The sequence below is a fragment of the Hibiscus syriacus genome, unplaced genomic scaffold, assembly GCF_006381635.1.
Source record: "Hibiscus syriacus cultivar Baekdansim isolate YM2019G1 unplaced genomic scaffold, ASM638163v2 tig00111151_pilon, whole genome shotgun sequence".
Classification (NCBI taxonomy): Eukaryota; Viridiplantae; Streptophyta; class Magnoliopsida; order Malvales; family Malvaceae; genus Hibiscus; species Hibiscus syriacus.
In genome coordinates this window covers 21132-165310 of record NW_024062999.1, presented here as the reverse complement: position 1 = coordinate 165310, position 144179 = coordinate 21132, and the positions used below count along the sequence as shown (strand labels likewise).

The 144179-nt window shown below is 34.8% G+C and overlaps 5 protein-coding genes, 1 non-coding gene and 10 pseudogenes across 6 annotated transcripts; 6 read left to right on the top strand and 10 right to left on the bottom strand.

Annotated features, from left to right (window-relative positions):
- Positions 1-2490: 2490 nt before the first annotated feature.
- Positions 2491-4557, bottom strand: LOC120154745 (protein FAM133-like). Its single transcript, XM_039166399.1, has 6 exons — positions 4270-4557; positions 3547-3622; positions 3400-3462; positions 2887-2931; positions 2748-2804; positions 2491-2613 (listed from the first exon to the last, which is right to left on the bottom strand). The coding sequence occupies exons 1-6, from the start codon at positions 4494-4496 to the stop codon at positions 2521-2523; spliced, it is 561 nt and encodes a 186-aa protein (XP_039022330.1). The 5' UTR covers positions 4497-4557; the 3' UTR covers positions 2491-2520.
- A 203-nt stretch (positions 4558-4760) lies between these two features.
- LOC120154862 lies at positions 4761-6239 on the bottom strand (annotated as a pseudogene).
- Positions 6240-7322: 1083 nt separating this feature from the next.
- Positions 7323-10592, bottom strand: LOC120154742 (F-box/LRR-repeat protein 3). The gene is made up of 7 exons (XM_039166398.1): positions 9688-10592; positions 9414-9539; positions 9223-9327; positions 8704-9103; positions 8468-8597; positions 8084-8378; positions 7323-7612 (listed from the first exon to the last, which is right to left on the bottom strand). Exons 1-7 carry the CDS (start codon positions 10348-10350, stop codon positions 7367-7369), a joined length of 1965 nt encoding a protein of 654 aa, XP_039022329.1. The 5' UTR covers positions 10351-10592; the 3' UTR covers positions 7323-7366.
- Positions 10593-20884: 10292 nt separating this feature from the next.
- LOC120154861 (F-box protein PP2-B15-like) lies at positions 20885-22119 on the top strand. The gene is made up of 4 exons (XM_039166510.1): positions 20885-20893; positions 20945-21289; positions 21433-21551; positions 21636-22119. Exons 1-4 carry the CDS (start codon positions 20885-20887, stop codon positions 22027-22029), a joined length of 867 nt encoding a protein of 288 aa, XP_039022441.1. The 3' UTR covers positions 22030-22119.
- Positions 22120-32905: 10786 nt separating this feature from the next.
- Positions 32906-33361, bottom strand: LOC120154860 (cytosolic sulfotransferase 18-like). Its single transcript, XM_039166509.1, has one exon. The coding sequence runs from the start codon at positions 33359-33361 to the stop codon at positions 32906-32908; it is 456 nt and encodes a 151-aa protein (XP_039022440.1).
- Positions 33362-46612: 13251 nt separating this feature from the next.
- LOC120154859 lies at positions 46613-47577 on the top strand (annotated as a pseudogene).
- A 65-nt stretch (positions 47578-47642) lies between these two features.
- On the bottom strand, positions 47643-48938 carry LOC120154782 (annotated as a pseudogene).
- A 9556-nt stretch (positions 48939-58494) lies between these two features.
- LOC120154934 lies at positions 58495-58613 on the top strand (annotated as a pseudogene).
- A 2666-nt stretch (positions 58614-61279) lies between these two features.
- Positions 61280-64582, bottom strand: LOC120154789 (CST complex subunit TEN1-like). The gene is made up of 4 exons (XM_039166440.1): positions 64572-64582; positions 62792-62929; positions 61536-61689; positions 61280-61447 (listed from the first exon to the last, which is right to left on the bottom strand). Exons 2-4 carry the CDS (start codon positions 62887-62889, stop codon positions 61328-61330), a joined length of 372 nt encoding a protein of 123 aa, XP_039022371.1. The 5' UTR covers positions 62890-62929; positions 64572-64582; the 3' UTR covers positions 61280-61327.
- Positions 64583-69099: 4517 nt separating this feature from the next.
- On the top strand, positions 69100-76882 carry LOC120154929 (annotated as a pseudogene).
- A 6251-nt stretch (positions 76883-83133) lies between these two features.
- On the top strand, positions 83134-91150 carry LOC120154925 (annotated as a pseudogene).
- Positions 91151-92650: 1500 nt separating this feature from the next.
- On the bottom strand, positions 92651-98701 carry LOC120154924 (annotated as a pseudogene).
- A 10358-nt stretch (positions 98702-109059) lies between these two features.
- On the top strand, positions 109060-110304 carry LOC120154858 (annotated as a pseudogene).
- A 1402-nt stretch (positions 110305-111706) lies between these two features.
- LOC120154749 lies at positions 111707-114381 on the bottom strand (annotated as a pseudogene).
- Positions 114382-126731: 12350 nt separating this feature from the next.
- Positions 126732-128683, bottom strand: LOC120154817 (annotated as a pseudogene).
- On the bottom strand, positions 127397-127520 carry LOC120154937. The gene has a single exon (XR_005518921.1). It is a non-coding gene; the product is annotated as a small nucleolar RNA snoR83 (small nucleolar RNA).
- Positions 128684-144179: the final 15496 nt, after the last annotated feature.

The window sequence follows — 144179 nt, the reverse complement described above, 5'->3', positions numbered from 1 at the left end:
AAGGAATTTGTGCCTTTTGCCAGCTCGGACGGAATCCGCACATTTTACCAGCTCGGAAGGAACCCCACGAAGGTGTGTTTCGTGATCTGTGCCTTCAACTGTGACATTAGCTCGGATAGAACACCGCAAAGGCGCACTTTGTGATCGCGCTTTATCATAAAAATTACTATATTGATAATATTTGGAGAAGGGATGTCTGACAAGTAATATTTCATTGTTAGGGTGATTTTTTGGTAAAAACGCCCACAATAAAACCCTACCATTTTTCTAATAAATTCTTAACCGTGAAAGTGCAATCAAACATGCGAGGAATACGTGAATCACATGTCTATCTTAACATTTTTCTCAATTTTACAATTCAGGCCCCATGAAATATTGCTCGGGCCAAACAAATCACCACATATATGTCGCACACACTTGTAACTAAATAGTTAATTAGAGCTTGTAAATTTGACTCGTATTCGATTATTCGAATTAATTTATCCGAACCAAAATTTGATATAAACTCGAATAGAATGATTGAAAATTCAAAATAACCTGAACTGAACCAAAATCGAGTCTGAATTTTAGTTGGACCAAAAGCAATCCGAACCAAAATCAACTCGAACCTAAAGCAACTTACAAGAGCAACTCGAATAAAAAAACACAAACTAAACTTCGACCTAATTTTAACCCGATAATGAGTCTAATTGAATGAATAATTTTTTTATTTTTATTATTATTTTCTATTTTTAACATTGATAAATAGTAAAACGATGTATGTTTTATTCTCGTTTTATATTATATTACTAGTTAATCATCACTTTTAGTAATAGTTTAATGGTTCAATTTAATCTTTTATCAATTGAAATATCATCTCTATATCTGATGCAATAATTTTTAACTCTGAATTTGGACTCTGATAATATATATTCACATAAAATTCTTGATTTTAAAGATATATTGATTCGATTGATTTAAACTAAAGCTTCAAACTTTGAATTTGAAATGTGACAATATATATTCACATAAAATTCTTTAATTATAAGTAATAAAGAACAACACTAAAAGTTATGACGACGGAGAGTGACTATAGTTGACATAGAAATATAAAGGTTGACCAGAAAATTTAAAGGTTAACTCAAATTAAAACCAATCTGAATTGTCCCAAAAATCTAACGATTGATTTGAATCAAAACAAATGAAACTGATATTGACTTGACTTGAAGTCAACCGATCCGATATGAACCCAACACAAAAACTAACCGATCCAATTTTAATCCGATTATACCCGACCTAAAATGGATTTTCGTTAACTCAAAAAACCCAAACCAAATCCAATTGAACCCAAACCTAAACCGAATAAATTTAAACCCAAAATAACCCAACTCAAAATGACTCGATTTATCACCCCTATATCAATAACGAAACGATTAATTATCGGAAAATAATTTTAACAATAATTTCATATATTAAATTATGCAACCTTATATGCAATTCCATACAATAAATGTCAAACAACATACCCTTTTTTGTTATATATGCACTGAAATTTTCTTTAAAAATTAGATATAATTATAACAATTGATGTTCAAATTGTACAAAAGTTTTATTAAAATTACAAATAATAGAAATTTCATTATTTATAAATTAAAATAATCTTCTTTAATGTAACTTTTATTTATTTGTATTTAAAAATGTTATAAAAGAATAGAGAAAACAAAAAACATTCACCTAAAAAAGTAAATTAAAAATAATATTATTTTATAAAAAAACTGATTATCAGATATAAAAACAGCATGTGTACATTATTAATAATTTAATATTTTAAAACTTTAACTCGTAAAAAACGTGATACTTTATAATTTAATTTAAATTCATATATTTATGATTTTAATTTATAACAATTTAAGTTAGATATATAAAAAAAATCTTATTTTAAAAATACTAATTTAATTTACGAATATACATCAATGTAAAATTATATAATTTTAAGACTAATTTTTCAAATATTTTGAGAACAAAAAAAATTAAAAATTTAAGGGACCAATTGACAATTTTTCCAGTATCCTTCTGGGTGTTCCGCCGTTGCAGATATCAGCTACAGTTCTAAAAGCCTATAATACTGTTAATGCCATGGTAGTTGATGCTGCAAATGCTCTAGAATTGTGTAAATCATGCATAAAACGAAAAACCAAATCATTCATACCCTATAGCCTTACGCATGAGAAAAAGGAGAAATGTCCTCGGAACCATTCACCAAGACACCAGATTCCGGGAAGAACGATGTCCGAACCGAACCTGATCAAGATCTTGAAGAAATTTAGCATATAACAGAGAGAATCCCAAACAAAAAACACTAGCGTATCAAACATGTAAAGGTTGGTCACATAGTCAACTGTATAAAAGAAGGAACCAAATCCATAAAACACGACACTGAACATTCCCTTGGGATATAATGAAAACTTGACCGATCAATATGACTTCCAAGCATCATTAACCTTGACTTCATAATATAGTTTGAACTTCAGCTCCAGTAAGTCAATCAAAACTAGCATTTAGGAACTTCAACAATTCATTTCTTTTACTCTCGGCCTCTTTGTCTTCCTTGGACTTGTCAAGTTTCAAGAGAATCTAGAAACAATGCAACAAGAACAATAGCAATGTAAGTACCATCACAAGTGACAATATCAGTACCTTTTGGCCATATGTTGAGAAGCAAGACCTTGAACCCCTGTCCGTCTCCAATGAAAACAAGATTGACTTACCTTTTTGCCAGACACAGCACTACGCCGTGCACCATCTTCCTTGTCGCGCCCAAGAAACTGTATAAAGGATAAGAAAGTCGGCAGGAGTGACAGAAAACAAGGGGATATTATCCTGAACCACTAGAGAGCAATGGATTACCTTAGAAAGCTGCACAGGGCTGCTACTTCTATCATCGTGCTGCTTCTGTATGTAGCTCCGATTGCCAGGACAAACCGGACCCAGAAAAAAAATCCAAGCCAATTGCACCCAGTTATCATGTCACGGGCCCTAGCTCCAATTTCAAAGAGCCAATCCATAGAACAGGAAAAAAGTATTTTAAGCAAATTTAGATACCGTGTCAAATATAAAACACAAAATAATTAAGTCCCTAGGGTTACGATTTCATGATAGTAGCAGTCGATCTCAGGTTATTTAAACATCCATGCTACACATTTATGTTGGACTCTAGTGTGAATTCCGAATAAAGGTTATGTGTCAATCATGAAAATGTTCTTTTTACAAAGTTTGCGTATATTTGAAGGGTCTAGGTCATATCTCACACCTATATATCTAGATAGGTGTTGGAGATGAGCGTTGTATATGATATTCCACAAGAAAAAAAAATTAAGATTGAAAACAACACAGGGATGTGCATTGTAAATAGTGACATACCTCTTTTAGTTTGTACTTTTGATGTTTATGTCGGTGACTCTTGCTTCGCTCTTTTTCCTTTGACTAAAAGGGAAACAGGATAATAAGTGAGCTGCATGGGTGGCTACAATAAAATGAGAAGATAAAATTGGAGCACCAATACTTAACCTTCTTTTGCCTGTCACTTTTTTTGTGCCTCTTTGAATGTCTGGACTCATGCTCTCTGTCCGATGAACTGGCACTCCTGCAACAATTTAGCAGTTATAGAATGTTAGGAAACTCATTGACCAAGACACCAAGTATTCAAGTTAAGGTTACAAGTCAGAAAATGCTAAATGTCCAGATTGTTGCATGTAATTTCTCCACCTTCCATGTAAGGAATAAAGGTATAAGAACACAAACTATAAAATGAAAAACAGTATTGAAGGCAACTTGTTCTTGCTCAAGAATTCGTATCATGCATTCAAGATGCAGACAACACAATTTTGCATTTCCTTATGTTTAATCGTTAGTGCACTACATACATCAAATTTCGTTTGTATAAAATGTAAGATCATAAAAATCAATCCATTGTACAATAAACAAAATTTATCAAAATGCATAGGCAACACGAACGTTAGATATGCATCATAAGCTACAATTAAGTTTCATTTTGTTAAATGAATTGTAAATTTATTGACTATAAATTATTACGATCCTAATCTCACTTTAACCAGAACATGATAAAGAGTTAGAAACGGTATAAACTATTAATCATAAACGTAACATAAAAAATTGAAAAATCCATGATAACGTTCACAGAAGAACGCTTACAACTAAAATTCCAGACGAAATATTTAATAAAATCTTAAAAAAATAAATTAGCTAACAAAAGAAGCAATTTCTTTTTACCTGGAGGAATCGGAGTCAGACGAAGAGTAAGAATCCGAAGAATGACGACGATGCTTCCTACGACGCCGTTTACCTATCGAACCACTCTTCTTCCGGGTTTTGAGGGAATCTCTGTCTCTTTTGCCACGGTTGCTGCGATGTCGGCGTTTTTTGGCGCGCGAGGAAGAAGAATCGAACGAGGAATCCGTCGAAGAGTAAGAACTAGCCGATGACGACGATGCCGCCATAGGCGAACAAAAAGGCCTTTTTCTTCTTTATCTGAGATTTGTGAGGGGAGGCGGCGGAGGGCAGACTACTTATTATTATATCTGAATTTATCCATTCCTTTAAAAGTAATTTTAAGTAAATTACATTATAAGTCACTCAAGTCATAGTTATTTCAAATATTAATTACAAAAGATATGATTAACATCATTTAAATAGTTAAATAATCCGCACGAACCAATCATTTAAATAGTTAAATAATCCGCACGAACCAATCATTTAAATAGTTAAATAACCCATTGGACCCTGGAACCCGTGTTCGAACCCGAACCCTTGTTCGAATATTCGGCATAGTATAGTGTATCGAGTGCGAAATTCCCTGCCCATTCACTCCATCCAGCAGGCTCAATCAAACTCTCCATGTACTTCTGCATGCACACAGTCCTTGAGTACTCCTTCCGCGGCCGTCTGAGGTATGTTTTCATCTTGCCGTTGCTCGAGGCGAGGTCGTCGGCAGGTTTGATGACACAATTGTGGATCGATATGCCCGTATTTTGATTAGGATCGGTTCTTCCTTGAGCTGTGATCGTGTTGAATTGGTTCGGCATAGGTAAAACGTGGACATGTCGGCTCCGTTACAGACAGCAACCACTTGGTGTTTGGTAGGTCCGGCCGTGTTACGGAATGTGATGTCGACCGCAACGAATTCCTTCCCGACAACAGCTGCGGGAGAGTCATTGTTGAGTTCATTAAAATTGTAAGATTATGTGAATGTTGGGACATGATTCAAATGGAACATAAATTCTAGTACTTTACCAAATGTTGCGGAGTTGAATGTGATTGATCCATCCACGAAGTTTGCGGTTTCCGATGATTATCGTCTTGTTAATACCGACTCCGATCATCATCAAGTTCTGCTACATAAACACCGGCAGCTACGTAAATCAAAAAGTATCGGTTGCTGTCGCCCGTAGCTGCCACTGCTTCGTTGATGGTGGTGAAATTGCCACTTCCATCAGGGTTTACAACGACTACTTGACTCACTGAAACACCTTCCCCTTTCCCGTCTGCTCGAACATCCTTCCGTCGGCTTGCGGATTTGTAGACGTCTCTGCCATGGTCCGACATTATTAAAGGCAGAGAAGAATCTCAGCCGTGTACCAAATTGGAGAAAACATGGTTTCTTCCTAATACAGAGTTGATAAATCCATGAACCCAACCGTGCTTGAAAAGTGCAAGAGACACTGAGGAAATTCGTTCCATTCGAGATATATGGCAACAGACCATGTTTGATGCTCGAAGCCGACGGCATAGCTTCAAGCCCTTCGACGCTAGTTTGCACATTAGTTAAAACAGTGCTAAGCAAGCAATGCAAATCATCAGCCAGGAATGCGTCGAGGCTATCAGATTTGATCCGTTCTGACGTGTATGACAAGAAATCCACGTAAGCTCAGATAGAAACTGGCAACCTGGAGGGCTCGAATGGTGCCAAGGACGAAACCGATGGTTGTCTAAGAAAATACTTGATGGAACCGAGGAAACTGTGAGTGTTCAACAACAATTGGTGCACCGAAACCCTGCCGAAGTCTAAAATGGTGGTGAACTTATCGGAGGGTATAACAGATTTGCAGAAATAGGCAAGTGGGGTGAGCTTGCAAACGGATTCCGCATCGACAACCGAGGTGGGATCGATGTAGGTAGCTAAAGATGGAGAGAAAAGAAACGAGAATAGCTATGATGCAAATAGTTGAAGCCTTGAGAGCCATTGTGTCGAAGAGCCTTTGTTTTCTGCAGTTGATACATGCTTTGCATTATAAATCATGCAGTGAGGACAAACGTGCATGGCAATAAGGAATAAACAAGGATTGATTTGTGAAAGGAATTAGGATTTTTTATCCTATATTTGCTATACATTTATGATTAATTGTACACGTTCCCTTGTTTGTGTATATGGACTATGGTATCCATGCAGCATGGCCTGGGGTCAACACCAACCCCGGCTGAAGGACGGCCTGTTAACGTCATCTAAACCACTTCTCCAAGAATTTATATATTAGATTATTCGGTTCCGGTTCGATCAATCGAACCGGACTTGTTAATGTGTTTAGCGTGTTGGGTTTGATTTAATCTTTGTGATAAAATACCTACAACTAAAGGTGTTTATAAATGAGGCCGGATTGAACGAGATCAATCTGAATTTATTGCATTCCCACAGGTGGCCTTGAGGCCATTTGCAAGCAACCATAGCCGGCCATCAATGAACCTCCCGAGGGTAAAAAATTTTGCAGAGGTAGAATCTCATATAATGTGGAAACTAGGCCATTTCAAGGTCAGGCAAAGCCCCCAAAACCACCCGTCGATGTTCTCTGCTAGAGGAAGAACTATGAGTGTGCTGGATGGGTTAGCGTGTTGCATGGAATGGAAGCGCTCGTTAGAACAAAACTACACGTTAGTTGTGCAGCTGCGCACCAAGAAGAAAGATGCTCATCACGTTACAGCAGTTGGACAAGCGGTAATCAGAACGTTGCATCGAGATAGGCAGGTTCAAGACAAGACATGTTTATCTCCAAGCCACTTGAGCCATCCTCTACTAACCCATTCAAGTGTTCATAAAAATCTAGTTCAGGTTTTAAAATATGGTTTATAACGTATCCCTGCAATTTTCATCATTTGAGGCATTCAGAGAAGAAAGATAAAATACTTACAATGATAGTTAACATGATAAATAATCCGTTGTTAATACAAGTCCAAGCTGAAGTTGAACTTAAACCTTTTATCCGGAGCAGGATACGAGCTTCAAACGTCACGTTTAAATATCGAATAAAACATACAAAAGAGGCATAAGGAGTTCATTTATTATTATCCTGATGAACTTCCAAGATGTAGACATCTACTAATCCCATCTTATGATGCAACCTCTGGCATGCAGGATTTCAATGATCTCCGATGACAGTGTGAATCGTAGAAGGGCACACAGCTTGATCTTTTTTACCCGTACACAGCAGGCTCTAAGTGCAAGTTCGAACCCTTTAACCGTGACATTGTGGAGGTGCACAACCTTCGCCTCCTGCAGCCGGCTCAAGTTCCCCATCACCATGCACAATGCCATATCAGAAATGGCACAGTAGCTCAAATTTATCTGCCAACATAACAGAGTTTAGCATATTTGAAACTTCCATGAATGGCTTCCACCAATTTCGACATAGATTTCATACAAGGTTTCCATCATGCAGGTTGCTTATGCTAAAACACACAACAATAGAATCGGAAGGGGGAAAATCGACGATTTAGAGAGCATAGCACTGAGTTAACCAACAAGAAAGTAAAGGAACTAAGTGAATAAGTATGCAAACACTTGAAGCTCCTTCCTATGAGATCAAAAACATGCATTGAAGATGAATCAAGAAAACATAACAATGTGGGCGGCGTTTAGACCCTAGAAGGATAAACTTTCTGCATATCGAGTATCGACAATATGGATCTTTTTTACCAAAAGTAACATTTTATACATGTTTTCCACAGATATCTCTAGCGAATTCAATAAGAAAATAAATTACTACATACAGATAAAAGCACTCATATCGCATAATCAAAATCAGACAAACTCTACCTGTCGAAGATTCCTTGAGTAGTAGGCAAGTGCCCAAAAGCCCGAATCATCAACTTTCTCGCAATGTTTAATATCCAGATCTGCCAGTCTCTTACATCCAGCTACAAGTGCTTCCAAACCCACACCTGTTATTTTATGAAGTGCCCGCATTTCCAGATCAGAAAGTTCCTTTAGACAACCGAGATAACCTAGCCCTCTGTCAGAAACTTCATTGCAGTATGACAAGTTGAGTTTCCTCAACTTCTTGCAACCACTGGATATAGCATCTAAGCCATCATCACTGATAGCGGTACACCTGCAAGTCCAAATGAACATATATTAAACTTTCTTAGCATGTTAAGAAAATAAAACTTTACTCTCAAGTCGATTTTAAGCTTACTTTACCGGTATAGATCTAGTTCATGAATCTTTTTACAGTTAGAACCGATATAGTAAAGTCCTTTATCCGATATGTTTGTGCAAAGCCCCAGTTTCAAGCATGATAGTTCAGAACATCTAGATAAGTATTCCAATCCTGCAGATAAGAATAAAACACACTAATTAAATGGAAACCAGAGCGTAACCAATAAGTTGCATGATGGGAAACAAAATTAAAATAGAGAATGGTTTGAGATTCTAACCTTTGTCATTTACACCACAACAATCCGTTAGATCAATTTCCTCCAGTAGCAAGCAAAAGGATCCGAGCTGACAAAGACCCTTCTCGGTAATCATATTACAAGACTCTAGCTTGAGGCATACAAGGTTTCTGCATGAGTCAGCTATAGCAGAAATTGCAGCATCAGTAACCGAACGGCAGCAGGTTAGATTTAGAACTCTTAAATTAATGCAGCCAGATACAAGTTTCATTACACCCATGTTAGTCACCCCCACACATTTGCTAAGCCCGATCTCTACCAATGACTTGCAGTTGGCGCTAATTACTTGGAAACTAGACTGGGAAATTCTAGCCCCATCGATTCTAATCACTTCAAGGCGCTTTAAGTTCTTTATCTGATGCAAAAGGGCTGTAGAAAGCTCCTATCATGAAAACCAACATTCAGCATCCATTAATCGAAAAGGCAAAGTTATACTACTCCAGACCAAATCAGGATAACATCGGCTAATCACAAAAAGCAAGCAACCAAGAAATTACTTACAGAAAGACAGTAACCTGCATTTAGCTCCAGAAGATTACCATGACCTCTAACGACAAAGATTAAACTAGACGAACTCAGACCTTCGCACCTGGATACATCAATGACCTACAATCAACATAATTCAAAACATTACTTTCCATTTTTATGTTGTATACGCAAAAGAATTCTATTCAGATGAAAAAGTTTCCTACCTTTAATAAAGGGCACCCGTGCTCAATAAACTGTAATCCGACATCATCGATTAAAGGACACGCCATTAAACCCAAAACCTCCAGTTTCAGCAGAGAAGCAATAGAATGAAGTGATTCATTTGTAACCTAAACATACACCAAGATCAACCACAGACTAATTCAGAAGAAATTCGATGTAGTTTCAAAATGAGCTTCTATTTTCTCAGTAACCAAACATTGCATTGAGAAACAATACATTCAAAAAACCATGAGAGAGTGAAAAAAAGGAACAAACCTTGAGATAAGAGACATCAAGATACTTCAAATCAAAGCATTTCTTACACAAAAGATCAACACCAAGATCAGTTATCTCCATACACCACTTCAAGCTCAATTTTTGTAACTTCGAACACCCGATAGCGATCTTCGCCAATCCGACATCGGTGAGTTGCAAGCACTTATCCATGTTCAACTCCCTCAATCCAACGGCGGACGATAAAGCAGCGGCTTCCCTGTCTCCGAACCCACAACAATACGAGACGTCAACGCTCTCCAAACACGGACAAGCACGTGCCAACATCTCCAAACCCGAGAACCTCAACCCAGTCGCTCGGCTCAGGACCAGACTCTTCAAACCCCGAGTCCAATTACCCAAACTCAGAGAAATCGAACCCGTTCCAACCCGAGATAAGAGCAAGGAAACCACCTCGTCTTCAATGCGGGGACAAACGGAGAGGTCGAGAGATTGCAATCGAGGGTACTTATGGAGAAGAATCGGCAAGAACTCGATCCGAAGTACTCGGAGATGCTTCCGAGTCAACGAGTCGATTCGATGGAACTCTCGGCAGACGAGCCTAAACGATTTCCGATCCGACTCGGAGACAAGAATCTCGTAGATCCGAAAGAGCAAATCTTCTGTTAAACTAAGGATGTTCTTCTTCAATTGAAACGGCGACATTCTGGGTTTTACAAAATAAACAAAACAACAAAAAAAAGCTTAACCTTTCACTAAAACACGATCTTTCTCAGGTGGGAACAAACAAGAAGGCGACTCGGAGGTAGAGAAGCGGGTGATGGGTCGGTTTACAGAGAGTCCGAATCAAGCTAAAACTGTCCGTCCGGGTCGGGTTCATTTTCCGGGTATTTTGTTTTTCCAAAGAGAAATTAAGAGGAAAATTCGAAGCAATGTCTTGGTAAGTGAGAGTTGCAGAGGGGAAAAAGAAATACAGTAGAGAAGACAAACGTAAACGCTTCAATGAGAACCCGTTCACGTCTTTAAACAGAGTTCTCCATACAGAAAACCGCCACGTGGATACCATATATCAGTTTACATGACGTGGCTCTTTCGTATTGGTAGATGACTTTAAATTTCAATGGTACGTGAGCCGTTGATGGATTGGAAGAACAGGACACGTGGCAAGAGGAGGGAGGAAGAAGGAAAAAAGGAGGGGTAGTACAGAAAAGTACGAGAAGTGGGAATATATAAGGATTGGGGTTTACAAATCCGTAATTTCAACGAGGGGGACTGAAAATTACAGATTTGTACGGTTGATGACGTGGAAAGTTTTTTAAGTTTTTTTGTGGGGTCCAGTTGTAACGTGCAGCCGACCGTACCTATCTGTCTACGTTTCGTCCGTTCTATATGATTTGGAATAAAAGAAATGCTAATAATTTCCTATGTGTCGTAATTGTCAAAGTTAGGACAATGTTGTATTTGAAAATAAAAATTCCAAAGGATCCCATTTCACTAATTTTTGTCTGGAGAGCTTACCATTTTCATGAATAAAAAGGTAAATTTCACATTTAGTATATAAACTATTAGTTTTATTCGTTTAGTACTTAAATTTTCAATTCTTTTAAAATCATATCTGACATTTAGTTTTATTTGGTTTTAGTACCTCGCTATTAAAAACTTATCGGCTGTTTTGCATTTGGTACTAGGGATAGACCGAGGGGTACTGGAGGTTACGGTTGCACCCCTAAAAATTTTAAAATCCATTATATTTTAGATTTTTTGTATTTTATATGAATTATTTAATTTTGCACCCTCTCGGATTTTATAATCTCGCACCCCCGACACAAATTCATGCATCCGTCCTGCGTGGTACCTTTTTATGGGTAAATTGTATCATTCTTCATTTAACTGTCTTCTCACTCATATTTTGGTCACTCAATTTTAAATATTTTTTAATTTAATTACTTAACTTTTAAATTACTCCTAATTTAATCATTCTAGCTTTCAAATTTATTTTTTATTTTTAATTATATATTAATAAAATAATAATAACCAAACTCTTGGATCCCTGAGGAAGTCGATGATTCTCCAGATCTGATTAGTTCTCTCGAGACAACGTCGAAGAATTCTCTGTAAGACAGAACAAATCGTGCAGTGGATGTTCCCTTCAGAGGCGGATGTTTTTGTTTCATGGTTTTAGGTGTTGTTTTATGTATGTCATGTCAAATATTGGGTTGTTTTTCCTTTTGATGGAGGTTTATCTTAGGTATAGGGTGTTTGCCTCTTGATTTTTGTGGTCGAAAAGGCGAGAGTTTTAGGTGATTATATTTTTTGTAATGGTGTTTATCCCCGTTTGAGGGTATTTCGTGTTTTCATATGTAATGGGTGTTTTATTCAATAAAATATGAGGTACTCTTTTCTTCATTCTAATGTTCGTTAACATACTTCTTAGTATGTGGACGAATACAAAGAGAGTTTTTAATGAGACCTCCAACTTCTATCAAAATAATAATAATAATAATAATAATAATAAAAATGTCAAGTCGCAAAAATTATTAATAAAATAAATTAGAGTGATTAAAATATGAGCGGTTTGAAAATTGCGTAATTAAATTGAATTTTTTTTAAACTTTAGTATCGAAATAGGAGAGAGAAAATAGTTAAGTGATGAATGATGTAATTTACCCATAAAAAATTCAATGTCTTTATATTTTTAATGGTGAAATACTAAAATAAAATAAAAACTAAACGTTAAGAATGATTTTAAAAAAAATGTAAACCTAGATATTAAAACGGGCCAAAACTAATAGTTTAAGCGTTAAACGTATAATTTATCCTAAAAATATTATACAAGAAATAAAATCAGCCATCGTTTTTATATAAAATTTGAAAGATTAATTAATTCAAATAAAATAAAATAAAAATACAAAGTCTAAAGAGAAAATAGAAAAAAAGAATATCACCGGTTAACAACAAATCTAAAAAGTAGCACAACAAAATATAAGAGAGGAGGTGATTGGAATTTTCCCAAAATCTTTTTGTTAAGCTTGGGAGTTTTAATTTTATTATTTTAAAAATATTTATTTTTTTCATATCCATTGGGTGGTGTCTACCTAACAAATTTATCCAATTATTTCTATTTTTGTAAACAAATTTATTAACTTCTCTCTATCAATTGTGACTTGGAATTTTAGATTAGAATAGCTTCTAGAAATGAAGTTTAGGAGTCACATCCTGACCTGTTTTCGGTCCACAAAAAGCTATTCTAAATATAATCTTAGGTTGGATTGCACAACTTTTATTATCTATACGAATATTCAAATAAATTTGCCCCACCAACGAGTTACTGCAAGTAGTAAGTAATTTAGGTGGTGTTTATTTTTGAAGAGGTAAAAGGTCTGTAGTCTGTGGATCATATCTGCTGACATCTGCAGCAGAAGAGATGGGTCAAAAGTCTGCAATCTGTAAGAAGAAGACTATTGGTTTTTTAACGTCTACATTCTAAAATAAACTAAAATATAAAATAAATTGATTTTTTAAACTTAAAAGAGTTTTGCAATACTGAAATTTAAATAATTTTAGTTTTATAATACTGAAATTTAAATAATCCATACAAGTACAATAATAAATTTTTTAAAATAAATCAATTCATATTTTAAAATAAATCAATCCATATTTTAAAATAAATCAATCTATATTTTAAAATAAATCAATCCTTATTTTAAAATAAATCAATTCATATTTTAAAATAACTTTTTTCATATTTTAAAATAAATCAATCCATATTTTAAAATAAATCAAACCATATTTTAAAATAAATCAATCCATATTTTAAAATAAACCAATCTATATTTTAAAATAAATCAATCTATATTTTTAAAATAAATTTTAAAATATATTTAAATGATTTTAATTTTCCCGTAGACCTTTGAAGACATAAAACCATGTCTGCACCAAGAAGAGCTCGCGCAGACGTTTGAAGAGCTTCTGTCTTCTAAAAAACAAACGGTCTGCGAAACCTAACGTCTGCGCGTGGTCTGCGCGGCGCAGACATAAGAGGTTTGAAGATGTTACACAGTGAAAATAAACTAAGCCTTAATGTTACTTAAATCTTATGTTCGAGTCATTCCGTATGTAGAAAAGCTTCGCTGAGAGACCAACCCACAAAAACTAAATGTGCGACACGAGTCGAATCGGATTAATCAAGGCAAAGCCTTGAGAATCGAAAGGGAAAAAAAATCACCCCAACTTGGATCAAATTATGAAAAAGGAAATATTACCAACATATCTATCATCTATTCTTTAAAATTTCAAATATATATTTAAGAAAAAAAATTGGAGGCAAACCCAAAGTTAGGAAATTGTGCATTAAATTAAAAGGGTTGTAGTTCCTCCATTTGGAATGTGAGGACCAAATTTCATGAACATAATAATAAGAGGGTAGATTACACATTTCATACATAAATTATTAGTTTTGGAACATTTTAGTACCTATAAACTTTCAATTTTTAAAATTATGTTTAATGTTTAGCTTTTATTTCATTTTAGTATATCGTCGTTAAAAGTTTTAGCCTGTTTTAATACCTAAAATTTTAATTTTTTTTCAAAACTTAACGTTCAATTTTGAACCCATGATACTAAAATGAAACAAAAACTAAAGTTTTTAATGGCGGGATACTAAAATGAAACAAAAACTAAACTTTAGGTGTTGTTTTTTAAAAAATTAAAAGTTTAGGTACTAAAATGAACCAAAACTGATAGTTTATATACTAAACACGTAATTTATCTATAAGACTAGCTTGGCTTGGCCATGATTTTAGTTCACCATTTGTCATAATTTTTAGTTTTTTTTAAATTACTAAGTTTTTTTAAATAATTTGAAATAATTATAAAGTAATATTTGTTCATAATATTTTTAATCATTTACAACACATATACTCTGCAGACATAATAAATATAAATAAATAATAGTTATTATGATTATAAATATAAGTTAGTAAGGATTAAATTTTGACTCTTTAAATTTGAATTCTTTCTTATATAAATAATAGTTATTATGATTATAAATTAATATACATATGTTTAATTCTAAATATAAATAAATTTATCATATAAAAACGGAAAATAAAATTAAAATATATATATACATATAGTAAATTTAATACAAACATTCATATAAATTAAAAAATGAATTAGTTGTTGATTTTAAATGTAAATTTCCAACTGAAATGGGCAGTTGTACATCATGGAAAATAGAACATGTTATTCAAGCGTAAAATATCATATATTTATCTATGATGGATTTTTTTGCACGAATCGAGTGGTCTCCGTGATAAAGGAAATGTTATTGTTCCTTGAGACCTGGTTTTAAGCATCGAGAACGTCAGGAGTGTGAGCGTTCAATGTTAAGATGTTCAAAGTTATTTTAGAACAGTTATGCATTGTACTTACTCCAGATTAATAAAAAAATCTATGATGGATTTTAGAAGAAATTCAAAATTTTATGGATCGAGATATATTCTTACAATACAATCGATTGTCACTTATCTTTCTAATATATCTTGAAATGTGTTAATGGGACATCGAGGAGTTAAGATGACAAAAAGAGTTAGACATTGTTATTTTTGTTAAAATATATATACGTTGAGTTTTGGATGTCTGATTGAGACGCTTCAAAATACGTTGAAAAGATAATTGAAATAAAATTCATATATAAGAAGATATCTTGACCCAAAAATGTTCGAATTTCATCTAGCCAACGTTTTTCGTCATTGACTAACGGCTCTATTAATTCCTGCTGATGTGGCACGTCAAGCATGCCAACGCCTTCTGTTTAATACTGATTAGACGCCTTTTGAGTTTATATCAACTTAGGTGAAAGTTAAGTAATTTTAAAAAGAAAATGATGTGCCACATAATTAACAGAGGGCACGACCTACTTGATGTGTCACGTTAGCAAAATTAATAGAGTTGTTGGTCATTGACGGAAAACGTTGATTAAAAGATTACATTGAATTTTTGTAGTTAGAGAGCCATACTAAGAGAAAAATACTACGGGCCATATTATTTTTTTAAATATACTATTTTTTAATAGAAATAACTAATTTTCTTCAAAATAAAAATATTTTAAATTACAATAAAGATTTAAAATCAAAATTGTAAATTAAACAAATAATTAGGAAAATTTTCTATAATCATCGAAACAAAACTAGCAACTCAAGATTACATAAGGATCATACAAGGAAAGATTATATCTAATCAAGAAATTTGAACAAAGATAGATACAAACATATATGATCGCATCAGTAAACGAACAATAAAAGGAGATCAAGCTATTGAAAGACCACCGACAAACCGTAAATCAACGTGAAAAGCTATTAACAGACGCAAATAGGGTATCTAAATCCAATCCGATGGTCCAAAGTAGGGAAGATCAATAAGATATCAGATAAGCGTCATCTTGATTAGTCGTGACGATGTTAAAATAACCCTTAGAGAAAAAAAAAGATAAGTGAAAAAAGGTCAAATGACCGAAAAACATACCAAAAAACATAAGAAGATGTATCTAAAGCAAATGAAAACGTGTAATACAAACAGACTTATTGAAAATAAAAAAATGAAGATATGATATAAAAAAGAAAAAGATAATATAAAATACTAACGGTCGACAACTAATATTAAAGTTGATGTCGCTGTCGATTAACAAAAACAAAAAAAATATAGACGAGCGATACACCAATGAGGAAAAATTAAGTTTTTGATCTAGTTGAAATATGATTTTAATTGTTGATTCTTTTTTAAAATATATTATTTCAGCGAGAATCTAGAAAAATTTGATATGCTAACTGATAATCATGTTGAAATCAGAATAAAATAATGGTCACATCACCAAATAGGTCCCTCTGATGCTAATAAATTTCTATTTGGGATTTTGTTCCAGTTCCAAATGCTCATCTTTCTTTGCACAAGTGGGAATAGTTTTAATCCCATTGGCATCTTCCACTTTTAACCTGCAGACTTCACATGAAAGCTAGAAAAAGCATCCTAGTTTCTTCTCTGTCCTATGTGTATGTGCAGGGGTGATTAATGAGTTAAGTAGTTGTGAGGAGTTTAAATTTATCTGGTTAAAATTTGATAAAAACTTGATTTGTATTGATTTAATTCGAGATCTTAACGAGTTGAATTGAGTAAATTTTAACTCGACTTGATAAGTTCGAGAGTAACTCGTTAATTTTTTTTTAATAATTTTTAGTAGCTATTTTAAAAATTCATTTTATTCAAAAATTACTATTTATTAATAGATTATAAAAAGATGATAAATGACTAATCTATTAATTTTCTAATAAATAATAAAAATAATAAATTATTAATTAGTAATTATTATTTTACTACGTCCAAGATCAAACTCTAATTAATATTTTAATGTATTTGTAGATTATTATTTTGGAGTCTAGACTTTCAATTTATTACACTCTTTTGATAATTTTTTGGTTAAATTTATTAATTTATGTTTATATTAAACTCTATATAATATTAGTAGATTTTACTATAATTTAAAAACAGGTAAAATTTTCAGTGAGCTTAACGAATAACGAGACGAACACGAGTCGAGCAAAATTTTAACGAGCTTAACGAGCAACAAGTCGTTTTACAGCTTATTTTATGGAAGTATTTTGACTCGCTATATTTTATTTTAGGGCAAAAATGCTCCTAACATTTGTTTAAGTAGTTACTTTGACCATATCCCGTAAACACCGTTAACTTCCAATATCTTTACAGAGAACAACACCCCTTTTATCACTAAAATCACTCGATCATAAGTACTGCTCCATTCAAATCATTGAGGTCCCTTTTACAGCTTGGAAAAAATTTCAGCTTGGACAAAATTTAGTTAGGGGCCGTTTGTTTACTTCAGAATGATTAAGCGCTGAATGATTCAAATACTAAATGATTCAGAGGCTCTGTTTGAATTAGCTCTGAATGTGACATGTTGTTTGATAATGACTCTGAATCATTCAGAATGTACTTCAGTGCTGAATCATTCAGCACTGTTTTGCTGAATCAATCAGCACTGAATCATTTAGAGGTGCGAAACAAACTCGCACCTTTGTTAGGGGATGTTTGTTTACTTCAGAATGATTTAGCGTTGAATCATTCAGAAGCTCTGTATGAATTAGCTCTGAATATGACATAATGTTTAATAATGGCTCTGAATCATTCAGAATGTACTTTGTGCTGAATCATTCAACACTGTTTTGTTGAATCAGTCAGTACTGAATCATTCAGAGGTACGAAACAAACGCGTTGAATGTTGAACGGTTCAACATTCAGTGCTGAATGGTTCCATTAAGAGGCAAACAAACAGCCCATTAGATATAAATATGCATAATTTTTTTTTAAAATGAATTGGTGGCTGATCTTAAATGTCAATTTCCAACCAGAAATGGAAATAGCACATGGCCCATGTGATAAATAATATGTGAATGTGATGCAGCAATCTGCCGTGTTATCAATTATATAGCTTTGATGTACACGGACCATATCACATTGTGTATAAATGATAAATGATAGGCATGCCACAAAGTGCGTGGGCATGTGACTCTCTTTGATAATCAACATAACTTTATACAGTACCACCAATATGGCATCTTCTTCCGGCAATAGTACTTCCACCACCAATAACTTCCGATTCAACAATGTCGTCGCTCTTTATTTAATCAACTTACAATGTCTCTATGTCAGGTTTAATCAACACCTTTATTTAAAGGAAAGCAAAACATAGAACAAACTCTGCACCATGTTATCGTGAACCAATTCTTCAACATTCACAAACTTAAACCAGAAATTGGCATGATCGAACTCCATGGAAGGCAGGACCTCATGAGGCGTCTTGGAAAGCAAAGGGCTGGTGGAACCATCGAAACAAGTTCTTGTAACGATGGAGAAGACGATGGATTTCAACCAGGTGGTGCCTGTCTTGGGGGAACTGCAGAGCATGATGTCGGTGGGTTGAGCTTGGAATCGTTGTTGAGCTGAAACAAGTCGTTTTAGGGTACCCGGGAAGAACCAGAAGCCTTGGTATTGAACCAAACTTTCAGAATTTCCCCAGCTGTTCCCTTTGGGGAGAGTCGATAACATCTCTTCCAAGGATCTCTCTATCTCATCTTCATCGTCATTCTCAATGTGTTTACTAATGGAATCTGAGCGGGACTCCATCAAGAACAAGCTAATGGGTGTGTGAATATGATGTCTAAAACCAACACAATACCCACCCATTAAGAAGAAATATCCCAAGCCACACAGGGCTGGGAATTTACACCATCAAATCTAACAATACGTTTACCACTAACTTGTATGCTAACAGTATCCCTGTTCAACCCTAAGATAACATCAGCAGAACGAGATGAATTAAGGTTTCGAGTTGAGTTTTTACCAAGCTGTGACCAAGTCGAATTCGAGCTCTTCAACTCGTTAAGCACCCTAAACCCAGACCACCCTCAGACTTAGGAGTGCAAATCTGGGGCTAATCAACCTTTGCCCCCGCAGCAAAAGAATCAGAGCCTCTCCAGAAGAACCTGACACAGAGACGCTCAATGGCTTTTATGACAGATTGAGGGAGGATAAGCTGACAACTCCAATAGTTAACCGTACTAGTGAGAACAACACGGATGAGCTGTAACTATTCCAGTGACCCAATTCAGCCTTAATACTCTTAAAAAGCGGGTAGCAATCCTTCTCGGTTAATTTTTTGGTGACCAGAGGCACACCAGGGTATCTAATAGGAAGGAGGCCAATTCTGAAACCTGGCCGACTGTGAATTTCATCAAGTGGGGCAGTAGAAACCGCAGAAGCGAAAGGCTCACTCTTAGCAACATTTAACTTCAGATCAAACCAGAAATAGAACTGCTCAAGAACACAAGTGATCCCCACCACAGAATCCACATAGCCTTTGTAAAAAATCAAAAGGTCATCGACAAAGCTCAAGTGCGTCAACCCAATTCATTTACATTTAGGATGATACTGAAAGATTCCCTTGGAAGCAGCCAAATCCAAAAGCTTTGAGAGGATGTTCATGGTCAAGACAAAAAGGTAAAGAGACAATGGGTCTCCTTGCCTAATGTCCCTACCACCCTTGAAGAACCACACTAAGATGCCATTAAACGCAACAGAGTATCTGTGAGTAGTTAGACAAGCCTTTATCCATCCTCTAAAAACCTCAGGCTGACCTAAAACTTCCAAGATAGCCAAGATAAAATCTCAACTTAACGTGTCAAAAGCTTTTTGAATATCAATCTTGAGAGCACATCTCGGGAAAAGGGATTTCCAATCATATCCCGTGTCAAAAGCTTTTTGAATATCAATCTTGAGAGCACATCTCGGGAAAAGGGATTTCCAATCATATCCCTTGACAAGCTCCTGCGTCAAGAGAGTATTATCTAGGACTGTAAACGAGTCGAGTCGAGTTTGAGCATTACAGAACTCGACTCGAACTCAAAAAGTTTAAAATTAGGCTCGACTCGATTCGAAAACTCGTGAATTAAAAATTATCAAGCTCAGCTCGAACTCAAAAAAAATTCAGGAGCTCGATTAAAGCTCGATTTTGAGCTCGAACTCAAACTCGAATTTAAACCTACAAAAATCTTATATTACATTTAAAAATATATTTTTAAAATTTTATAATTATCAATAATGTATTTTTAATAATGTAATTTTAAACAAATCTAAAATTATAATATAACATTTTTCGAGTAGCTCGCGAGTTTTTCGAGTCGAGTATTAAATAGCCCATTAAGAATTCGAGTCGAGTTCGAGTTCATTCGATTCGAGTGTTGATCTAGCTTTGACTGAGTCGATCTCGAGTAGCTCGCGATCTGTCACGTCTCATTTACAGTCTTAATTATGTCCTTTTATTGATATGATAATAGAGAAAATTTGGAGGTTTTTTTTGTTAAATCTTTTCAAGGGAAAATATTTTTTCTAGCTTAGTAGATTTTTTTTCAAAGGGTAGGATCTTAAATTTGAGGTCTTGTGACGTATCACATTCTACCCTTTCTAATGGATGGATTTGATTCTGATTATCGTATTAATTTTTTTGAAGAGATTATTGTATTAATTGTAACTTAAAAAGAAGCACCTTTTGAGAGTATTAATGCATTGCTAAACTTCTTATTACGTATGAAACCGAACTAGTTGCCAACATTTTGGTAGAATTTAATACAAGAAGATTTGACTTTAGATGTTACCTATACGTTACGCCATGGTTGGAGTTTAACTAAAGTTATTTTTCATTTAATTATTTGTTTATCCTTTATCGCAGATTGTTTTTTTCAAACGTGACGACTGTATCTTAAAGACCATTTTCTGGGAATTTTGTAGGCAAAACATAATCAGAGTCAATTCAGACATTGAAGCATTGAACATGTTACCGGAGGATTGTCTTTCTGTTGTTCTTTCCTTCACTTCCCCTGAAGATGCATTGAGATCATCCTTGGTTTCTTCCGTTTTCCGATCGGCCACCGATTCCGATATGGTCTGGGAAAGGTTTCTGCCTCCGGATTATCCCGAAATTGTGTCGAATTCGGTCAGGCCTCTCGAGTTTCGTTCGAAGAAAGAACTGTTTCAGTGTCTTTGTGACTCGGTCCCCATAGATGGTGGAAACAAGGTAATCAATTAAGCTTCTTTTCATCTGCAGTTAAGTAAATGTAGATTTCATTAATCTCAACACTGTATTTGATGTTGAAAGGCAATGAATTTCACCATATTTAACAGATGTTGAAAGGCAATGAATTTCACCATATTTAACAGATATTGAAGCTGGAGAAATCAACAGGCAAGAAATGTTACATACTGTCTGCACAACAACTCTCCATTACATGGAGCTCAAATGCATTGTATTGGAGCTGGATACCCATGGCTGAATCAAGGTTGGTCCTTTCATTTACTACAATCGTTCACAGATTTTCTCAACCTCTGGGTACTTCATATGATCTTTCCTTTTGCTTTTGCAGATTCTCTCGAGTGGCTGTGCTGAGAACAACCGACTGGTTAGAAGTTAGAGGGAGTATAAGGACTCAAATGCTGAGTCCGAATACGAGTTATGGGGTTTATCTTGTAATGCAGGTCTTGGAGCGTGCTTATGGGCTTGATTTAATGCCATTGGAGATGAGACTGGAAGTGGGGAACAAGGTTTGTTGCACAAGTGTTTTCTTGGAGGAAAAGAAACAGATGAGCGAAAGGGAAGACGGCTGGATGGCGATGGAGTTGGGAGACTTCTTCAGTGGGGACAAAGATGAAGTGGTGAAGATGAGTTTGATGGAGATTAAGGGTTGTCATTTGAAGGCAGGCCTTGTGATTGAAGGCATTGAATTCAGGCCAAAACTTCAAAATATGATTAGTAAGTGAAGAAATTTAGGCATTGGAATTGAGAAAAATAGGCATTAGAGTCCAAAGAGCACCGCAACCGCTCCACATGTCCAATTCATGCACCTTGTAATTCATTTGTGGTCGTTTATATTCGTTTATTATTTTAACGAACGGATATGAACGAATACAAACAAGTTATAATTTTTTAATGAACAACTCAACTTTTTTTTATTCATTTAGTTGTTCATGTTCGTTCATTTATTCAGTTAAAGTTAAACGGACGAACATAAACATACTCTCGTTCGTATTCATTCGTTTCGTTTACATGCCATTCCATCCTCACCCACCTTAATTCTTTGGCATGTACTTAGAAAAATCTAGATACTGTATGAACACATGCTTGGTTGGTTCTGATGAACCTAAATTCTGACCTATAATTACCCACAAAGAAGGCATTGCGATTCACTCTGTTTCTCTGTTTTATCGTATGACAGTTTCTGCCCCTCAAGAGTGTTATGAAGCTCTATTATGATGACAGATGTTAAAAAAGATGAACACGTAATTTTATGTTAAGAGATCAATTTATAAAATTTTAAGAAAATGAATTCGGAAAAAGTTTAAAGATGAAAATACGTACAACTTGAAGCCACGAACAAATATGACCGAAAATACACCGAATTGTTGCAGATATATCAATATATGCTGATGCGGCTCTCCGTATGTCATCTCGCACTTGTGAATATTCTATTCATCTTTCGACTCGCTTTGGATTGACGAAACATGGACGCCATCCAGGCTCAACATATATTCTCGGGTTGCTATTTTTTTAGTTTTTGACAGAACGTATGATTTTTTTGTAATATTTTTAAATTCAGGAATTGGTGAAAAACCAAAATCCAAAATCCCTATTTATAGCCTTACCTTGTTGGTAATGTTCAATCCCACATAGTATTGGAAAAACTATTGGGAATGGGTATTTAAGGTTTGGATTTCTCACTTCCTTGTTGAGTGAAAGAGAACAAGGGGGACTCTCGCGCACCGTCGCCGCCGCCAACCATCTCGTCTCGGCACGGCTCGGCTCGTGGTCGTGATAATACGTGTCTTCGATTCAGCGGTACAAGGCAAGGTTAGTTGTCAAAGGGTTCACTCAAAGGTTTGGTTTAGACTACTTTGATACATACTCTCTCGTTACGAAAATCTCAACGATTCGTGCAATATTTGCGCTAGCCTCTATTCATGAGTTGCAGGTACATCAGATGGATGTTAAGACTACTTTCTTCAATGGGAATATAGATGAGGAGATTTACATGGAGCAGCCACTAGGTTTTGAAGCACTTGGTATGGAAGGCAAAGTCTATAGACTTAAAAAGTCACTTTATGGACTTAAGCAAACTCCTAAACAGTGGTATGAGAAATTCCATAAAACTATTCTTAGTTTTGGTTTTGTTGTGAATGGTTCGGATGCTTGTGTGTATTCGAAGATGTTTGGCACTGAATGTGTCATCATAAGCCTGTATGTTGATGACATATTGATTTTCAGTTCTAACATTGAGTCCATTAACAAAGTTAAGAGTTTCTTGTCCACAAAGTTTGAGATGACGGATTTGGGAGAAGTCGATATAATTTTAGGAGTCAAAGTTACCAAAACTAAAAAGGGATTTTCTTTAAGTCAAGCACATTATATAGAGAAAGTGCTAAAGAAATTTGACAGTTTTGATGTCGTCCCTATTCGAACTCCTTATGACCCTAGCATACATCTTGTTAAGAATAAAGGAAGTAGTGTTTCCCAAACTGAATATGCTAAATTAATCGGAAGCTTAATGTTCTTAATGAACTATACTCGGTCTGATATTGCTTATGTTGTGAGTAGACTGAGTAGATATACTTATAATCCAAGTGGTGAACACTGGATTGCTCTTAAACACTTACTGAAGTATCTTAAGGGTACTTTGGATTGAAAACTTGAGTTTGTTGGCTTTCTTGCGGTACTGGAATGATATTGTGATGCCAACTGGGTTTCTGATAATGATGAGGTAAGCTCAACGAGCGACTATGTTTTTAGTTTGGGTGGAGCAGTAATCTCGAGAAAATCATCAAAGCAGACTTGTATTGCTCGTTCTATCATGGAGTCAGTGTTTATAGCTCTTGACCTAGCTGGGCAAGAAGCCGAGTGGCTTAGAAGCTTGATAGCAAATATTCCGTTATGGGGAAGATCGACTCCTCCAGTTTCATTGTTGTGTGATTCACAAGCTGCGATATGTGTGGCTAAGAACCATACTTACAATGGTAAGAAAACACATTTGCATAAGACATGAATCATTTAGACACTTAGTAAAGAATAGAGTGCTCTCTTTAGAGTATGTGAAGTCGGAAAGGAACCTAGCAGATCCACTTACCAAAGGGTTAAGTCAGAAGTTTGTCCTAGATTCGTCGCGGGGGATGGGTCTAAAGCCCATTGGTTGAGGAATTCATGTTGGATACCCAACTTAGTTATCTAAGTTCCATGTGGTCAAACGAAACCATGGAAAGACTCATAGTGCACATTCCTATTGCCTATCCCTATAATAAATAATGTGCATTCCTAAGATGAGCTTAAGTGCTCTTAATAAATTCATAGCCCAGGCTTTGGGTGGTCTTAGTGAGAAAGACTTGATGAATTTACCGATTTTGGCTGAATATCTATTCTTAATAAGTTCATAACCCAGAGTGAGTGGGTAGTCCTAAATGAGAATGAAATAATGAACTTACCGACAGAAAGGTTGAGTTTGTTAAACTCTTAACAAATTCAAATCCAAGAATTTGGATGGTTCTAGTGAGAAGGACTTATTGAATTTACCGATAAATGAGGTTGAATATTTATTCTTAATGACTTATTAGCCTAGAGTTTAGGTGGTTCATTAATAATGAACTTGAAGAAAGTCACCATATCCTTTGTGAGGTTAAGCTATTATAAAAGCTCTTAATTATTTCATATCCTTGTTAAGGGTGGTTTATGTCGAGATAAACTTGATGAAATAACATATGTAAGTGAGAAGGGTTAGTCGCATTCTATGAAAAATGTTGGGCCATTTTTCTAGCACACTTACTAGAATCCTGAGGTAAGATGGCCAAATATATACTTTTGTATATATATCTTACACATCGAGGACTTAGGTGGATGAAGGGGTTAGTTGTGTGTTATGAGTTTACCCCCATCTTAGAAAGTTCCAGACTAGTTTCACTTATCTAAGAGAATGATTGCTCATCATCACTACGTACTAGTTCCAAATACATTCACTAGTGCTTAAGCAGCTAATCTCGCTATTGCTCTTTTGGAAAGTTTGTTTTCGAGTTTCAGAAGATTTCTTTCACATTAGTGGGGGAATGTTGGTAATGCTCAATCCCACATAGTATTGGAAACACTATTGGGAATGGGTATTTAAGGTTTGGATTTCTCACTTCCTTGTTAAGTGAAAGAGAACAAGGGGACTCTCGTGCATCGCCGCCTCCGTCGCCGCCGTCTATATCGTCTCGGGTCGGTACGGCTCGACTCGACTCATGGTCGTGGTCATGGTAATACGTGTCTTTGACGCGTCCACATGGATACTATCTTTTTAGAGAAAATTCTTGAGGAATTTCTCTTTGAAAGAAACAAATTGAAATATGTGAAAGATTTCAACTGATATTTATAGGCTGCTAAGGACTGTTTAAATTCAAATGATAACAACTGATTTAAGAGTTATCAAAAATTAAACAGCTTTTTTTTAAATTAAATCAAAAACGTTAAGATGTATCTGGACTGATTTCCAGCTTTGTACAAAGGGGACAAACTGTTAATATCAGGAGTTACAATGATTTAATTTTAGGAGTTATAATAGCTGAATAATGATGCAATGAACCTGGACTATTTCTGAGTCAGATTCATCTAGATGTTTCAGATGTTACAAAGAAGGGGTTTAATACTGATTTTATATGGACGATTTTAACCCTATTTTTAGCCTATAAATAGAGAGCTAAATTAAGCTTCTCAACATTCACAATTCACTCTCAAATGTGATTTCCGATAAGAAGTGCAACACCACCAGCAGTCCACTCCAGTTTCAGGTGTACAGAATTTGGAGCGACCGTGTTAATCTCGGGGGACGGGTCCGCCTACTGTAGCGATTACACACATCGGGGCAAATTCGTTTCTAAAGAAGTGGTTTTACCACGACACGGTTTACGAATCTGTTCCTTTTACATTATTGTTTATCTTTCCTGTCAGTGCTAACGGTGTGGTTTTGCAGTCCATATTTCAACAATTTAGAAACAAATTCCATATACTACAATCATGACAACACCTTTGAGCAAACTGATTCTCGATCTTTCCAAGATCGATTCACTTGATAGAAAGAATTATAGAAGGTGGTCCCAAAAAATCATGATATTCTTCGAGCAGTTTGATCTTGACTACGTACTGCTCAAGCCACCACCTACCATGCCGCCAACCCCAGCTGCCGGTAATGATGCAGATGCGGTTCTGAATGATGATGCCTTAGCAACTGCCGCCGCCACTCTCGCTACCTACGAGAAATATGAGAAAGACAACAAAACGGTGCGATGACATCTGCCCAGTCACATGTCAAATAAACTATTTGATATGTTTCTAAGAGAAAGGAGTGCCAAGGTAATATGGGATACTCTTGAGAAAAAGTATGGTGCGGACGATGCGGGCATCAAGAAGTACGTTATCGGCTAATGGCTTAAATTTCAGATGACAGACGACAAGCCGATAATGGATCAAGTTCATGACTATGAGAACTTAGTCGCTGACATCATTTCCGAAGGGATACAAATGTGCGAGGTGCTGCAAGCCAATGTTCTCATTGAGAAGCTGCCTAAGTCCTGGTCTGACTACCGCAACTCTCTTAAGCATAAAAAGAGAGAAATTTCTCTTGAAGAGCTCGTGGGCCATATGAAGATTGAAGAAGCCAACCGTATAAAAGATAAGCTTACTAATTCTATGAGTAATTTATCTTTTAGAGCTAACTTGGTTGAGTCTAAATTCAAGAAGATCATGAAACGTGGGAATCAAGACAAGAAGAGAAAACCTCAGAAGGCTACCAACTTCAAGAAGTCAGGAAATGCCAAACCTAAAGGAAAGACGCTCAAGTGCTATGTTTGCGGTTTACCCGACCATAAATCTTACCAATGCCAACACCGCTCAGACCGCCAGAATGACAACAAGCCACAGATGCATGTTGTAGAAGAAGATGATGAAATCATTGATGCGGTGGTCTTAGAAGTTAATCTGGTGGAAAACAGTTCGAAATGGGTAGTTGATATTGGCGCTTCAAAGCATTTCTGCGCAAGGAATGAGTTTTTCACTGAATTCGAGGATGGGAACGTAGATGAACGTGTGTACATGGGGAACTCTAGCAGCTCTGAAGTGCTAGGCAAAGGCAATGTTTTACTTAAGCTGACTTTTGGTAAAACTCTGGCTTTAAATAATGTTATGTCTGTACATGCCTTGCGTAGAAATTTGATAAGTTGTGGGCTTCTAAATAAGGTAAGCATTAAGTTAGTTTTTGAGGCAGATAAACTTGTACTTTCTCGAAGTGGTGATTATGTTGGGAAAGGGTTTTTAAGCAATGATTTATTTATCATAGAAACTCAATTTAATGAAAATAAAGCTACCACTTCTGTTTATATTGTTGAATCCATTGATATGTGGCATGCTAGATTAGGACACGTGAATATTCATACTTTAAAGAAATTTATAAATATGAATGTTCTGCCTAAACTAGACACAACTAGCTTTAACAAATGTGAGATTTGTATAGAAGCTAAGCATACTAGACCTCACTTTAAGACTGTTTCTAATAGAAAGACTGAGCTGTTAGAACTCATTCATACTGATCTAGCAAATTTTAGAAACACTGAAAGTAAATGAGGAAAACACTACTACATAACTTTTGTAGATGATTATTCAAAATATACAAAAGTTTCTCCTAAGGACTAAAGATGAAGCTGAAAACTTCTTTCTTATTTATAAGGCAGAAGTTGAAAATCAGTTAGATAGGAGAATCAAACGGGTTAGATCTGATTGAGGTGGTGAATATGGATCTAATTTCTTAAAAGATATTTGTGAAAAGAATGGCATAATTCATGAAACTTCAGCCCCCTATTTTCCTCAGTAGAATGATATAGCCGAAAGGAAAAATAGAACATTAAAAGAGATGATGAATTCTTTACTAACAAGTTCAGGGTTATCTGATAACATGTGGGGGAAGTTATTCTATCGGTAACATATATCTTGAATCGAGTTCCTCATAAGAAATTAGATTCTACCCCATATGAATTATGGAAATGATACACTCCTACTTTACAATGCCTGAAAGTGAGGGGGTGTCTGGCCAAAGTGGGTTTGCCAGACTTTAAGAAGTCCACCATCGGACCTAAAACCGTTGATGCAATGTTTATAGGGTATGCTACGAACAGTGATACATACAGATTCATGCTTTTACAAGATTATTCTATTTATGAGTCAAGAGATGTTGTTTTCTTTGAAAATAGTCTTCCTTTAAAGGAACCGAGAATAAATGTTGAAACACAAATATAATATATTCCATCAACTTCTTTTAGTATTCCTGCTAGGTCTTATCAAGAAAATGATTTCGAGCCTAGAAGAAGTAAAAGGAAAAGAGTTGAAACCTCTTTTGGACCAGACTTTATTACTTCCTTTATTCTGAGATAAATGATTTAGACTCCATTTCAGATCCTATAGCTCAAAATTTTATGTTAGATGAGGATCCTAAAACTTTTGAAGAAGCTATAAGATCTATCGATGCTAGTTTTTGGAAAAGCACTATTAATGATGAACGAGAATCGATAATGTCTAATCATACTTGGGAATTAGGTGACTTGCCTAAGGGATTCAAACTAATCTACAATAAATGGGTATTCCGGAAGAAACTGAGGCCAGATGGTTCGATTCAGCGGTACAAGGTAAAGTTAGTCGTCAAAGGGTTCACTCAAAGGTTTGGGTTAGACTACTTTGATATATACTCTCATGTTACGAAAATCTCAACGATTAATGCATTATTTGCACTAGCCTCTATTCATGAGTTGTAGATACATCAAATGGATGTTAAGACTGCTTTCTTGAATGGGGATCTAGATGAGGAGATTTACATGGAGCAACCACTAGGTATTGAAACACCCACTAGGTTTTGAAGCACTTGGTATGTAAGGCAAAGTCTGTAGACTTAAAAAGTCACTTTATGGACTTAAGCAGGCTCCTAAATAGTGGTATGAGAAATTCCATAAAACTATTCTTAGTTTTGGTTTTGTTGTAAATGGTTCGGATGCTTGTGTTTATTCGAAGATGTTTGGCACTGAATGTGTCATCATAAGCCTGTATGTTGATGACATATTGATTTTCAGTTCTAACATTGAATCCATTAACAAAGTTAAGAGTTTCTTATCCACAAAGTTTGAGATGACGGATTTGGGAGAAGTCGATGTAATTTTAGGAGTCAAAGTTACCAAAACTAAAAAAAGATTTTCTTTAAGTCAAGCACATTATATAGAAAAAGTGCTAAAGAAATTTGACATTTTTGATGTTGTCCCTATTCGAACTCCTTATGACCCTAGCATACATCTTGTTAAGAATAAAGGAAGTAGTGTTTCCCAAACTGAATATGCTAAATTAATCGGAAGCTTAATGTTCTTAATGAACTATACTCGGTCTGATATTACTTATGTTGTGAGTAGACTGAGTAGATATACTTATAATCCAAGTGGTGAACACTGGATTGCTCTTAAACACTTACTGAAGTATCTTAAGGGTACTTTGGATTGAAAACTTGAGTTTGTTGGCTTTCTTGCGGTACTGGAATGATATTGTGATGCCAACTGGGTTTCTGATAATGATGAGGTAAGCTCAACGAGCGACTATGCTTTTAGTTTGGGTGGAGCAGTAATCTCGTGAAAATCATCAAAGCAGACTTGTATTGCTCGTTCTACCATGGAGTCAGTGTTTATAGCTCTTGACCTAGTTGGGCAAGAAGCCGAGTGGCTCAGAAGCTTGTTAGTAGATATTCCGTTATGGGAAAGATCGACTCCTCCAATTTCATTGTTGTGTGATTCACAAGCTGCGATATGTGTGGCTAAGAACCATACTTACAATGGTAAGAAAACACATTTGCATAAGACATGAATCATTTAGACACTTAGTAAAGAATAGAGTGCTCTCTTTAGAGTATGTGAAGTCAAAAATGAACCTAGCAGATCCACTTACCAAAGGGTTAAGTCAGAAGCTAGTCTTAGATTCATCGAGGGGGATGGGTCTAAAGCTTATTTGTTGAGAAATTCATGGTGGATACCTAGCTTAGTTATCTAAGTTCCATGTGGTCAAACGAAACCATGGAAAGACTCATAGTGCACATTCATATTGCCTATCCCTATGATGAATAATATGCATGCCTAGGATGAGCTTAAGTGCTCTTAATAAATTCATAGCCCAGGCTTTGAGTGGTCTTAGTGAGAAAGACTTGATGAATTTATTGATTTTGGCTGAATATCTATTCTTAATAAGTTCATGACCCAGAGTGAGTGGGTAGTCCTAAATGAGAAGGAAATAATGAACTTACCGACAGAAAGGTTGAGTTTGTTAAACTCTTAATAAATTCAAATCCAATAATTTGAATGGTTCTAGTGAGAAGGACTTATTGAATTTATCGATAAATGAGGTTGAATATTTATTCTTAATGACTTCTTAGCCCACAGTTTGGGTAGTTCATTATTAATGAACTTGAAGAAAGTCACCAAATCCTTTGTGAGGTTGAGCTATTATAAAAGCTCTTAAGTATTTCATATCCCTGTTAAGGGTGGTTTATGTCGAGATAAACTTGATGAAATAACCTATGTAAGTGAGAAGGGTTATCCACATTCTATGAAAAATGTTGGGCCATTTTTCTAGCACACTTACTAGAATCCTGAGGTAAGATGGCCAAACATATACTTTTGTATATATATATCTTACACATCGAGGACTCAGGTGGATGAAGGGGTTAGTTGTGTGTTATGAGTTTACCTCCATCTTAGAAAGTTCCAGACTAGTTCACTTATCTAAGAGAAGGATTGCTCATCATCACTACGTATTAGTTCCAGATACGTTCACTAGTGCTTAAGCAACTAATCTCGCTATTGCTCTTTTGGAAAGTTTGTTTTCGAGTTTCAGAAGATTTTTTTCGCATTAGTGGGGGAATGTTGGTAATGCTCAATCCCACATAGTATTGGAAACACTATTGGGAATAGGTATTTAAGGTTTGGATTTCCTACTTCCTTGTTGAGCGAAAGAGAACAAGGGGGACTCTCGCGTACCGCCGCCGCTGCCGTCTGTCTCGTCTCGGCACGACACATCTCGTGGTCGTGGTCGTGGTAATACGTGTCTTCGACACGTCCGCACAGATACTATCTTTTTAGAGAAAATTCTTGAGGAATTTCTCTTTGAAAGAAACAAATGGAGAAATATGAAAGATTTCAACTGATATTTATAGGTTGCTGAGGAATGTTTAAATTCAAATGATAACAGTTGATTTATGAGTTATCAGAAATTAAACAACTTTTTTTAAATTAAATAAAAAACGTTAAGATGTATCTGGACTGATTTCCAGCATTGTAGAAAGGGGACAAGCTGTTAATATCAGGAGTTACAATGATTTAATTTTAGGAGTTATAATAGTTGAGTAATGATGCAATGAACCTGGACTATTTCTGAGTCAGATTCATCTAGACATTTCAGCTGTTACAAAGAAAGGTTTTAATCCTGATTTTATATGGATGATTTTAACCAATAGCCTATAAATAGAGAGTTGAATTCAGCTTCTCAACTCACTCTCAACATTCACAATTCACTCTCAAAGTGTTTTCTACACTTGTTTTCTACACTTGTTTTCTGTGTGCTTTCCTATCGAAGTGCAATATCACCAGCAGTCCACTCCGGTTTCGGGTGTATGAAATTCGGAGCGACCGTGTTAACCTCGGGGGACGGTCCGCCTACTGTAGCGATTACACACATCGGGGCGAATTCGTTTCTAAGGCAGTGATTTTACCACGACATGGTTTACGAATATGTTCCTTTTACATTATTGTTTATCTTTTATGTCAGTGCTAATGGTGTGGTTTTGCAGTCCATATTTACGACATACCTCAAACGTCTATAAACGGTTAGTTTTTTAAAATTTTCAACCAAACTCGTCACCTCGAGGTAACAAGTTTCAAGTGATTGTTACCTATGTGACCATTGTCCATCTGCCCGTTGACCAACGACTAGTTTTTTTGAATTTGAAAGAACTCGTCACCTCAATTTGACAAGTTTCATCGATATTTTTTAAAATTTATAAATTTTATTTTTAATTTAAAAAATAATTTTAAATAGACTCGTCACCTAGACGTGATGAGTCATATTAATGACAATAAAATAATGACCCATGTGGAACCCACTACTTTGGGACTGTTTAAAAATAATATTCAAGGGAACTTATCACCTCGACTTGACGAAGTTCCTGGTCCACTGTAGCAAATGTCATATTTTCCAAAATAAAATCTGGGAGGCCCAATATTCTAAATAATTGACCCGCTTGGGATATTGGGCCAAAAAAACATCATGATGATCATCTTGGGTCACTTTAATTAATTTTGGCCCACATTGAATAGGTCTTTTTTCTTTATTTATTTTATTTAATTATATTTAATTTGAATTTAAAATAAAGATAATCTAAAGATTTAGATAGGATTTTATTTTAATTTTTCACTTCAGTTTTGAGGATTAAAGCAAAATCGAAAATAAATTCGATCAAATTTACAATGCCATGTTAACACAATCTTCATTCAAAGATAGTGAAACAAAGATCAAATTACTATGTCACTATGTCAGGATTAATCAAAACCTTTATTTAAAGGAAAGCAAAACATAGAACAAACTCTGCACCATGATATCGTGAACCAATTCTACAACATTCGCAAACTTAAACCAGAAATTGTCATGATCGAACTCCATGGAAGGCACGACCTCATGAGGCGTCTTGGAAAGCAAAGGGCTGGAACCATCGAAACAAGTTCTTGTAACGATGGAGAAGACGATGGATTTCGACCAGGTGGTGCCTCTATTGGGGGAACTGCAGAGCATGATGTCGGTGGGTTGAGCTTGGAATCGTTGTTGACCAGAAACAAGTCGTTTTAGGGTACCCGGGAAGAACCAGAAGCCTTGGTATTGAACTAAACTTTCAGAATTTCCCCAGCTGTTCCCTTTGGGGAGAGTCGATAACATCTCTTCCAAGGATCTCTCGAACTCAACTTCATCGTCGTTCTCAATGTGTTTACTAATGGAATCTAAGCGGGACTCCATCAAGAACAAGCTAATGGGTGTGTGAATATGATGTCAGAAACAAAATTATAGTGGGTGTGTGAATACTGTTGGCTCTATAATTGCTAAATCCATTTTCAACTGCTACTCCACCCCCTTGTACTGTTATTTTATTTCAATACTGAAAATTGTTTAGTAATATTTATTCTTGAGATTCGGTATTATGTCTTTTTTTAAGATAATTTTAAATTTTTCATTACCTAAAAGAGTGCAGAAAACCTGCTACAACTAACAAAAGAACCAACACAATACCCACCCATTAAGAAGAAATATCCCAACCCACACAGGGCTGGGAATTTACACCATCAAATCTAGCTATATGTTTACCACTAAGTTGTATGCTAACATTATCCTTGTTCAACCCTAAGATAACATCAGCAGAACGAGACGAATTCCGGAAGACCATGTAATTCCTCTCAGACCACACAAAATACAAATGGATACTCCAAGAAATCTTCAGAACGAGGGAGATCAAAGTTTTACCTTTTAGAAGGGAAACAGTCCATCAAAGTTCATGGTCCCACGCCATAGCTAGACGAGAAATATTACACAGTCTCAGGACACCTTTCCAGACCGACTTCGAGAATGCACATGAGAACAAATGATCCCTAGACTCATTGTGCCCACAGAACCCACAATGACTGTCAACCGATATACCCCACCGCAACAAACGATCCTTAGTAAAGAGTCTACCCAAGACAGCAAGCTAGGCAATGACAGTATGTTTAGGCACATAGAATGGAAACCACACCAACTTATGCGAAGGAACAACCACACTCTTCACTCGAATCTCAGACCATATCCAGGACGTAGTAACACCCCTTCAGTCTTCTATACCCCAAGCACAAGAAAAGCAGCTTTTCTCGCCTTGAGGATCTTCCTCGCACACCAACTAAAGCGGTCCTTGGAAGCAGCGTGCCAAAAACTAGCACCCTGCAAAACGTAAGAATGAATCCAGGTTAAGGGTGCTTATGAAACGAGTCGATTACGAGTTGAACAGTGCTCGACTCGTGCTCGTTAAGAAAATTTCATCCTTCATAGCCCTTACCCATTCTGGATGTTGAATGGCCTCATGATAAGATTTAGGTTCAACAGGATGCAAAATGGAGGAAACAAAAGCTTGTGTAATGAGAGGAAGATGATTATAAGAAATAGAATCTGAAATGGGATAAGCAGAAGTAGAAACAGAATCGCAAATGAAGTCATTCAACCATTGAGGTTGTTTAGGAACCCTAGTAGACTTCCTAACCAAGACTGGAGCTATTGGACCTAAAGCAGATTCTGATTGTTGTGATGATTGCCCATGTTCAGTTATGAAAGAAGAATCAGGTGGTACAGCAGGAACATGTTGTTGACCAAAAGAAAGAACTAAGAACTCAGAATCAGGAATAGAAGGATTGGAAGGGGAAAAAAGGGATCTGCCTGAACAAGAAAATGAAAAGGAAACACCTATTCATGAAAAATAACATCCCTGTTGACAAAGAACTTCTTAGAGGTAATATCAAACAAAAGATAACCTGTAATACCTCAAAAATTTAGATAATGACCAAAATGTAAATTTTGGAAGTTTGATAGCCAAAGTATAAAATTTGGAAAACGTTTAGAGAATTAAGTGAAAATTTTCCTAAAAAAATTATATTTCATAAATATATGGTTTACTCTTGAGATTGGAGTTTTATGGAAATCATATTGTTAGATTTGGAATTTAGTAAAGAAAGGGTTAAAGCTGGTAAGGAATCGGTAAATTCCGATCGAATTGGAATTCTACAAAAATTTGAAGGATGTTATAAAATGGTTGGAAATATTATTTTAATATTTTGGATCAGAGAAATTTGGTCTGGAAGTGTGCAAATTTTCAGATTTAACCGAAACAGTGGAATTTAGTGACTAAATCGCAAGTTTTGAAAATTTCAGGGCATTTTCGTAGGTCAAAGTCAAATTAAATTATATTTGACTTTGTAATAATCAGATGACTTGGTTTTTTTGGTAAATAAGAAGATTCATTAAGGGTGATTTAGTCTTATTCCAATTAAATGAATTTTATATTCATTTAAAGTTAGATATAATCTAAATTAAGATGAAATGTTTCCTAAATTTCATTCAAATTTGCTCTCTTCTTCTCCAAAACAGACGTCGTCTTCTCCTAAGGTAAGAGCAAGCTTTAACTCAATTTTCAAGCAATTTCTTTAGGATTATGAGTATGATGAAGATAGAAAATTGTTATATGTGAAAAAGGCTATCATTTGGTACCAATATTGCATGATAATCTTGCTTGATTCAAATATCCCCAAATCTGGAAATTTGGGTTTATACAATGGTTTTTGAAATTGATGATGATTGTTGATGATTTTGAGGTTGTATGAAATGATGAAGAACATAAGGATGAGATTAAAGAAAAACAGTTTAGATTTTGGGAATTACAGTGGGTTCGAAAATTCACCAGAAAATATATAAAAATAATTTGGAGGTTATTTTTATATATTGTGTTTATATATGGATCTAGTTTGGTTTAAAACAAACGGGGATCAATTTTAAGTTGTATACAAAAAGATATGAATTTTTAACCAAGGAAATGTCAGAAAAATCGGACAGCAGAATTCTGTACAAAACAGATTCTGTTGGTGAACTTTGAAAATTCACCATAAATTGTACAGAATGAATTAGAAGGAGTTATTTATATGGATAGATTCGTATTCGAGTCTAGTTTTTAAAGAAAGAAACGGAATTGAATTCCAGTGTATATATCAATACAGAATAATGATTCTTTAAGGGTAGTACGAATTGTCTGAATTCTGGAAAATTGATGGGTTATTGTATAAGTGTTGTATAATTGATGTACTATGCTGGAAATTGTTGTTCAGGAATTGAAATGAATGTTAGATGTGAAATAATTTCAATACTGGAATTTTTGGTATTAAGAATCTAGGTGATAAAATGGTGAAGGACCATTTTGAGTAAATTGGAAAAGTGGGTTCCAATGTTAAAGGAATTAATAAGTACTGAATTATTTGGTGGAAATGAGTTTGAAGTATGCTATGGAATTATTTTGGGATATGGTTATGTTAGTACAATACTAACATATGTATTGTTATAAATTTGTGATTTATACAGATCATGGTTGATTTGCAATTGAACCAAGTCAAGTATAAAAAGGGTATATTGTGGACAATAGTGAGGCTCATATATTTTTGAAAGACATAAAGTGTCAAGGTGAGTGCAATACATGCATGAAATTATACATGGATGTTCTATACATCATAAGGAAGACTTGCGATAAGTCAACCTTGTTTATATCGGCATGATTTTATATCATTTTTTATAAATTGACATTGAGATGTCAGAGTATGAAATTAAAATGCATTGATCATGAAAAAAATGTGATATTTTACCATGAATGTTTTCGGGTATGAACTGCCCAATGTTAAATTTGATAATATACTTTGTCATGGATGGATCGAATAAAATAGACTATATGCCCAAGTAAGTCGTTGAGGGACAGGGTATAGTTGGCATGCCATAGAGTATAGCAGCTGTAGGTTTATAATACACTTCGGTGTATATGGTGGGCACGACCTTATGTGTAATACACTTCGGTGTATATGTTGGGCACGAACTTATGTGTAATACACTTCGGTGTATATGGTGGGCACGGCCTTATGTGTAGCACTACGGTGCAAATATTACTCGAATACCCAGGGTCCTCAGGATTGTATATTGGGCTATAGGCTATGGTTTATGGTTTATTGCTTAATAAATGGTAAACATACAAATAAGCTTACAAGCTTTTGGAATAATGGCAAGTATATGGGTAAAATAAGCTTACGAGCTTATGGAATTTAAATGGTAAGTATTTTGGTAAAATAAGCTTACGAGCTTATGGAATTTAAATGGTAAGTATTTTGGCTTACGAGCTTATGGGATAAATAGTAAAGGATTTTATATTATTTTGATCATGGTAAAATGATTTTATGGAAACTCAATTTTTGACATTGAAAATCTTGCATGAATTGTATTGCACTGTTAAATGTTTTAATTGTCTCACTAAGTTTATACTTAGTGTGTGATGATTTTCACGCGTAGGTAAAAAGCATGTAATGGAATAAAGAGTTCAAAGTGACATCGAGCATCGGGGAGTATATTTCAATATCAATAAGACATCCTATTGTGAAATTTGATTTTAGATAGTGGCATGTAATTTGAAAATGTTCAATTTATTTGTTTAATTAATTCTGGAAATTTTTATAATGATGAAAGGTGAATTTTTATGAATTTATATGTAAATTTTCGGAAGTTACTGTAGCATGAACAGTAACCACGGTTTTAAGCAAAATTTTCTAGATTGTAAAAGGGGTACCGATTCCCCTGCTACAGGGAATCGATTCCCCCACTGTTCACTATTCACGGATACTATTCACTATTCATAAATAAAAATATTTTGAGTTAAATTGTTATAACGAAACGTAATTTTTATAATATGATATTTTTATAATATCATTTACTATTTTAAGAAAATAAATTTTAAATTGCACTCAAATTATAGAATGGTTTTAGAAAATACGGGTGACATCTATAATATGTATAGGTATAATTATACGGGTTATGAGTGTTACATAACCTTTTTGAGTATTAAAATATCCCATGAAAACAAAAGGTAAGGCTCTAAGAGCAAATTTATCAGTTGGTTTAAGGTCAGTAACATCACTCAAACAACCAAAAACTCTAAGGATAGACATATCATGAGGTTTGTGATAAAGAATTTCATAAGGAGTTCTCCATTGCAAAACAGAAGAAGGACGTCTGTTTATAATGAAACAAGTTGTTAACACACATTCACCCCAAAATTTAATAGGCACCTTTGACTGAAAACGTAAAGCCCTAGCTACTTCTAAAAGATGTATATGCTTTCTTTCTGCAACTCCATTCTGCTGTGGAGTCTGAACACAAGAACTCTGGTGCAAAATACCAAGAGAAGAGAAAAAAGTAGTACAGTGAGAATTGAAAATTTTTGTGCCATTGTCATTTCTAACAATTTTAGTGATAGAGGAAAATTGAGTGGAGGTAAATGAAAGAAACTGTTTGATAAATAGAACAACGTCATTTTTAACCCTTAAGAGATATACCCAAGTCATACGTGTGCAATCATCAACAACAGTCAAAAAATATCTATGACCACTATGAGTAGATATCATATAAGGACCCCATAAATCTATATGAATGAGTTCAAAAGGTTTTGAAGATCTAGTAAGACTAAGGGGAAATGACAATCTGGTTTGTTTTGCCAAAGGACTATAAGTATGAACAACATTTGTATCAAGTTTATCAGAAACATAAGAAGATAATTTTCTCATAGCAGAAGCATACCAAAATCTAGCATGCCAAAGATTGGTTTTATTAGAGACAGAAACAGTAGGTACATAATGAACAGAAGAAATGTTCCCAGTACTAACCAAAGAATTACAAAGTTTTGTAGAAAACAAACCAGTAGCTCCTTTAGTTGACTCAAAAATATAAAGTCCTTTAAACCTTATACCAATCCCCTTGATCATGCCAGTGTAAAGATCCTGCAAGGCACAAATGTCAAGATAAAAGGAAATGACACAACCATGATCTTTGATAAGCCGAGAAACAAAAAACAAATTATGAAAGAAACTAGAAACGAACAAGACATTAGAGATAACAAGATCAGAAGTCAACCTATTAGAACCTATATGGGATACTAGTTCGTTTGACCATTAGGCATATGATCATAATGATGGGAATGACATGAAACAGGAAATTGCAAGCCCTTAAAAACATATATGATATGATCAGTTGCGCCAGTATCATTTATCCAACGAACATATATGTCATTGGAAGCATGTAAACTACAAGCAACAATACCTACAAGATTCACACTGAAATCTAAAGTTGAGCTCTTGTTCAACAAACTTAAGATCTGATTATACTGTTTAGGAGTAAAGGTAGGAACAATTGAGACAGAAGAGGAAACCACCGAACCAGTCTCAACCTCTCCATCAACAGTGTTCACAGAATTAACTACCATGGTAGCCTGAGAAGCTTTCTTCTTATTGAACTTGAAATACGGTGGAAAACTGATAAGCCGATAACAACGATCACGACTGTGGCCCTTGACTTTACAATATTCACAAGTCTCATTGAACCGCCTCCGATCATTTCCTTTGAAAACATTCGAGAACATTACAGAAGCTTCAATATGTGCACCAGACAACTGAACTCGATGAGATTCCTCATGAATAATCATGGAGTACGCCTGATTAACAGTAAGAAGAGGCTTCATAATGAGAATCTGACTTCGAAGCACAGAGTAAGCTTCATTGAGGCCCATCAAGAATTGGAAGAGTCGTTATTGAGCTACATGAATCGAGTTATGTTGTGCAACCTCACAATCACATGAAGAAAAATGAACAAGATGTCATGGTTGGGACGAAGAAATAGAAGATAGAAAAGGAATTGGATTTGAGTACAATGAAATTAGGGCTAAAAGAGGTGGAAATTAACGAATTGGGGATTAAAAAACTGGTTGAAGGAATGTGCAGTCAAAACGACACAAGACTTAGCGTTGAGGAAATGGGCTTAGAGCAAGCTGACCCACTGAATTAACTAAGGTTGAGCATGTGGCAAGCAAATCCAATGCAGTTGTAGGGAGTAACGACAATGGTACAAAGTACAGCATAAAACAGAATGGATGGTACTGGAAAATCTTAAAAAATATCTAATGAAAATTCTGAATTCATTTTCCTTCTTCTTCTTCTAAATTCTTAATCATTTCTGACCTAAACATAACAATTGGTATTTAGAGCTAGGCTAAAATTGATCCAAATTTTTTTCAAGCTGGGAAATACTAAGAAGACGCAGAAGATGGGACAGACTGAGCAAACCAAAGCTACCATGGATGATCATGACAGCTCTCTCAATCCAGAAGTTCATGTTTGGTGGATCAACCAAAAGCTTGAATGGGAGCACCGATTGGAATCTTTGGAGAAAACAACGAATGAGACTAATGATTATTTGCAGCAACTCTTGAGCCTAATAAAGAAAGCTAGAGATGAATCGGGCCAATCTTCACCTGCAACAAACCAAAACAATATGACAAAAAATCAGACAAAAGTACTCGGACAAACGTCTTTACAGGTAATTATTATTGATGATCCGGAGAAATACTCATTTCAACCGATGGAACCTGGGATTTTAGCTTCAAAACCTATATTTCTTGGAGAAAACTCGAAGGTACCTTCTAACGTGCATAAACTAAAATTAGGGGGAGACCCACCAGCACTGGGGGAACAATCTATCCTTAAATGTTCTGAATTAATGGAAAAAATCCCTACAACCAACAATATGGGTATGTTTACTCCTAGGACAAAAATAGAACTTCCATTTTTTGATGGCTGTAACCCAAGGAGTTGGGTGCGGAAGTGTGACAAATATTTTTCTATTTTTTCTATACCGGACAGTCAGAAACTGGAAGTGGCTGCTATGTATCTAACTGGTAGGGCTGAGACTTGGTTTGATGGCTATGTTATGAAGAAAAACCGAGTCTCTTGGCATGAATTTGTGGTAGACATTATCCACAGGTTTTATGATAAAGGGTATATTGATTTTATAGATAAGTTTAACAAATTAACTCAAACGTCTTCTGTGGAAGAGTTTGAGGATAAATTTAAAGAACTTCAACCTTTTATTCTTCAACTTAATCCTGGATTGGGGGAGGAGTACTTTGTTTCTTGCTTTTTGAGTGGGTTGAAAGACGAGCTCAAACACAAAGTTAAAGTTCATGAGCCTAAAATAGTTGTTGAAGCTGGTAGAAAGGCTAAGATATATGAGTTATCCATGGAAGTTGAAAATAGAAAAGGGTGAACCACTTTTAAGCCAAATTCTGTTCTGCCATCTGCGAAAGTTCAAGGGATTCCTTCGACGACGAACCCTAGACTTTTTCAACCTCAAACCAGTGTTAAAGAACAGTTAGTGGATTATCGACGAGCTAATGGACTCTGTTTTAAATGTGGAGACAAATATGGCCCTGGACATCAATGTAAACATAAATAATTAAACATGATAGAGGAGGAGGAAGGTCACGATTCTGATGTTCCTCCTTTAACTCAGGACAGTCCCATACAATAACAACTATTACAAGAGAGTGAACATGATGATGGAGCTTTAGAAATCTCCATTAATGCTTTAAATGGTACTGCTGGTCATAACACCATTAGAATACAAGGTACTGTTAATACTAAACTTTTAAATATCTTAGTGGATAGTGGGAGTACACATAGCTTTATTACTCCACGATGGGCAAAGGAAGGAATGAAGGTAGTACAGACTGACCCTTTAGTCATCACTGTGGCTAGTGGGGAACGACTTCACAGTACAGCGAGGAGTAATCAGTTTACATGGAATATGCAAGGATATGGCTTTGTCCATGATTTCCGAGTACTACAAATGGGGGGAAGTGATATGGTTTTGGGGGTTGACTGGATGAAGAAATTCAGCCCTATTACCTTGGATTTCAATAAGATGACATTATCTTTCAAGAAATATGGGAATCTTATTTCATTGCACGGTGGCCATCGAATTCCTTCTGTTAAGATGATTTCTGGAGACAAGATGCAGAAATTGACCTCAAAATAAATCGAGGTTATTGGAGAACTCTATTGGTTAAGTGCAGAAGTTGATTCTCAAGAAGTTCCACTTATACTTCAACCTTTACTTGAAGCTTATCAGCAAGTTTTTGATGAACCAAAAGGCCTACCTCCGGTTTGAAACCATGATCATGCTATTGTTCTTAAAGATGATGCTCCACCAATTAATTTGAGACCATATCGTTTTCCTTATCAGCAGAAATCTGAGGTCGAAAACAGGTTAAGGAATTATTGGCCGCTTCCATTATCCAGACCAGTAAGACCCCGTTTGCTTCTCCATGTTTGCTGGTTAAGAAGAATGATGGTTCTTGGAGGTTTTGTGTCGATTATCGACAGCTCAACCAATGGACAGTCAAGAACAAATTTCCTATTCATGTAGTTGAGGATCTTTTGGATGAGTTGACAGGGTTTAAATTTTTTTCAAAAATTGATTTAAGGTCGGGATATTGGTAGATCCTCATCAAGAAGGAGGATATCCATAAAACAACATTTCAAACTCATCACGGCCACTTTGAGTTTAAGGTAATGTCATTCGGCCTAACAAATGCATCGGCCACATTTCAATCATTAATGAATGATATATTTGGTCAATATTTATGGAAGTTCATTTTGGTGTTTTTTGATGATATTTTAATTTATAGTCCTTCTTTAGAGGACTATGTGCATCACTTGGAATTGGTTCTGCAAATTCTTAAACATAATCAGCTTTTTGCAATGAGGGAAAAATGTTTTTTTGGACAACAACAGGTTGAATACTTGGGGCACATTATTTCTTCTAATGGAGTTGCTACTAACCCATCTAAAGTGGAGGCAATGCGAAAATGGCAGCTTCCTAAAAATTTAAAATCTTTGCGTGGATTTTTAGGGTTGACTGGCTACTACAGGAAGTTTATTAAGAACTATGGCGAGCTTAGCCGTCCGCTCACCAATATGTTGAAAATAGACAGTTTTATTTGGTCTGCAGCTGCTAAGGAAGCTTTTGAGTTATTGAAGGATGCTATGTGCAGAGCCCATGTTTTAGCTTTGCCATATTTTTCAAAGAGTTTTTGTTTAGAGACTGATGCAAGTTCTCGTGGTATTGGAGTTGTCTTATCTCAGGAAGGTCGTCCTATAACTTATCTTAGTAAAGCACTAGGAGTTCGACGTGCAGATATGTCCATATATGAGAAGGAATATTTGGCGATTTTGATGGTTGTTACTAAATGGCATCATTATTTGGAAGCTCGACCATTTATTATCAAAACTGATCATGAGCCACTCAAACATTTATTGGAACAGAAATTAACGACGACGATCCAGGAACGAAGCCTTACTAAATTTCTTGGACTCGATTATACAATTAAATTCAGAAAATGAAGTTCAAACAAGGTGGCTGATGCTTTATCGGGATGTTATGAAGAGGAGTCTGAATTTAATACATTCACTGCCACTATGATTACACTTGCTTGGGTGCAAGAAATTGAAGCTACCTATATTGATGATACTTTGGCTAAAACAGTTATTACAACACTGTCAATACAAACTATAGGACCTCAACAATGGTCATATGTTCGAGGAGTGCTCCGATTTCAGGGAAAAGTATATGTTGGGTCTACTGGTACATTGAGGCAGGAATTACTTATAACTTTTCATGATTCTCCCTTAGGTGGACATTCGAGTGGTCAAGCTACTTATCAGCGTATCAAAGGTTATTTTTATTGGCCTAGGCTAAAATCAATGATTCTTACTCATGTGCAACAATGTGATATCTGCCAACGAACGAAGAGTGAGCACATTTCTCCACCAGGTCTGTTGCAACCCCTTCCTATTTCTAATCAAGCTTGGATTGTTATTACTATGGACTTTATTGAAGGGCTTCCTACTTCATCTAATTTCAATACGATTCTAGTGGTTGTTGATAAATTCACAAAGTACAGCCACTTTATATCCCTTTCCATCCATATACTGCTGTGGAAGCGGCTCAAAAATTTCTAGATAACATTTATCGACTTCATGGTCAGCCCCAAATTGTAATATCGGACAGAGACAAGATCTTTACAAGTTTGTTTTGGAAGGAGTTTCTAAAACAATTGGGGACATCTACCCTATTCAGTACCGCCTTCCATTCAGAAACAGATGGCCAAACAGAAAGAGTTAATCAGTGCTTGGAGCAGTACCTACGTAGTCTATGTTTTTTGAAGCCAAATGAATGGGCGAAGTGGCTACCTCAGGCAGAGTGGTGGTACAACACCAATTTCCACACTGTCATTGGCACAACACCATTTCAAGCACTATATGGCTATGAAGCCCCAGTATTACAACAGCAGACTACTACTCCAGTGCAAACAGTTCATGAGATCATGCAACACAGAACATAATTGAATAGAATTTTAAAGGAGAATTTATTACTAGTTCATAATCGAATGAAACAGCAGGCAGATAGACATCGTACTGAACGAGAATTCCATATGGGAGATGATGTTTACCTGAAATTACAACCGTATCAACAAACTTCATTGGCCCTAAGAAAGAACTTGAAGCTTTCTGCCAAGTATTTTGGTCCTTACAAAATCATTGAAAATATTGGATTAGTTGCTTCCAGACTTCAGTTGCCTCCACATTCCAAAATTCACCCAGTTTTTCATGTGAGTTTATTAAAGAAAAATATTGGGTCGAATATGCTTACCTCTCTCGATCCTCCAGAGGTAGGAGATGATGAACAATTGAAAATTCACCCAGCTATTGTTCTTAACAAACAGAGTGTGAAGCGTCAAAATCGGCCGGTGACTCAGCTGCTTATTCAGTGGTCGAATTTGTCACCAGAGAATGCAACTTGGGAGGATTATTCTGCCTTGAAGTCTCAATTTCCTGATTTTGATCCTTGGGGTCAAGGATCTACTGCTGGGGAAGGTAATGTCATGGTTGGGACAAAGAAATCGAAGATAGAAAAGGAATTGGATTTGAGTACAATGAAATTAGGGCTAAAAGAGGTGAAAATTAACGAATTGGGGATTAAAGAACTGGTTGAAGAAATGTGCAGTCAAAACGACACAAGACTTAGCGTTGAGGAAATGGGCTTAGAGCAACCTGACCCACTGAATTAACTAAGGCTGAGCAGGTGGCAAGCAAATCCAATGCAGTTGTAGGGAGTAACGACAATGGTACAAAGTACAGCATAAAACAGAATGGATGGTACTGGAAAATCTTGAAAATATCTAATGAAAATTCTGAATTCCTTTTCCTTCTTCTTCTAAATTCTTAATCCTTTCTGACCTAAACATAACACAAGAGTGGCAATCGACTGATGCAAGAAGAAAACCCTAGAACCGTCAATTTTTTAAATCGTTCTTTGAGATATTTCCAAACAACCTCTGCATTCGAAGCAAATGCAATACCAGCAGAGAGATCCTGACTCACAGAATTCAGAATCCACGAAAGCACAAACGCATTGCATCGCTCCCATTGAGATTGCAATAAACCTTCATAATCTTCCCTTCGACAGCTTCCATCCACAAAGCCGAGCTTATTCTTGGCCAAAAGCATGATACGCATGTATATGCTCCACACATTATAGTTTTCTAAGTCGATGAGCTGATGCGATACCAATTGAACTCCAGGTGTATCCGAGGGATGCAGAAAAAGGGGATGATTGGAATCAATTATAAGAGCCATGAACATTGGCCAAGAGGAAAAGAGGAAAAGAGGGGGGAAACGGTAGAAAAGATTTGGAACAAATGAAAAAAAAGGGATTGATGGCAAAATGAAAACAGACCAAGAAATAAGCCCAAAAGAAAATACGGGCTAAGGAACTTGTAGTCTGATACCATGTTAAATTTGTAAATGCAAGATTGAATAATTCCTCATATATTATTATTTTAGAATAGAAACTATACATATATATATAATTCTAATCTAACTAACTAACTGCAAATTAGTTACAAGTAAAATAGAAATAACAGACTTTAATTTCTAACATCCCCACCACAGAATCCACAGAGCCTTTGCAAAAAATCAAAAGGTCATCGGCAAAGGTCAATTGCGTCAACCCAATTCATTTACATTTAGTATTATACTGAAAGATTCCCTTGGAAGCAGCCAAGTCCAAAAGCTTTGAGAGCACGTTCATGGTAAAGACAAAAAGATAAGGAGATAAAATCTCGGGCAACAGAGTATCTTTGAGTAGTTAGACAAGCCTTTATCCATCCTCTAAAAACCTCAGGCAGAACTAAAACTTCCAAGATAGCCAAGATAAAATCTCAACTTAACGTGTCAAAATCTTTTTGAAGATCAATCTTGAGACCACATCTCGGGAAAAAGGATTTCCTAGCATATCCCTTAACAAGCTCTTGCGTCAAGAGAGTATTATGTCTCTTTTATTTATATAATAAAAGAGAAAAATTGAAGGTTTTTTTTGTTAAATCTTTTCAAGAGAAAATATTTTAATGGATAATGTAGTTATTTTTCATTTAATTATTTGTTTATCCTTTATTGCTGATAAATATTAATTCAAGCAAATTTGAATAACCTAAATTATTAACTATATTCTCCATTTTTTTTTTCTAACGTGACGACTGTATCTTAATTAAAGACCATTTTCTGGGAATTTTGTAAGCAAAACATATTCCAAGTCAATTCAGACATTGAAGCATTGAACATGATGTTACCGGAAGATTGTCTTTCTGTTATTCTTTCCTTCATTTCCCTGAAGATGCGTGGAGATCATCCTTGGTTTCTTCCACTTTTCGATCTGCGACCGATTCTGACACGGTCTGGGAAAGGTTTCTGCCTCCGGATTACCCAGAAACCGTGTCGAATTCGGTCAAGCCTCTTGAGTTTCGTTCGAAGAAAGAATTGTTTCAGTGTCTTTGTGTCTCGGTCCCCATAGATGGTGGAAACAAGGTAATCAATTAAGCTTCTCTCAATCTGCAGTTAAGTAAGTATAGATTGCATTAATCTCAACATTGTATTTGATGTCGAAAGGCAATGAATTTCACCATAGTTAACAGATCTTGAAGCTGGTGAAATCAAGAGGCAAGAAATGTTGCATATTATCTGCACAGCAACTCTCCATTACATGGAGCTCAAATCCACTGTATTGGAGCTGGATACTAATGGCTGAATCAAGGTTGGTCCTTTCATTTACTACAATCATTCACAGATTTTCTCAAGCTTCGGGTACTTCATATGATCTTTCCTTTTGTTATTGCAGGTTCTCTCGAGTGGCTGTGCTGAGAACAACCGACTGGTTAGAAGTTAGAGGGAGTATAAGGTATAAGGACTCAAATGCCGAGTCCAAACACGAGTTCTGGAGCTTATCTTGTAATGCAAGTCTCAGAGCGAGCTTATGGGCTTGATTTGATGTCATTGGAGATGAGACTGGAAGTCTCAGAGTGAATCGCAATGCCATCTTTGTGGGTAATTACAGGTCAGAAGTTAGGTTCATCAGAACCAACCAAGCATGTGTTCATGCAGTATCCAGATTTGTACATGCCAAAGAATTAAGGTGGGTGAGGATGGGATGGCTATGCCTGTAAACGAAGCCATGTTCGTCCGTTTAACTTTAACCGAATAAATGAACAAACTCGAACAACTAAATGAATAAATAACTTTTTTGAGTTCGTTCACTAAAAAATATAACTTGTTTGTATTCGTTCATGTTCGTTCGTTAAAATAAGAAACGGATATAAACGAACAAAAATGATCGAACGTAAATGAACCTTCTTGAGATGATTACTACCGCATTTGACAAACTTGGAAAAAGAAGAATCAAAATGAAAAGAAAAGAAGCCAAATACCATTTGTGGGAAAATGGTGTACGAGACCATGTGGAATTACAAGGTTCATGAATTGGACATGTGGGGCGGTTGCGGTGCTCTTTGGACTCCAATGCCTATTTTGCTCAATTCCAATGCCTAAATTTCTTCACTTACTAATCATATTTTGAAGTTTTGGCCTGAATTCAATGCCTTCAATCACAAGGCCTGCCTTTAAATGACAACCCTTAACCTCCGTTAAACTCATCTTCACCACTTCATCTTTGTCCCAATTGAAGAAGTCTCCCAACTCAATCTCCATCCACTCATCTTCCCTTTCACTCCTCTGTTTCTTGTCCTCCAAGAAAACCACTCGTGCAACAAACCTTGTTCCCCACTTCCAGTCTCATCTCCAATGGCATCAAATCAAGCCCATAAGCACGCTCCGAGACCTGCATTACAAGATAAACCCCATAACTCGTATTTGGACTCAGCATTTGAGTCCTTATACTCCCTCTAACTTCTAACCAGTCGGTTGTTCTCAGCACAGCCACTCGAGAGAATCTGCAAAAGCAAAAGGAAAGATCATATGAAGTACCCAAAGCTTGAGAAAATCTGTGAACTATTGTAGTAAATGAAAGGACCTACCTTGATTCAGCCATGGGTATCCAGCTCCAATACAATGGATTTGAGCTCCGTGTAATGGAGAGTTGTTGTGCAGACAGTATGTAACATTTCTTGCCTGTTGATTTCTCCAGCTTCAATATCTGTTAAATATGGTGAAATTCATTGCCTTTCAACATCAAATACAGTGTCGAGATTAATGAAATCTACATTTACTTAACTGCAGATGAAAAGAAGCTTAATTGATTACCTTGTTTCCACCATCTATGGGGACCAAGTCACAAAGACACTGAAACAGTTCTTTCTTCGAACGAAACTCGAGAGGCCTGACCGAATTCGACACGATTTCTGGATAATCCGAAAGGCAGAAACCTTTCCCAGACCATATCGGAATCAGTGGCCGATCGGAAAACAGAAGAAACCAAGGACGATCTCAATGCATCTTCAGGGGAAGTGAAGGAAATAACAACAGAAAGACAATCCTCCGGTAACATGTTCAATGCTTCAATGTCTGAATTGAATTTGAATATGTTTTGCTTACAAAATTCCCAGAAAAGGGTCTATTTATATATATATATATATATATATATATATAGACAAATGAAGGTAATATTAGCTCATGGGAAATTTTCTGCAATGGTTTATTAAGGAGATAGACGCCACGTTTGAAAGATGATAAGATTGAGTTCATTGCTTGGATTAATTAATCAATTAATAGATGGATTAGTTGAAGTAAACACGGATGACTATAAAATATATATATATAAATATTTAAATTAAGCTTCAACTGATATAGACATCTTCTAAAACGCCGGCCTTTGGAAGGAGATAAGGCTGAGGGTGGGTGAGCAAACTCGACTTGAAAAATCGATTTTTTTGATTTGATTCGAAAAAAATTGACTTGAATTAACTTTAGAAACTCTTAAGTTCAAATTAAATTGTAAGAACAAACTCATAACCGAAATAGTAACTCGAATAATTTGAAATTTTTAGTAATTAGTGGATTGATTTTCAAGTTTAAGTCGACTTTCTCGATTTTTGTATGATATATCTATATCATATATAGAAAAATATAAAGAAATTTATATGTATTGTATATGATTATAAAAATCATTTAAATTGAAATCAAATAATATTATAAAAATCATTTAAATTGAAATCAAATAATATTATAATATTATAAATATTTATAATTAAATTCAAATAAAAGTTTGAAAATTTGACTCAACTTATCTCAAATTTTATAAATTCAATTTAACTCAAAAAAATTAAGTCAATTTCGAATTATTTTCGATTTAACGGTCACTTCTCACCCTATCTAAGGCGATTGACATAATTTTCTTTTTTTAACAAATGAAAGTTGAAAATATACTTTTTATTATTTCTAATTTATATATTTTTAATAAAATTTATATACAAATACTTTAATATATATTTTTATTAAATTTAATTTTTAATAAAATTATTTTTATATTTTTTAATAAATTTTTTACATAAATAATTTAATATATATTTTTATTATATTAAAAAAATAGGTTGCTTGATTGTGGGGAACCCATCACATTAAAAAAATGTTGCAACATAAAAAGAAATTGCAACCTAAAATGTAGTGCAAATGTGGTAACTTGAAAAGGTTGTGCAACCTAAAATGTGATGCAACCATAAAATAAGTTGCAACTTAAAATGACAACCATAAAATAAGTTGCTTGATTGTCGAAAAAGGGTTTTGCCAATGTCTGAAAGATGAGAAAGTAAAACGTAAAACTAGGGATTTATCATAAAAGAAATGATAGTTTAGAAATATTTATTTTATTTTAAGGGTATTTCTTTCCAATTCGATGGGAATTGTTAAATACCTAAGATATGCAAGGGAATAAGATTCCCAAGAATGTAAGGGATCTTTACCCCTTGGTGGGGATGCTTCTAAACCAAATGTGGGTATATGATTCCGGAAAATATTATTTCCCTTGGTAATAATCTTTTTCCTTGATCCAAACGCCCCCTTAAGGTTTTAGGTTTAAACATACAAGAAGAGTATAAGCATTTATTTTTCAAATAATTGATAATCTTTCAACATATATTACATTGTATTTACTTTAAATTTATAAATAAAATTATTATAAAACCTTATTGGTAAGGTTAATGGTAACTTTTTAGTCCCCTTAAGTAATAAAAAAATAATTTTAAACCTTTTAGCCCTTTGGTTAAATAAAAGGAAAATATTTACTTTTTCCTCTCCTAAAAATTAATTCTTTCATTTTAGCCCCTTTATTTTCGAGCTTTAGATTTCTAAATTATAGGTAGAGTGGTCCTGTTGTAATACAAGTTGAGCTCCACAAATAACTACAATCCTTTTTTTAAAGAAAAATATTATTCATAGGAATTATAGGACCACATGTACAAGTTAAATAACCTGCGTCTCTTAAGTTTCTTTTTATATATATCTATTTTTTATGTAGAGATTAACTAGCAAAAATGTTTAAATAATATGTTTGGGGGAAATTTGACTCGTTTAGAGTGTTGGAAAAATTACTTTTTTTAAATATGGTGTTTACTACAGTGTCGATAGGATGACGTGTGGACTACCTGACGTATTTGGAAAGACACCTAAAAGACACGACGTATTCTGATTTGCTATTCTGATAGCCTTGACATTTCGACTGTATGTAGTCTGAGAAATACATTGTATCTTCTAATTATCTTCCCAAAGACGTCAGATAAATTGTGAATCTTTTTATTTCTATAGTAGTAAATACTAGGGACGGGGCTCCCTTAGGGCCCAAGGAGCCCCGACCCCTTTTGAAATTTATATATTAGATATATCTTTGTTTTAACTGTATTTTAGTTCATGCAAAATAAATATTTAAATTTACAAATATAAAATTTTTATTAAATATTTAATCAAGTAGTGGTTGAACTAAATAATGATAAGTACGTGTTCTCAAATTTTTAGTCTAATTACAATTTAGGTCATTGTAAGTTTAAATATTAGACAAATTAGAAGTTGACTTGTGAATTTTGAGTTTTTTATTATAAATTTAAGGTGAATACAAGGTAGTATATGTACAAAGACTTTCAACTATTTGACAATGAACACTCATACGCCTACATACGCAGTGCTTGAACTCGGGACCTCAAGGATAACAACAATCCCATTAATCACTAAGGTCGTTTGTTCATACTGAATTTCTAATTTAAAAACATAATAAGTCTTTATATTTTTCTTAAATAGTCTAATATTTCGGCCCCTGTCAATATTTAATTTTCGCTATGTACCTAGTAAATACCCAATCTTAAAAATTAATTTCTCCTATACTCTTAAATCATTTTTTCCTTTATACTATCTGTTGAATAATCGGGTAAAGAAAACGAAAAAAACACAAGAATTTTAACGAGGTTCAGCAATGTGCTTACGTCCTCGGTGCCCTAGGCGACGCTAGAAATTTTATTCAATGTCTCATAGGTTTTGGTTACATCTTTATAATAAATAAACCATGGTATATATTTATAAAAATAACTCTGTACCGTACCGCCCAACCCACATAATCGTAACCCCCACTACGAGACTTTATTTGTAAGGACATATGATGTTCGCTGCATTTGCTACGCTTCACTCCATCCTCTGTCCTCTTTAGCGATATATTTATGAGTCATACTTAACACTATAAGTTTTGTCGAAATTAAGCATTATTATTACGTGTTGAAAATGTGTTCATTTTGTGTTGGCGTTAAAGATTGATAAGGTAGCGTCACTCCAAATTGAAGAAAAATAAAAGAAACCTCATATTATTTTGTTTTTGTTCTTATATAAGCACGTGCTGGTCTATTGATAAAGACAAAAGATTGTAGTCCCAAATTCCAGTGAAGAAGATGAAGTCCCATAATTTGCATGTTTTTTTTAATGGGAGATATTAATGGTGCAATCATTGTAAGGTATATGCCCAATGTTTTTTATCTGTTAGGCATGGTCGTGGCAGGGTTTTCGAGGGCCCTGTACAAATTCTTATAAATGGGTCTCTATTTTTTAGATGTATTAGATTTCGGGACAATAATAGTGGCGTTTTCTTGACAAACGCCGCGATAGATCCATCTATAATGACGTTTTATCAATAAAGCCGTAATAATAGTGGTGTTTTTTTGAAAAACGTCGCAATAGGTCCATCTATAGTGGCGTTTATTGAAAAAACGCCACTATATATATATATATTTTTTTTGGGGCTTTTTTGGGGCTGCGCGGTCGCTCATTTCGCGCGGCCCCAGCCACGGCCCTGCTGTTAGGTGTCCTCAATCAAATTCGTATTTGCATTCGGGGATGTAACATTAATGTGAAAGCTGGTTAGTGCCTAATCGAAGTCCACGTGTCATTCTGCCCACCAATGAACATAAAGTAGTTGAATATTTGGTCATGTCTGGTTCATGTCATGATGATATATGAATATTTTAATTATCAAGGTTGATTCCCTTGTCAACTTGAGGATATATATATATATGGTTTGATTTATTTATTTTAGTTTAGATGGAGAATAAATGTTGATTATTAGTTTATAGATTTTTATTTTCTCATATAAGAGAGAGATAGCATAGATGAAAAGTTAGGAGTGATCCGTTTCTGAAAGGGAGAGATCGGTCCTTCATTCGCTATTTCCTTGAGATATAAATTCCTTTGTTATAGGGTAATTGGTGTCAGACTTATAATGACGATTACGATCAAATTTATTTTTAATAAATTATGTGGAGTTATCAGAAATCTAATCATAAAACTATCATCATCTATAGAATACAAAACTTTGAATAAACAATGGACGAGGAAGCGGTTTCCAAATGACACATCTAAAGGTGTATTGGATCCTAGCCCCTCTAGTATATCTTTGGTCCAAAGATTTCGTTAACTTAGGGAAGGGGATGGACCCGAACCTGACGTGTTCTGACCTGATCCGATCGAGTTTTTCTAAAAAAAATTAGGTTTAGATCGGATCAGGTTCGAGTTTAGGGTAAAAATATCCGACCTAACCTGACTTGAAAAATAATATAATTTTACCTTATATATTAATTTAGGGATAATTACAATAATAATCTTCTATATATATATTTTTTCAATTAGATCTCTATTTTTATTGAAAAAATAATATTTTTGTAAATATATTTATTTTGAGTTGGGTACGGTCAGGTTGAGTAAAGTTATTCTTAAATTTGGGTTGGGTCGAATTTCAAGTGAAGACTATATATTTTTGGGTCGGGTCATGTTGACAAAAACCTGACCCATGCACATCCCTATTTTACCATAAGATGAAAGTTGTCAACCGAAAGACATCCATTTTAGTCATGCCCGGCGGCCCTAAGTCTTCAGGACATATGCTCCATTTTTGTCAACTAGCTAGAAATTCAAGAAATATCATGAATGGAACTTTAGGCTGCTGGTTTTACATAAGGAGAAATATGTTCTCTGTTGCGTGATTTAAGTACTTCGTAATTGGTACAAGTGTACACGTTGCAAGTTATAGTATAGAAAAAATTATTGTATCCACAGGGGGATTGGTATAACTCTGTATTCTAACTTCTTGCACTGTTAAGAAGAAATAAATTGGTACCAGTAGGAGAGTGAATAAACAAATAAAATAAATGAACAAGTAAATAAAAGTAGATTGATATCAAGTGAGAGAGCAGGTCGGGGTTATCGTGATTAGTGGTGTAACAACTATCTGGAAAGTCTGAGTAGTCGATTGTCGAGGCAACTCGATTGTCGTGGCAACTGAAAATAATTCAATGGCTGAAGCAACTGGGTTTCCTCTTTCAAAGCTCGACAGAGCGTTCTTCAATGCTTTCTTGTTATTCCTAACTTCAAAGGACTGGTCAATTGTGCATGCCTTGGTGATACATCCCGGCGTTAACCATGGGTGAACAACAACCGATCTTGCACTCCTTTTAGCCGTTGAAATCCTAATCTTATCCCTAAGATGGATTAACCTTCACCAACATTCGTTCAAATGAAGATCATGTTCATTCGTTTCATGAATCTAACTCTCCCGATATTAGATAAATGGATAAACTCTCGAGATCATCTCTCAATTCACTCGAAGTCAATTAAAGAATCAAGAATGAACAAACTTTGAATTAAAAATACAATCAAGAACTTAAATAAATCTAAAAGTTTCACAACCACAAAATCCTAATAACCTAAGCAAAATTAATTCAGTTCATGGTTGGGTGCAAAAAGATTACATGATAAAGATTTCTCAATCCCATGAAAAGAAAAATAAAGAAGAAATAAAGAAGAAGAAGATTGTGCTCCCTTTTATCTCTCTAGCCGCCTCCCCCAACGTATCCTTTTCTTGTGCGTCTTCTCTTCTCTTTTATAGGAGATGCATCTGGTTGGTTCTTGTTGGATTGGAGTTTTAATTCTAATAAAAGAACTATTAACTCTCTTTTAATAAAAGAATTAAATCTCTTTTATCTTTATCTTTAAATCCATTGCAATTAAGACTTCTTTCTTTCTTTAAATTCTTCTTGGAAATCCAAACTTTTAGGAATTATCTCCTTGTGCCATGATTATCTCTAATGAGGGAGATTTATCCAGTAATCATTATCCTGCACAAAATAACACACACATTCAACAACATCTTTTCCACAAAAAGAAATAAAAATATAATATCAACTCGACAGTGAAGGAAAATTATGTAATTATGTATGAAATACTAATAATGCAAATAAAATGAACTTGAATCTAGCAATAATTATGGGGGAAAGAGTAGAAAATTTAGTACTTTTATACACTTATCATTCTCATTACAAGTTGGTTAGTTTTACATGAATTTTTAAGGCTTAATAATAAAATAAATGTTCAAATTGTACTACTTTTTCCAAATAAGTGCCTAACGTAAACAAATGTTATCACTTTAGGTGTTTGTACGGTAACTACCATTAAATTTTGTTGCTAAAGGACACATGTCATGTTCTGGTAATTTTAAAAAATTATTTAAAATGGAAAAATTAAAATTATATTTAAAAACACACAAAAATTTTGAAATAGCCACAAAATTTTGAAAACCCTCATTATAACCCCTAAACCCACGTCGATTGTCACCATTTGTTGTCGACGAAGCTTCATCCGATCACACCTCCCCTATGATTAATAACCCTATGAAATCGTAACCAATCAACGCCCAGTTGACGTTTGTACCCCGCGAACCCTACGGTGAAAATCGCGGCCCCATACGATCTCGACGATCAATCGGTGGCAACTATGGTGGCATATGACTAGGAAGATGATAGTGACTACGTCGATGACGGTTTTATGGCCGACAAGGGAGACGTCGGTGGGTTAGGGATTTAGGATTTTAGAGTTTTCGGTTTTTTTTGTAATTTAAGAGAAATTAGGATTTTTTTTAAATATAATAGTATTTTTAATTTTAAAAAAAATAATATTACTAAAATGTGACATGTGTCTTTTAACAGAGAAAATTAACGGTAGTTACGGTCCGAATACCTAAAGTGGTAATGTTTGTAACTTCAGTTAACTGGATAATTCAAAAAAAAAGGTTTGAACATCTATTTGGAAAAAATATATAGTTTTAACACTTATTTTATAGTCAACCCTTTTTTTTATTATTAAGAAGGCTGATTCCACTCGAAAAGTTTGCTTCTTTGACGGCCAATGCCATTGTTTGTAAGTTTTCCTAATGCCTATTGGTATTACATCTACAGGCTATACTACAATAGCTAATTTATGCATTACATGTGTACAGCATAATATCTATGTTCTCAACTATCACTCATAATCTACCTGGATATGTTGGTTGCATCCCTCCTTAATTAGTGATCAGGGAGATTAATCATATATATGTTGATGAATATATTAACTCATATTTACGTATGGTATTAATTGAAGTTGTATTTTCTAAATATATTCATATACGATAAAAATTTTAAGAAGCCATGTATGATGATCATTAGGTTATCTCATTGTTTTACTATAAATAGGTAACTTTGGAAAGAATTTAAGGAGTGAGTGAGTGAGACAACGTGGTGTAAGAGAGAATATTCTTTCGAGTGAGATAAAAGAGAGAGTTGACCAGGGGTGTAAACGAGCCTAGTCGAGCTCGAGTATTGCTTAGCTCGACTCGATTCGAAAACTCTAAAATGGAGCTCGACTCGACTCAAAAACTCACGAGCTTAAAATTTTCAAGCTCGACTCGAACTCGAAATCCTGAATTGAAGCTCGTGAGTATCTCGAAAATGCTCGAAATGAAAATAGAATTCTTTAACTTAACTCGATTGAAGCCTCAAACTCGAACATGGACCTTAAATACATAAAATCTTATTGTATTTTTTTAAAAAGATCAATACATAAATATTAATATTATTAATAATTTATTTTTAAAAAAATAAAATTTTAATATATTATATTTTCGAGCTGCTCACAAGCTTTTCGAATTGAATATCGAGTAGCTCGTTTCGACTCGTTAAGAACTCGAGTCGAGCTCGAGCTCGACTCCATTCGATCCGTGTATTTATCAAGTCTTGATCGAGTCGATCTCGAGTAGCTCTCGATCTGTGTCACCTCATTTACAACCCTAGTCATGACAGTTTGTTGAAAAAAAATATATACATTATTCATATGTGATAAGATACATTTGTAACCTTTTTTGTTGTTAAGCTAAGGTGATTACAAAGTAGTATCTGTTCTAAATATTGTGAAATAAACACTCAATCACCCTACTACAGTCGCTTATGCTTGAACCCGTCATCTCTAAGAACAATAACGATTCTTGTAACTTACAAGGTATGTTTATACCTTTGTAACCTCAATTAATAGTCAAAAATAAATCTACATTGGACTATTGTTCAAATTGAATATTGAATCAAGCCACTGATAATGAATGATGATGTGTTATATAAAACAATGAGAATCTCTTTTGCCTAATGTTCAAATTTTCAAACAAAGAAGAAAACCCTAATCTGAAAGTAGCCATATTGTCAACCCGCGTTACATAAACAAAGTTTTCAATACCCATAATGGCGCCAAAAGCAAATTATTGGAACCCTAAATACTCAAAACCTGGAAACAAACGATCGATCCTTCTCTGATCAGCGATAGAGCGAGATCGGTTCGGCTTCTTGGACCTTCTCAACCGCTTCCCACCGCACAAGGCTATGATAGCCGCAATATCCTCTTCGATCTCCTCCTTCGAGAGTGTAACCGACAATCGTCGCTTCTTTTGCTTGTCATTCTTTTTAGCTTTGGGGACGCGATCGGCATTAGTCACGGCAGGCTGAGCATCGATCACAGGCGAAGACTCGGCTTTCGGAACAGGACCGAGTTCGCTTGCATCGTTCTTTCTGGCGACGGAGGTATCATCGGAAATCTTGATAGTATTCTGGTTTGAGGGTTCGGCAGCGACGGCGGAGGAATCAGGTACGACGGAGAGATGAGATGAGACCTTGAAGCGGAATCTGAGTTGAGAAACGGAAGCTGAGTTGAGAACGACGGTGCTTTTAGACGATAAAGTAAAATGGGATGAAGCCATGTCTCTTTGCTTGAGGTAATTTGGAACAAGAATGTCCCTTTTATTTGATTTTAATATAATAATAAATAATAGTTTAAGTTATGATAGAAGTATAATTCGCAAGTCTAATTTAATATTTATAAGACTTTATCTATTCAAATTTTTATTTTTAAATAATAAGAATCTATTTTCTCATGCTTAAAATATAATTTAAAATGATAATAAATTCCTTATTTATAGATTTGTAGTGAAGAAGAATATAAAGTAAAATTCAATATTTATTAGAATTTATAATTTGAATTACCGTGCTGTGTAATAGAAAAGAAACTTTTAATGGTAAATTACATGTTTAGTATCTAAACTATTAGTTTCAGTCTATTTAAGTATTTAAACTTTTATTTTTTTCAAAATCACACCTAACGTTTAGTTTTTTTTCATTTTAGTACCCACCGTTAAAACCGAACTATTACAACTTTGCACTTTTTATGGAAAAATTACATCATTCATCACTCAACTATCTTCTCGTTCTTATTTTGGTCATTGAAGTGTTTTTTTTAATTTAATTACTTGACTTTCAAATTACACCTAATTTAACCGGGTGTGATCATACTAGCACTAATGCACTGACTATCATCAGAACTCCACAATTAAGCGTGCTTGGACAAGAGTAGTACTAAGATGGGTGACCTCCTGGGAAGTCCTCGTGTTGCACTCTTCATTTAAGCATAAATCAACTTACCTCAATAGTTAAAGCCTTAAAGGAATCGTTGTTCCTAAGGGCATGTTTGGTTCGGGGAATGTGGGATTACGGGGGGAATGGAATCCACATTCCCCCGTTTGGTTGGCCGATAATCTCATTCCCGGTAATCTTTTATTACCAACAGTGGATTTTTTGGGGTATATTACCGGGAATGTCATTATCCCCTTCCCTTAAGTATTGTTAGATTACCGGCGTTTTGGACTAAAATGCCCTTAATTTGTTTTTTAAAAATATCCTTCTTCTGTCATTGAATAATAAAAATTCTACGAAGGTTAAATTACAAATTTATCCTTAAACTATTTTAGATTTACAAAAAAAGTCTATAATTAAAATTTTATATAAAGTTCAGGGGTTAAAATAAAATTTTACCCTTTCATTAAACCTTTTTATATTTTCAATTTTGTAAAAAAATTATATAAATTTTATGAATTTAAATTTTTTAAAGAAAATATATAAATATCTTATAGTAATATTATAGTAGAATTCAACTTGTTAAAAAAACAAATATATAATAAGGACAATTTGGTCAAATATACATTCCAATAATCTTTATTCCTTTAACCAAACACGGTAATCTTACATTCCTGCTAAACCAACCAAACACAAAATACAACATTCTCAGTAATCCTATTCCCTAGTAATCTTTTATTCTCACTGGTAATCTTACATTTCGTGAATCAAACGCACCCTAGGTAACGGGTTCGAGCACTAACGACTTTATCAGGGTGAGTAAGCGTTCATTATCAAATGGTTCAGAGTATTAAGAACAGATGTTACTTTGTAATCATCTTAGCTTAATAAAAAGAACCTAATTTAATCACCCTAAGCGTTCGTTTGTTTCACTGAAAATATTTTTCGATAGATGTTTTCCGTAAAATGAATTACATTTTCTAGAAAACATTTTATGGTGTTTGGAAGAGATTGTGTAAACCATTTTCCACTGGTTGATGAAATTTTTAAAATTTATTTATTGCAAATAGTAAATACAATAATAATATTATTTATCATAAAAACTTATTATTATTTTTAAAATATTAGAATAATTTATTTATTATTATTAAATATTATGTCTATAATTTTATTAATAAATATTAAGATTAGTACATTTTATTGAAATAAAAATATTATAAATTTTATTAATTATTTATTAAAATAATAATATTATATCATATTTTAAAAAGTATTATTTAATATATTTTAAATATATTATTATTATATTTTAAATATATTTTAAAAAGTATTATTTTAAAATATTATTATATTATTATTATATATTAAATACATAAATTATTCATTATTAATATTTTAATAATATTATTTCTATAAAATTAATAAATAATATAAATTTTATTAATAATTTATTATATTATTAAAATAAAAATATAATATTCTATTATTAGAACTATTAATAAATATATTTTAAATATTTTAATAATTAATATTTTGATTAAAATGATATTAAAATATTTTATTAATATTAAATTCATAAAACAAAATTATTTTGAATATTTACTCTTTGGAGTGAAAATTTCGGAAAATGACTTACGGAAAATCAGACCGTAAATCATTTTCCAGAAAATACAAAGGAAATTATATTAACTAGAAAAATATTTTACGTTGACCAACCAGTTTTCCTCCAACCAAACGTTGGAAATTGTTTTCCGAAAAATGTTTTACGTGAAACAAATAAACCCTAACTTTCAAATTTAATTTTTTATTTCAATTATATATTAATAAAATAATAAAAAATATCATGTCACAAAATAGTATTAATAAAATAAATTAGAGTGATTAAAACATAAGCAATTTGAAAGTTGAGTAGTTAAACTGAAAAGTTTTTCAACTTTAATGACCAAAATAGGAGTGAGAAGATAATTAAGTGATGCATGATGTAAATTACCCATAAAAAATGTCATTTTCATTAATTTTTTGACGTTGAATACTAAAATAAAATAAAAATTAACCGTTAGGTATGTTTTGAAAAAATTAAAAGTTTAGATACTAAAACGAACCAAAATTGATAGTTTAAATACTAAATGTGTAATTTACCCTTAAAAGTATTAAGAATTTTGTAAAGTATTATTAAATACAAAATAATAATAATAAAAGTTTGAAACATTAAATAATAAAAGCCGAACATATAAAACATAAAAAATGTAATATTAAAAACTTCCGAAATTTATTTGATGCTTTTCTTTATAAATGAAAAGTTTATTAATATTATTAAAAATTCCAATTTTAGTTGATATAAAATAAACTTTTGTTCCTAGCTCTAAATTAAACAATAGTATTTCATGACCAACAAATAAATGTCTAATGATATTTTTAACCCTTAAACTTTTAAAAAAAAATATTTTAGCCTTTAAAAAAATTGCCTCTTCCAAGATGCATGATGCATGTGAACAATGGGAGTGGAACCACAGAATGTAGTTTTCTTCCAGTGACTGTAAAATCTAATTGATGGGCAAATCCCAATCCGGCAGCCAAGCATGCCATGCAATATTGCTTTTTCGAGGATTCAGGTTTAAATAATTATGTCTATAGATACATGTACGTTACCAATATACTACAAAAAATTTCTCCCATTTTGTGGCAACCCTAAGTTTAGTAGTAGTTTAGTTTCGGTACCTTGACAATACTAGCAAGTCTATTCAAATCCAAAACTTCATTCAAGTAGCTGCACTTTTCATGTGCTCGGCTTGGAACCGCCTTAATTGCTGCAAAGATCGATAATAGAGATCAAGGTCAATACCATTGACGTTCCTACCGGTACGCGCTTGCAGTACCGCCTGTGATAAATCATATAACCAGAACATATTAGTGTTCGATAGGGAGACGGGCAAAAAGGCATTTTAGCCTGATCGTATACGAATTTACCTCACTGTTGGGTTGAATATGGAGTTCACCGCTGAATTGCAGTATCGAGCAGATTCGGAAATCAAGTGCCCTCAAGTGCTGCGTATCTATCTTTAGGGTGGCACCTTGATCAGCAATAACAGCTATGGCTGTCTCAACTGAATACTCTTGCAGCCTAGGGATATTACATCACATCATAAAGATCAACCAACTAACGAATAAAAGTAATATACCGATGGTGCAATCATCCGGCAACTCAAATCAAGAAAATCGGCACATAACCGTTAAGGCATTAAACCATTGTTTAAACTCTGTACCTAAACCAACTGTTTTATGACCTTTCATGCTACTAAAAGATCACAGCATAGAAAGAAATCCGAACAAGAACAATGTTATTTAAGAAATCACAGCCCATAACACCCGACGAAAACATATTGTACCGAATAATAGGCCATATCATACAGCTTGCTACTGGAAAATCTTAATAGATATTCTCTGCACAGGTTCAATTCATGTTTATAGGCAACCTTTTCCTCTTATCTAAGGTGCACAACTAGATGCACCCTTGCATCAATTCTTGAAGCCAAACCCATCATGAACTTTAACTTCACGCACGATTTCGATTCCCATTGCCATACCAAAAAAAAAACCCACCACTTCCACCATCAACTTGCTCATTTGGCATCTCCAACCGACAAATACCGCGTCGTTAGCCGCCACCAATTTCTAGCTACCTTACATATCGTGTTGTGCTGTTTAGCCTCTAATGCCACCATACTTTTCCATCTCTTCCTCCGTTAACCATTACTAATTATTCCGATAATACAGACCGCTGCAACAAGACCTCTTACCCTACTGAATTTCTAAGTTTTCAATGGACCGAGGTCCCGGACCATGCTTGTTCATGAAACAATGTAGCAAGTATAGAATTGTTATTGATCATAAATTGTAAGGTAATCATTCCAAGACAGATACACACTAATTCTCATAGTAGCTTAGCTGTAAATTCAACCCTGTTTTATCTGAACTTCCACCTTCATCAATTGCCTTCTTACCCGAAATTCTTACACTCAATTAAATCCTTCTTAATCTTTTCACCCTTTTCTCCAAATAACTCATCTATGTCTCCCTTTTCATAAATCATTTCTCATTAGGACAAACACTAATTCCTCTATATCCACACAGTATTAGTTTACCAACTAAGAGAAACTTGGAACAGATAATAAAATTAGACAAAGATGCGTTTATAAAAGGGGTTAAAAGTTTAAAGGTCTTACTTTCCGGTTACTCTAAGTGAAGCTCCTTCCTTAAAAAATTCAGAAGATGGCTGAAGCTCAAGTAAAGTAACCAATGCCCCTGATTTAATTGCCGCCATTGAACAACCAAGCACTCTTTGAAACGAATTTGAATCCTATCTCTGCCTGCAATATAAAAATAAACCCAAATAATGATAGAATTATATAATCATTGAGGGAAATCCCACAAAAATGGAGGGTTCTTTTTTCATATTTACCTCTCCAAGGAATGGGATTAAGTAATAAAGAGAACTCAAAAAGGAAAAATAAAAACGAAGTTCAGTAAGGCAAATTATCGAACAGTTTATGTGCAACCCGGTATTTGTTTGCTTTTTCTGGCCCAGAATATAATCTTTGAAGCCCATAAGTTAGTTCGATTCTAATCCAATTTTTAACGGAGGGTCTATCACAGTTATGTTTTTGTCATTCAATTTTTTTTAATTTATATTTAATGTTACGTTTTGTTTTATTTTAGTCATCTATCGTAAAAAAAACTAACAAAATTGTAGATATAAACTTTTTTTGTTTTTCAATTGTGATATGATATTCTCTTATTATGCCTGATTTAATGCTCGTTGAATGTTCGGTGGTCGTGCGACGTTGAGTTTTTGGTTGATTTTCAATATCGATGGTAGTCGACGGGTAAGGGACTAGAATGAGAGTTTAAAAAAAATCATGGATTTGAGTTTTTCTATAATTTTCAAAAATTTGATCTTTTAAAAAATTTATATTCTAATTTTTTTAATAAGAATGTCAAAAAAATATAAACAAAATACGTATCAAATAACGATTTTTTAATCATTACAACATATTCAGCCTGTAACGCAAATTACTTTATAGGAATACAAATTATTTCTTATTAATTATTGAAGAAAAATCTAAATAATATTATTTAAAGAAATTGCATCATTTTCGATCATATACGAGATAAAGACGCAACTAATTGGTAACGTCTTTACTTTGTGTGAACTAACAAAAAATTTACTAAAAGTTTATGCTTTTTATTGACGTGACAAGTCCACATGTTATGTTACGTCAATAAAAAATGTTTTTAAAGTAAATTATAGTTTGAATTAATTACATATATATATATATATATACATAAAAATATATTTAAAAATAAGTTAAAAATAACTTTTTGATGATGTAGTATCACATGTGGGCATGCCACGTCAAAAGGAATCATTGATCGTTAACTAACTAACGATTTTCATCTAATCGGAGGGCATTTTGCTTCAAAATAAAACATTAAGGACTAAAATGCCGGAAAAGAATAAGGAACGAAATGATTATTTCTGCAAATGTCGGGAGTGATATTTTTATTATGCCTATGGAAAATTCTACAACGCTCGACGAGCGACAATGAGCGCTGATAAATTAATTTATAAAAGTTTAAAATTATAAACGACTGAAAGTGTAATTAAAAATTAGTTGAAAATTTAAATGTAAATTATTTAAAATAAAGGGTAAATTGTACAAGTGACCACCTAACTATTGCCTCTTTTTCATTTTGACCACCATTTTTGAAAGTTAATCATTTCACTCAAATATTTAAATGCATTCAATTAAACCACTTGTCGTTAATATTTACCGGAGAACTGATGTGACAGTTAAAATATTTAGTATACTAACATATCTGGTCATTGTTATTTATATATTCTATCAATTTGATCCTAATTTTAATAAATTAAAAAAACTTACCCTAAAAGCTAGTAATAGCAACAAACAAGTTACAAGCCAAATTGACTATGCAAAACGTGACCTTTTCACCCACCATTCAATTCAACCCAATGCCAAAAATCGGTCCCATTGATTTCAATGAACAAAAAACTAACTATATATTTGAATTTCAAAAGTTTCCTGAGGTAGTATTTGGGAATTCAGATTTCGAATTTCGGATTATGAATTTAAAAATAATGCTAGTCCATATTTCTTACACGCGACGGATTTGATCACGTTTAGGTCTACCGTTTGATTCTTCCATGAAAGTTTCACTATGGAGTTGACAATTTCGGCAATGGCTCGAACTCGGGCCTCTTCTTTGGTTTACCATGTAATAAGTTAAAATTAAGACAAGTGACGCATGCCATTACACTTGGCACCAGTGATACATGACACCATTTGATTTGAATGTTAAATTTATTTTAATTTATTAAAATTATGGACAAATTAATATAACATATAAGTAGCAGTGATCAAATGTGTAATTATACAAAATATTTTAACTGCCACATCAACTTGTCCATTAAATATTAACGGAAAGTGACTTAATTGAATGCATTTATATAGTTGAGTGGCCTAATTGACAAAATTTCAAAACTAGTGGTCAAAATGAAAAGGGGCAATAGTTAGGTGGTAACTTGCATAGTTTACCCTTTATTTAAATAATTTATATTTAAAATTTTAACTAATTTATAATTATAAGTTAAGTCCTTTATAATTTAAAACTTTTAAAATTAATTTATCGATGTTTATCGTTAATGATGTTCATCGCCGCTCGTCGAACGTGAAAGAATAATCCTACGCCTAATATAATTAAGTTAACTCATGAATTTATAAATAAGTTAACTCATTATATCAGATTCGATATATTTATAATATTGATCAATAATAAATAATTTTAAAAATAATTATAATACTGTTAAATATACCGGTGGTCCCGGTTTTCCGGTAACCAAATTAATGGTATTGCGGTTTCTTCCGTCCATAGCACAGACTTTGACTCGTTGAGAAAGATCAGAAGGCTGAGATCACGTGATCTGTGATCATGTGGGACCACCTGATTGAAAGAGACAAACTAAAGTAAGACAATTTGGACCCGCTTAGCAAAACCGTGCGCATCTAAAAGTAACTACCTATGTCGAGCGACTATTTTGTAATTTTTAATAGTTAAATAACTCAGTAAAATATTATTCTATAGTCAGGGGACCATCTGTATATTTTACCCTTTATTTTATTAATTGTGTTCATCTTAAGATTTTATTTGTACCAACTCATAAACAAAAAAAAAAATGTTGTTAATATATATGTGCTCACCCTAAATTTTTTTATAGATGTATCATTACGTGTAGGGGACAACACATTTGTAGTATAACATGAGATTATATCTTTAAAAATACACTTTTGGAGCTCTTAGAAACTCCCATATTTTGTTAATGTTTATAGTGTATTTGGCATGATATATGACAGACTCACGTGATCCATTAGAGTTAAATGTACCGTTAGACGATCATATCTATTAGTCATGCTAACTTACGAGTAGCTACCATAATGATACATCTAATACTATCACTAAAGATGATTATAGAAGTCAGCATGTATTGTTGAAGAAAAGCGATATAAACTCTGTCTCTCTCTCTAAATATCTCTCATAGTAGTGTATAACTTATTCTTCGGTTCCTTTGAATTATCAACTATAACTCTTTACCTAAATTAAAAGGATTAAACCGTCAAAAGGTAATTTCTTTCTGTATATTTATCACAATATTGTATATTTTGTTCTTCAATTCATTTGAATTATCAACCATAACTCTCTACCTAAATCAAAGGATTAAGTTGTCAAAAGTCATTACAATTCATATTCTTTTCGTCAACAACAAGGGTAATTTTTTTACAATATCTATAATGATATAAATAAGGCAATTTTAAGGGAAAATTACAAGTTTAATATCTAAATTATCAGTTTTGATCTATTTTAGTAGTTAAATTTTCAATTTTTTTAAATCATACATAAAGCTTTGCTTTTTGTTTCATTTTAGTACCCGTCGTTAAAAATTTTAGTTTTTGTTTCATTTCAAGTAACTCATTCAAAATTTTACGTTAAGTTTTGAAAAGATTGAAAGTTAAGTATTAAAACGTATAAAAACGAATAGTTTATATACTAAATATATTAAGTTTTTAACGACAATGTACTAAAATGAAAACTAAATGTTAAGTCTGGTAAGTTTAGATATTAAAATAGACCAAAACTAATAATTTAGATGCTAAATACGTACTTTACCCTAATTTTAACTTTTTTTTTCTTACATCAAATCATAATTTATATTTAATTATATGAATTAAGGAAAATTTTACAACACTCGATGATTATCGATGAGCACTATTAATAAATAGCAACATTAATTTAATTTATAAAAATTTAAATTCTAAAGTACTCAACATATAATTATAAATTAGTTAAAAAATTAAAAGTAAATTATTTAAAATAAAGGATAATATGTACCATTGACAACATAACTATTGTCCTTTTATATTTTGACCACCATTTTTGAAATTTTGTCAATCAGGCCACTCAACTATTTAAATACATTCAATTAAGTCACTTGTCGTTAATATTTAACGGAGAAACTAATGGGGCAATTAAAATATTTGGTATAATTACACATTTGGTCACTATCACTTATATATTCTATCATTTTGTTCCTAATTTTAATTTATTCAAGTTAAATATTATATAAAATTATTAGATATATTTATAATTTTTTTATAAAAAGTATTTTGAGAATAAAGTACTGATTAAAGTATTTTGAGAATTGATTTTAGGATGGAATTTACAAAAAGAATTGCAGTAAAAAATCAAGTTGAATAACATATAGGGTAAACTAGATATTTAGTCACCTAATTATTCATGTGATTTCGTTTTAGTCACCAAACTATTGTTTTTTTAAAACCATCACTAACGTTACGTTTTTGTTTTATTTTGATCAACAATCGTTAAAAAAGTTAACAGTGATGTTAACATGTAACCATAAGGTAATGCCACATAATCATTGATAAAAGAATGTCAAGTCAATAGTTCTGTTAATTTTTAACAGTAGATGATCAAAATGAAATCAAAACCTAACATTAGTCAAGATTTTGAAAAATAAATAATTAGGTAACCTAACAGAACCAAAGTGATAGTTAAGTGATTAAATACATAATTAATCTTTTTTAGTTGGGAAACTTTCTCGGCCTGTCATGAGAAAAAGCTTTTAAAATTCATATTAATTTGGAGTAAGTACAAGATGATATAGATAACTCTCAACCGTTTAACCGCATCCCAGAAATCCAGAAAATTAAATAATTTATAATGATAACTTTTTATTATATATTTTTTTCTTTATTATTATCATAATTCATTGTTTTGTGACGGTATAATTTCTAATAATTTTATAAAGTATAGAGTATACATATTACATTAAAGTAATTATAAAAGTTGTTTTTGAATCAATATTTATATGTTGAGAGATATAGTGTTTGAATTGATAACGACAAATACAAGGTTGATGGCTAAATAATACTCCATGTATTTATCATTATTATATATGATAGAATAAAATCAATTCTTTTTTATTTTAATTTATTAAAATTATGATCAAATTGATATAATATATAAGTAACATTGACCAAATATGTAATTATACCAAATATTTTAACTACCACATGAGCTTATCCGTTAAATATTAACTACAAGTGACTTAATTGAATGCATTTAAATAATTGAGTGACATGATTGACAAAATTTCAAAAATAGTAGTCAAAATAAAAAGGGTCAATAGTTTGGTGGTCACTAGCATAATTTATCATTTATTTTAAATAATTTACTTTTATTTTAACTAATTTATAATTATACGTTGATTCCTTTAAAATTTAAAATTTTAATTTTTTATAAATTAACTTAATGATGTTTATCGCTCATCGTACTCGTCGAGCGTAAAAGAATCATTAATGAATTAAATATGATAGTGACGTTAAATAAGTTTCCAATTAAGTTGTAATAATTAACATTAATAAAATGATATTTTTAATTTTCATATAATTTTAAATAAAATAATTCAAAATCATTGACTGAATAAATGAATTTACACATGCACTTATACAAGTCAACCGTCAAAAGGATATAGAGAGAGAAAGAGACAGATAAACAAAAACTCGCGTAAAAACGACAGGGACAGGACGAACAAGGAAGTTGATGGGTGGAGGGACCCACTGGACGTGTAATGAATATTCGTCAGATTTGAATTATAGGTTTCGGATCCGCTCTTATTTCCTATAATCCCACACAACGATAAGCGGATAAGCAGTCATTCACTTATCGGGATAAGCGGTCATGCACTTATCGGGATAAGCAGAGTTACTTTTCATTGATATGACAGTAGAAAAAGAAAGACGTCTGTACAACGCATACAAGATAGCTAGACCACGTCGCTCTCTATTTTATATCTCTTCTTTATCTTCTCTTTTTCTTGTTCATAGCATTTGGAACCCTATAAAAACATCGAAATTCGAGCTTTAACATAAACGTTAGAAGAGGAAGTGCTGCGAGTCTCTCGAAATTAATTCAGATTCGAAGTTAGAGCTGAGTCAAATCGACCGGAATCGTTCCTTGACTCGGTTGGTTTCGAGGGAGCGACTTTCCCTTTTGTTTCCGAGAAGTGAAAATGTCGTCGTTGAGCAGAGAATTGGTGTTTCTCATACTTCAGTTCCTGGAGGAAGAGAAATTTAAAGAGTCGGTTCATAGGTAAGCCTTTTCTTTTTGAAGATTTTGTGTAATTTAATTAATTTCTCTGTATACGTGTACGTACCGTGTATTCGTATCTTTTACTTTGTATTCTCGTTGTTTTGGTATGTATAAGTAGAAGGAAATGAAGGAAAATTTTGTGAATCTAAAGTTACCTTGGGGGTTATTATGGTGAAATTTGTTTTGGTAATTTTAGTAGCTAATGTAATTTGAATTTTAGCGGTGCTGAATGGTGATAATTAGAGGATTTTGGATGTTGAGGGAAGTTTTTGATTATTGTTTTACTTGCAATTAATGGAAAAAAATGCAATGGAGTCTTAATTAATAAATTACTATGTTATTAATTCGAAGAAACGAATCAATTGAATGTATTTGTTGTTTTATAGTTTTAAGTTGTTTAAACTTTTAATTATTAGAAAGGGAAAAAAATTGGAAAGGATAAGAAATGATAACTACTATTAGTTGTAAGTAGTAACTTCTTTTTGGCGGGCTATGTGTTTTCCTGTTCCTTAGTAAGTTACTTTTGGCTTTAGGAAGTAGGGTGATTTCTTTTGCAAATTGCACGATAGCATGTATATGATTGTGAATTTATGTTTGAAACTATGCGGTCTTCTGTAGGCTTGAGAAAGAGTCAGGGTTTTTCTTCAACATGAAGTACTTCGAAGAGAAAGTTCAGGCTGGAGAATGGGAAGAAGTCGAGAAGTATTTATCCGGCTTTACTAAAGTTGATGATAATCGGTATTCCATGAAGATATTCTTTGAGATAAGGAAGCAGAAGTATCTGGAAGCACTTGATCGGTATTGTTTATGCTTCAGTTGTTTCATTAATTGAAAATTTTAAATTGTTGGTTAATGATTAATTTAACTATTACTTTTTTCTGTTGAGATACACTGAATTTTACTATTATGTCGCAGGCAAGAAAAGGTAAAGGCTCTTGAAATATTGGTGACTGATTTAAGGGTGTTCTCTACATTTAACGACGAATTGTACAAAGAAATCACTCAACTTTTGACACTTAGCAATTTCAGGTAATGTCATAGTGCAAATAAACTAAGTTGTGTAGTTTCTGTTTGCCAAGGTATAATATTGATGAATGATTTCTATATATTAAGCTGTTTTTAGGTTTCGAGATTTGATTGGATAACAAGGATATTTGACTATAAGTAAACTTTTTTCTTCCTAGTAACTACAATCTTGACCCTTTTCTAGAGAAAATTTCCATTTTAATGTAAACCAAACCCTGATGAATGCGTGAAATCTTCCTAGTCGTACTTTCATGTTCTGAGTCCAGGGAAATTCAGCAGCTTTCCATTTTAGTGTAAACTAAACCCTGATGAATGCCTGAATATTCGTAGTCGTGTAATTGTATTTTTCTGTTTGAATACAGGGAAAATGAGCAGCTTTCCAAATATGGGGATACAAAAACTGCTCGTGCTATAATGTTGGTAGAACTAAAGAAACTCATAGAAGCAAATCCACTTTTCCGTGATAAGCTTGCTTTCCCTACTTTGAGGTCCTCAAGACTAAGGACTTTGATCAACCAAAGGTGAAGTTGATATGATACTTGCTATTTCTGAGTTGGGATGCAAATATAATTTGTTTACCATTAAATATTCATGTATATATTTTGATTTGCAAGTATGGGTCCATACAGCTTGAACTGGCAGCATCAGCTATGCAAGAATCCAAGGTCAAACCCAGACATCAAGACTTTATTCACGGATCACACATGTACACCTCCAAATGGTCCTCTTGCACCTACACATGTCAATCTTCCGGTTGCTGCAGTTGCAAAACCGGCTGTGTATACATCACTTGCAGCTGACAATGTATGTAGTCATTTTGTTATTTCTGTGAATGGTGTACTTACTTTTCTACTTCTATAATAATGCATATAACATTGGCTAACACACGGCTTGTCCGGCTTCTGGTGAACAGCCCTTCCCTCCACCTGCTGCAGCTGCTGCTGCTGCTGCTAACGCTGGTGCTTTAGCAGGCTGGATGGCCAATGCTTCTGCCTCACCATCTGTCCAAGCTGCTGTTGTCACTGCATCATCTATACCTGTTCCACAAAATCAAGGTCAGAACTTCAGTCTGACTGTTGGAATCAACTTTACTAAAGACTGGAATATTAATCTATCATTCACAAGTTGGTCAAAAATCAGTTTAATGCTTTTTTCTGAAATTGAGGTGTGTGGTTCTTGGCTTTCGTCTGATATCAGTTTAGAATGACATTTTCATCATTTCTAATCCTTGGATGTGTTGCTTTTGAGGAAACAATTCTCTTTTAGCTTGAATTCTTATTTACTTTTTACTGTTGATATTCTGGATGCTCTCAGGAATTTATGTTTTTTTTTAAATAAAAAAACTCTGCCTTTAAATACCATACAAGATTGCCTAAATGACCACTTTGTGTCTTCACGTAAATCTCTTATTAGGTATGCAATTTATTCTCATTTCTGTTTGAGCAGTTTCTGTTGTAAAGCATCCAAGAACACCTCCAGCTGTGCCCAGCATGGTTGATTATCAGAATCCTGACCTACAGCTAATGAAAAGATTGCGATCCACTCCTTCAGTTGAGGAGGTGATTTCTCCCTCATTTTTGAACCTTTTTTACTTGTTATGTAACTTTACAAGCTGAATAATCTTAGATTCCACTGGTTTTGTTTAATAAATATGTTTCTGTTTTTTCACTTTTAGGTCACATATCCTGCACCACGGCAGGAAGCTTCGTCATTGGATGATACCAAGAACAGTGGCTTTTACCATGCATCAAGGGTCCATGGTCACAAGCATGGATTTTCATCCTTCACACCACACATTGTTACTCGGTATGCTAGTATATTTTTATGTTTCTCATCAAGGTAGATTTATTTCCTTTTATGATTCAATGTAATTGGAGCAGTTGGTTCTTCTAATGGTGAAATTACACTCTGGGAACTTGGAACGAGGGAGAGGTTGGTTTCAAAGCCATTCAAGATATGGGAAATGTCAACATGTTCAGTGCAATTTCAGGTTTGTGTGTCATTATTTACTGAGGTTTCCGTCTATGTGATACCTTTTCCAATGTCTATCAAACTACTTGTGTCATATGACCCATGTCTATTTTATCAATTTCTGTGTTTCAACATTGCAATTGATTTTGTTAGAGGAGTTACTGCAGGCTTTAATGGTCAATGATACACCAATATCTGTCAGCCGTGTCACATGGAGTCCTGATGGAAGTTTTGTAGGTGTGTACCTTTAGATAGATTACTATCATTTTAGTTTGCATATGTTTGTGCTTATTGCCTTTCTTGCTGCAGGGGTTGCGTTTTCCAAACACCTACTTCATTTGTATACTTATCCTGGGTCAAATGATCTTGTCCAGCGCTTGGAGGTTAAGTCATTTTTCCTTTTTCTCCAGCTAAAAGGATTCATAACTAGCGTCTGACCTTTTCTTATTAACAGATTGATGCCCATGTTGGTGGTGTAAATGACTTGGCCTTTGCTCATCCAAACAAACAGCTGTCCATTGTTACATGTGGAGATGACAAGCTTATAAAGGTAGGAGGTATTAAGTTTTTTTTAGAAGTGTTGATTAAACTGGATGTGTCTTGTTATCCTGATGAAAGAAATGGAGCAGGTATGGGATTCGATGACTGGACAAAAGCTGTTTAATTTTGAAGGTCATGATGCAGCAGTTTATTCCATCTGCCCACATCATAAAGAGAACATTCAGGTACAATAAAATATGTCATAGTTGTTGATTACATATACTTTTTAGTCATGAGAATAGGAAACACGTGACAGAGCCTTGATTGTAAAACTGATGCACCAGTTGCCTCTGTGCTGTCTTGATTGAGGACCTGAGGTTATAATCAGTCTGTGCTGCCTGAAGTCACCGTCACAATTAACTTGTTCAAACCATGAAATTACATTTAGTAATCTGTTCTTTCCTCCTGTAATTTATGATTCCACATTCAGTTAATATCCTCCACGGGGCTGCCTGATTTATCAAAACCATTTCCATTCTCCTAGTTAGAACTTTCCCCTCATATGATCTTCCCCTCGGTGCTATACTGGTCCACATGGACATATATAGTTTTTGTTGGTTCAGTTAAAATGCTTTTTTTTTTGGCTGAGAATTGAATGTTTACTTGCTGTATGGATGCCAATTTATACTCTCACTTGGTCATCATCTATGTTATTGCAGTTTATATTTTCAACTGCTGTGAATGGGAAAATTAAGGCCTGGCTGTATGATAATATGGGTTCCAGAGTTGACTATGATGCCCCTGGTCACTGGTGTACTACAATGCTTTACAGTGCTGATGGAAGTAGGTATGATCATGAATCTAAAGATATAATTTCTTCCCGTTAAGAATTTTGAGTTTATTGCGAAAATGAAAAATGCTCTTAACAACTTTAATTAAGCTTTTGGCGTCAAATTATATATATAATTCATTTCATTCTAGTTTTGATCTTTTGCTGATTTCTGATTTAATTTCAGATTGTTCTCTTGCGGAACTAGTAAAGATGGAGAATCTTTTCTGGTTGAGTGGAATGAAAGTGAAGGAGCAATAAAGAGGACTTATGTGGGGTTCAGAAAGAAATCAGCAGGCGTGGTTTCATTTGACACAACACAAAATCATTTTCTAGCTGCAGGAGAAGATAGCCAAATAAAGTTTTGGGACATGGATAATATTAATCTTCTCACTTTCACCGATGCTGAGGGTGGCCTCCCTGTAAGTTAAATGTTCAGATCTCATAGCTGTTTTGTGAAACATGTTACATATATGCTACTAGGTTGAGTGAACATATCATATTAATTGCTTCAGAGTCTTCCCCGTGTGAAATTCAACAAGGAAGGAAATCTCCTGGCTGTGACAACAGCTGACAATGGATTCAAAATACTTGCGAATGCTGTGGGTATCAGATCTTTAAGAGCAACTGAAACGTCAACTTTCGATCCATTGAAAACACCCATTCTTTCTGCTGGAATTAAGGTAATGATTGTTTAGGTTTGCTTAATGTTTCCTTAAGAATATTGATGTCTCAAATACTGGCACGTTCTTATGTTTTCTCTGTTGGTTAGGCTTCTGTCTCTTCTGCAGTTGGCAATGGCAGTCCTGTTAGTTGTAATGCGGAAAGCTCTCCTGTCAGGCCATCTCCTATACTTGTATGTTAACTGGATATACCTCGAGTTATCTTTTAAACTTTTTTTTCCCTGAATTCAATAGTTAATCATGTGGTTCATCCATTGGAAAGGAACTTTTTGTTCTTGGTTACCGCAACAAGCACATTAGGAGATTAGATTTAAGGTCCAACTTCCCTTTTTAGCTTATGGGCGCTTCCTTTCATTTCTCTTTTCATTCAATAAGGAACATTTTGTATTTCCACTGGGCTGTTTATAATACAAATAGACCTAGTTTTTTTAAGTGTTTTTCATGCTTTTGATGTTCTTCCAATTGCCTTTATTGTTTTTTCATGCTTTATTGGATTTGTGCTTCCCCCAAGAAAGGAGTTGATCCTTTGGGAAGAAGCGTTGAAAAGCCAAGAGTTACGGATGATGCAATAGAAAAGGCAAAAGCCTGGCAATTAGCTGAAATCGTGGATTCTGCTCAATGTCGGTTAGTTACCTTACCTGAAAGCACGGAAGCCTCCAGCAAGGTCTGTTGAACTTCTTCTGATCTCAGTTTCGTGTCATTGTTTTTCTACCGTGGCACTGAACGGTTGCATCTCTTTAAAGGTTGTTCGGCTTCTGTATACAAATGCTGCTATTGGTATTTTGGCACTTGGGTCAAACGGTGTTCAGAAGCTATGGAAGTGGTCCCGCAGTGAACAGAATCCATCTGGGAAGGTACAATACTCTCTCTCAAATAAGAATATTTTACTCTCGATGTTTTCTTTCTAAATTCCTTCCTTTCTTTGACGAGAAATCTAAAGTCTTTTAAACTTTAAAGGCCACAACCAATGTAGCTCCACAGCTTTGGCTACCGAACAGTGGTCTTCTTATGGCTAATGATATCACTGGTGTGAACCTGGAAGAAGCAATACCATGCATAGCACTCTCGAAGAATGATTCATATGTGATGTCCGCCACTGGCGGAAAAGTTTCTTTGTTTAACATGCTGACTTTCAAGGTATGCCTTCATTTGCTCATGTATTGAATGTATTCTATATCTCGTGTGCTAATAATAAACACATGATTTGCAGGTAATGATGACATGTATGTCTTCTCCTCCAGCTTCAACCTTCATGGCATTCCATCCCAAGGATAATAATATCTTAGCAATTGGAATGGAGGATTCAACTATCCATATTTACAATGTTCGAGTAGATGAGGTGAGACTTCGCAGCGGTTTTTGACTAGTTCTTATTTATTCTTCTTCCCCTTGTATTTAATTATCCTGCTCTCTCAAAAAGTTATGATGCAATCTGTTTTTAATTATTTTAGGTGAAAACAAAATTGAAAGGTCACCAAAAACGGATAACTGGTTTGGCGTTCTCAGCTAACCTCGGTATCTTGGTTTCATCAGGTGCTGATGCTCATGTAAGTAGTATCCTGGCTTGTCATATTAATTTTGATTATATCTTCTCTTTGGGTTTTGAAAGGTATAAAATTTCTGGTACTCATAAAAATTAGAAAATATTCAGTTTATTTTCAGTTAGTTTTTCGAGTTAATTTCCTTGGTATTTTTCAGGTTCCAGCATCTCTGATATATATTACAATTCATTAACTGTTTTCAGGTTTAGTTTTTCAGAGTTATATTATTACTTCTAACGTCTTGCTTTCCTCTGCAGCTGTGTGTGTGGAGGATCGATACATGGGAGAAAAGGAAATCGGTTGCAATCCAAATCCCAGCTGGAAAGGCACCTACAGGTGACACAAGGGTTCAATTTCACTCCGATCAAATTCGCATGCTGGTATTCCATGAGACACAATTAGCAATATATGATGCCTCCAAGATGGAGCGCATTCGACAGGTAGGAAACTCGAGAAGTGGCATGGAGTTTGATGATTTGCTATTGCTTTTACACAGAGGGAACACTTTCTTATGCCATTTCATTTGCTGCAGTGGATTCCACAAGATGTACTACCTGCGCCCATATCTTGTGCAACATATTCCTGTAACAGCCAATCTGTTTATGCTACCTTTTGTGACGGCAATATCGGGGTGTTCGATGCTGATAGCCTGAAACTTAGATGCCGTATCGCCTCATCAGTTTACTTGTCACCGGAAATCTTAAAGGGGTAAGTAATCCGTGGTATTATTCCATGTAAGGCATATATCAGCTGGACTATCTATAACCGTTCTGTTGATCTGCCCCTTTCTTCAGAAACCAAGCTGTATACCCACTTGTTGTGGCTGCACACCCTATGGAGCCAAACCAATTCGCAATCGGTTTGAGCGACGGAACCGTGAAAGTGATGGAACCATCCGAATCTGAAGGGAAATGGGGAGCGAGTCCGCCATCGGATAACGGTGTGTCGAATGGTAGGACAACATCATCATCTACCACAAGCAATCACACACCTGATCAGTTACAAAGATGAGGTACCTTTTTTCTTATAGTATTGAAAAGTGTCTTTTTCTTTGAGAAGTGAAAAGTATCTGTATTGTATCAAATGTGGATTAATTAGGCTCTTCGACTTCTTCATCATTCAATCCCCATCGTCAATCGTCCGATGGGCTTGAAACTGTATTATATTGGTTGACTCGTCATTCTCTCGTGATCCATCATTCGAATTGATCATTCGTCCATCGGAGTTATATCTATCCCGCTCGTCCTCTAAATTTTTTATGGTGAGATACTAAAATATTCATGAAATAAAAATTAAACATTAAATATGATATTTAAAAAAAAAAGGATTGTCACAACTATAGTTGCACATTTGTCGGATTTCAATCCGATCCGGATCGGTTTTTATCCGATCCGGTTTTTTCCCATAGAAAAAAAAACCGGTTTATAAAATAACCGGTTCGGTTTCTAACCGGTTTGGAGGGCCGGATATCCTAACCGGTGTAACCGGTTTCGGTTTTAAAAAAACCGGTTTTTTTAAAAAACCGGTTATAAAAAAACCGATTTTAATATTCCAGATTGCTCATAGGGAACCGATTCCCCCCCAAGGGGGTACCGATTCCTCACTGAATGGTTTGGCTCCGAGATTTCCAGAATGCTCGGAGGGAACCGATTCCCCCATAGGGGGTACCGATTCCCCCCTATTCAACGGTCGAAATATTTGAATTTTACACTTAGGGAACCGATTCCCTATGAGAGGGTACCGATTCCCCCACGCTCCAAGCATTTTTATTAAATGTTTTCACACTTAAACGGTTATATTATCTTCATTAATTATCACTAAAGTTCAGAAGTGATTCAAGGTGTATTTAAGCAAGCTTAGAAGCCATTGATCAAGACAAGAAACATCAAGCAACTAGAATCAAGAGAGAATCAAAGAGAAAGCATCAAACCTCAAGTTCGATAAATTCAAATACTTAATTGAAATACTTAATTAACTCAACATAATTGAAATACTTAAATACTTCCAAGTTTGATAAATTCAAATACTTAAAAACTTCCAAGTTCGATAAATTCAATACTTAAAACTTCAAGTTCGATAATTGAAACAAAGTTTACGATAATTGAAATAAAGTTATAAAATAAACTACATTGCCATCTCTTCTTCATCATCTTCGCCTTCTTCGTTTGGAGGAGATATTCCAAGTTCGACTTCTTCAATGTGTAAGTTTGCTTCCAAATCGGCATCAATTGCATCTTCTAGGGTGGTGATATGTTGCTTACGAGCCGCTCCATCCAAATAATCCTTTAAACAAATGCATACTTCCACCGACTCGGGACTTAGTCTTGATCTCCGTTGCGATATAACCCTGCCACTAACAGAAAAAGCGGATTCCGAAGCTACCGTAGAAGCTTGGACGGTTAGTAAATCACGGGCCATGACGGCTAGAATCGGAAATTATGCTTCCTTTTCTTTCCACCAAGCCAAAATATCCAAACTTTCAAACTCTTCAAATGTCATTTTTGATAGAAAATCGCATGACATGTAATTTCCCAACTCGCTACTTGGGGTGGTAGTACGTGATCGTTTGGATTGGGAATTTACAAGAGTGTTAAAAAGATTCAAATTTATGTTACTTGGACGTCTACTAGATGATTCCGCATTCATTCTCATTTGATCGTGTATTACACTACTTGATCCGTATTTAGTTAAATAAATTGCAAACATGTCTCGAAAACATTTGTTAAAATAATTTATTTGGTTTTGGACAAAGTTGGGTTCATCATCGGTTAGATTAAAAGCAAACGCAATTTGTTCAATTAGTGTTTCAACCCCACCAACATTTAACGTTGGATTTAAAGCGGCGGCACAAGTAAAAATGGGGGGAATCTCCTTAAAATATTTTAAAAGTTTTTCCTTCATTGCAAAGCCAATTTCTTGAAAAACTTTGGTTTCAAATTCAAAGTCATTTAGTCGGGTAGCTAACAAAAATATTTGATTAAGAACCAACAGGCTAGTAGGGTAATAAACACCGGATAAAAAAGTTGTTGCATTTTTAAAAACCTCAAGCAAATCGGTTATTTTGGCTATAGTTTCCCAACTCGAATCCGGATAAATGTTTGGGACATGACCCCTCTCGAAAAGCCGATCGTGAAATGTTTGCAATGTTTCCCTTTGCCTTAAGGCAGTATGCATCATCATCCAAGTTGAGTTCCAACGAGTTGGACAATCCAAATTAGGACCCAAAGTTTTTTATTAACGGACTTACAAAATCGTTTATAATCATTTAGTCTTTTGTTGTTGTTACAAAGAACCGATTTTATCATTGTTTTGAATTCTAATCTAATCGGCTCAATAACCTCCAAACCGACTTGCACGGATAAATTAATTATGCGTGCAACGCAACGGGTATGAAAAAACGCACCGTCTAAAATCGGTGAAAGTAATATTTTCAATCTTGGAACCGCGTTTGTATTATTCGATGCATTATCAAAGGATATAGAAAAAATTTATTTTCTAATTTATAAAGACAAATACCCTTTTTAAAAGTGTAATAAATTAGCACCGGTATGCGACTCACCGAATAATTCAAACGCGATTGTTCTTTTCATCATTTGCCAATTATCTTGATCTAACCAATGTGACGTAACGGCTAAAAAGAATTTCCGGTATTATGAGGGGAACTCCAAAGTCACATGTAAGCGACACACCATAACGGTGTTCTTGGAATCCTAAAATCATTTTTTCCCTTGCCGTACGCCACATTTTTATAGCATCTCTTCTAAGGGTAGTACGACTTACTTGAGTATAACGTGGTTGCATTAGTTGTTGAATTGTTGTCGTGAAATCTTCATCATCAAAGTGGTCGAACGGCAATGCTTTTGTAATCACGAACTTTGTAAACGCTTCTCGTAATTTTTCGTTGTCGTAAACAAAAACACCACCTTGCGGTGTAAGATTCGATTGACTAGGATCCGATCTTGAGCGAAGTGCCTTGCATGATTTTGTCAAATGGTTCTTCAACGTTGTGTTTCCTTCCGATGCAAGAAACTTTAGACAAAGTTTACAACGCGCCCTCCTCGAGCCATTTGACATCTCACATAAATCGTAGTGATCCCAAATGTCTTTGTTTCGAGTGTGTTCGATCACTCTCACGACTTCAAGGTTTCCCCCGACGGAAGATTCAACCGTGTTACTCATGATGAACAAAAAATTACAAAAATAAGATTTGAGAGATGTTTAAGTGTTGTGTAATAAGATTTGAGGAATTTGTAATCAACCAAATACATCCCCAACCTATTTATACATGTTTAGGGTGGTAAAATGGTAATTTTTTAAAGAAAAAAACGGTCAAAAACGGTTACAAAACCCCCCCAACGGCTATATTAACGGCTAGTTTTTTAAACCCAGACCGGTTTTTTTTTTCCGGATAAAAATTGGTTTTTTAACCGGTTTTTTTCAAACCGGTTTTTATCCGGTAAAAAAACCGGTCTAGGTTTTTTTCTCCAAACCGGTTAAAATAACCGGTTTAAAAAAATTCGATCCGGTTAAAAAAAAACCGGTTTTTCCCAAAACCGATTTCGGATATTTTTTTCGCAAAATCGAATATTCGGATTTTTTGTGCACCCCTAGTCACAACCAAAAACGGACACACGGTGTAATAAAAAGCTGAACCAAAAATAGTTTATTACCTTAATTGGCTAATTGGATATGTATAAACATCTCTTAATCAATGAGCTTGCAAGCAAGAGGGCTTGCTCAATCTAGACGTGTGGACCACCCCTATCCCATCCTAAACAAAATTGGATGTCCAACGAGAAATGTCTAATATCATTTTCAGATCATTTTTAATTTAAATTATATTTTAGGATAAATTCTATTGGTGGTCTCTTATATTTTTAGTTTGTTCGATTTTGGTCATCAATTAAAAAATCAGTTCTGGTCCCTTATGTATTAATTTAATACATTTTGATCCCTTGACCAGTAACTCTGTTAACCTATAAAAGTGTGACTTAATATATAAAAAATAAAATAAAAACCACTCATCAAACGTCATTGATAAAAGCTTACTTCTCCACACCCATTTGACCTCATCCCCCTTTTCATTCACCTTCTTTTAGAATAAAAGACATTTTATTTTTTATGGATATATTTTGTTTCATTTTTAAATGTTAAGTTAGACTTTTGTTATTGGGTTAACCGGAGTTAATGGTTGAATGAACTTTTGTTATATTTTTGTATTTAGATATGTCATTCAAGATCGAAATAATGTAAGAACAACCCATGGCAATATACTCTTGGCCCACCTTGAAGTTCGGAATTTCTTTGAATAGTTATTTAATTTATTAATTGTGTTCATCGTAAAATTTTATTTGTGTCCGTCTCATAAAAATTGTATTATTAAAATATGAGTGTCCACCTTAAAAATATTTTTAGATCTTTCACTATAGACAATATGATTAAGTCACAAAGATTATAATTTTTTTTAAAAAATTCACTAAACCTACAACTCTTGTGTAGTACATAGGGATGGCATGGGTTGGATTTTTGGTCCACCCGACCTACATAATGTATATCCTCCACCTGATCCGAACTCAATTTGACTTTTTAAAATAAAATCCTAACCCAACCCGACCCAACCTGAAATAAAAAAAAAATTATTTTTATTCAATAAAAACAGTGACTCAATTGAAAAAATAATATATAGAGGGGTATTATTGTAATTATTCCTAAATATATAAGGTAAAATTATATATTGTTAGTGTCGGGTCGGGTATTTTCACCCTAAACCCGAATCTAAATCCGACCCGACCCGAACACCATCTTTAAAAAACTGACCCGACCCAAACCCGAAATTTAATAATAACTATTTGAGCAAGAACCAAAGTTTTAAACCTTGAAGAACATATAACTATTAAATTTAAAACCTACGTAAGTATAGGGACTAATAATAAAATTTAACGAGGAAAAATCTTGTATCATTTTGTAAAGAGAAAATAACCTCAGTGATCAAAAAATGCCTTATAATATACGATTTTAACCAATTTTTTTTGGATCTCCGGTATTGCGATAGTCGAAGTTCGCATTGCGATAGTCCAAGTTCGCGTTGCGATTTATTCCAAATTCGTTGCGATTTATTCCAAATTCTTTGCGATAGTCGAAGTTCGCGTTGCGATTTATTCCAAATTCTTTGCGATAGTCCAAAATTGCAACGACTGGTGGTATTGTATTTGTTTCTTAAGAATTTTCTCTAAAGAGATAGTATTCGCGCGGACGTGTCGAAGACACGTATGACCACGACCACGACCACGACCCGAGACGAGACGGACGGCGGCGGCGGCGGCGGCGCGCGAGAGTCCCCCTTGTTTTCTATCACTCAACAAGGAAGTGGGAAAGCCAAGCCTTAAATACCATTCCTAATAGTGTTTCCAATACTATGTGGGATTGAGCATTACCAACACTTGTTCCCAATACTATGTGGGATTGAGCCTTAAATAGTGATATTATTTTTGAATGTTTTGCTTAAAATTGCAATAATCGCGATTGATTGTAGATTGACTTTTAATTATGACATATTTAATCGTATAATACTAATGCAATTGGTTGCTGATTCAGTTGTTTTAAGGTGCATGATTGTTAATTATTTCCTGAATAATCACATTGTATTGGAAACAAGTGTTGGTAATGCTCAATCCTACATAGTATTGGAAACACTATTGGGAATGGTATTTTAAGGCTTGGCTTTCCCACTTCCTTGTTGAGTGATAGAGAACAAGGGGGACTCTCGCGCGCCGCCGCTGTCGGGGTCGTGGTCGTGGTCGTGGTAATACGTGTCTTCGACACGTCCGCGCGAATACTATCTTTTTAGAGAAAATTCTTAAGAAACAAATGCAATACCGTCGTCGCGATTTTGGACTATCGCAACGAACTTGGAATAAATCGCAATGAATTTGGAATAAATCGCAACGCGAACTTCGACTATCGCAACGAACTTGGAATAAATCGCAACGCGAACTTGGACTATCGCAATGTGATAGTCGAAGTTCGCGTTGCGAATCTGGAAACTGATTTGCGATACCGGAGATCGCGTTGCGAATTATCGATCGCATTGCGATTTAGTTGGTCATTTTGGCAAATCCAAAAAAAGTTGGTTAAAATCATATATTATAAGGTATTTTTTGTCACTGAAATTATTTTCTCTTTTGTAAATAAAATGAAAAGCTTGGGCTGGAGACTCCTAGTAAAGTTTCCAAACGGGCTTCAGAATGAAAGCCCTATTTAAAAACAAGGAAGAAAAAAAACCCTAAACACAAGTTTATCAAAGATCTCTGCTGCTGCTTCTCCACACTGCTTTCCCTCGACACTTTTCATGTGAGTCTATCGAAATTTTAATCTCGTGTTTATTTTTTTTAGAATTTTTAGAATTTTCGAATATGCTGTTTTGCATATATTTCGTTCGATTTTTTGTTTATTTATTTTATTATTGCAAATTTTCGACGAAAAGTAATAAAAGAAAGAAATCTGTGACCGACTTAGGTAATTTAGGTTTTCTGATCTGTTTTAGTAGATTTAAGGTAAAAATTCATCAATATTGAATCACATTTTTATGAATCAGTATCTTTTCGGGTTTTTTTTTCTTGCAAATTTATAGTTGGATTTGATTTCAGTCGGCGCTTGAAGATATTCAGGGTTTTAGCTTATCGATTAATTATATTTTTGATTGATGAAAAAGTCTGCGTTTGTTCCAGGCGATTGCAGGCAGTGTTAAGAATTTGATAACATAACATGGCTAATTTTGCCAAGCCAGAGAATGCCTTGAAGCGTGCAGAAGGTTAGAAATGAAGAAATTTACTTTATTAAGCTTGGTTTTGTTTGTTTTTTTTTGTTAATTGCTTTTCTGCTTTAAAACAATTGCCTTGAGCTTTAGTTTTTTTAATAATAGATGTGTTTGCACTGACTTTGTGATTTGTTTGATGCAGAGTTGATTAATGTTGGGCAGAAGCAAGATGCTTTGCAGGCGCTTCACAATCTAATAACTTCGAAGAGATACAGAGCTTGGCAAAAGCCTCTCGAAAGGATAATGTTCAAATATGTAGAGTTGTGTGTTGACATGCGCAAAGGTCGGTTCGCCAAGGATGGTCTGATTCAATACCGTATTGTGTGTCAGCAAGTGAATGTGAGTTCCTTGGAGGAGGTGATCAGGCACTTCATGCATCTTTCTACTGAGAAAGCTGAGAAGGCTCGTAGCGAGGCACAAACCCTAGAAGAAGCTCTTGATGTGGATGACCTTGAAGCTGATAAAAGGCCAGAAGATTTAATGCTAAGTTACGTCAGTGGTGAGAAAGGAAAGGATAGGTCTGATCGTGAACTTGTTACTCCTTGGTTCAAGTTTCTTTGGGAAACCTACAGAACAGTGCTTGAAATATTGCGGAACAATTCAAAGTTAGAGGCACTCTATTCGGTATTTCCTGCTTTACTGAATTCTCATAATTTGTGTATTTGTTACAACCATACGGATAATTTTCAAGTTCTGAAGTGAGTAATATATGAAATTAGGCAAAACTTGTTTTTGGCATTAATGTAATTGGTTCACTAGTTTCATGGTTACTCCTTTTTGTAATTCAGTAATTAGCCCTTCACTGCTTCGCATTAAGGACCATTGGTGGTATTTCTAAATTTTTTGGAAGTCTTTCTCTGGGGGATGAGCTGAACTGTTAAATGATTTAATATTTAGAACTGAAGCTTTGTTATGTTTTTTTATTTGGATATATAGGCATGGAAGGATAAATATAAAGGAATATAAGACCTAAGTTGTTATCAGATGAATTTATAAAGATTCACCAGGCTGCTGGACAAAGAGAATATGACCAAAAAATGATTGTGGTATTGGCCTGCTACCCTTACGGTGGGCATATAGGCTTTATTTGGTAGCACCATCTGGTGCCAGTGTGACGTGGCCAGATCCAAACTAGCATCATTTGACAAAAGGGTCAGCACGGTTGAGGCAATTTATGGCAATAGGTGAATTGTGTTGCAGGCTTCTCTCTTCTTTCGAATGTTGCCCATGAAACCATTTTTTCTCTTTGTCCATTGTTTATAGAGTAGAGACAAAAAGACCATTGTACTCAATATTCATGCATCTTGTAAAATTTATGGATCATACTTCAATTACTATTGTCTTCTGAACGTTTTAATTGTTTTTTTTGAAGGTATATGATCATACAATACAACACATGTTTAGTTAAAAATTTCATTAAATAAAAATATAGACCATAGTTGTAAAAAGCGCGCCTAAGGCGCAAAAGCGCAGAGGCTCACTGAACGGGGCTTTTTCAACACTGAAGCGAGGCACGTAGCCTAGGTGCAAATAAGCTCAGTGAGGCGCAGCAAAGCTCTGAGGTGCGATGTGGGGCTTAAAACCTTGTGTTCCTTCATCGAAATCCCCACCGAGGTTTGCAAATCGGGCCTCGACTCGAAGAACTCGATGATTTTCTCTTGTGTTTCCCTATTTTTCCCTCTCATGTAGCTCTTCAGGGAGGCTTTGTCGACCTCGAGTTTATTGGTCGACTTGGCGTATGTTAGCATGTTGAGTTGGGGTGAAGGTTGGAGCGGTGGAAGTGGGGTCAGGTGAAGGGACAACCACTGGATACGACGGTTCACGGCAGCGATGGATGGGTGTTGTTCGTCCTCCGCTGTCTTATTTGGGTTCATTTCCTACAAAGAACAAAAAGGTCGGTGAGGGGGATTTTGAACGGTGGTTTGTCTTCGTACGAATAAGAAGGTGAAGAAAAGGAGGAAGTGACTAGTGAGTAATTTTAAACACAAAAGCTATGGTAACATGTAGTATTTTGATTGGCGGGAAGAAAAATCTTTAGTTGTCGCGGGTACTTGTGGGGAATGGATAAAGTCATGACGTGGAACATTTTGTGACCGGTTGATGTGGATATTTGTTTATATTAATTTAATCGTAATTAAAAATTTACGTCTAACAACATTTCTATATTTTACCTTTTCTAAATAATGATTAATATAAAATTAAATGTCTAAATCATATTTAAAATTAATTTTTGATGTTTAAATTTTTTTATTAAAAATAAGTGTATAATGTTTCTTCCATTACACTTTTAGGTTTCTACTGTTAATAAAAACGTGAGTGACATGTGTCACGTTTGATGTTTGATGATGATTATCAGTGACTTTATTTGATGTTTTGTTTATGCATGTTGGATGTTTTTTTTAAACTTAGTACTTGATTATGCTTGTTGATAGCTTTTATGACGTTAGGTTGGTATTTGAGTTTGAGAATGAACTCTATTGAAGCTTAATATTGGTATCTATGATATTTGAGTTTGATTGCATTAAATATATACATGTATTACAATTTTTTGGATATCATGCGCTTCGCCTTTGTGAATCCCGCGCCTTTCATGCGCTTCGCGTCCGCGCCTTTCATGCGCTTCGCGCCTCAAGGCTCTAGGAAACTTTGCGCCTCGATGCGCCTTGAGCCTTTGATAACTTTGATATAGACATAACAAATAGTATCTTGTTTGGTATTGATTTGAAATGACAATTTTTCCATTTTTGAAAATCTTGTAGATGACAGCACATCGGGCCTTCCAGTTTTGCAAGCAGTATAAACGAACAACGGAGTTTCGAAGGTTGTGTGAGATCATAAGAAACCATTTAGTTAATCTAAATAAATATAAAGATCAAAGGGACCGACCTGACTTGTCAGCACCAGAGAGCTTGCAACTTTATCTTGATACAAGGTTTGAGCAGCTAAAGATTGCTACTGAACTTGGACTCTGGCAGGTCAGTTGTTTGCTTTGTCTGTTGTTTGTCTTTTTAGTGATGAGTTTTCTATGTTGCATATTGATGGTGTGTAAATGTGTGTTGTGGCACGTAAATATGTGCAAGTATTCACAAACGATGCAAGTAATATAGTAGTGAGTGAGTATCGTCTCCATAGGGATTGGAGGGCTTTTAAAAGATTGCTACAGCTAGGAATAGGTGTAACGAACTAATCCTAAGTATCTAAGTTTAATTATATAAACAAGGAAAATATGCAGTGGCAAATGGTATGTACAAATGAAAAAAACTTGCCGAGACAAAAAAATGTGAAGTGAAGTAAGCAGATAAATTTTGTCGTGGCAAGAAAAATATGTGATAGTAAATAAACAAAAGTTGCTAAGGCTAAAGTTCTTAAAACTCTGTAAATAGACTGACAACCTCACACAATCAGACTTCTAAGAGAGCACTTAGGTTGGATTTGCTACGGCGAGAAATTATTCTATGGAGAGGTATAATGAGATATTTATAATGGGAATTTCTAGGGTTTAGTGCCATCGGAAATTCCCTAAATACCCTTGGTTTCATACCCATTGTGTGAATAAAATGACAGCTGGCAGTGGTCCCAAATTCTTAGCAGGGGCAGGGGTTCACGTGAGGTGCATTGGACGGTTGGCCATGTGACGTCAACAATTTTGTCTCGTACTGCGTCAGACTGGCGAGATAAAACTTGCAATGGCAAGAAAATTTGTTCCTCACTGTCATCGTCTTCTGTTCTACTGGTCCTAGCAAATTAATTTGTCTCGGCAAATAAATTTTTCCTCAGTAATTTCCTGCATCATCAAAACCAACAAACAACCCTTCTCCTTAGCAACATCAGTTTAATCAAATAAACTTTGTCTCGGCAAAACTTATCCACCCCATGCAAATATGTCCTAAATGTAACTATATGCAACTAAAATGCTATGTCAATGGCTTTTAGACAATCAATAACTTAAGTAAAAAGACTTAAAATATGTCCTCGATGGTGGTTTATTATGCCAAGTTAACCGAAATATTTTGGATTTCAGGCAGCCATCTTTACCATGCTTATGCCTGGTTGAAGCTTTTTACACTACAAAAAAGCTTCAATAAAAACCTAAGCCAGAAAGACCTGCAGTTGATAGCATCATCAGTTATTTTGGCTGCACTGTCAGTGCTTCCTTATGATCAGACACGTGGTGCATCACATTCGGAACTTGAGAATGAGAAAGAACGCAACATTCGAATGGCAAATCTTATAGGATTTAATCTTGAAACTAAACTTGAGAACAGGGAAGTGGTATGTTGTATTTAATTTGACTTTGTTTTGCTTTTTGTTTTCTTGTTGTTAATCAGTTCTGATATTCTGCCTTTTTTACAGTTTTCAAGGTCATCACTTCTCACTGAATTGGTATGTTCAAATTTTACAAGCACTTTTGTTTATTTTGTCATTTCTTTCTATTGCTTTGACTGATCTGATAGCTTGTTCTCATAATAATCTTATGGGATATTACAGGAGCATTGGCTCTATATTTATTTAATGATAAACTTTTGATGGTGCTATCTTGCTGACTAAACTTTATGTTCTTATTACTCTCCTGTTAGGCCTCCAAAGGTGTACTTAGCTGTGCGACTCAAGAAGTGAAAGACCTTTACCATCTTTTAGAACATGATTTTCTCCCTCTGGATGCTGCATCAAAGATACAGCCTCTGTTGTTGAAAATATCAAAACTCGGTGGGAAGTTAGCTTCAGCTGCATCTGTATCAGAAGTTCAAATCTCGAAATATGTTCCTGCCCTTGAAAAACTTTCTACCTTAAGGTTGCTTAAGCAGGTTTGTTCTTGTGTTTATTTTTCTTTTCAATTTCATTGTTCTTTCTATTTGCATTATGCCCTATTGGGTTATTTATTCCTGATTTTCTCAATGTTCTCCACCCCTTGCTTCATCAGGTGTCTCATGTTTACCAGTCGATGAAAATTGAGAGTATGTCTCAGATAATTCCCTTTTTTTATTTTTCTATGGTGGAAAAGATTTCTGTTGATGCTGTGAAACACAAGTTCATAGCCATGAAAGTTGACCACATGAAGGGTGCCGTCGTGTTTGGTGATATGGTAAGTTAGGAGTCAGGGTTGTGTATTCTTATTTCTTTCTGGATGTTTCTAGGAATTAATTTGCTTTCTTCATATTTATTATAATGCGTCTGCATGGCTGTTTCTTTTACTTATTTTGGCATTTTCAGGGTCTTGAATCTGACGAGCTTCGTGATCACTTGACTCTTCTTGCTGAATCTTTGAATAAAGCAAGAGCCATGATATATCCCTCTGCTAATAAAGCATCAAAGCTGAGTGAGGTTTTGCCTGGTTTAGGAGAGATTGTAGATAAGGAGCACAAAAGGCTTCTTGCTAGTAAATCAATAATCGAGATAAGAAAGGAAGAACAAGAACGTCAACTGTTGGAAATGGTATTTCTGTTTAAATGACTAGTGTTGTGGACCACTTGAAGTTTCATCTTAGAAATAGCTGAATGAGTTCGTGTAATCGTGCCTCTGTCATTTATTGTGTTTTGATCAACTAGGAACGTGAGGAGGAGTCAAAGAGGCTGATGTTGCAGAAGAAAACCGAAGAAGCCGAAAAAAAGAGGCTTGCTACTGTCTTTGAGCAACAGCGTGCTGAAAGAATCCGCAAGGAAATAGAGGAGCGGGAGCTTGACGAGGCACAGGCTTTGCTACAGGAAACTGAAAAGCATTTGAAAAAAGGGAAAAAGAAACCAATTTTAGATGGGGTGGGTAGCCATTTTTTCATTTATATTCTAACTCAAATTTAAGCCAATTTATTTTTCATTATCTCGTCGCTTCCAGGAGAAATTGACAAAGCAAACCTTGCTTGAGCGGGCAATGAATGAGCAGCTAAAGGAAAGGCAGGAACAGGAGAAGAGACTACAAAAAGTGGCCAAAACAATGGACCACCTTGAAAGAGCAAAGAGAGAGGAAGCAGCGCCATTGATTGAAGCTGCTTTTCAACGACGGTTGGTAGAGGAGAAGGTGCTTCAATTCCAAATTCCCTGTTTTGCAGTGGAATTGATTTCGTAACATGACCTTTTTATTCTCGTAAGTGTATATACTTTAATGCATTATTCCTAGTATCCCTCAACAGGTACTTTCTTCTTTTGCACATCCCTATCTTGATTGGATGCATAGTCTTTATATTTTCTTTCCCCCCCCCCCCAAAAAAAAAAATTCAACCTTCTGATAATATCATCTTTAATTCCGTTTCCGTCTTGTAGTTGGAAGTTGAGTTGAGCAGACAGCGCCATGACGGGGACTTAAGAGAGAAGAATAGATTGATACGTATGCTAGAAAACAAGGTCAGTACCACATGAGGCTTCGTGCACATGAGAGATTTTCCCTTGCTAGTTTCTTTGCAGCAGCTTCTTTCATAGCATTTGGCCATTTAACATAAATTTGATTTCTGCTTTTTACAGATGATATTCCAGGAAAGAGTAATAAGTCGTCGGCAAACTGAGTTCGACCAACGGAAAGTAGAGAGGCAGGAAAGAATCAAACAAATAATGCAAGCCCGGAAGCAAGAAAGAGATCTTAAGAGAAAGAAAATATTCTATGTGAGGTCCGAGGAGGAGAGAATAAGAAAGCAGCGTGAAGAGGAGGAAGCCCGCAAACGTGAAGGTATGCGGTTTTGTGCATTCATTTGATTATTCTTCATAATTTGCTTGACCTTGAAATCGGATTATGTTTTCGTTTCTCAAAAACATTATAGTTTACTTGACCTATTTTAGATGCACTTCCTTCGAAAATATTCGGAGGATATGTGTGTGTATATATATATATATATATATATATATTAGTTTTTGTCAATAGTGAATATGATAGAAATCTATGCTTTCATCTACTTTATTTATCGGCACTTCGAATTTGCAGAGGCTGAGAGACGAAGGAAAGAAGCTGAATACAAAGCAAAAATGGATGAGATAGCTGAAAAGCAGAGGCAGAGAGAACGAGAATTGGAAGAGAAGGAGAAGCAGAGACGAGAAGCTCTCTTGGGAAGGCCCAGAGAGGGTGTCGGTAGGCCTTCTGAGCTACCTTCTGGGTCCGGGATAACCGAGCCTGGAAACGCTGCTCCAGCTGCTGCTGCTGCTGCTCCAGCTTCTGGAAAATATGTTCCTAGGTTCCGTCGAGAAAGACCTGAAAGCTCAGGTCCACCTCCTCCTTCGGAACCTGATCGCTGGGTCAAGCCTGCAGCCCCTGAACCTGATAGATGGGCTGCTGGCAGCAGGCTCCCTCCACCACAATCTGATCGCTGGACTAGTGGCAGTAGGGCTCCGCTGCAGGATCCCGATCGATTAGGCGGTGGTGGTAGCAGGGCCCCACCTTCAAGTTCCGATCGTCCAGGTGGTGCTGGGGGCGGCAACAAGCCAGAACCCTGGCGACCTTTCAGAGCTCGAGACGCACAACCTGGTTAATCTGATGGTGATTGGTATTCTCAAAAGCATAAATTTTTGTACCAAACTATTCAAGGTCGTTTGTGACACAGGACAAGTTGGGCCCTTATTTGTTTCGATTACTGCATTATGGGGTTTTTTTTGTTCCTTTGCTAAGAGCTTGTTTTACTTATTTATTTATTTATTTTTAGTATTGGTTTCTAATTAAGTTCCATAATATCAGTTGTCTCAAATTTTTGCTAATGTTGAACTATGAAACTCGGAACATAAACAGTAAAACAAGCACAGAAAGGAATCTGAAATACATATATTACTTGCAATCGTCACTTTTAATTACAGATTCAATCTATGATCAAGAACATCTATCAGACATCATCTTCTTCCCGAGTTGATCAGCGAAACAGCCGAGCACGGATGCAAACACATGAAAACAATAATGGCAAAACACCTAACTCTTTATCTCTAAACACACGCATCTCCATTGCAATCACCAGATAATGGGAAACAAAGCATGTTCACTCAAAAAACGTCTATATTTACTTGGTAAGTGAATGATGTTACATGATCACCGTGGGTGTGCTAGTCGTTTTTCCTTCCATGGCGTCTTTCTTCTTCCGACAGTTCGTGCAGAGAAAGGGTCCTTCCCAGGGCTTTGAAGCGGGTGAAAAAAATGGTCCAGAGTTCAGGGTTAAACACTCTGCTGGAGGTTGATCGACTTGACAGATCGTGCATTTGAAGATCCCGGAGTTTGTATTCATGGGGAAATCCTTCCCCAACCTGCACATTTTTATTACGAAAATCGGTGGGGATTAGAGACTGATCTATTTCATTTCCTGGTCAGATATAAAACCTGGTAAACCTTGCAGCATCGTAATAAAAATATTCAAACAACATAAGTGCCAACTTCCAAACAATCACTATTTCTTTTGCCTGATAAACAACCAACTACGCACAAATTCGATATCGAAAAACAACAAGTGATTGGTTGCAAGAAATGCGTCAAATATAGAATTTACTTGTGAGAATACACGACCGGCATTGCATTAGTAACTTCAGCAAGCATTAGCAACTTCAGCCAATTTATTCAGAGGCACTAATATGCTACCACAACATGCATATTATATGAAAAAGGAAAAATTTAAATATAAATTAGACGGACGGAGTAAAGTTGCAACATAAGAACCTTTCAGCAAGCATTGCAGAACCCTCCTCAAATAGTTCTTCAACAACTCCAACAGCAGAGAGTTTACTCGTAGTTTTGTTTGTAATTTAGAGATCTCTTCCCGAAAAGCAAAGAACTGAGCACATTCTGCTTTTTCAAAGGTGCTGAAGGTAGGACGGGCACATCAGAAGGAATAATATCGACGACCAGGCACGTTGTATCATCTTTCAGGCCCCTTGACCTCAAAGCTTCCTAAAAAAAGTATTAAAAGCAAAAATTAATATGAAGGTTTATTGAAGGTTTACTGTAGTTACATTGTCAAATGACCAAATCATGAAAGTATCGAAAATATTAGTACTGAAAAAAAACTCACTTTTCATATGGAAAAAGTTCAGCCAAAGATGGCAAGGGAAATGATGTACATATGGTGAGCATCTCCTTTTCACTGCAACTAAGTGATACACAAGCAAGAGGAGCAAGAAAAGGGACACAAATTTCACAAGGAAAAAAGGAAGAAGAAGAAGATGATGAGGAAAACCAGTTAACACTGTTGTTTAATCACTTTGCATATCCAGTTTTCCGCTTCGACTTTTTCGCATTCCGGTTCGATGATGAAGGAATTGGTGATGGAACTGCACTCCTGGTTGCAAACAAAGTGAAATGGAGATCAAAACCCGAACTTTGAAGTAAAAGAAAATTGAAGAATTAATGGCAATAAATGTGTAGCATGGGAAGAGAATGTGCACATAAGTATTGTTCAGTTGATAATAAAAGACAGCTTACTTGGATTCTGTGTTCTTAGTTGTTGCTGGACTGGGTGGTCTGTGTTGTTGTTTCTTCGGTTTAAGTTCCAATCCTTTTGGACCATTGTTGATTTTAGGAATACCGGATTGCCAAACTGAGTTGGTCTCTGAACGATCACTAGTTGCAGCATCAATATCAGAAGAACCATCAGTGGGGGCAACTTCAGGCCGAACTCGTTGCTGACCATTCTCCTGGTTACCCTTCTTGTTTGCAGTCAGTTTATTCAAGTTCTGTTCTGGATATACCTTGGTAGGATTCCATCGACCGTTGCCTACTGCTGCATTTCGATCCTACTGATTTTGCTTGTTGAACTTGAGTTTAACATTCTGTTTTGCACTTCGAACTTGCCTGGCGGCTGTAAGAGGTGGCCAAAGAGATGGATCCGCTAACATCTCTTGGATTTCCGAACTTTTATTAGATGAGGTTGGAGACTCATTCCGAGATGGGGTTGAATTCTCATTCCGATATGAGTTTGAAGACTCAGTCAGAGATGGGGTTGAAGACTCAATTGGGGATGGGGTTGAAGACTCTGGAGATGTGGTTGAAGACTCGATCGGAGATTGGCTTGAAGCCTCAGTCGGTGATGGGGTTGAAGCCTCGGTCGGTGATGGGGTTGAAGACTCCTGAATCATCATGCAAAGAATACCAATTCATGCAAAAAAAAAATTCACTGGTTAAAACAGTGGAGATATACAAACAGAAAAGTAACATTTTTCCATCTCCAAAAGATTATATTTTTCTATATTAACAATAAAATCAATTTCAAGTTTTCGGAAGTTTAAAATCATTGCAGATGGTTGCATTTTCCATAATCTTTATAAAACATCAATAACCAGCATCCCATAAGTAATAGTAAATCACTGCTGAAAATATTTCCTACCAAACTTGGCTGTTAAAGCATACCTCAGCGTTAGTGACACTGCTAGACTGATCACTGGGACTTTGGCATTGTGGAAGAGAAGGGGATGTTTCAAGACTTGGTGTCTTCTTTTCTGGGCTAGCTGGTACGGATTGACTCTCTTGCACTTGCCTCGGCTCTCCTTCCTTTTTTGCTGTGGCCGAGGCTGCTTTAGGACTAGCTATCTTGGGAAGAGATATACGAGGGAAACGGCGTTTATACAGTGAGCAAATATAAGCAAGCTTTAAGTTGAAAATGTAGGACAATTAAGAAACCTGGTCTTTAGGCTCTTTCATTTCCGCACTGCTAGACTGATCACCGGGACTTTGGCATTGTGAAAGAGAAGGGGATGTTTCAAGACTCGGTGTTTTCCTTCCTGGGCTAGTTGGTACGGATTGAATCTCTTGCACTTGCTCGGGCTCTCCTTCCCTTTTCGCTGCAGCTGAGGCTGCTTTAAGACTAGCTATCTGGAAACGGTCAAAAAGATGTATGCGAGTGAAATGATGTTTATACAAAATAAATGAGCAAATATAAGCAAGCTTTAAGTAAAAAATGTAGGACAATGAAGAAACCTGGTCTTTAGGCTTTTTCATTTCTACACTCTCTGTGTTCACTTTAGCAGCACCAAGCTCAACTGTAGCTACCCTTTCTGCAAAATTAAGTGAACTAAGTGTTCCTCCACGAGCTTCATACTCAGAAGCAATATGAACAAACATGAGTGTTTTGGCTTGTCCTCCTGACAGACGAGACCAATAAGATGATCAGCAGGCAGTAATGCATTGAAAGATGAAAAGAGACAGTATTTGTCCACGAGGATTTCAACATAACCTTACCAAGTGAATCTTGGAGCAATTGAGTAAGTTTGCTGTTTCTATAGGGAACATGTGAACTTTTCGAAGCGAGAGAAGCGATTACATCGCCTAAAGCAGAAAGGGATTTGTCAATGTGTTGTGATTTTAACCGATTCCCCATCTCCTCAGATTTATCAACTCTTTCACATCCTGCCAGGTCAACCAGATGCATACAGCCGCGAAGAATGTTTCCTGAAGTGAGGTCTTTTCCTAGAACGTGAACTGTCAGGCAGCTGTATAGAAGGACACCACATGAGAAACTTAGCATGTTCTAGACAAAAACTAGAAATGAACTCAGTCTGATGAAATTAAAACCAGATGTTGATATAAAGGACCTGTGAGATCGACTACTCCGGTCCATGGCTGTGGAGCAAACTATGCGATTTTTTTGCCCAAGGTTTGCATCAGAGTACATTAATGTCATTTTGAGAGCTGTTACGAATGTCTAGGGTATGTAGGAGTTAGAGAACACAAAAAGTTTTGTGAATCACAATAAACATATAACATGCCAGATAAACATATGCCAGATATAAAGGATATTTCTTAGTTTGGCAATCAGCTGCTAGGAGATCCCTGACTTGCTCATTGTAAATTTCAAGCATTTGCACCGAAATTTCGTAGGAAATGGCTTCTTTCCTCTGGTTTGAGAGTTCAAATAGATCACCCAGAGCCCTGTAGTTTACATCTAAGCCTTCCTCTGTGAGCTCATTAGGCCCTGACTGGATTCACAAATAAGATGAATTCGAGTTACTTATTTGACTGACTGTAGTGTGTTCGTGGAGAACAAGTTTTTGTTTATCAACTCAATACAAAATCTCACTGCAGTGACAAATTGCTGCATTTCCTACCATGGTATAAGTTTTCCCTGATCCTGTTTGACCATATGCAAATATACAAACATTATAACCATCAAGAACAGATCGAATCAAAGGTTGGGCATCAGAAAAAACCTCCGCTGCAAATAGGCAAACTAAAAGGAAAATAACACGAATAGAAACATAGATCGAACAAGTTGTTTTGGAATTGCTAACCTTGGGTTACTGAAGGACTGAATATCTTGTTAAAAGTAAATGATTTTCGTCCCCCTTTCCCATTTTCTGTAGGGGCGAGGACTGTGATAGTTCTGTCATCCATGTGATCAACACAACTCAAACTGTTCGATTGCCCACTAAATAGTGGCCTTACTCTGCAGTATACTCTTATATTCCCTAAAACATAGTTATCAGCATATACAATTGAGATTTGATTTGCATGTAAATCAAACTTTTGAACTTCCAGAGAATGCTACCTTTCAGGTCCTGCACTTGATTGTATAACTTGCGGTTTTCTTCAAGAACTCTCTGATATCCCAAAGCTAGACTATGCCAGTGTTTACCTATTAAGAGAAGCTAGAATGAGAAATGCCGCATCTTCAATTTAAGAACAAGTTGAAAAGAATCATGGATTAACTCAAGTTAGTACCTAGATTGCTAAACTCTTTGTGGTACATCATCTGCAAACGGTCCATACCCTCTTTTGTCGCATGAAGACTATGCTTCAGTTCCTACATTTGGAAAGACATACACTACATTTCTGAATCCCTGTGGATGATAATATGGAATTTATAAATAGAACCAGCGATTACTGCAAATTACCAGAACATATTGCTGTTGTTGTTCAACTATTGTCTTCTGTTTTAAAAGTTGTCTTGTTGATTCCTCATCGGTATTGCACTCCTCATTGGGAAGTTTTTTTCTTTGACTCGATTGATGCTTCATCTGCAACCGTTTCCTCTGCTTCTGGTGCCTCTACTTTTACCTCAACCTTCATCATTATATCATTTAAAGGATATGAAAGTATTCTATTGGTAATTGTATGAACCAAAAGATACTTGGAAACATTTATCCCAGTATTCTATTGGTAATTGTATGAACCAAAAGATACTTGGAAACATTTATCCCACCTTTCCACAATCACATGAGGCAGTTGGAGAAAGAAAATTATCAGGGACAGATTCTTCCATATCCTTTGAACTAGTTTTACTCTGTCAGATAACCCGAAATAAGTTTTTCTTTTAAAAAAGAAACCTACTAAGAGAATTTAAGGACCCATCTATATAAACATTTACTGAGCCAATAAGACAGATTACATCATCAAACATGTTTCATTACAGCCTTTGGCTCTAACAATACTTACAAAAGAGAAAGCGTAAGCAAATTTATCTAATCGGCAATCATTGAAATTTTGTTTATAAAGAAATGACAGTTCTGAAGAACTAAAGATGCTCACCAGTTCACTGTGGCTTGCCAAGCGACGCTCGTACTCTTCCAAGACTTTAGTTATCATAGATTCCACGATCTGTTGTAGAACCAGAAGAGTTGTTTTTATGTTTTTCCCTCGTTAAACTATTGAACTGCTAGATTGAAGAAAATTAAATAGGAAAATGTATGTTTACTGCACCACACCTTTCCATATGAGATTTAACCATTTCTTGATTCAATAGTTCATTCTAATACTATATAGGAAGAGGATTTTCATACTTAACACCAAAAAAACTTCTCGTGATACTTGATCATTCTCCGGAGCTCATATTACATCCTAAATAAAGTAATTAATCGAGATGATATTCGTTGAGAAGGACCTTACCATTGGAATTTCTTCTTGCCTCTTATGTAAAACAGCTGCTCGAACCAGCATACGCAAAGAATGCAGGGAAGCCTGAAATGAGCTTAAATGTTTTTCGTTTCAATCCCCAAAAGCAATAACATGGAAGAGAAACAGCAAGAAAAGGCACACTAACCGCGTCCCTGAGGTCTGACTGCTCATTATTCAAGCTGTCTACGAAATTTTCACCCAATGACGATGTCGTCGAGAGGGAACGATTCATGAATGGTTCGCTGTTTGTTCGTGGGAAAGCTTTCACCGGCCTGAAAATTATGGGGGGGGTTGGCACTTTCGATATATTTCCATCTACCAATTGCACCACTCTTTTTCCATCCACCGTAAGACTTCAATGCAAGAACACATTGCACAATCCTTGAAGAATTCCCACCCTGGAAAAAGAAATCGAAAATCAAGAAACATCCATTTCATGATAAATTGCATAAATGGTTTCATTCTTACAAAATCTAAAACATCAAAAAGACTAACCTGTTCCAAATCTGTGGCTTCAAAAGGAGGAATCCCCAGTTCCTCTACAACTTTAAGGAAGTTTATCACATTCTCAAAGAACGGGTATTCTGATAAAGCATCCCCATCAGGAATTATAACGGAATCACTAGGTCCATCTACTATCTACGATTGACATAATATGTGTATATATATATATTGGATCAGACATTTTATCAAACACGTAGAATACTATAAAAAATAGTTGTTGAATCATATATACATTTGGCACAGATCCAGGTTGAATCTTATTAAGAGCAGTACATAGGATCTTTCCACTTCTCAACCCGAGCCTGAATTCATCTTCAGAAGGCATAGAAGGCAAATCCTTACCCAAAACTACACCAACTGTTTTTCTCAGCCACCCAGTAGCCTCATTTCTTTTCAAAGCTACAAGAATGCAACATATCTTCAGCATTGCCATAAAATCATAAAATTTAAAAGCTTAAACATGATTAATATTAATGATGATCATACAAGAAAACCCAGAATTGCATTTAAACAAAGCTCAATATTAGTCGAAATTGAGACGTGTATCTAAGGAATGCAATGATCATTCAATAGAATTCAGCAAGTTAAAAGCAGAGCAGAATAAACGGGAAAAAAAAAGATCATTACAAGCTTCATCTGTGTTTCTCGAACTAGTAATACCAATATCTTCGATTCGAGTTCCATGTTCCTGAAGAACTTCTTCCAAAACTGATATTACAGGAACTTGTGGAATCACCGAATCTGATGCCATCTTACCAAAACTACAATTTTTTTCAGATTCAATTCAAAATTTTCAGTTCATTTAGATTAATTCTGTAAATTCAACAATAAAGAATAAATAAATTTCAAATGTTTTCTTTTGTTCTAACGGAAAGCTATCTTCAAGAAACAGAGGCCAATGGTTTTTGTTTTGTGTCCCTATTTTTTTCTATTTTTTTAAAAAATGGGTATTGATATTTCTACAAATATGATACATAGAGAGAAAATCTGGAGGGTTTAGCACAGTTTTCCCTCGGTTTCTCTCATTTTCTCAACTTTTTCCCTCTGTTTTCAGGCTCTCTGCCTCTCTGTTTTGTTCACAGCTTCTATTCTAAAATTAAAGAGGAAAACTATAACACCAAACCTGTCTCCGAACCTCAGGGTTACGTACTGAGAGCTACATGGTTTATATTTCTCCCGGTGAGAAAATGATGGGCTGATTTTAAAACTTTTTTTATTATTATCTCATTTTCTATATTTTGCTAAATCCAATATAAATCAAATAATAATGGGTAAAATATGCATTTAATACTTAAACTATTAGTTTTGATCAATTTTAGTATCTATATTTTATTTTTTTTCAAAATCATACTTAACGCTTAATTTTTATTTTACTTTAATAAATAATGGGACCTATTATTTTATTTTATATTTTTAAAATTTATTATCTTTAATAAACTCATAGGCTTTGTTATTTTATTTTATATTTTTTAATTTATTATAATTTTTAAAAAATATATTATATTAAAAATTTTAATTTATGGGCCCTAGACGAGCGCCCGTCCTGCCTCGGCCTAAGGCCGACCCTGTTATACACGACGTAATAGGATAAACTGACTAGTAAACTCGATATATGTTCCCAGAAAATAATACACTCACTCCATGTAGACTCGTAAACTCATACACTCACTAGTTGGATTCAGGGCGTTCATCACTCGAGGTAAATTCATATGATTGGGTCTGATAGCCTTCGCCTTTGCTTGAATCGTTGGGATCGGTCGGTTTCATAAAACTGTTCGACTCTATCATTGTTAACAAAATCATCATAGGTGTCGGAGTCGTGAGGGTCTCCACCGACGACATCAAATCATCTTTATCGCCCTCATCATTTATGACGTCATCGTTGTTATCAGAGTTATCTACTTCATTATTTTCTTCATGTCTCCATCGCCATGGACATCGTCTGATGCTCTATCTCCTTCTGTGGTGGCTCCATTGTCTGATGCTTCATCTTCTTTGGCGGAAACTCCATCGTTCGATGATCCGGCTCCTTCGGTGATAACTTCATTGCCTGATGACCCAACTTCTTCGGGTATGACTTCATTGTCTGATGATCCAGCTATTTCAGCGGCTTAATACATTTTTTTTTTGTCTGATCTACCTTTCACAAGTCCCAAATATTTTTATTGAAGATGATTTTGAAGCCCGATACATTATTCAAATTACAATAGATTTTTTGGAAAGATTCGAGCATTTTCAAGGCATGATGCCTTCTTGACATAGGACCGTCTTTCAGTTAGATTTCCAACACATATTGAAACGCCTCAATCTGACATCAGAAACACAATATATGTTTAGTTTTACAAAGACAACACATACAAAAAATTTAATACGGGTCCAATATGAGTTTTTTTAATTTATTGTGATTTTTCAATTATTTTATTGATTATTTGTTATTAAATTAAAATTTAGACTTTATATAGTTATTTAGGGTAATTTAGGATCTTATGTATTACGGAAAGATTTATTTTTTTAACTTTGTATTTAGTATTAATGAAAAAGATGTTAGGGTTTTATTTTTAAGTCTTTGAGAGGCTTTGTAACACCCCAACCCGTATCCGACCCGGATACGAATCCGAGGTGTCACATTGACCTTTTAAAATATGTACTTGTATAAAATAGTGAGTAATTTAAAACTTTTATAACATATAAATGACTAATTTACATAAAAGATATTTTCATTATTACAAAACCAATCAGAGCATGCATATTTCACTTATTTATTTACATATAACTATTCGAAACATTTATAAAACTGTTCATAGCTTAAACAATATATTCTTTTGAAAACATGCCAACTAGAATTTTATATACTAAAATACATATTATTCACATCTTTTCTGATCTGATCTTTAGTAAGGAGAACTGACCTGTCTTGCTCCACATTGCTCTTTACTCTTCTCGAAACCTACGTGTAAATCACTTACACGCTAATTCAAAGACTTAGTGAGGCATATAAACATATAAGGTAAATGGTAACTAATAATCATACCTAAACAATTACTACTATCATTTCATACCACTCATACTTTTACATGTAACAAATATATGCATACATATATGTCATTATCATTCATATCTCTTATCTCGTGTTCCTATGATCTCTTATGTCCATATCATATAACATATACCATAACCAATTGCACATTTACATATCATGTCATGTAAACCATATATATATATATACTATCATAAAACACGTACACCCAAGCAACTATATTATCATCTTCATTTCTTTCTTATTTTATCACTATCATTGATTCCTTTCATCATATGGTCTTATAAGTTACTATTTGTACAATCAATATCACACATGAAATTCCACAAGGAAACAAACATATTATCGTATCACTTTATTAATATTATCTATTTAATAGCCCATGATACACATGTGAGAACTAAAGGTATGCGAGTACATAGAGGTTGTGCACTAATGCTGTCACCACAGCTCATATAATTGCACCGAAGTGCCACATATAATTGCACCGGAGTTCCGCGTAGAATTGCATCGTAGTGCCATATAATAATATCCATAAGGACCACATATCATTCCTTAAGAATCATATACATATACTAGGGATCAAGTATGTGTCTCACCAGACTTCACACATGTTACAAAGAATACATATATGTCCCGAAGGACCACATATCATTCCTTAATAATCATATACATATGCCAAGGATCAAGTATGTGTCTCACTAGACTTCACACATGTTCCAAAGAATACATATATGTCCCGAATGACCACATAGACCCTCGACTCTTGGCATGCCAACTATACCCCTAGCTCTCATGACACATAACATGGGCATTATCTTTTATATCCTTTTCATATTCATGTAACCATATCATATATTCATATAAGCTCATGGTTTCATTCACATATACATGTAATCACGTAGTTCATGTCAATTCTCGTATGAGTTCATATTCATATAAACATAGGATTCACCCTCATGTATCACATATACTTTCTCTTTCATATGGCTCATAACATTTCTCATGTGTTCATATGACATGTAAATCATTGTCATCTTATCATGTTATCGCATAAACATATACTCATGCACACATATAAATCATAACAAATACATACTTCTATGAATTCATGTTTTTCACTATTGGAAATAGACTTATCGCAAGTCTTATTTTCCATTGAACCTCATATACTAAATAATGTGCACTCGCCTTAGCCTTGTTTGCTTTAAATCAATCTTAATCCTTAGATTGTTCCGGAACAAGCTTTATTCTATATCTACATCATAATAATACATTGATACATATCAATATACTAATTGATATCTTCTAATTTTTCACTTTTTAGGCTAAAAGAAAAGCCCATTTCATCTTTTAATGAAGGTATGCATCGATGCCTTGCACAGTGTATCGATGCATTCCCTATCGGTGCATCGATGCACTACATGTGCATCGGTGCATAAAATACATTCGATGTTTGTTTATTACTGGGATGCATCGATGCATGCCTTATGCATCGATGCACCAATTGCATTCGATGTTTTTTAAATTAAAAGAGTGCATCGATGCACTACCTGTGCATCGATACACCTTCAAACAATTTCTGGCTTTTAACCTTGATGCATCAGTGCACTATGAATATGCATCGATGCACTCTGCCCAAAATCCTCTTTTTGAACCCGAAAATTCATTCTTTTTGGATTAAATCCTTCATATTACAACCCCTTTCATATTCCTAACTTACATATACATACTTAAACTCATTAATATTCATTTATCTCATCTTTAACCTTAATATCCTCTCCTCTTTAGGAATTTCAAGAATCATACCCTATTTTCCACATGTTTCAAATCCAATTCTAACACTTAATACTTCTTAATTAAGCTGATGACAAGTCAAATTTAGCTTCAAGTTCAACTTATCAACTCCATTCTGGAAATTCACTCAAGAACTCCAAATCTTTAATCTTCCCTAACTCATTTATCTTTTGATTTTAAGATAACTTAAGCTTTCCTTAAGCTTAAGTATCACCTAAGAATCATAACCCAACTTTTAATTCAACAAATAACCAACTAATTAAGAAACTCACCTTTGAGCTGGAAAGAAGAAAGGAGGAGAAGATAATTCTGGAAACATTATTTTTGGTTTCCTACACTCCCACGTGTAAATATATATATCCCCACTATCACATTTTTAATTCCTTAAATGATCAAATGACCATTTTACCCTTTATTTCCTTTAATAATTACTAACAACTTTTAGGAAATACTTCCAAATAAATCACTGAACTAATCCATTCTTCTACTTTAGTCACCAAATTCTGAAACTTTACAATTTGATCACTAACCCTAGTTTGGGATGTTACAGGCCTATAAATAGACACTCGTCTATATAAAAAAAAGGAGGAAAGAAAGTGAGAGTGAATCACCTATTGTAATCTGATGAGTAAAAGAAATAAAAGTGAAAGGGAGCTACTTATTGTAGTCCGACGAAAAAGAGCAATAAAAGTGAAGTTTTTAAAGTTAATTCTTTTTTATTCCTTTTTTCTTTTGTTTTTCGATCGACCTCAAACTCATTTCCTCCAAAAATCTATCAGAGAGAGAACCAATGAATAAGAAAAGACAATCAAATAAATGTATCATTTCTTGGAGGTTTCTCAATAAAAATTGTTGGTAGACCTTGAATGAAAATCATTTTTTATTTTATATTCAAAATTTTAAAGGACAAAAATGAAGTAGTATTTTTTAGATTTATTAATCAATTAAATGACCTGATGACCCGAATTAAACTTCTTCATTTACTGCAATACGAATCGCATGAGAAAACCTTATGGAGAGAGTGGATATCCTTGGAGAATCCTGCTGGTCGGTTTAAACCTCTCCGTTAAACCCTCATTCCATAAAACCTGAGTAGATAACGAGGAATGCAACTCATAATTAGCTTCCTCATTTTGCTCGGAATTCCCAAATAAAGCAGCGTATCTTCAATAAACAACCATTCTAAGCGATCATACACTTTCTCCAAGTCAATTTTAATCACTATCCAACCTTTACGACCCTGTTTTTTCCTCATAGAATGGATTACCTCTTGTGCGATCACAATATTGTTAGATATATTTTGACCCGGTACAAAGCTCGTTTGATTCTCCATAACCCACTTCGGAAGGAAATGTTTGGTTCATTCTTTCAGCTAAACCATTTCATTGTGGAGCCTTTAGTGGTGTCTCTGATGTCTGATTCCCTACCGCAGATAATACTCATAAAATGATCATTTGTACTCGCTACCATTATCAGTACGAATGCACTTCAACTTCTTCCATGTTTCTCTTTCAACCGATGCTTGAAACTATTTAAACGCCTCTAAAACTTGGTCTTTCTACTTCAAAGTATAGACCCATAACTTTCTTGAACAGTCATCAATGAAAGTCACAAAATAAAGTGCACTGCCATGTGACCTTACTTTTATCGGACCATAAACATCTGAAAGGACCAACTCTAGCAACTCTGATCTTCTATGAGAAGGATGAATTCTAAAAGAAACTCTTCTCTATTTCCCCGCTAGACAAATAATACAATTTTTCAATATAGCATTCTTTAAACCTGAAAGTTGATTCTTTTTGGCTAAACAATTAAACCCCTTCTCACTAATGTGACTACGCCTTTTATGCCACAACTCAGTTGAGTTGTCATTCACTGTCACATTCATAGTGCCTCTAAAAGTAGAAGCCTACATCAAATACAAATTTGAGCTCTTCTTTCCTCGAACCATAACTAATGAGCTTTAGTTAGCTTCCACTACCCCTCACTGAAGGTGTTACATAATCTATCATCACCAAGTTTTCCTGCATATATCAAATTCAAATGTATGTTTGGTGCATGCCTAACATCCTTGAGAGTTAACTTTGTGTCATTGTTACTCATCAAGCTAATATATCCAATGCTAATAACCGAAAACAAATCATCATTACCCATCTTCATTACCCCAAAATAACCAGTAGTATAAGATGTGAAGAAATCCCTCCTCGGCGTGACATGAAGTGAAGCACCAATATCAATCACCCAAATAATGTTGTCGCATGCTAGGTTGACCAAATTCTCATCACAAATAACTAACAGATCTTTACGAGTAATTGTAGCAACATTCTCAGATTTTTCATCATCCTTTCGATCATGCTTATCGTCACCACCTTTGTTCTCTTTCTTCCACTTGAAACAATATTTCTTGATATGACCTTTCTTACCACAATGATGACACTCAATATTCTTATATCTCGATCTTGACTTGCTTTGGATTTTATCTCTACCCTTTTCATCTTTATCTTTGTTTCTCCCTCTATTCTCGGTAACCAACACCTCAAATTGTGATGTTGAGCCTTGAGATCTTCTTCTAACCTCTTCATTCAACCCACCACTTTTAGCCAAATTCAAAGTAATAATACCCTATAGAGCAGAATTAATGAACGAGACAAAAAAATTTCTTAAGAGTCTGGTAGATTAGCAAGCAACCAAAGTCCTAAAATCTCATCATCAAATTTAACACCCACACCAAGCAACTGATTCATCACACTCTGTATCTCGCTAACATGGTCAACTATAGACGTTCCCTCTTTATATTTCAACAACATCATTTCTTCAGCAAAAACAACTTGTTATTGCCCGACCTCAAAGCATACAAGCTTTCAAGTTTCTTCCACAATGTGCCAGCATGTGTATCTTGATCAATGTGGTTGCAAACATTTTCTTCAACAAATTGTCGAATAAAACCACAAACTTGTTGATGCTCAAATTCCCATTCATATCTTTTCAAATCGAGTTTTTGAGTAGCAAAGATTGGAAGATATAAAGTCTTTACAAACAAGTCTTTCATTTTATTCCGCCAAAGTTGATAATTCGTGTCGTTCAACATAATCATTTTGCTCGTATTAATTTCCATAATTATTTGACACAATAATCAAGCTCTGATACCAGTTTGTTGGGGAAGAAACTGAACAACTGAACACAAGAGGAATTACAATTGATGTTCTTTCTCTCCCTATAACATCTATGGATATTATGGTTAACACAATAACACTAAATATTTGTTCTCTAGAATTCTCATCAACTAATTAAATTGAGACACTAAAATTTTTACGTGGAAACCACCTCTAAATCAAGGGTAAAATCACGAGACTTTAGAGTCCAAGAAAAAACTCCACTATCAACAAATGTTCAACTACAAGACTATAATATCCAACATTTAACATGAATATAACTCCAACAAGGCTAATAACAAGTAGTCTTTAGTAAAAGAGAGAAAATGGAGAACATCACCAAAAAACGCAGCCTGTTGAAAAATAGGTATTTTTGATGCTATAAGACTCGGATGAAAAATTTGATCGTACAAAGTCAAGAACACCTTGTTGCCTAGCTGTTGTCCAAAAATTAGCTCAATCGAACCACATATGAACCATCGATCAAAGAGTTGATCATTGTTGTGCAAACTTCACAAAACTGTTTTTTCTCTCCCTTTGTTTTTATCTCTCGTGAGTTTCTCTCTGTTTTTCTCAATCTAATTTAATTTTATTGCCCACCGTCTTTTTACAAACAAACTAAAGTAATTTCACCAAAAATTAAAAAGTAAAAAGGTATGACATTACCCTTTTTAAATTTGCAACCTTTTATAGTTGTCATTTTAAGTTGCAACATACTTTTCCATTACATTTTAAGTTGCAACAAATTTCTAACCACATATTAGGTTGAACCACAATTCCAAGCTACTCCATATTTTAAGTTGCACCATATTTGCACCACAATTTAGGTTTACCACATTTTAGGTTGCAACCCTTTTTCAAAAGTGATGAATTTCCTGCATAGTGAAACTCACACCCAACACGAAGTAGGGACATTAATCTCACGTTTAAAATAAAAAGAGTAGAGGAGGTGAGAACATTAATCTTACATAAATAAAAGATAATAACGCTGCACATCATATTAAACATCTTTTTTTTAAATATAATATTGATCCTTTTAAAAAGAAGATACTAGTGATCCGAGATAGAGTTTGAATTATATATGATCAACTTTTAATTTTATCAAAATCAAACTTAAAATTAAAGAAAATTACAAAAAAATAAATTGAAAAGAAAGAAAATAATCGGCAGTCGATTAGTATGGGTAAACAAAACTCGACTCTACTAAAAAATGATTTTTTTACTAGAATCAACTAGAAAAAGCTCAACTTGAATTGACTTCGAGTTTTAATTTTATAAACTCGACTCGAAAAAATTTCAAGTTCAAGTTGAGTTATAAAATACAACTCGAATAACTAGAATAGTAATTCGAATAACTTGAAATTTTTAGTAATTAATGAATTGATTTTCAAGTTTAATTCGAGTCCCTCGAATATGATTATATAAAATCATTTAAATTGAAATATAATAATATTATAAATATTTACAACTAAATTTAAACAGAAACTCAAAAATTAACTCGATTCGAATTTTATAATTACAACTCAAAATGTCCAAAAATTAAATTTAAGTTATAAAATAAGAGTTACTAACTCAAAATTTTTTAACTTGTCTATATATGATTTGGGTGTCCATTACATGAACTGAAAGAGCCGAAGTCAAAAGTACAGTTAAACGCACCACAGTGGTAAGGGCATTACGTACTTTCATATCAGCCCCGAAGCCGCGTAGCCATAATTATGTCATTGTTGTTATCAAAAACGTGTTCATATATTTTCCATTTTATTTTTATTTCCAAAACAGAACAAATGTATATTTTTTAGCAACGTAAAACTGCCAAAAAAATCCAGCCATTGCAAGCAAAGAAAGATCACATTTTTTTGTTTTTTTTTTCGGCTGTCTTCCTCCTCCAAGGTAAGAATTCTCTCTCTCTTGCTCTATTTTTTTTTCATGTGTATTTGAGCACTTTCCCCCTTTTTGGTTTGATTTTGATGGAAAATTAGATATTTATGGGCGCCTTCAATTTGTTTTTGAAATTTTGTTGGTTTTTCATTGATTGTATGCTCAAAGAATCCTGATTTGAATGCTGGAAATATTGTCCGTTTTTTCTATTGAGGAAAGAAATTAGAACTTAAGGAAAGGTAACTGTTAATTTTGTTTGGTCTGGTTTTTGGTGAAGTATGAAATGTTTTTTTTTGGTTCAATGTATGTTTCATTATGTTCCTTCAATGATCTGGGTTTTCTTTATTTTCTAATTTTTCCATGGTAATACAGATCCGTTGGTGATTTTCCCCTTTAAAGATTCATATTTGATTTGGAAGAAACTATGGAGCTGCAGAATTTATGAATTCATTTTTCATTTCATGATTTTGGTGTTTAGTTGTGTGAACCGAAGAAGCTCAGTTTATTCGTCGATTGGGATTGTTTGGGTGTTTTTTTTTGTTTTGGTGTAAGGATAGATGGTGAAGGGAGGGAAGGTTGGTCGTAGGAGCAACTTTAGGAAAGGGGTAGATCGAGGATGAGGATTCGGACGGTTCGATGAAATTATGTAGTTTCGGAGGAGGGGAATGAATCTGAGATGATGAGGAAGTGTTTGTTCTTCCTTGGATGAATGTGCATCGGAAGAGGGTTTTGGAGGTTGTCTTGATGAGGAGGAAGCGGATGTGGTGAGAAAGGCTGTTAGGTCAAAGGCTATTAGATGCCTCTAGTAAGGAAGAGAAGATTGTAGAGAGAAAACCACAAAAGGAAAAGTGTATCAGATGAAGAAGACGACGAATATTATGAGATTGATGAAGAAGAAGAAGAAGAAGAGTATGATGTGGAGGAGGAGAAGGAAGAAGAAATATGAGGTGGAAGTGGAGGAGGAGGAATACGAAGAAGACGACGACGACGACGAATTCACCTGGACAAAGAAATCGTTTTGGTGAGGAAGAGGAATTTATCGTGGAAAAGAAGAAAAACAATATGAAAGTTCATAAGAAAGTTGCGAAAAAAAGATCCTTCTAAACAAGGGAAAAAGAGGAAGAGATCTGCAGTTCTAAGAAGCCTTCCAGAAAGGGGAAAGGAAGAACGTCGGTTGAAAAGGAAAATAGGGTCGAAGAAGATGACGATGATTGTGATTTATAGAAAACATTCCAATTGTGAGAAAAAGAGAACAATGGAAGACAAAAAGCAGGCTTATGTTGTACCATCTGGTTCAGATTTTCTCTCATCCGGGTCATCTGATAACGAGTACACCATCTCCGAGGAAGAGAGAGCAGTGGAAGAAGCCGGCCAATTGTGTGGAAGCTTGAAAACTAGTTGAGGAGTTCATCATCCTAAGATAATGGAGGAGGTTGAGGAGCTAGGCCAGCATAAGAAACCCACAGCAAGAAAGGGTAAGGAAAGGAAAGAAAAGCAGCTGAATTAAGGCGAATTTGTGGCATTTGTCTCTCTGAGAAGATAAGCGAATTTAGGGGCACATTGAGCTGCTGCAGTCATTTTTTGTTTCACCTGTATTATGGCATGGTCAAAAGTGGAATCTCGATGCCCATTGTGCAAACAAAGGTTTGAAACAACAGCAAGCCTACTAGGGCAACAGCAGGATACGAACCGTCTGAGGAAGAACTTAGAAGCTATCTGAACCCATATGAGAACGTTTTTTGTTCTGAATGCCACCAAGGTGGGGATGATGAACTGATGTTACTCTGTGATCTTTGTGATTCATCAGCACACACCTATTGTGTTGGTTTGGGGCGGGAAGTACCTGAAGGTAATTGGTACTGTGATGGTTGCAGGCCTGTAGCTCTCGGATCCTCTAGTTCCCCAATTCAAGATTCTTTGTCAGACCTAAGTACAAACAATCTGTACAATAGATTCTCACCGTTGTAAATGTAGGAGAAAATTTAGACTCTAATGTAGTGCTTTCCTCGAATGCCTTTAACTCCCAGTTTTGTGTCGTCTCCTAGATTTCCTAGTGTAGATATTGCAGCTGGTTCTCAGTATCTGGAGTGGGAGCTCCAACTCTGACGGGTAGGCGGTGGTTACACCGCTAGATTCAAAATCTCCGTTCGATCAATAGGACGAATCTTATGGCTTGTAGGGCTGATGGAATATCATCTTGGACGAATCTTATGTCTGGTAGGGCTGATGGAATATCATCTGCTAAGACGGATGATGATTTTGTAAATTCTCACATTGAACTGAGTAGGGAATCTACAGTTCAACAAGCAAGGACACAAGATGTGGGAGCTCAATCCAAATCATGTTTGAGGAGAGGTTACAGGATTATCCCTCTTCTTCACTGCAAAGTAGGGACTTCTTTTCTTCAAGGTTGGGTGACTTGAGAAGGCAAGCTGTTCAAGATTCAACAACCGCTTCATTCAGTACACCTGTGAACTTGACTTTGTGGCCCGAAAACTGAGTAGGGAATCTACAGTTCAACAAGCAAGGACACAAGATGTGGGAGCTCAATCCAAATCATGTTTGAGGAGAGGTTACAGGATTATCCCTCTTCTTCACTGCAAAGTAGGGACTTCTTTTCTTCAAGGTTGGGTGACTTGAGAAGGCAAGCTGTTCAAGATTCAACAACCGCTTCATTCAGTACACCTGTGAACTTGACTTTGTGGCCCCGAACTTGCTTGTATGAGTTCAAATGAGCAACTCCTTCATTCCGGCAATGGATCAAACATTAGGCCTGATGGTTGTGATTTGCCTTTTTCTGTTAGACACGATAATATTTTGATGCCGATTGCATGAAAGAAGCCATTTGAAAGCCTTTCCAACGGTATGATTTAGGCAAGTGAAGCTCCCATCCCATCTTAAACTTTTTTTTTTTTGTGAATGAGATTTAGTGAGTAATGAGTTATATCTTGTGTTTTTGGAGACTTTTCAAAGCCTTCTATACGTATGCAGACAACGGTACACTCAAGGACATAGCAACTAGTTCCATGCATACCTTACTGGCTGATTGTGGACTTGAGCATAGGAGGAGCGAGGTTCAAATTATGCCTCCGTCATCAAAACTGCGTGCACATCGAAAGAGTAGCAGCTGGTCAGGCGAGCTTAATGAAAGGTTGTTGCTTAACTTGTTTTGATTCTTTTGTAAAAAGATGTAGTGAAGAGGATCATGGATACAAGATCCCGACGGTGGTTAAGTTTAGGTCTTAGATCTTCGATGTAGTAAATGTGCCTTTCTGCGTATTTGTTTCCCTTTTCAGGTAGGATTTAGAACCAAATTAGAAAGAAAAAACAACAATTTTTTAAGTTGATTTATACTTACAATTCACTGAGATGACCCCCCAAAAGTGCTCTATTCTCATTGATCACCATAATAGCTTGTTTAGATGGATAAAGTCAATTTTCAGTACTGCATGCTACTTGCATTTACTGCTCAAGTTCTCCTTTGTGATTGGAAGAAAGAATGCCATGCTTCGGCTTTGATAACAAGGTCAGCCATTTATGCACACCAATTTACGATCGAAGCCATGGGAAAGGTATTACTTCGATAGACTATTTCGTATACTGGTTACAACTGTTATTTGAAACATAAAATGATATATGCTAGAGAAACACTACATGTAATGATATTTGATTACTCAATTATAGGCAAAATGAGGGAAGCTCGATTCTTGGACAAATGCATTATTGCATGCTGTCCTGGTCTTCAAGATAACCATTTGGTATATTATGGTTATGTACTAATAGCTTGACAGCTGAAAAATCATATACATGCATGAGTTCCACAACATTTTCATCATGTTGTTGGACCGAATAAGAACGAAAACACCATTCCAGAATTAAATTTATTTATCTTATTTTAAATATTTCATGACCTGAAATGGAGAAGTCCACACACGCCAACATATGTTACACTCATTCATACACCTCACTCAACATTTATGCTTAAGACATCAACATTTCACTACAAACAGCATAACAACCCATAGGGCAGGCCTTTCTTCGTTGTTTAACTTAATGTTGCCCCGTAAGGGATTCGGGTACACAGTTGCAGCAACATCCTTACAGAATTATAAAACATCAACGAGAATCGTGGATAACAGCAGCCCCTGAACAAATTCACTTTTTTGCTTCTCTTCCTGATCCTTGACCGAAAGAGGCGTTGACTGCACATTTCTGTATCAAAGCCAAATATCAGAATGAGAAAGCCGATAAATGATCGCAGGAGGGAAAATCCAATAGTAAATTATCATCAGTCCTCATTGGAATAAGGTTGCGGTAATGACGCAAGATGAAACTCTGATAAACATTAAAAAAACTGAGGCACTCAGACTAATGACTAATTCTTAAACCATGCATATTTGTGCATATGGTAAGGCAGATGGGCAATTTGATACTAGCAAAGAGTTAAATATATATATAGCCTTCTCTAACTATTCCGTTTAAAAACAGACCAATATGTGGAAGAAAAATACATCATCAGAAAATAACGCAGACATGGAGATTACTAAAGATATAGGCTGAGACCAGTAGTCTGGACCAGCAGATAGAGATCAAGACCAACAGCCTTGATGTCATTCTGCTTGGTTTTGCTTTAACGAGTAAAATTTTAGGGGTTGAGTCACTCAAATGCATGACATGGAGCTGAACATCTGTTCTAATTCTTGGGTAGCACAAGGATTCACATTTTAATAAAATAAATAAAACCACTGATCTTGTCAAAGGATAGCTTGCTAATGTCTAACGGAGAAACAAAACGGACAAAATGAATAGCATTTGCATGCCCTTATGACAAGATCCATTAAATCGTCTAGGATTTCAAGTAAATAACCAGATAAATCATAAAAGACCAAGTAAATTAGAAAGATCTGCATCAAGCAACTGGGGGACAGAAAGAACAATCACATTTTAAACACACTACAGCTTACCTCTCTGACTTATTCACGTCTGAACTTTTCTTAGCTGTGCTTGTTCGCTAGCACACTGAGGCTGAGCATTAACACAATCAACCATAGGCAAAATAAAAGAGGACAACAGCGGATCAGGCACGGAGTTGGATGACGGAACTATACAAGAAGAACCCCCAAAGAGGGACTGCAGGTTTCCTTCTCGCAACTCTTTCCTCAGAACAGAAAGCATTGAATGAGATCCACTTCTACGTGACTTCCGTTTGTGCTGCATGTAACCACTCGTTAAGGAAATGAAAGATATATGAATCAAGTCCTAAGAATGGCGCAGTTGTTGTACAGAAAAGGCAGCAATGCTACTACTGCTCCACTATTTTGAGAGGGGGGGGGGGTAGGTGGCAGAAGAGTTCACTTGCATACCGATTCAAATGGTTTTAAAATGGTCCAAGCAAGCAATCAAAGGTGATAAAAAATTCTAGTAAGAAATAGACCCAACTGTCAAATTCTAGAAATTTAGCAGACTCAAATATGATTTCATGGTAGATGTCACACAAAGGCAAGTACTTTAAACAACTTAACCATGAATTCCAAATATAATTCGTTATGAACGATAGTAACTTACCTTGAACATATTTCCATGTTGTAAGGTTATATGCGCAACCATATCTACTCCCACCCTCAATGCACAGACCGGACATACCTGCAAACCGAAACAACCCATAATAAACAGAGTTTAGATTCAATAAACAACTTTCCAATCAGAATAACGGAGCTAATTTGTCCAGTTAGCTTAAGTGGAGCTCATAGTTCAAAAACCAGTTCAACCAAAATTTCCAATCTCATAACAAACATCATATTATAACCAATACAATAACTATTTAAGTTACATAGCAACTTTTGGAGCAAAAGCTCAACTTGAGCAAACAAGTCCCTTTTCAATTTCTTTTTGCCGACAGATAACGATTCAAAGCTTAGCTCAGTTAAGTTTGAACAGTTCTCAATAAGAATACAAAATAACTAACTTATAAGTTATAAAAATATATATATAAAAAGGAAAAGATAGAGGAATTGAGAAATACCCCATTTTTAGCTTCCACATGGTGCTGATCATCAATGTGACAGCACAAGCCGACGATATCGAAATACACTGAACAAAAAGGGCATGGGAACTCCTCTCTTATATCTTCTCCGTCCATTTCTTCAAACCCATCAACATATCTGCATTTTCAACCCATTTCCGAACATTAAATAAACTCTTTTAGAAGGCAGACAAAGAAGCTACTGAAAAAACCGATATTTTCTTAAAGATTTCTAAGTTTCCTTTCCTTAAAGAAAGGATTTTGAAGGCCTACCAGATCGTGATTGAAGAGAGGATTGATTATATCTCCTCGTGGTTGAAGAAAGACAAGCAGTCCATGAATCAGCATCCATTTCTAAATCACCTTAGTTACTTTTCAACCCAAAGATTGAAAAAAAAAAAATTTTAATTTCTGGGTTAAACTCAAATCCTTTTTACTCTGATCTCGAATTTGCGAAGTTGAATTGACAAATATCCCAGAAAACTAAAAAGGGAGAAAGCTAGGTCTTTGGGTTTGATGAATGAGAAAAACAGCTGCTTTTTACCCTCTTTGGAAGTGAAATTCGTGGAGATGGAAATAGTAAGTGGTGGCGTTTTTATATAAATCTTAATCTATTTATCTTTAGATTTTATTCTATTTATTTGTTAACTACTTAACATCACTATATAAAAACTTAATTTCATTATATAAATTAAACTTTAAATCTCATCATAACAGAATGGCTAAAAGGATTAGGTCAAATTGGATGATTCATGACTCATGTAAGAATGGATATTCGATCGAGTAAAGTAAAAAAAAATTAAATTTTAAAAAATAAACGTAATTATTTGATTCTAGTTATATATATTAGACGAATATTTTTTGGGAACAAAGTAAATAAATAATAGTTTCATGATAAGTGATATTAAAATGATTCTTTAATTAATTGATTTTACATCGATATTTCAATAAGTAAAATAGAGAAGATAAGAATTGCAGCTATAACCGGTGATGATTGTAGATCAATTAAAAACTTTAAATAATATGAGGATTACACCTAAAATTAGATCAACTTAGATAATTTATTAAAGGGTGTAAACAAATAGAGGTTTGAACTAAAAGATTTTTTTTTTTGAATTAATCACTAGTATCCGATCTATTGACTGACTAATTCAGCTCGAGTACTGCAGAGGCGAGGGCAACCCTCCCAACCTAATTTGCTCATAAAGTTTTTTTTAATATATCGATTATGATTAGATTATCTAAGAAAGGCAGCCAAGCTGCTACAACAACGCAACACCAAACTACACCTAACAAAGATAAAGAGATTCACCAGCGTCAATCTGCAGACAAAAACAAAACAAATATGATCCTACCCCAACCCCCAATCTACATAAGGAATCTGATTGACTCCATCACTTCAATTAATAAAACACTTACTCGGCTTAATCCTACTATTTCCTTAACACATCCAACAATAACAACATTCGTGCGCCTAGCCCCTATATACAATAAAAAATTACGCTCCTCCCAGATAAAGTAAATGAACCCCACCCAGGCCGACTTTAAAATACGAACCAATAAAGAACCACCTTTTAAGGTCTCCATAGCCCACAGAGTTGATCATCCCAGCTCCATTCTCCGCATCGCAACTTGCAAGCATATAAAATACTATTCCAAACATCTCTCGAAAAATAACTAACAAAACAAATGGCATCTAGACTCCAAAGCAACCCCACATAACCCACACAAACCATCAGTAATCATCCTAAATCGAGCCAATCTGTCTTTTGTAGGTAACCTATCCAAAATGGCCATCCAAGCTATAACAAAATGCTTCGAAACATGGGAAAGAAACCAAATAAGTCTATGCCACTTAACTTTTTCTTCAGTCTTCTCGTGCTATTCCGAATCCATTTACAATTGATCTTGGCCCAATCCAAACTAGCACCAAAACTGAACAAGGCTCCTGCTTCACCCCTCAATTTCAACAACTTTTTAAAGATCCAATTGAAATGAGCTTTACACATCACCTGCTAAAAATCATCACCTTCAAACACATATTCCTTCAACAAAGCCACCCAAAGAGAACCCTCATTAGCCAAAATAGTTCTTCAACAACAAATTACACACCTTACTCTAGCAGAGTAAACTTCTTAACCTCAAACCCCTCAAATTTTAAATAACAAATATGGGACCAACTCACCCGAGCCCTTATTGTAAGAACATCATTACTATTCCAGAAAAACCTCATACACATCCTGATAACCAAAGGCACCCAAAGGTACTTCACAGGGAGATGACCCTATTGAAACCAGTAACCCTTTGGATTTATACATTTTTTTCCTAAGCCAATCCGCTCCAAAAAACTCAGTCTTGGCAGCATAAGCTTAAGTCCAACCATCTCAAAACTGCTCCAATGTGATTAACACCCCAAGGACGCGTCCAACGACCCATGAAAAAAATATAAGCAGCGGTCCGTAAAGCACAAGTGTGTATGAGGATGAAAATTGAATATATTGTATTTAGCAGCAACATCCAGAATGACAGAAAATACATTTATTACCATCACAAATAAATAAGGGGAGAGGGTATCCCCTACCTAATGCCCTTCCCACCTTTAAAATAGCCAGCCAAGTTGACATTAAAAGCAATTAAGTACCTCAGATTGGTAAACACAAGCCTTTACCCACCCTAAAATTTTTTAGGCAAACCCAAGCCTACAGGACAATTATCCAAAACCCCAACCAACAGAATCAATGCCTTTTACAACTCAATCTTAATTACACAACAAAGAGAGAGCAATTTGCTACTATATCCCCAAACCATCTCCTGAGAAAGCAATATATTATCCACAATGCATCTGCCTTTGACAAAAGCAATATATTCACTCCTAGAAATCATATTAGGAAAAACATCTAGCAATCATATTGACCAACATCCTAGAAATCTTATAGGCAACCGAGGAAATTGCTCTAAACTCTTTAGCCATACTAGAGTTCAAAGCCTTAAGCATAAGAATAATCGTTGTAGAATCAAACACATCCAATAAAGATGACTCATGATAACTCCATAAAAATACTATATTTTGGGGTTTTTTTACTTAAGTTATTGATTATCTAAAAGCCATTGTCATAACATTTTATTTGCATATAGTTGTATTTAGAAAGTTTATTGCATGTGGTGGAAAAGTTTTGCATAAGCTAGTTTTTCTTTATAAAACTGATGATGCTGATGAGAAGGGTTGTGTTGGTTGTGATGATGCAGGTGATAGGAATGAACGAGGAAAAATATTTGCTATCTAAATTTTGTGTGAGGGCTAAAGGAACTGAAGATTATGATCATGAGGAACAATTTTTTTTCATGGCAATTTTATCTTGCAAGTCTGACATATTACGAGACAAAATTACTAATGTCACGTAGCCAACTGTCTATTGCACCTCATGTGAACCTCTGCCCCTACTAAGGATTTGAGACCACTGCCAGCTGCCATATTATTCACGAAATGGGCATGAATTCAAGGGTAGTTGGGGAAATTTCAAGGTCACTAAAACATAGAAATTCCCCACTATAAATAGCAAATTATGCCCACCATTTTAGAGATCCCTACTCTCACCTACCCTAAAAGCTTTGGAAAATATGGCTCAAACAACTTCTCCACTGTTCCCCTCTCGTCCTTCCTTGGTGTCCTCCATAGCCAGGCTTTGCTGGAGTAGCAGCTAGGCACTCTAGAGAGGCTAGCGTACTGGAGAAGTCTTGGTGATGGTCTGATGTCACGGTAAAGCTCTGTTTTTGGGAGCTTCCTTCCCTTGTTCTTTTTTTCTTATCTTTTAAAGGCTTAAACTTAATGAATATTTTTGGGATGATTTTAGCCACACCATGAACTATTTTATTTGGTGTTGGAAATGTTTGGATGATACTTTATTTTATGTTTAATGTATGATAAGCATGTTTATGTTTATTGTTGTTTTGTTCATTATTTTAATATTATGTCTTATCATTGTAAGAGCTTTTGAGAGATTGCCTAGTGCCTTGACATAATATTCCTAGTCTTTGTAAGAGATGTTGAGAGATAATCATTTTTCTAGGAGTTGATACCTAATATTGAGTGAGTTAGGTTAAATCTATGTGAACAAGGGAACTAATCCAGGATGGTGAGGTTCTAATCACCTTAGAGATAAAAAGAGGGTTTCAAATGACTAAAAGGGATAATACTTAATTGATAAGCTAGGGTCATTGTTTACGATGAGAGGTATTGTCGTGGAAATAGTTGTATCAGGTTCCTTACTAGAGATAGCTTAATAACACTTTAGTAAATCCTGTCAGGAAACATATGCACAACATACTTAGTTCATCCTAGGCGTAAAATAATTTCTCATTGTAGCAAATCCAACCCAATTGCTCAATTAGAAGTCTGATTGTGTGAGCTTGCTAGTCTATATTCAGAACTCAAACATTTTTTGCCTTAGCAACTTTAATTTACTTATTCTTCTAATTAATTTTTGCCTTAGCAATTTTTATTTGTTCACTCTTGCATATTTTTCTTTCCACGACAAAAATTATCTTCTCATTTTACTTCACACATGTCTTTCCTCATCAAACTTTTTCCATCATACCATCTGCCATAATACATTTATCATTTGTTTATATCATTAGATTTAAACGCTTAGGATTAGTTAGTGACGTCTATTCCTAGTTGTAGCAATCTTTAAAGAATTCCCCCAATACATGTAGAGATGATACTCACTCACTGTTGTATTACTTTCATCGATTGTGTATACTTGCACAAATTTGCATCCCACAGCACACACATTTACACTCGATCAAGTTTTTGGCACTATTGTCAGGGATTGACAATTGGTGTTTTTAAAAGTTTTGTTATAGCACTATTTTACTTCTTTATTTTTTAGTATGGATTTATTTGCTATTTTTGTTTACCCTTTTCAGGTGTTGAGTTGTTGCATAACCTGTTGAAGATCCAAGGAATCATTAGCTCATTTTGAACATGAAATTGAGAAACGTTTTCGTCAAAGAAGACAAGTTCGAAGAGCTCAAAGAATTATATATGAAGTTCGAAATGAAGTAGATGATCCTGAAGTTCGAAATGCTGTAGTAATTCATAATGATGAGGTTATAGCTTGAACACGAAATATTAGTGATCATTTAACTCCCACCTTGGACAACCTAAAACCTGGTATTGTAGCTCCCGAAATTCAGGAAGTAACTCGAATTAGAAGCATAGCACGATTGAACCCCTAAGTTTTCAAAAAAAAATTACCATGGTAAAATACTAACCAGGGGTCAACATCTTTAGCGAACACTTACTCTTTGGAAGCTACTCTCCAAGACTTCATGGTAACTTCAGGCTCTATTACAAGATCACTCTATATCTATTGAGAGCCAATGAGCATTATTACATATACATGGGTCATGTTTGCAAAGTCATAGATCATCTTTGCGAGCCTTGAAAATCCAAGAGAAAATATTGTTGCAGCAGTACACGCACGCCTACAAGGTAGTTTACCTAGTGATACTGAAATTACTAAGGCTCAAGATATGGAGCATTGTGATGTATTCACCTTAAGGAGTGACACCAAAATCTACAAAGATGTTAAGTTTGGGGGGAGACACTCGGAGAGCCCAACCATGAGATTGTGCACGAAGATCCAAAGATGCAAGAAGACTCATATTCGATGAAAAACAATAATGAGGGTTCAAAGAGTGTAACCAATGAATACAAGAAAAATATTGTCACGAAAAAAGATAAACCCCCACCAACAAGAGTGAATGAGCAAAGGGTAACTTCCAATGTCTTCAACACACTCAAATATATTGATATTCTAGGGAGTGTCAACCGCTTCAAGATGTAGAGTCTACGATGGAAGATGAAGTTGCAGAATTTTACCGTAAAAAATTTTTATGCACTGATGATCACTTGAAGCTCGATAAAGAAGAAAAGATGAGATCAAGGATATTTCAAAGGAGATGAGTCAGTCTAGCTTACTCATAGTTAGACCAAGTATGAAATTTGAACCTTTGGATTTATTTGAATTTACTCATCCTAAACCCCAAGTAACTGCTCATCTGTCTAGGCTAGAGATTCTGAAAGAATTAAGGAATGAGATAAAAATTAAGAAACAAATTCCCTGATGAGAAATTATTATTTTCTGTGACTTTTTTATGGTTTGCTCATATTGCAAATTTTCTCGTTAGTGGTAATTTGTTTCCTTACTTCATTAGGCAGAGAAAGAATAATGGCATACATGATAGTGGCTACAGTCATTGGGATGACCCCTACCTCTTCAAAAAATTTACTGCCCAGACGATTAAAAGTTGCCACATCAAAGAGAAGCGAAAAGAGATCCTATTCCACTACTATTCAACTTCATGTTGAAAACACTTAGAAGGATAGAAGACTATTGAAAAGGTCCTACAATTCATATGTGAAAGACATGAAATGTTAAAGGAAATATTTTGAATGTAGGACTATTGTATTTGTGGGGGCATTTTGGTCTATATTGGTGTTCCGATGGAACGCGATAAAACTACCATATCAATTTAGGATGTTTTGGAGTTTGTATTCCTTCAACCCTCTTTAATTTTTTACTATAGTAAATTTTTTTGTTGTGTGTTTGTTTTTCTTTTCTTTATTTACTTTTAATATTAGTTTTTTTAGAAGAATAGACTTCCAAACATGTGGAAAATAGTGAAACCCACATAGATGTTGTACCCATTTAGAAAGAAGACTCAATTGTTGTTGGCACAAATAATGATATTGTTGTTGATGTCTAACCATCTGTACAAATGCCACGAAAAAATTGCAACACCTCTGACCAGGCGTCACTTGAAGAGGACATCAAATCATGTTTGAACTTCTCCACATGAGGAATCAAAGCAAAACAACTCCACCACCATCAAAGTAGATGTTAGTCAAGGTACTTTGCATTGCATTTCATCTTTAGTTCAGTTTCTATGCATTGAGTACAATGCATCCATCAAGTTTGGGGGAGGTATTATTCATACTTAGTCATTTGCATTGATAATGTTTAGTAGAAAAAAAAATTAATTATGGCATTAGTTAGGATTAGGCTAGTTATTTGGAATAAGTTAATGATGCCCGAATGATGATATTTTTTTGCCATGGTTGGAAATTAATGTACATGACTGTTGAGGCGGATATAATCAACCCTAGAACTTGATTCTTTGTGACTCTTTGCACACGATTGTATGTTTTCTATGCTTAAGGAACTTTGAAATTTTTTATGAAAGAACTTTTGCATGCCTTGACATAAAATTTTGGTAATGAACTAAACTGCTATATCAATGTTTGAAAGGCTAAGTTAAACTCCTCAATATTTTGAATTATGTTGAATTGCAAATAAATGCCTCGTCATAACTGTATAGGGACACTCCTCTGTGTGATGGCATTTCTTGGAAACCCCTTGAATAAATGGCAACCTTAGCACATGAGTGAATAAAAGTAGTCACGAGATGACTATATCTGACTAGCTTGGGGATGGAAGGTATGCTCTCATTCATCTAGAGTTCGGGATGGTAGTTGTGATAGGATGGATCCCCTTGTGCAATGCTAAAAAAATTGAAAAATTAAAAAGTTTAATTGTTGAATAAATATGAGTAATTTTGAGCTTAATGAATAGTTTTATGCATTGGCAAAACAAAAGAACTTATTTAGGGACTTTCTGATTTTGTTAAGCATAGACTAGATACAATCATACACACACACACCTGCAAAGGATCTTGGCCTATGGAAAGGTATTTGACTTCTCAATTAGTCTAGCATGTTGAAGGCAAACTATTTTATGAGGGATGAAATTTTAGACCACTTGACTATCTTGATTTAGACTTTGTCATATCATTTTATTTTTCTATTGATCATTATCCATTACTTGAGGACAAGTAATAACTTAAGTTTGAGGGTTTGATAACAAAGTAAAAAGACTATATTTTGGGTGTTTTTACTTAAGTTATTGATTATCTAAAAGTCATTGTCATAACATTTAGTTTCATATAGTTGCATTTAAGGCATTTATTGCATGTGATGGAAAAGTTTTGCATCAGCTAGTTTTTCTTTATAAAACTGATGATGCTTATTAGAAGTGGAAATGGTGAGAAGTATGATGAATGATAGTTCTATACTTGTTTCATTGTGGATATATACATTGAGGAATGCATCATACATATTGAATAGGGTACCTAGTAAGGCAATTCCTAAGACACCTTATGAATTGTGGACATCTAGAAAGCCTAGTTTAAGATGTATTCACGTGTGCAGCTGCCAAGCCAAAGTAAGGATATATAATTCACATGAAAAGAAGTTGGATTCCAAGACCATTAGTGGTTGTTTTATTGGATATTCATAGAGGTCAAAAAGGTATATATTTTATTGTCCTAACCATAGTACGAGAATTATAGATTCTGGGAATGCTCGCTTCATTGAAAATGAAAAAGTCTGTGGGAGTATGGGAACACGTAATGTAGAGATAAGAGAGTTATTGATAGACCAAAACCCATCAAGTGATCCATCTCAAGTTGATGTTCTTATTATTGTAGCACGACCACAAGGCATGAATATAGAACAACAATAAATAAATGCTCCAAATCCAATTATAAATGCCAATGTTTAAGAAGATGAGGAAAATGCTCAAGTTAATGAGCAAGTGCAACCTCAAGAAGAAACAATATTAAGGAGGTCTACTAGATAGAAAAGTTCGGCTACTTCAAATGAGTATATAGTTTATGCACTTAAGTATGAAAGTGACTTAAGCATTGATAATGATCCAATCTCTTTTGACCAAGCCATGAACGATGAAAATTCTAATAAGTGGTTGATGGCCATGAAGGAGGAGTTGAAAATTATACATGATAACAATGTTTGGGAAATGATGAAATTTCCAAAGGATTCTAAAAGAGTCGACTGTAAGTAGGTCTTTAAGACCAAGAGAGACTCTAGGGGCAATATCGAGAGGTACAAATCCAAACTTGTTGCCAAAGGTTACACTCAAAAGGATGTCATTGACTATAAACATACTTTCTTTCTGATTTCTAGAAATGACTCCTTAAGGATTGTAATAACTTTGATAGCATATTTTGATCTTGAGCTTCACCAAATGGATGTTAAAATAGCCTTTGTCAGTGGAGATTTGGAAAAAGAGGTATATATGGATCAACCTTAAGGTTTTGAGACCACAAGTGAAAGAAATCTGGTATGTAGTTTGAAGAAATCAATATATGGATTAAAACAATGGTACTTGAAGTTTAATGATATTGTATTGTCATATGACTTTGTAGAAATGACCCTTAATCGATACATCTATATGAAGGTTGTGAGAAACAAGTTTATAATCCTTGTGTTGTATGTAGATGATATTCTTCTTGCCGCTAGTGATCGTGGGTTATTGCATGATGTTAAGGGCTACATTTCTAGTATCTTTGGGATGAAGGATATGGGTGAGGCTCCCTATGTGATCGGAATAGAATTACTTCAATATAGATTACAAGGAATTTTGGGATTGTCTCAAAAGGCTTAAATCAATAAAGTTTTAGAAAGATTTAAGATAAAATCATGTACATCTAGTCTAGTTCCCTTTAGAAATGAGACAATTTAAGTCTGTCCCAATGTTCCAAGAATGACATAGAGTGCAAATAAATGTATAATATCCCTTATGCTTCTTTAGTCGGGAGTTTGATGTATGCTCAGACATGTACTAGGTTGGATATAAGCTTTGCAATCGGTATGTTGGGTCGTTATCAATCAAATCCTGGACTGGTTCATTGGAGAGCTGCAAAGAAAGTTTTAAGGTACTTACAAGGCACTAAGGATCACACGCTCACATATAGAAGAACTAATAACCTTGAGGTTGTTGGTTACTCGGACTCGGACTATGCCGGATGTTCGGATACCCAGAAGTCCACATTCGACTTTGTGTTCCTTCTAGCTGATGAAGTTGTCTCATGGAAGAGTGATAAGCAGTCTGTCATTGTTACTTCCACTATGGAGGCTGAATTTGTAGCATGCTTTGAAGCTAAAGTTAAATCATTATGGATGAGCAATTTTGTTGATGGTTTAGGCATTGTTGGTACCATTGCTAAATCGATGAGGATTTAATGTGATAATGAGACAGTTGTATTCTTCCCTAAGAACGATAGATACTCTAAGGGTGCCAAACATATGGATTTAAAGTATCTATCTGTCAAAGAAGATGTGCAAAATCAAAGAGTTCAAATAGTGCACATTTTTACCAATGATATGATTGCATATCTGTTGACTAAAGGACTAGATCCTAAGACATTTATTGGCCATGTTAGTGAAATGAGAGTAGTCGCGAAGTCCTTTTATAGCGGATGATTAGTCATACATGTATGAATATATGTCATGCACATTTATGTTTGTTTGATAATCTAAATATCGATTTTTTTTGGATTTTGCTTATCTATGAATCATATTTTAGTTATGCATATTTTGTTATTATTATAGATGTTGGATCTTATTTTAAGACATTGTCGGATAAGATGTTTTTGGGTGTCTATCTTATTAAATTGTGTTTGTTTGAATTGGATTGACATGTAATACATGAAGGAATAGGGATGTTTGTCAAGCTTGTGACCGCCATGATTCGATCGGTTTAGTTCTTACGAAGTTGTGACTTGTATATTACATTATTTAAGTGTGCTTAAATTATGTTAATATGTTATATACTTGTCATATATGAATCAAGTAAGAGAATGTTAGAAATTTTGATTTCTAATATTAATTCATATAATTTAATTAATTGATAATTGTTGTTGTACACACGGTAATGATTAGCGTAGTATTGAGGAGGCAATTATCGGGTGTAAATCGCTCAGTCCCATAACGTGAAAATATAAGCTTGAGTGGTGTTATGTGTAACTAAAAAGTAGAGGGTCTTTCGGTTATTTTGTGATTTAAAAAACATAGTGGAATCAGTTTTTTAAAAAGCTCACATAGTAAAAAGTTTTTTTTTCAAGGCTTTTTCTTTTTCTCTCTTAAAAGAAAACAAGAACACTCTCTCTGTTTTGAGGTTCTGATTCTTTCATCAAGAATCAAACAAGTCTTGATATCATCACAAGACAAATTGAGGATTATACAATACTGGGATTTGATAAAATTTATTATTTCTTGCTTTTGGGATATTCAACTATCATAATGGAATCATAAAGTAAGTTTTCATTTCTTTTACTGAAATTCTTAATAATTATGCCATGAGCTTGATTTGGTTGATTTAATTACTCTATCAAGATCCTTATGAGTTAATTGCTTCCGCATTCAAGATTAATTGACTTTAACAATTAAGACATATCTTGAATGGATGAATTAAGTTAGGGTAGAATGTATGTATTTTAAGGTTCACTTGAACTATATAAAGGGTTGTAATTGATGCACCATTCGAGATGAGAAGTAACATTAATATAAATGTAATAGGAAAATATTATTTAGTGCTTACAGTGTAGATGAGGTCCGATTCGGTTCGTATGTGCTCGTTTTAGACAAGATCCTCCCGGTAGAATATTATTTATTAGAGTTTATTTTATCGTTTATAGCCGTTATAAAATATTTTATCGTTCAAGTATACTTGAAGTGTTTTGGCGTTATTGTGCAAAAAAAATTGAAATATAAAAAATAGATGTATGAAATAGTAAAAAAAATTCATTCCAAATGCCAACTTCAAAAAGTCCAAATGTGATGGTAATACCAAAATAGGAACAACTTGAAGCATTTTGTTGAGATGTGCATTTGACCTTTGATGAGGTAAGTTCACTTTGAATGGGTTGCTACTTCAATTTGAAAGCCTAGTTTCTTCCTAAATTCTCATGCTCTCTCAGCTTCCTTGAGGTTATCATTTTGCGATTATTGATATCCGAGTCATACCAAAAAGCTCATTCAAAGTGAATGACATGTACCATGCATGTATGTATTCTAAGGTGTAGGTCGCCAACATTAAACCATGCATGTATACATATAATGAATGCATATAATTACTTATTCCTTGATCTTGTTGCACTCTTCAACATTAGTTTGGAAGATGAAACAGTTGTGGCCAACATAGAAGAGACGTGGAATTGGGGCAGCATCCCTTTTCATTGTAATGCCATGAACACTCCATTTTCCTTCAACATTAACTGTTTGAGAATAGGGTAGTTGTAAAGATATGCGTGTCTTCCATTCTTCAGCATCATTTGAAGCACATTTGATGTTTGATGAGGTAAGTCCCATTTTGTTCGAGGATTTCATTCACTTGAATGATGCGATGCGTTGCTACTTCTTTTTCCCTAGACATGTAATGTTCCAATCTTTCTCGGGGTTACTTCTTCTGTCGACCGTTAAACCGGAGTCCTTCGGAGTCGTCACCGACGTAAAAATATATTTAAAAGATCAAAGTCAAGAAAGCCCCTTTGTTTTTGTGTTGTTTTTAATGGAGGAAATGTGATAATGTTGGATTGTTTAGGGGTGAAATGTGTGAATTCTAGATTGATAATTTTATCAAAGTATAGAGTTATCAATGCAACTACAAAACCATGTTTAAAAAACTGGGAGTATGATGCATGTGATAGTGTTTAGGTAAAATTATTATATTCGTCCCTGGACTTCTTTTAAAGCCCAGAATTACCTATATCGTTTAAAAGATGAGATTTTTTTAGGAAAAATATTGAAAAATGCTATTTGAAACATTATTGTTTCAGTCTCAAATAAAGCCATTAAGAATAAGCAGATAGCACAACTTAGGTCCCAAATCATCAATTACTTCTGTCTCACTGCCTGGTAAAGAATGAAGTTTACCAGTTAAACAGAAAGTGGAAGGAAAGAAAACAAATGGGACCAGAGAAGGGGAGAAAGCAGGGTACTAGGGGGTTTGAAACACCTGCAACCATGATTTCCGAGAGCATTCGATCCGATTCAGTATAAAAATAAACATTAAGAACAAAAGTATGTCTAAATTTCCTGTGTAGCTACCTACTTAATGTACTGAGAAACCCACTTAAAACCATCTCCATAACCCATTTTACGAACAATGCTACACATGAATACCTCGAGGGGGCGAACCTTCGAGTCTCCCAAATTGACCTTACCCTTGCCTGTAGTGAAATTGGTCAGGCCAAGGTGATATCGCAGCTCATCTCAGAGGCAGCGTATGGTATATCGATCTTGTTGCCCAAGATGAGGAACGGAACATTAGCTAAAGATTCATCTGAGAGAAGAGCGTCCAACTCCCTTTTTGACTCGGCAAACCTTTCCTTGTCATAAGCATCCACCAGGTAGACAACCGCATCCACCTACAAACAAATTCCGTATCACTTTCGTTATGCTCTGCATTAAAAAGAAAATATTAAATGCTTTCGTAATCAAGTTCTCATTCATAACATTGCACTGGTTATAGCTGAGCCTCTGAAAATTTGCAGGGCCCTTTTAGAACAATACACCCCAGACCCAGACACAAGACAAGACAAGCCAAGGATAAAAGAATCAGAGTATGTATAACTGAAAGACTGAAATAAAAAGAGAAAAATCCATATTCGTTTTCCGGTTGTAATCTTGACAGAGAGCGCAAATATATGGTGTGCGGTGAGGTACTATCAAAGCACCTTTTTCCCGAAATTAAAGGCACCATCAGCGAACTCCCCATTCTTATTCGTTGCCCCTCATGAGTCAGATAATCACAAGAATTATTATCTGAGATTATAAAGGCACATTCGGGGAAAAAAACTATGACAAGAAGCTCCGGCAATCATTGAGATCCTGAAGTTGAAAATAAAAAAAAAGGTAGCATACTAGATGAATACTACAACTAAATTATTGAATCCCCACTCACACATAAAAATTGACCATATTTGATCATAGTTGAACAACGGATTAATGCGTTTAGGACTTATCGCCTAATGTTCAAATCATAAAAGACACAGTTATGTACTAATGGAATCTATTCTCCACAACCTGAATAAATACTTAAAAAAAAGAGCCAAATAGCAACTAAACATTGGATGAGAAAGACATAGTTTTTCTCTAAACATAATCAAATGGATTTCCAGGTAAAAGAAATGCTATGTCACTCGGCCTCGAGTGCGAGTGCTGGACTAGTATCCAACGCAAGTGTTGTTAAATTTATATTTTGAAGGTATCTAGAGATCATATCCTCGTATGCGTCGGACACGGGTACTTCAAATCTGAACAACATAGAGGAAATGTACCTTGGCGTAGTAATCTTTCCAAACTCTTCGAGCAATCTGATGGCCACCCAAATCGAAAGCCTTAAACTTGATTTTCCCAATACTCAATTCCTCCGACGTCGGATGCTGTGTCGGCTGATGCTGAACTAATCTCTGCAAAATCCCATTACCAACATCCATTAAACACCAAATTTCAATCATCTTATTACTGAAGAAAACAATCAACCAATCCGTAACAATTCTTACTCTGGTTTTCCCCCCGGATAAATATCAATTTAAAATCCTTCCATCTAAAAGGGCTAATCTCACCCAAATTTCATCAACAGTAAAAGAGAGAACAAGATGCATACCCTTAATTATCATGAATCAAATTAGATCAGACATATAGAACTATAAAAGAAAACCCAATAATATCAACGCAAATCTAATCCCCCAAAACGGTATATTGATATGGTTTATGAATAATACCTCATCTTTGAGCATATGAAGCAGCGTGGTTTTGCCGGCATTATCAAGCCCTAAAAACAAGATCTTGGCATCCTTTCGCCATAAACCCAGGGAAGCAAGGATCTCATAGAACCAATCGAAGATAAACATGATTTAATTCCTCCAGTAGATGAAAATTTTGAATCTTCAGTATTAACAATCAAATTGCTTGTTTGATGGATGGGGGGTACATAATAGAGGGTGAGTTGATCCTTAAAGGACTAAATCTGGGCCGTCCAAATTATGAAATGAATGGATCTGCTAAAAGTGGCCTGTTATATATAACAAAGGGCTTGATCAAGAGAGAGAGATTATACAAAATTATGGGATCAACGTAAGATTTTATGTTAAGAGATATAAATTTAAAAGTTTTCATAAAAAATTACAAATATAAAATTAAAAAATTAAAAAAATGTGAAATTAAATTATTGATATAAAATATAAAAAAATATATAAACCATATAAGAATTTAAAAGTTTTCAAAAGGTTTAACCATATTCAACATCCTCTATTTATTTCTGGATAAATCTAGGGAGAGAGAGAATAAACATGTTAAACATCTATTATATGATACGAGGGGTATAAAGAAATATGACAATACATCCTCAAATTTATTGTCTCATTTATTAAATTTAGTGCAATGTGCATGAACCAAACTATTTCAATGTTTAAAGAGATGGTTATTATTTCTAGAGGTTTGAGGTTTGAGAACATCATATGATAAGGATATTTGAGCATTCATTATCAAATAATTTGAGAGCCTTTCAAATAGATATCACTTGTATTAATCATTAGATCAATAAAAAAAATTAGCGCAATGTATATTTCCACCAATATAAGTGAATCCAAAGAGGATTTAACAGTCCAAAAATAAGCTTAGTTCTGTTAGAATTGTAGTGCAAGTCTTTCCTGATTCATTAATAGAAGAATTGTAGTTGAGACAATTATTGACAATTTACTCCTTTTCATTTGGATGGAGAGTTATGGTTGGTGATTGTTATGGTCTGCAGGAAATGTGTTGAAAATATTTTGATATTTTGATATTTCGATATAACAAATTAAGTTAAATGAATTTTAAGATTTTCCAAAATGATTTTCTAAGTATATTCGATATAATTATTCGAATATCAAAACATTACTCAAAATATTTCAAAAATCATTTTTAATCCTTACTTAAGTGTAAAATTAAGTTTTAATCTTAAAACAATTTCAAAATAATCTTTCAAAGTATTTCGAACCATTTCAAAGCCAAAAATTCCAGATTGCTCAGAGGGAACCGATTCCCCCCCCAAGGGGGTACCGATTCCCCCCTGAATGGTTTGGCTCCGAGATTTCCAGAATGCTCGGAGGGAACCGATTCCCCCATAGGGGGTACCGATTCCCCCCTGTTCAACGGTCGAAATATTTGAATTTTACACTTAGGGAACCGATTCCCCATAGGGGGTAATGATTCCCCCCCACGCTCCAAACTGTTTTATTAATTGTTTTCACACTAAAACGGCTATATGATCTTCACTAATCATCCCCAACGTTCAGAAGAGATTCAAGGTGTATTTAAACAAGTTCTGAAACCCTTGATCAACAAGAAATCATAGAGAAACAAGAGAGAAAGCATCAAACATCAAGTTTGTGCAAATCAAGCCAATTTTCCTTTCAATATTCATTTTGCTTTCAAGAACACCATTTGTGCTCATTTGTAATTATCTTTGAGTGTTATTTTCTTGTTCTAGAATTGTGCAAACATCTTACCTTGTGAGGTTTTCTTGTAAGTTTGCAAATTTGTAATCTTCTCTTTGGGAAAAAGAGTGTTCTCAAGAGTTGGGGTATACTCTTGAGGGATTTTGTAAGTTATCTCTTTGGCCTCAAAAGAAAGAACAAATTAGTGAATTTGTTGGAAAATCCTTAGTGTGGATAGCTAAGGTAGTGGACGTAGACTTTGTTTGAGAAAGTCGAACCACTGTAAATCGCTGTGCAATTACTTTCAATTTTTCTGCAAAAGCTTCCACGAAATTTTTAATTGCCAATTCACCCCCCTCTTGGTCGATTCCGTCGATCGATTAACTCAACAATTGGCATCAGAGCCTAACTCATTTGAAGGTTTAATCGCCTCTTGAGTCGATTCGGGAAGAGTTATATCGATTATTAAAGTCATCAATGGCTTCCGCTTCAAACTTCGACTCCGGTCTCGATTCGATGCCCGTCAACAAGCCTCATTTCTTCAATGGAGCTAACTATGCCTATTGGAAGAACAGAATGACGTACTTCATTCAAGCAAGTGACATGGGAGCATGGAATGCTGTAGAAGAAGGATACATCAAACCTCTCACTCATCCAAGGTTGTGGAGTGAAGGAGAGACAAGAATGTTCCAGCTCAACTCCAAAGCCATCCATATTATTTTTTGTGCTCTTGGACCAGATGAATACGAAAGAGTTTCATCGTGTACAACCGCCAAAGAAATATGGGACAAGCTTCAAGTCACACATGGAGGTACAGATGAGGTAAAGAAATCAAAAATTAGTATTCTAACGCATAGCTATGAAAATTTCAGGATGAAACCAAATGAAGACATCAAAGCTATGACGGATAGATTTTCAACGATTGTCAATGGTCTCAAATCATATGGAGAGATCATCTCAAATGAAAAGCTTGTGAGGAAGTTAGTCTACTCCCTCCCAAAATCATGGCAATCAAAGAAGACGGCAATCATCGAGTCTAAGGACCTATCGTCCTTAACTCTTGAAGAACTTATCGATTCACTCCTCACTCATGAGATGATGCTTGAAGATGAGGTGGACCTTGATAAAGTTGAAGAGACACCAAAGGAAAAGGAGAATAAGAAAAATATTGGAGTTGCTCTCAAATCCACAAAAGATGAGAGTGATTCTAATAATGATGATGATGACGAGGAAATGGCATTGTTTGCCAAACGGTTCAGAAAAATGATGAAACCTTACCAAGGAAGAAAATTCAAACGAAACGAAGGCCTCAAAAATGAACCAAAAGATAAGGACCCAATCATTTGCTATGAATGCAAAAAGCCGGGGCATGTCAAATATGATTGCCCACAATTGAAGAAAAAGGGTCAATCAAAGAATAAGCACAAGGCTCATGTGGCTACATGGAGCGATGAAGAAAGTTCCGATAAAGAGGAACAAGAAGTAGCAAACTTGTGCTTGATAGCATTCGGGGAAGATTCTAAGGTAACCCCTAACTCATCCGATTTTGATGATTTATCTTATGATGAGTTATTTGAGGAGTACAATGGGTTGGCTTCGGATTATTAGAAATTGTTTTTAAAATATAAAAATGATGTTTCAAAATTGAAAAATGAAAACAAACTCATATCCAAAACCAACAACGATCTTGAAAGTAAAATCAAAGATTTGCAAATCAAACTAGAAGAGTTTGAAAAGAAAAATTTAGATTTGCAAAATTTACTTTCAAAGATCAATGATGATCATCAAAAGAAAATTGATGATCTTAAAACTTCTTTTGATAAAGTTGGAACAAACATTTTGAAAAAGGTGGAAATTCAAAATCCAACTTTGTTAGAAAAAGTTTTAGAAACTACAATCATAAGGTCCCCAAAGAACCTCTAATGGAAAAATCATTAGAAGTATGTGGGTTCCTAAAGAACTCATTACTACTAAAGATAAAAATATCCTACACAAATGGATACCTAAGGGGACTAGGATTTTGGAAACTAATGAATATGGACCCAAAAGAATTTGGGTACCAAAAATCAAATATTAATCTATGTTTGTAGGGAAATGAGCATTGCTACAAGGCACGGGAAACAAATTCAAATTCATGGTACCTTGATAGTGGATGCTCAAGACATATGACCGGAGACAAAAGCCGGTTCATTGAGCTTAACGTCAAAAATGGAGGAGAAGTGACTTTTGGAGACAATTCAAAAGGTCACATTGAAGGTATTGGTACAATAGGTAACACCTCTTCCATACAAATTAAGAATGTTTTATATGTGAATGGATTAAAGCATAATCTATTGAGTATTAGTCAATTATGCGATAAAGGATTCAATGTCTTATTTGAAATTAATGGTTGTAAAGTCATTGACATTGCATCTAATCGGATTATGCTTGTTGGTCATAGAATATGAAACATTTACATGGTGCATTTAGATTCTATTGATATGACTAATTTATGCCTAGTTGCTAAGGATGAGCATGATAGTTAGTTATGGCATAGGAGACTAGGTCATGCTAGTATGAGTGTTTTGCAACGGTTAATTCAAGGAGACTTAGTAAGAGGGTTGCCTAAGCTTAAATTTGATAATGATAAAATCTGTGATGCTTGTGCTAAAGGAAAACAAAAACGAGTTTCTTTTAAATCTATTAATGATGTATCAACTAGTAGAGTATTACAATTGATCCATTTAGATCTTTTTGGGCCAACTAGAACTACTAGCTTGGGAGGAAAACAATATGCATTTGTCTTGGTAGATGACTATTCTAGATACACTTGGGTTCTATTCTTAAGTACTAAAGATGAAGCATTAGAAAATTTCATCACATTTTCAAAAATAATCCAAAATGAAAAAGGTTACTCTATCACTAGTGTTAGAAGTGATCATGGAACTGAATTTGAAAATCTTGGATTTATTGAGTTTTGTAATTCTAATGGTATTAACCATAATTTTTCAGCACCTAGAACCCCTCAACAAAATGGAGTTGTTGAGAGGAAAAATCGAACTTTAGAAGAAATGGCTAGAACCATGCTTTGTGAAAATAATTTGCCAAAATATTTTTGGGCGGAAGCCACAAATACTGCTTGTTATGTTATAAATCGAGTAATGATTAGGCCAATTTTAAAGAAAACTCCATATGAAATTCTCAAAAATAAAAAGCCTAACATTAGCTATTTTCATCCTTTTGGATGTAAATGTTTTGTTTTAAACAACGGTAAAGAAAACCTTGGCAAATTTGATGCTAAAAGTGATGAAGGAATTTTTCTGGGTTATTCCTTAAATTCTAAAGCTTATCGTGTATTTAATAAAAGAACTTTAGTTGTAGAAGAGTCTATACATGTTGTTTTCGATGATAATCCCCTTCTGAGGAAGGATTCTTCTGTTAATGATGATGTAGGTATTGTACAAGCAAATGACGTTAGACATGACGTTGGAGAATCATCATCAAAGGAAGAAACAAAAGATGAGGAAACTCATGATCCCCTCGAGAATCCAACCAGTGAAGAAAGGGAAGTATCTTTTCCAAGAGAGTACAACTATGTCAAGGATGGTGAAATTATAGGTGATCCATCAAAAGGGGTAACTACTCGATCTTCTCTTAGAAATATATGTAATTATGTTGCATTTATTTCATGCATAGAGCCTAACAACATCAAAGAAACATTAAAAGATGAACATTGGATTATGGCTATGCAAGAAGAATTAAATCAATTTGAGAGAAGTAAAGTATGGACATTAGTTGAAAGGCCTAGTAATAAATCTACTGTAGGTACTAGATGGGTTTTTAGAAATAAACTTGATGAAAGTGGTAATATAGTGAGGAACAATGCTAGACTTGTTGCTCAAGGCTATACTCAAGAAGAGGGCATAGACTATGATGAAACATACGCTCCCGTAGCTAGGATGGAAGCAATTAGAATATTATTAGCATTTGCATGTTTCAATGAATTTAAATTATATCAAATGGATGTTAAAAGTGCATTTTTAAATGGTTTTATAAAAGAATAAGTGTACGTGGAACAACCTCCAGGTTTTGAAGATTCAAATTTTCCGGATCATGTTTTAAAATTGACAAAAGCTCTTTATGGTTTAAAACAAGCTCCTAGAGCTTGGTATGAAAGATTGTCAAATTTTTTAATTGAAAAAGGTTTTTTAAAAGGAAAGGTTGACACTACATTGTTTTTAAAGAGAAAAGGTAAAGATTTATTAGTAGTTCAAATTTATGTTGATGATATAATATTTGGTTCTACTAATGATGTTCTTTGCCAAGAATTTTCTAAGCTAATGCAAAGTGAGTTTGAGATGAGCATGATGGGGGAGCTCTCATTTTTCTTGGGACTCCAAATCAAGCAAAGAAAAGATGACATCTTCATTAATCAAGCTAAGTACGTCAAAGATATGCTCAAGAAGTTTGGACTGGAAAATGGGAAACCTCATAACACTCCAATGAGCTCTTCAACAAAGCTTGACTTAGATGAAGGAGGTAAATGTGTAGATGTTAAATTATATAGGTCAATGATTGGCTCTTTGCTTTATCTAACCGCAAGTAGACCGGATATTATGTTTAGTGTTTGCTTGTGTGCTAGGTTTCAATCATGTCCTAAAGAATCACATTTACTAGCTGTTAAGAGAATCTTTAGATACCTTAAGGACACTCCTAGTTTAGGACTTTGGTATCCTAGAGACTCTAGCTTTAGCTTGCATGCCTTTTCTGATGCAGATTATGGAGGATGCAAATTAGATAGGAAAAGCACCTCCGGTACTTGCCAATTCCTTGGAAATATGCTGATTTCTTGGTTTTCAAAGAAACAAAATTGTGTTGCATTATCGACCACTGAAGCGGAATACATTTCAGACGGTAGTTGTTGTGCACAAGTTTTATGGATGAAACAACAACTTTTTGATTATGGAATTGAAGTAGGTACCATTCCTATCAAGTGTGACAATACTAGTGCTATTTGTCTCACTAAAAATCCCATCCAACACTCTAGAACTAAGCACATTGAAATAAGACATCACTTCATTAGAGACCATGTCACTAAGGAAGATGTAGTTCTAGAATATGTTGATACTTTGCATCAATTAGCGGATATCTTTACAAAACCCTTAGACAAGGAAATGTTTTGGACACTTAGAAGAGAATTAGGTTTAACTAACCTATCTTCACTTAGTGTTTAAAATAATCTAGCACTTTTAATAAATACTGAAAATGCTTATAATAATAATTTTTGATTGCATTCTTGCTATTAGTTAGGGGGAGTTTATGATTCTTAGTGAAAATTAATTTTATGTTCAAATAATGTTTAAAGATTAATTTAATTGTTTGAACATAATTATTTTTCAATATATGAGTTGCCTGTACCACTAGAGAAGATTAATTTAGCATTTTATGTGCTTAAAAGTCGGATTTTAGCATTTTGGTGCAGAGGGAATCGATCCCTCCATGAGGGAACCGATTCCCCCTTTGAAGGGGAACCGATTCCCCCCACAGGGGAATCGATACCCCCCTGGGGTTTGTTAAAATCGGGCAAGAACACCCAAAACCCCAAAATCCCAAAACCTATTCCGCCGTTTCTCTCCCTCAAACACTCAAATCTCCATTCTTGCCTCAAATCATTGATTTTAATCGGAAATCACTTCAAATATCATCTCCTAAACTTGCAATCATCATTAAAATCGTGCAAACAACATCTAAATCCCCTCAATCTTCATCTTTCAAGGTAAATTTTCTAAACTCTCTATTTCATTGATTTTGAACATAGGATTAGTTTTAATTAGTTCTAGGTTGAAATAGTGATCGGGCATTGATTGTTTAGTGATTAGAAACTAGATGTTACAACTAATTTCATCAAAAACACAAAAATTTTCCAAAAATTTTAAATTTTCAAAATTAAAAAAAATATATTGTTGTTTTTCAAATCATTGTGTTTTGATTAAATTATGTTATTGTTATGAAAACTATACATATATTGTTTCTCAAAACCATATTTTTTTAAAAGTTTTTCAAAAACTTTGCCCATTATGATTGATTTAGAGAACCTTGAAATATTGAGGACTCAATTGAGTTTTGGGATTAATTGAATTGCATACATTTGTTTTTAAAATTGCAGGTTATCCAATCTATTCCGATTTCCTTCACCATGTCTAATCCTAAACGTGCTAGATCTTCATCTAGTCGTTCACACCGACAACCAAATCCACCTCCAAATCCTCCACCTATTCCAATTTCTAATCCTAATTCTATTGATCCTAATTTGACTATCCAAAATTCGTGTTTCAATCATCCTGGTCCTAGAAATCATCATTTTTGGTATTATCAATATTTCGACTCTTACAAAATCCGGGAAGAACGTATTCCTTCTCGTCAAGCTATGTTAGCTATCAATTTTAAATATCTTCCTCTTTTACAAGAGTGGAAATTTGATAAACTCTTTGACCTTGAACCCATCGTTTACCATCAACTTGTTCGTATTTTCTATTCTAATGCCGTTTGTGTTAAAGACCAAACTGAATCCGAAACCATAGGAATTCGTTCCTACCTTCTAGGACAATTCTTATATATTGACTCGGTTTACATAGCCAATACATTCGGATTAGATAATGAAGGGATTTCAAATGAAAAACAGGTTTTAGGATCTCGTTATAAAAGAAGGGATAGTGCAAGTGTCCTAGACCTTCATGAACGTTTTCTTCATCTAATGATTTCTTGGTGGTTTCGACCATCTGGAGGTCGTTATTCTACTCTTAGAGCCTTAGATCTTTGGTGGTTACATTGTTTCGAAAACAATATTAAAATCAACCTACCTCAGATTATTTTTGCTGAAATTGTTGAAACCGTAAATCTTGTTCCTAATAAAAAACTTTGTTCATCTCTTGTTTACGGTTGTATTTTGAGTAATCTGTTTTCCAAAGCTGGGCTTAGAGTCGGTCTAGATGCCGTTTTTCCTCTTAAGAAACAAATTAACCTTGTTTCCTTAACGAGAGCGGGATGGATTAAAGATAAGGAAACCGGGGAATGGGTTCGATCTTCTGCAACTACTCCGGGAGCTAGTTCTTCACAAGCTCCACCCGAAGCTGACGAAGATCTCGAGCTTGAGCAACTAATGCGAGACATCGATGAAGCTGAAGATGAACCTGAGCAGGCCGAGGAGCAACCCGAAGAGCAAGCACAACAATCGACTCAAATGCCTCCATATTTTCAATCTTTTATGGAGACATTTGATTACCGATATGCAACCATGGATTCGCGCTTTAATTCTATAGAGTCCCATTTATCCACAATGGGAGCTCAACAATTAGAAATTCTTCGGGAAATGCGTGCAAATAATGAAGCAACCAACGCACGTATTAATGTCCTCACTAACGAAATGGCCGCTATGCGAGCTCGTTTTCCTCCTCCTGATCCGGATATATGATTAAATGTTTTACTTTGTTTTCCAAACTTATTGTTTTAACATTTTGAATATTTTGGGATGTTTGAATTTGAGGATTGTGAATTTGTTTGGATTTATGGATGGTTTGAACTTATATGTTTGGTGTGATTTATTTATTATTGCATCATTTACATCATTATTAGCAATATGACCAATTTTGCCATATCACATTATTTATGAATATTGATTACGGAACTAATGGCTAACGTTTCTCTTAATTGTGATCTTAGCAGCTTATGCATACATATACCTAATCAATTGGCTTAATATTTTTCACGTTTATTTGAATCTTTTTGATTTAACAAAAAGGGGGGAGAAGTGTGTTTTAAGTGTGTTTTTTAAAATGATAAATGGGAGAAGTGTTAAAGTAAGGGGGAGTAATTTCAAAACTTGATTTCAAAATCTTAAAATTACTAAAATGTTTTGTTATATCAAAAAGGGGGAGATTGTTGAAAACATTTTGATATTTCGATATAACAAATTAAGTTAAATGAATTTTAAGATTTTCCAAAATGATTTTCTAAGTATATTCGATATAATTATTCGAATATCAAAACATTACTCAAAATATTTCAAAAATCATTTTTAATCCTTACTTAAGTGTAAAATTAAGTTTAATCTTAAAACAATTTCAAAATAATCTTTCAAAGTATTTCGAACCATTTCAAAGCCAAAAATTCCAGATTGCTCAGAGAGAACCGATTCCCCCCCAAGGGGGTACCGATTCCCCCTGAATGGTTTGGCTCCGAGATTTTCAGAATGCTCGGAGGGAACCGATTCCCCCATAGGGGGTACCGATTCCCCCCTGTTCAACGGTCGAAATATTTGAATTTTACACTTAGGGAACCGATTCCCCATAGGGGGTACCGATTCCCCCCACGCTCCAAATTTTTTTATTAATTGTTTTCACACTAAAACGGCTATATGATCTTCACTAATCATCCCCAACGTTCAGAAGAGATTCAAGGTGTATTTAAACAAGTTCTGAAGCCCTTGATCAACAAGAAATCATAGAGAAACAAGAGAGAAAGCATCAAACATCAAGTTTGTGCAAATCAAGCCAATTTTCCTTTCAATATTCATTTTGCTTTCAAGAACACCATTTGTGCTCATTTGTAATTATCTTTGAGTGTTCTTTTCTTGTTCTAGAATTATGCAAACATCTTACCTTGTGAGGTTTTCTTGTAAGTTTGCAAATTTGTAATCTTCTCTTTGGGAAAAAGAGTGTTCTCAAGAGTTGGGGTATACTCTTGAGGGATTTTGTAAGGTTATCTCTTTGGCCTCAAAAGAAAGAACAAATTAGTGAATTTATTGGAAAATCCTTAGTGTGGATAGCTAAGGTAGTGGACGTAGACTTTGTTTGAGAAAGTCGAACCACTGTAAATCGCTGTGCAATTACTTTCAATTTTTCTGCAAAAGCTTCCACGAAATTTTTAATTGCCAATTCACCCCCCTCTTGGCCGATTCCGTCAATCGATTAACTCAACAAAATGGGAGAAGAATAGAGAGTAAAATTGTAAAAGCACGAGAATAGAAGATAGAATAAAGATGACGAAATAAATTTCATTCACAAAATGCATAACGTCTTTCTACAGGTAATCTTGATTTATTTGTTTACAATTGTACTGGGAATCTATCAATGGCAAGGTGGTTATCCTTGCTTAACTAACTATATCATTTTCTTCAGGTGTATTGGGCTTGCTTGACTGGGCTGCTCCATTGCTATTCGGTTCAACTGATGAAGGTTTTAATCCATCCTCATGCTTCTCACGTGCTCTACTGGTCTAATTCCTAAATTCAACTCATTCAATCCCTAACCCTTGACTGTGAATCCCCAATTCTTCTTTGATTCCTCGCCTATCTTCTCTCTTATTGTGACAATACCTGCCCCTTGAGACGATCCTTGTCCCCAAGGATCAAATATTGGATATTGGCCTTTGAGAACCGAAAAATCTTCCCAAGTGTCATTTGCTTCATTTAGATTCTCCCATCGAACTAAAAGCTGAGTCACCGGTTTGTTGTTACGATTAACAATACGTCTGCCTAGTATCTTTAAGGGTTGGATTTTGAACTGACTGTCTTCATCTATTGCAGGAGGATCGGTTGCAGATGTTGATGATTCCCCAATATTTTTCTTCAGGAGGTTAACATGGAATATGGAGTGCAGTCGTGATGTCGCAAGAAAGTCTAAACGATATAAAACTTCTTCGATTATTTCCACAATCTTGTATAGACCATAATACTTGGCTGCTAATTTCAGATTCTTGCGCAAGACGAGTGAAGTTTGTCTGTAAGGTTGCAATTTGAGGTAAACATCGTCTTCAATTTTGAATACTCTCTCTGATCTGTTCTTGTCTGCATGTTGGTTCATTCGATTACTAGCCTGTTCCAGCTATTATTTAACTAATTGTAGAATTTCATCTCTGTTGTTCATTATTTCACTCACAGTTTGTACTTGAGAGTCTGTGTGACATATCATAGTTGGGGGTTTGTAGCCATATAGGGCCTGGAAGGGAGTGAGTCGTAAGGCGGTGTGGTAAATGGTATTGTACCACCACTCGGCATGGGGCAACCTTTTAGCCCATTGTTTAGGTTGGAAAAAACAAAGTCCTCGGAGATACTGCTCCAAACATTGATTGACCCACTCTGTTTGTCCATCTGTTTCTAGATGGTAAGCAATACTAAATAGGGTTCTAGTGCCAAGTTGTTTCATCAGTTCCTTCCAAAAGACAGTAGTAAATGTCTTATCCATGTCTGAAACGGCCATTTTGGGCTAACCATGTAGTTTATACACATTGTCTAAGTATAATTTAGCTACCTTCAAAATAAATGGTATTTGGTGAATTTGTCCACTACAACCCGGATGCAATTTTTCCTTAGGGATGTAGGCAGGCCTTCTATAAAATCCATTGTAATGATTTCTCAGGCTTACTTAGGAATAGGCAGGGGTTGTAGCAAGCCAGACTTTGCTATATGTTCCACCTTAGTTTGTTGATAAACTGCACAACACTTCACATAAGTAGCCACTATAACCTTAAATCTAGGCCAATAAAAATTAGATTTTTTCCTGTGATATGTAGCATGTGCTCCAAAAGTACCTCCATGTGGGGAATCATGCAGGGTTTGAAGGATTTGTAGTCTAAGACTTCCAATAGTCCCAATATACACCCTGTTGTTGTATCTGAGGACACCCTTTGAATATTTCCATCTAGTGTCAGCACTAGGACTGACAGCCATGATTGAAATTCATTCATTAGCTAGTTTATCCTCTAGATCCACAATGGAATATGAGTTTGTAGCTCTAGACAAATATGGAGAAGAATCATAATGGCTTCGAAACTTTCTTGAAGATATTCCATTATGGCTGAAACATGTGTATAATGGTAAACGAGACATATGCATCGTCGACATAATTTCATTAGGCAATTGATCTCAAATGGAGTTATCCCTATTGATTTTATAGATTAAAGGATAACATCGCAGATCGGCTAACCAAAGGGTTAAATTTAAATTAAGTTGAGAAAACATCTAAAGGAACGAGACTAAAGCCCATGAAATTTAAAGGTGTTATGTGAAGGAAAACCTTATCTTGTTGACTGGAGATCCCAACATCTAGGTTCAAAGGGACAACCTAATTGCATAACTCGTGTAAAGTCACTATGGGGGTTTCATATCCCAAGTTCGTTCCTATGATGTAAACAATGAACACAGTGGTATAGGCTAAGCAAAAGCTTTTAATGACCATTGTGTGTCGCGATAAGCCGAGAAACATAAGTCACATATGTGAGAGTGAAGTGGACCACTTTAAAAAGAATATTGGGCATAGTTCTTTCAAACTCTTACAGAACCAGACGATGTTCATAGCTTTAAAAACATATTCATGAGAACTAAATTCTTGTCAGAGGGGTAGTTATGCAAAGTACGTTATCGTTTACACAAATGGAAGAACAATTCAATAACATCGCGTCTACTATTTAACCAATAAAGTAAATATAATGTCCCAAATGAGGGTTCAAAGGAGAACATCTACATATCATATTCAACTATCGATCGTAGAGGCTATCACCACACCGAGTCAAAATGTTTTTGATAAAATTATCAAGTTCATTCATGTGGGGGATTGTTGGAAAAAAAGAGTGAATTTCATTGATGGATTTAATATTTATATTAATTCATGTTCCTTTTAAATATTGTAAATTAAAGTATATTACTTAAATTGAATATTAGTAGGATAATTATTTTTTTGAATATGTCAAATTAAATAGGTATTTATTATCTATTTAACTTTGATATTAAAAGATAATTATATACTTTTGAATATTTCAAATTAACATAATGTCTATTTAAGTTTGAATAGTAAAAGAAGTTTATATATTTTGAATATTTTAAATTAAAAGATATTTATTATATTTTTAAAATTAAATATTAAAGATATTAAAAATATATCATTATCTTTTTAATATTTAAAATTAAAAGATAATTAAAATATATTATCTTTTAGAGTTTGAATATAAATGAATAACATTAATTTTAGTAAATTCTCCTTGAAAATCCCCTATAAATACCGAACATGTTAGGTTTTTCATATCTCAGAATTCAATAACTTTTCTTCTCTTAAAAAATATTTTCTCCTTCTTAGAAAATATTCTTTTTTCTTCTTAGTTTTTCGGTGATAGTCGAATGCAATGATAGTTCGTGATCTTTACTGTTTTGCTACTGTATTTGATCATCTAGTTGTTTTATCTTGGAAGACATATGACCAACAAATTCGAGGAGTGGCCAAAAATGTGTCTTAAGGAAACTGTATAGCGACAAGCCTCAATTGTTTTCGATTTGAAGATTAAAATTAAAGAGTATTTTATCTTCCAATTGTTTTTCTTTATTTTTAAAGAAACTTTAATTTCTTTTTTTATTTTCTCAGATTTCGAATTCCGTCCCGAATTATTACTCCGGTTAACAGGATGTGCACAAAATAAAATCATATGTTTTAGGTTTTATAAAGTATTCATTAGTCAAAAAGAAGTATTAGAATTATACATAAACTCTCTCATTGAATTAAAACTTCTCTTATTGAATTAAAACTATCTTTTTAGAATTATACACAATAACAAACTCTCTGGTTCAATTAAGAGTAAAATATAAATTTCTTCACCTAATTTTTCACTTTTATTTTAATCACTAAAGTTCAATAAATTTTAATTTACTTGTTAAACTTTTGATTTGTTCCTATTTTGGTCATTCGAGTGTTAAATCATAAAAGAGAATATGACATGACAACTACATGTGTTGATGTGGGTATTTTTATTAACATGATATTCATGTGTTATCTATATCATTTTTTTTTCTTTGTTTTTTTTTCAATTTCATCTTATTCTTTCAAAGATGAAAGTTTTATAGTCTTATCTTTGTGTCACATTTAGGGCTGTAAATGAGACGAGACAGATCGCGAGCTATTCGAGATCGACTCGATTAAGGCTCGATAAATACTCGGATCGAATGGACTCGACTCGAGTTCTTAACGAGTTGAAACGAGCTACTCGATATTCGACTCGAAAAGCTCTTGAGCAGCTCGAAAATATAATATATTAAGATTTTATTTAAAATAAATAAATAAATAATAATATTAATATTTATGTATTGATTTTTTTTTAAAAAATACAGTAAGATTTCATGTATTTAAGGTTCATGTTTGAGTTTGAGGCTTCAATCGAGTTAAGTTTAAGAATTTTTTTTTCATTTCGAGCCTTTTCGAGCTGCTCACGAGCTTCAGTTCAGGATTTCGAGTTCGAGTCGAGCTTGAAAACTTTAAGCTCACGAGTTTTCGAGTCGAGTTGAGCTTCATTTCAGAGTTTTCGAGTCGAGTCGAGCTCAACAATACTCGAGCTCGACTCGGCTCGGCTCGTTTACACCCCTAGTCACATTAGTGCCACAATTAACATTCTCCTGAGTCTTCTTTGACCACTCAAAATATCAACGAACTCATCTATTTGTCTGCTATCACTCTATAAATTTATATTTTACCTAAATCACTTTAAAACTCATGGAACTTAAACCTAAACCCAAAACTCAAGAAACTCTAATCACTTTAATATATGATATTCATCATTTGATCGATGTGGAATAAAGATATAACTCACTTCCTCCTCCTCCACCTCTCCACTGTTGGGATGGACGAAGATGTTTCATCATCGAGAAATCAAAGGGAATTCAACGTTAGTGGTTTTTCACAAAAAAATGAAGAAAGTTTTGAGATCATTTCATGAATTTTAAAACAAAAATATCATGTTATAATGTTGTTAAATATTTAATGGCGTAGAGACCAAAATAGGAGCAAAGTGAATATTTTTAAACTTTAATGACTAAAATAGAAGTGAGATTTATAAGAAATGCTTTAGCCAAAGCTGGTATTTATAGGATAATTTGGAGCCACCCAACTGATACAAATAGATGTTTATTATGTTTAAATTCAGATACATAGGACGATTAGTGGTGTTCATTTGTATGCACCAGAATGCAACCATTCAAGAGAACTCTTACACTT

What these genes read in the sequence shown, in the direction of transcription:
- LOC120154861 (XM_039166510.1), top strand. An exon ending in CCATAGATGGTGGAAACAAG is followed by an intron (nt 21,290 to 21,432) that starts GTAATCAATTAA and finishes CATATTTAACAG; the next exon opens with ATATTGAAGCTGGAGAAATC. An exon ending in ATACCCATGGCTGAATCAAG is followed by an intron (nt 21,552 to 21,635) that starts GTTGGTCCTTTC and finishes TTGCTTTTGCAG; the next exon opens with ATTCTCTCGAGTGGCTGTGC.
- LOC120154860 (XM_039166509.1), bottom strand. Translation starts at nt 33,361, where the DNA reads ATGGAGTCCCGCTTAGATTCCATTAGTAAACACATTGAGAACGACGAT.
- LOC120154789 (XM_039166440.1), bottom strand. Translation starts at nt 62,889, where the DNA reads ATGGCGGCAATTAAATCAGGGGCATTGGTTACTTTACTTGAGCTTCAG. An exon ending in TCACTTAGAGTAACCGGAAA is followed by an intron (nt 61,690 to 62,791) that starts GTAAGACCTTTA and finishes TAATATCCCTAG; the next exon opens with GCTGCAAGAGTATTCAGTTG. An exon ending in ATATTCAACCCAACAGTGAG is followed by an intron (nt 61,448 to 61,535) that starts GTAAATTCGTAT and finishes GATTTATCACAG; the next exon opens with GCGGTACTGCAAGCGCGTAC.
- LOC120154745 (XM_039166399.1), bottom strand. Translation starts at nt 4,496, where the DNA reads ATGGCGGCATCGTCGTCATCGGCTAGTTCTTACTCTTCGACGGATTCC. An exon ending in AAAAGTACAAACTAAAAGAG is followed by an intron (nt 2,932 to 3,399) that starts GTATGTCACTAT and finishes AGCTACATACAG; the next exon opens with AAGCAGCACGATGATAGAAG. An exon ending in GTGCTGTGTCTGGCAAAAAG is followed by an intron (nt 2,614 to 2,747) that starts GTAAGTCAATCT and finishes CATTGTTTCTAG; the next exon opens with ATTCTCTTGAAACTTGACAA.
- LOC120154742 (XM_039166398.1), bottom strand. Translation starts at nt 10,350, where the DNA reads ATGTCGCCGTTTCAATTGAAGAAGAACATCCTTAGTTTAACAGAAGAT. An exon ending in TTGATGTCTCTTATCTCAAG is followed by an intron (nt 9,540 to 9,687) that starts GTTTGTTCCTTT and finishes GTGTATGTTTAG; the next exon opens with GTTACAAATGAATCACTTCA. An exon ending in ACTCAAGGAATCTTCGACAG is followed by an intron (nt 7,613 to 8,083) that starts GTAGAGTTTGTC and finishes TTATGTTGGCAG; the next exon opens with ATAAATTTGAGCTACTGTGC.